The sequence below is a fragment of the Hypanus sabinus genome, chromosome 5 (genome assembly GCF_030144855.1).
Source record: "Hypanus sabinus isolate sHypSab1 chromosome 5, sHypSab1.hap1, whole genome shotgun sequence".
NCBI lineage: Eukaryota > Metazoa > Chordata > Chondrichthyes > Myliobatiformes > Dasyatidae > Hypanus > Hypanus sabinus.
The window spans coordinates 28,610,666-28,754,844 of NC_082710.1; the positions used below are offsets into that span (position 1 = coordinate 28,610,666).

At 41.4% G+C, this 144,179-nt stretch overlaps 1 protein-coding gene across 1 annotated transcript; it reads left to right on the forward strand.

Moving 5' to 3' along the window:
- The first annotated feature begins 17,280 nt into the window (after positions 1-17,280).
- On the forward strand, positions 17,281-103,851 carry LOC132393871 (uncharacterized). Its single transcript, XM_059969265.1, has 4 exons — positions 17,281-17,724; positions 18,762-20,994; positions 77,555-77,664; positions 103,507-103,851. The coding sequence occupies exons 1-4, from the start codon at positions 17,281-17,283 to the stop codon at positions 103,849-103,851; spliced, it is 3,132 nt and encodes a 1,043-aa protein (XP_059825248.1).
- The last annotated feature ends 40,328 nt before the right edge of the window (positions 103,852-144,179 follow it).

A 144,179-nucleotide genomic window follows, 5' to 3' on the forward strand; every position in this document is an offset into this window, starting at 1 on the left:
CAAGTCGCAGTAAGAATATGTAGGTAATTCATATACAAACTTGGGTACTTAGAAAGATCAAGCCATTCATTTTACAGTGTTCACAGTTCACTTGAATAAAATAGCGTAAATTGCAATGAAAGCAGCATTAAGTAAGTATCCCCTAATGTTAGCTGCCTTCATTTTTAGAAATATACCAAAAATCTATATCATCATAACAATTGACCTAAATATTTTCTACAGAAGTTAAATTTTATCAATAGCAGAATGGCAGAATGAGACAAGACTCAAGGTCAAAGTAGATTTGGGAAGATTTGACATAAACAAGGCAATGTTAAAAGACTCAATATTGACATGACTCCCATAAATTTATAAAATTTATATAATTGATCATGTGCACAGTCTAGAAATTCCATTAAGGTCTGAAGGAGAGAAAGGATATCAGCAAAGAATAAAACATGACGGAGTATTTTGTAGCAAATGAATAGTGTATTGTACTAGAGTACTAAATGATCAAAAAAAATGCTATACGGATTCTTATAATATTGTGCAAGCTGGCACATTTTAACTGATGGTAAACTCAGAACACTACTGCATGAACTATCCAGCATTTCTCAAGAAGATGATATGCTCTCAGCGGAATGAAAGACCTTAAGAGAAAGAATACACTGAGGAAATTCAGATTGATCTACTACAACAAATTGATGAAGGTACATCATTAATAGGTTAAAGAAGTAAATCAATTGCTAATCTGCAATATGCTAATGAGGCTTTCATTTATATAACTTTTTAAATCCAATAAGAGCATTGTAATGTATTGCTAAAAGATGAATTCATTTTTAGTTAACAAACATTAAGTATTGATAGAATTAATTCAATAATGTCTGTAATTTATTGAACACTATAATTATGATACAGCAGCATTATATTATAGTATCAATGCTGGAGACACAAGAGACTGCAGATACTTGATATCTGGAGTAAAAAATACAAAATGCTGGAGGAACTCAGTGGACTCCGGGGTCTTGACCTGAAATGCCAATTGTCCATTTCCCTCTATTGATGCTGCATGACACATTAAACTCCTCCAGCATTTTATGTGCTGCTCCTGGAATCAATGCTGGAAAACCTTTCAATACAGTAGAGTCATTGTTCATTTTGTCTCAGTAGAATGAGTATTGGTTCTTATGCCTTCTTCTAAAATCAGAACTCCAGATGTCACAATTAATCTGAATCAAGAAGGGTTCTTTCCTCCTCCTGTAGTCTGTAGAAACAATTGCAAGATCAGGAAAATGAAATAAATCAGTGATGCAATATGACAAAACAGATTTCCTTGCAAATATGATCCATTTATTGTGTGGGTTCTTTTCACCTCATGCAGCCTTCTTTTTTTAGCCCTTTCTATTTCCTTTCCCCATTGTATTATGGACACTCTCGTGGCTGTATTACAAGAAGGAAGTGAAGCTTTTGTGAGGATGGAGAAAAAACTTCACCATGATTTTCAGAATCTACAGAACTTTTTGTTTTTCTGATCCATCCTTCCAGGTGAGGAAACAATTACCTGCAGATCAGCTAGGGTTGTCTATTGTGTCCAGTGCTCCTGATGCAGATCCTCTGCATTGGTGAGATCTTTCATAAGCTGAGGGATTACTTCATTGAGCACCACCGCTCCATCTGCCAAAAGCAGAACTTCCAGCATTTTAATTTCAATTCCCATCTCCATTCCAACATTTTGGTCCATGCCATTCTCTTGTGCCATGATGAGGCCACCCTCATGGTGGAGGAGCAACACCTTATATTCTGTCTGTGTAGCTTCTAACCTAATGGCATGAATATTGATTTCTCCTTCTGCTAAAAAAAATCCTTCCCTTGCCCTTCTTCTGGCCTCTTACCTCTTCTCACCTGCCTGTCACCTCCTCCTGGTGCCTCTCTTCCTTCCCTTTCTCCAATGGCCCAGTCTCTTCTCCTATCAGATTCCTTCCTCTCCAGCCCTTTACATTTCCCACCCTTCTGGCTTCACCTATTACCTTCCAGCTATCCTTCTCCCCCTAGACCCCCCACCTTTTTAATTCTGCCATTTTCCCTCTTCCCTTCCACTTCTGAAGAAGAGTCTGGGACTGAAACATCAAATGTTATTTTCATTTCCATGGATGCTGACTGACCTGCTGTGTTCTTCTAGTATTTTGTCTATGTTGCTTCACCATGATTTGTCAGGATTTGGGAGTATTAGCTAAAAGGACAGATTGGACAAATTTGGATTGTTTGGTCTGGTGGATCAGAAGCTGAGAGGTAACCCGACAGAAATGTATAAAAATATGAGGGGCTTAACTCTTTTTCCCAGGGTTGAATTGTCAAATACTGAAGGGTAAGAAGCGAACAGTTTAAAGAGGATTTACGTGTCAAGATTTTCTTTTAAGCAGAATGGGATAGATGTCTGGACATTTGCTGAGTACAATAGTTTTACTACAATCATAAAATAAGAGCCTGGTGAGAATGCACCAAGAGTACTTTGTATAGGTCTGGTCTTCATGCATTAGGAAGGATGTTCACCTGATTGATATGTGGGATAGAGAGCTTGACCAAAGAGGGTAAGATTAAACAGACGGGCCTATACTGTTGTGCTTGTTTTTTAAAAGAAACATTAAAGATTAGCTTTATTTGTCACGTGGATGTCGAGACACACAGCGAAGTGCATCATTTGTATCAAATCAAATCAGCAATTGGTGCAATGGGGAAAGCATACAAATTCCTTAAAGTTAGCGTCAGGAATCAAACCCCGGTCTTATAGTGGTGCTGTAATAGCCTAACGTTGACTGCTATGCTCCCGTGCTGTGTTTAGAAGAATGTGGAATGATCTCAGTGAAATACAGCTGTATTTTTCAGGGATTGGTAAGTTGTGTGTAAGGTGAATGTTTCCCTTGTCACTTATGTCTAAAAGTCACTGTCCTAAAATGAGCTGATGGCCATTCAAATGAGGGCAAATTTTGTCACTCAGCAATATTTGCAAGTATCTAGCCAAGATGGATGCTCAGTCACTGAATTTATTCAAGGCAAATGTTAATCATTTTTAAAATAATAGGAGAACTATTAGATAGAGATACAATATCAGCCGTGATTTTATTGAATAGTGGAAAAGGCATTCAATATACTGTATACTCATGTTCCTATTGCTCACTCAAAATACTCTTCGATTTCCATTCATTGATTCCTTTCACGTCCCAGGTTATTTTGACAAAAGTTTCTCCATCACTAATATTAGACTGGTTGGCCTCTAGTTTACATAAAGTCTCTTCATTTTCTGAAGAATGAAACTCTCAGGCACTGTTCTCATATCAGAGGAATGGAAGCTCAACTATTGCTTCTGTCAGTGATCTAAAATAGACTGCATCCAGAATGAATGATGTTTCGGGTTTATATACTGCGAGCTATTTAAGTGCCCTCTTCTGACTGAGTTAGACCATCTGAAATGCTGTATTGTAATGGCTTACTGCTATTCCGGCAACAGCATCTTATTTTGTAAAGAAAGATTCAAAGTACAGACTTAGCACCACAGACAGCCCCAGTTTCCATAAATAAAATTCATTATGACTTTTAATCAGATATATCTTTGTTAAATGCCCTAGTAGTAACTTAATGTTAATTTTCTGTTGACTTTTCTCATCTGAGACTCTTTAATCTCAGCTCCTTTCCTCCCTGTAGCCATCTTCATTCCTTTATTTGTTCTCCTACATACTTCCTTCACTTCTGTCATGTACCAGATTCTTGAATGAATTATGGGTTCATTATCAAAAGTTTTCTTCTCAGAGTTCATCGTCATTTGTATTTTATGTCCAGGAAGTGGTCATTCCAAATTTCCCCTGATTTATGTGAGTGTTTCTGACTCACTCTCACTCCTTTCAAGTCTTTTTATCCTTCACCTCCTATTTACTTCCTCCCACTTGCTGGATCTTAATGCCTCCCACTTTGTAATCTGTCACACTATTACGTGAGGGATGGATTGTGTATCCGCGTGCTTTGGTAAAAGATCCAGAGAAATGGTGAAAAATTATTGACAGTGTTTTACCAGCATTTTGCTAGACCACAAAAAAAGGGCAAAGCTGAATTCCCATGGAAATTTACTAGGTTTCCTTGTCCTTAGTAATTAAAAAATGTCCACACCACCCAATGCCATATAGATGCTGCAATTATTTTTGATTAAGCATATCTCTATTGTGTTTCAAAGAGAAAAACATTGTTACACTCAAGAGACTGTAAGATACCTGAAGTCTCCTCTGAGATTGAATATAAAAGCAAGGATGTAAGGCTGAGGCTTTATAAGGCTCTGGTGAGGCCTCACTTGGAGTATTGTGAGCTGTTTGGTCCCCTTATTTAAAAAAAGAACATGCTGACATTGGAGAGGGTTCAGACGACGTTCATGAAAATGATTCCAGGATTTCCAGGCTTATTGTATGAAGAAAGATTAATGGCTCTGAGTCTTTACTTGGTGGAACTCAGAAGAAGATTACTGAACATTGAAAGGCCTAGATAGAGTGGATGTTTCTCACAGTGGGGTAGACTAAGACCAGAGGGCACAGCCTTAGAATAGAAGGATGTCTATCTAGAATGGAGATGAGGGGGCATTTCTTTAGCCAGAGGGTGGTGAATCTATGGAATTTGTTACCACAGGTGGCTGTGGAGGCCAAGTCACTGGGTGCATTTAAGGCTGAGGTTAATAGGTTCTTGTTTAGTCAGGACATGAATGGTTATGGGGAGAAGGCAAGAGAATGGGGTTCAGAGGGAAATAGATCAGTCATGATGAAATGTCCTAATTCTGTCCTTATGTCTTATGGTCTTATGAGTATGAGGGTCTGAATTTCTTATCCAGTATTCTGCAGATGCACAAGCATCTTTTGTGTACCAATGCATGTAATTTCAATTTAGGATATTTCTACATTTAAATTACATCTCTGGGTACTTTTGCCAAAATCGCAACTGTTGATGTGAATTATTTCCAAAGCAGAGATTATTCCCAGCTATAAGGTGCATTTAGATAGGTTGCAGAAATAATGCAATATAGCATTTTAAATTGGTGCCTACAGGGTTTAATGGAGATGTTACTTTAAATGAGATAGGCTCTCCATTAAAAAGTAATTCATTAGAAAAACACAGCCCAAAAATAAAAAAAGCAATAAATTCAAGGCAAAATAGAGTGAAGTTTTGTCTTTCCTTGTAATCATCAATGAAAATACCAACCTTAAATTGTTGCAGCTGGATTAGCAGAGATTTCTGTAATTGCAGTTATCAATTTAAGCATATTCACAACACTTAACATTCTCTATTAATCAACATTTACTGCATATATATTGTCTAAACATGCACCCACAAATACACACAGACAAAAATAATTGACGGGCATCATGCACTGGAAGGAGTTCAAAGTAAATTTGTCATCAAAGTACATATGTATATGCAACCATATGCTACCGAGAGTTTCATTTTCTTTGTGGGGATTCATGGTATAATAGAAAGAAATGCAGCAGAGTCAATGAAAAATTACTAATAGAGAGGGACAAACAACCTATGCAAAAAATTCAACAGGTTGTGCAAGTACAAACAGAAAAAAAAAATAACAAGAGATAAATAAGTAATAAATAATCATGAAAACTTGAGTTACAGAGTCCTTGAAAGTGAGTCCATAGGTTCTGGAATCAGTTCAGTGCTGGGGTGAGTGAAGTTTTCCACTCTGGTTCAGGAGCTTGGAGGTTGAGGGGTAATACCTGCCCCTGAACTTTGTGCAGGGGACCTGAGGATCCGTGGCTCCTGTACCTCCTTGCTGATGGCTGCAGTGAGAAGAGAGCATGGCCTGAATGGTGGTAACCCATAATGATGGATGCTGCTTTTCGGTGAGGTGCTCAGCAGTGGGGAAGCTTTACCTGTATGTAAAGGACTGAGCTGTAGGCAGAGAAGAAACTCACGCAGAACACTGTTTTATCAAGACGTAGTTATCCATCTCGAAACTGATAGGAAGGTGCTTCAGATTCAGATGTACTTATCACATCCTCATTGAAACATACAGTGAAATGTGTCTTTGGCATTAACAACCAACACACCAAATGATGTTCTGCGGGGAGGGGCACAGTCTGCAAGTGTTGCCTCGCATTCCGGCAACAACAGGGACACTCACGATGTTCAACATAACAACACAACATCAACAGCAACAATATAACAAAACGAAACAATCCCTCCCATACACCCATACCTTCACACACATAGACAGCACCATCCCAATGAAGCTAAGAAAAGAGCTAAGTCTAAGTCACAACATCAATGGACGTCACAGCTCAGTGCTGCCTTGACCCAGTAACATCTTGATAGAGCCAGAGACAGACAGGAAAGCAGTGTGATGGAAAAGCCTGCTTCAGTCTTTCGCAAATAATAGTTTCTGGGTTCTCTAAAGTAAAAAAAAACACAATTTGTCAACAAGAAAATCTGTTGTATGTGAAGAACTGAATGATCTCTCAGCAAGTGACAATTACTGAGTTACATTTTAAAGTTCCTTAGTATTGTGATAGGCAGTGATTTTAACTCCAAGGTGAAGTTTGCATTGTTGTCCTGCAGGTTGCTCAGAATTTCTATTTGCAAATTATTTGCATTGCTCATGCGAAACAACTTTTCGGATAGCTTACTTAAGTGACAGTATGAAAGCAGCACATTTCATTTCCTACACAAAAAAAAACCTATACTAGAGTTAACAACATTTTCCACTTTATCGCCTCAGTGTGACTCTCTTCTAACTCGGGCTTGTCATGGTGATTTTGACTCACCCACATCTGACAACCCTAGCTGATGATTTCCTTTCCTTCCCTTCACCCGCTGCTCTTCATATTGTTTCAGGGAAGCAACCTGATCATGAACACAAGAGTTCAATGTTCAAAGTTCAAAGTGCATTTGTTATCAAAGTATGTGTACTTTGTAATTACAACCTTGAAATTTGTCATCTTACAGGCAGCCGCAACAACAAAGAACCCAACAGAACCCATTCAAAGAGACTGTGAAAGAACAAATCAAGTGAAAGATAAAAGGTAAACAAGTAACACTCAGAACTAAAGTACACAGCCACAAAGCCAGTTCGTTGCAGTAGCCAGTCCAGGAGCCCATTAGTTGAAAGCCACAGCCCCAGTTCAGTACAAAGATGTGAAAACTCTAGTCAGCTGAACACTGGCCCATCCCTCACCTTAGGCCCCAATACCCTAACCTTTTCATTTCTGGCACTGCACTTAAATCGGTCAATCGGCGGCTTGCTCCTCAGCCTCGGGCCTAGGCCCTGCCACTTCCATTTTGCCCAAAGTCCACTCCAGCAATAGTCAAACATCAGCTCATTCCTCACTCTCGGGCTCGGGCCCTGGCAGTTCCATTTGACCTGAAGTCCACTTCAACAATGGCCAAACCGGTCCACTTCTCGCTCTTGGGCCCGGGCCCTGCCACTTGCATTCAGTTCCCAGTCCAGTCCAGCAATGGCCAAATATCAGCTTATTCCTTGCTCTCAGGACCAGGCCCCACCAGGTTGATTCAGCCTGTACCCACCACACTGCAACTTTGAGACTCTGGTTCACTGAATCCCCCAGAACATCACAAAAATGCCAGATCATACAGAGGGTTCAAAAACATTGGGAAGTTACAGGGAGATTCTGCGGACGTTGAAAATTTTGAGTAATGCACACAATGCTGGACAAACTCATCAATTCATGTAGCATTTATGTAGGGGAATAAAACGTGCTAAAAATCAAAGGTTCTGATCATGCTTATTTCCCATTTTTTTGGCAAGACCATTCCTTTCCATCTCTTCTACCAGTGGTATTTGGAGCAGATTTTGATAATGCACTGGAATGTTTTTAAATCTTTTTTGTTGACAACTTCTATGGGGACTCCCAGCAAGCAAGTGTACTTTGCTAATCTTCTGAATTGATCCCCAAGAGCAATACTGGATGCTTTATAGGTCTAATTGTCCTGACATAGGGTCTGTTGGCTTTAAACCAGAACCCATTAATGTAACCTGTTCCCTTTGAATAGACCAAGCTATCATTGATATGTGGGATTTTTTAATGCAGTACCTATTCAGGAAAATCTGTTTAATTTAGGTGAGTATATATCTGTCCAACTTAGAGAGTTGTGTTACTTTAAGCTAACATTGAAGAGGTGAGATCTTGAACAGAAAAAAACAGTGCCAAAGATAGCCACTAGGAAAGTGAGGATAGGTGAGTATATTTAAAGCAGACATAGGTAGGTTCTTGGTAGTAAGGGCATCAGAGGTTATGGGAGAAGGCAGGAGAAAATAAATCAGCCATGGTCAAATGGTGGAGAAGACTCGATGGGTCGAATGGCCTACTTCTAGGTTTAATGGTCATATGGTCTTAAGATGTTACACACCAGTAAGAACATTTTAATGAATGCTGTGGCACCAGACAAATAGGGAAAGGAGTATGAAGTTAATGATAGGGATCTAGCAAGTAATCATGATGGTGAGGACAATAACGTTGACCACTTCATGCCTTGGATTTACATGTCTTGGATTTACAATTTCCACTTATCATTTAACCCTCTGTCGTATGAATATTCTGAGACATTCTCACAGACAGATTTAATGAATAGGGTCAGGATATTACACCAGCTGACTCATTGACCTTCATAAATACAGGCTGTAAAAAAAACCCGAAGGAGAAATTGTGGATTTTTGAAGACAGATTATTTGAAAATTGTAAAGTTTCTCAGATGGTCGCAGCAGTGCCTTATGAACTCTACTTTTGGTTCACATGGCATCATCTTCTTCTTCAGCCTCCAGGATACCGTTTGCTTTAAACTACAAGCACATTCATTTGACATAGTGTCTAAGTCAGTCTTGAAGTCAGGCATACAGAAAAGGAAACAGGGCAATCAAGTTGTTGCACTTCTCTTTAATAGTAGTTTTGTTAAATGTGGTGCATGTGATACTCCTTTTAAAACTCAAAGATTGTATTTGTTACCATGGTGGTTTACAGTAATATGTGGCTATATGTGGAGGCTGGAAATGGAATCAGTTTATTGTTGTCACATGTACGGTACGTAAACAAGATCCCATGTGAATAACTGCAGAAGAACACTGCAAGAAATGCATCTTTCATTACAAACTCATCAAAACTTACCAAAAGAATGATTCCTCACATCCTGTAAAATTCCTGAAGCTTTTTCTTCAGCCCATCCTTCCACCATTTTAGATGACGTTACTGGGACATCATCTAAAAAAGGTAAATGTTACTCTCAAAACAGGAAACTTAAATTATTTATATTGTATATTGAGTCATTAAGCTGTTGCTGCAGACTGTCTGTCTGTGATGTAATTACTGGCCGTCCCTGGGTAATAAGTGGCACTGCTTATCAGATTTCCATAAGTTGATCTTGCGCATAAGTCGAAAAGTACACAAAAAGTACTTGATATGCAACCATACCTCCACAATGTTGTAATGAATAACATCAAATGCACATAAGACTGATTGGAAAAGGACAATTATTAAAACAGAGAGAGAGAGAGAGAGAGAGAGAGAGAGAGAGAGAGAGGAAACTAGTTCTGTCTCCTGTAGGAATTAATGTCCAGTACTGTACAAAAGTCTTAGGCACATATAGTTAGGGTGCCTAAGCCTTTTACACAGTACTGAATGCATAATACTGTATGTGCATATGTTGGACTTTTGAGCCTAATAATATTATGGGAGCCTGATACAGGTATCCATAAGTAAGGCATTTGTTACCTGCAAACATCCTGCATGTTGTCATAAAGCAAGCATGGCATGTGGCTCTCCAGTCCAATGAGATTTCCAGATAAACGCACATATGCACAGAGAAAGAACAGCATTCTCATGCCTAAATTGTAATCCTGGTAGGAGATCCAACTATGTGCATCTGCTGTAAGAGTCTCCACATCTATCCTCACTTTCGTAGTGGGCTATCTTTGGCACTATTTTTTTCTGTTCAAGATCTCACCTTTTCAATATTAGCTTAAAGTAGCACAACTCTCTAAGTTGGACAGACATTAAAATGTATTTATTATCAATGGGAAAGTATCCTTCAGTTCCTTCTGTGATGAGTCATGGAGATATTTTCTATATCACCATGGACACTTTGAAGCCATTTTACATATTACTCCCTATTCACAATATCATCAACTCTTCTTTTATGAAGCTCCTTAGTATAAAACCCTTCGGTGCTGGCAGAACCTCAGATGGTGATGAAGAGGCATACACGAGTGAGGCTATCACATAACAGGAGCCTCAGGACTCACACTACTGAGTTCAGGAACAATTATTACCTCTCAACCATCAGGATCTTAAACCAAAGGGGATAACTTCACTCACTTCACTTGCCCCATCACTGAAATGCTCTCTCAGCCTATGGACTCACTTTTAAGGACCCTTCATCTCATGTTCTTGATATTTGTTGTTTCTTAACCTATTATTATTATTTATTTATTTTTGTATTTGCATAGTTTGTTATCATTTGCACACAGATAATGCAAAAAGAAATAACATGCAAGTTAGTGTGATCTTTCATTGATTCTATCTTGGTTATTATTCTATTAGGGATTTATTGTGTATGCTCGCAAGAAAATGAATCTCAGGATTGTATATGATGACCTTTATGTACTTTGACAATAAATTCACTTTGAACCTTCTAGATAGATCAGCTGATTGAGTGGTGTCTTAACATGAACTTTGCACTCAACGTCAGTATGACCAAGGAATTGATTGTAGATTTCAACAAGGGGAAGTCAAGGCAACACACACCAGTCTTCGTTGAGGGGTCAGCAGTCGAAAGGGTGAGTAGTTTCAAGTTCCTGGGTGTCAACTTCTCGAAAAGTCTATCCTGGGCCCAAAATATTGATGCAGTTACTAAGAACACACACCAGTGAATAGACTTCATTCAGAGTTTGACGATATTTGCTATGTCACCAAAGACTCTAGCCAATTTCTACAGATGTACTATGGAGAGCATTTCATTCTGGTATGGAGGGGCCACTACACAGAGTCAGAAAAAGCTGCAGAGGGCTGCAAGTTTAGGCAACTTCTTCATGTGCACCAGCTTCCCCAGCAGCAAGGACATTTTCAAAAGGCATTGCCTCAGAAAGTTGACGTCCGTCGTAGTGTTCTCGCTCGGGTGTAACAGAACACCGAACTAAACACCGAGGTAAACCGTAGTCAATGAAAACAAGGTTGCAGTAAGATTAACCATTTACTGTTCACTCTTCCACATTAACGTATGGTGAAAACTGTTGATAAAACAATACAAGATTTGTACAGCATTTGTTTCCTTCTTGATATTACATTTACATTATAAATACTTGCAAGAGTAAAACTACAACAACTACATGACATTAAAGTGCAGCATACAGTCAGAATCTACCTACGCCATTGACTGCTTTAAATACACTTCAACACAAACTATCCACAACCCTTTAACTAACAAAAACATAAACCTTATTGACCATTGTTACTTTTAACAGGATCGGCGTTAACATTTTAATTCAACATATCGATTACCTCATGACTTCCGGCGTTGCTCTCACTATGTTCCTAGTGCGTAGAAAGACAAACTTTCTTGTGCTGGACTCGCACATGTGTGGCCCGCACCTTCCCGTTTCTCCAAACTGGTATTTTCCCACAGGACGCGGCGAAACCGGATGTGACGTCATCACATGCCGCGATATATCACAGACAACGGATTTACTTTAAACAATCCTAACTTTAACTAATATGCTAACAAATGAATTACTAAGCAAAAATATTATAAACTGAATAACTGCCATAAAGGCAACACATCCGTCATTAAAGACCTTCATCACCCAGTTCATGTTCTCTTCTTACTAACATCAGAGAGCAGGCACAGGAGCTGGAAGACATATACTCGATGTTTTAGGAACAGCCTCTTCTCCTAAGCCTTCAGAATTCTGACCAACCCATAAACACTACCTCACTAATCTTGATCACTCTTTGCACTACTTATTTCATTTTGTTAAACATATATTTTTACTGTAATTTATAGTATTTTAATGTATTGCTTAGCACTATGCTGGAAAACAACAAATTTCACAATGTACGTCAGTGATATTAAATTCAAAGTTCAAAGTAAATTTATTATCGAAGTAGATATAAGTCAGAATATACAACCAAGATTCATTTTCTTGTGGGCATTCACAGTAAATACAAAGGAACATTATAAAATCAAATTAAATCTGCACACAAACCTGATTCCGATTCTGAAATAAATTATCGCCATGGGAACAATATATCAGAGCAGTGGTGCTGGCGGTTGAACTGCTGTCCCACAGCTCCAGTGAACCACATTCAATTCAGACATTGTGTTCAGCGTATTGTGTTTGTCATGCTGAGTTTCCCTGAGGTTCTCCAGATTCATCCTACATTCTAAAAGTCAAAGGCTGGTAGAATGGGCACTGTAGATTGATTCTGGTGTGTCGACCAGCGGTGAGTCTGGGAGGACTGAATGGGAATGTGAGGGCAATAAACAGGAATTAATGTAAGGTTAATATAAATGGGGAGTTAATGAATGGTATAAATCAAAGGACCTATTTCTGTGCTGCATGAGTTTATAACTCCCAGTATGTAAAGATTTATGCTCAACTATCAGAAGCTATGTGTCACATCAGCCTAGATTATGTGGTAATATGGTGATGCAGAGTACACACAGAGGTATCAACATATGGTTCAATTTCTCTGCACCAACCATGTTATTGATTCTGAATGTAGATTAGGCAGTACGGTAGCATTGTGGTTAACACAATGCTTTACAGTTCTGACGAACTGGGTTCAATTACTGCAGCTGTCTGCAAGAAGTTTGTACATTCTCACTATGACAATGTGGAATTGCTCCAATTTCCTCCCAAAGTCTGAAGATGTACAGGTCGGTAGGTTAATTGGCCATTATAAATTGTTCCGCGATTAGACTAAGATTAAATCAGGGGATTGTTGAATGGTGAGGCTCAAAGGGCTGGAAGGGTCTGTTCTGAGCTGAATCTCAATAAATAAATACATTTTAACCAGTTAACATTTAAAGGAAAATGCTGCATATGACTCAATTTATATTAAACATATAAAGACTGCTTTGCAGGTAACTGCACCAAAATTTCAAAAGAAAAGCTGGAAAACTTGTCTACCTATCAGAGCTGATTGATAAGTTTGTGGCCTAAGCTAGAAGAAGTCACTTTTAGAAAACTTAGCACATTTATTTTTCAACATAGTCCCCCTCCTACATTTACACACTTAGTCCAGCAGTTGTGGAGCATACAAACCTTGGACCTCCAGAAAGTGTCCAGAGTTGGGTGATTGATAAGTTCATGGCCTAAGCTAGAAGGAGATGAGTTATACAGCTCTCATTACATACACATGCAGTTCAACTCATTGGGTGATTATGCAGAAAGTTTAAGTTAATAACTCATCTGGGGTGATTGATAAGTTTGTGGCCTAAGGTAGAAGGAGATGAAACTTCAAACTTTCTGCATTTTCACTCAAAGAATTGAACTGCATGTGCATGTAACGAAAGCTATATAACTCATCTTCTACCTTGGGCTACAAACTTATCAATCACCCATCTGTGGACACTTTCTGGAGGTCCAAGATCTGTGTGCTCCATGACTGCTGGACTAAGTGTGTAAATATAGGAGGGGACTATGTTGAAAAATAAATGTGCTAGGTTTTCTAAAAATGACTCCTTCAACCTTAGGCCATAAACTTATCAATCACCCCTCACACATAAAATTTGACCACTGATAATCATCAACTCATTTGTTGGAAAACTGAACGAACTTGCAGCCCAACTATTTCAGGGTCATGTCTCAGTACATGTCCAATTATAAAAATGTTTTGTATTTGATATGCAAGTTCATTGGGTTTCAATTTTCTCAGAAAAACTAAATTAAATATGCAGTATTATCCATAGATAATAGTTAAACAGGGGAAATCTACTGTGATAAGAAAGATTCATTTTTTTGGTGATTCTAAAGTTGTGCTTTGTCAAAACCCTTACTGAGGTCTTTTTCCCAATTGTTATTTTATCAGCTATTAGCTATTTTTTCAGTATGTCAGCATTTTTCAAGAGGTTTATTACCATCTCTAAAATATGTAGCTTGGCATTAATGCTGGGATGAATCAAGCCCTGCTTCTCAGTTCAACTCCAAATAATTGCAGTGTGCTTGATACATTTAGTTGCCAAGGTAGCAATCTAGGAGCTCTCCTACAATGATGTTGCTCATTCTTGGTATAAAATGTTCATCCTAGTTTTCCTCAGGCAAGTAATGTGACTGCAAATAGAATCTAAATTGGACATATAAAGCTAAAAGAGAAACAAGGAGGTAAATGCTATAAGATGAATTTTAACTTGTTCTTCTTCAAAGTCAAATCAAGGTAGAACTTTCACAGGTAGGGCCCTGAGCAGTGTTGTAAAACAGAGGAGCCACTTTCTTACACAAACGGTGGTGTGTATATGGAATGAGCTGCCAGAGGCAGGTAAAACAACAACTTTATGGGCCAAATGCTGACAAATGGGAACAGCTTAAGAAGGGCATGTTGATAAGCATAGAAGATTAGGGTTGAAACATCTGTATCTGTGTTGTATGCCTCTATGACTCAGTACTGTAACTGTCCTGATCACATCTTTCAATATTTTTTATGAGGCCTACCCTTGTACAGCTCTGACACCCATGGCATGTGCTCAATTAAGAGTTTTAAGTTTGTGTCCTACAATGTAATTAGGACCCCATCTTCAATGGCAAAAGCAGAAATATGTTATTATGTTTGACCAGTTCAGATCATCTGGAACGTGTTGTAGACATGAAACAGCAATTGGATGCATCAGCTAAAAGAAAGCCTGCCCTGAAGCATTCAAGTTATTGCTAGGTGTTTATTTCTTTCCTTGGATATTTACAGATTTTCATTTCTTTTCACTTCTAAATCTTCAAGAAGCTCTTACAGCAATTGTAAAGGAAGGGTTCTGATTCTTTGTATGCCTTCAGGAAGGAAATGGACAGAGAGAAAAATACATCAGAATCATGTTTAATATCATTAGCATGCGTCGTAATTCCCATTACTCCTTTCTGGTGGTAATGATAAAAACAGAGCATGTCCTAGGTGATGGGGTCCTTAATGAAGGACATTTTGAGGTGTCAAGGCATTTACTTAAATAGAAGGCAAGACATTTCATAAAAAACACGTAGTCCATTAGTTTGAAGAGATCATACAGAAGGATGATGCTACCAGCCATATGTGAACGTTTCATAAGCACTCAATGATTGGAGCTTCTTTGCCTATTGGTTGGAAATGAAGGCTTCTGTGCATAAGATTTTGGTTGACAAGACTGAAAATCAGCACCAGTAGAAGTTTAAAAAATATCCAAATTATAGATATGAAATGAAAAAATGTGGTTGCTGGAAGTCTGAAATCAAAACAGAATCTGTTAACAATATTAAACATGTAGGGAGAACATATCTGTGGTAAATGCAAAACAGTTAATACCTTGAGTCAATGATGAAGGTATATTCCTTTATCAAATGCATTTTACTTTAATTTGAAGTCTTTTCTAGTATCTTTAAGCTTCTTTCTTAACCATTCTGGTCTGTAATCAATTGTATTTAAAATGTTTATAAGTAACAAAGGCTCCAAAAGTAACCTTTCTGAGATTCATTTAACTGATTCCAACCTTATAAGATGACCTTACCCTTTGCTTTCTTTTTTTCAAACTAATTTTATATCAACCTTGATATTTGCCCTAGGGTCCTCTGAGCTATTAGTTTTAACTGAGGCTTATAAAACATTTCTTGAAAGTCAACTTATATGATTTTGAACAGCACTACTATTATCCACAAACTTCATCATCTATGACCTGCCTTTCTTAAACCCATATTGACATTGACTTATTGCCTTTAGCTTCAATAGACAGCACTGATATCATCTTACAAATAAAGTAGAATTTTCCCAATGTTGACAATAAATTTGTGGAACTCTGCTTTCCAGAAATATCTGTATATTTCTGGGGGGAGAAACAGATTACATTGGTTATATTCATCTTTTCTCAAGCTATCAGATTATATGAGATTTTGTCTAAAGCTTGGTCTAGTTCTTCCATCTTTCCTGTTTAGAAGGTTACAGATCAATCCTTTGGTCTTCTTTTTAAGCTGGCTTGTGTTTCAGCAACTGGTCATTAAGTTGGTGATGATAGGAATCTTTACCCATCCTTTCCAATTTTAAGTTTTAAAAGTAATAACATTTGTGCTAACTCAAAGGGGAAAAAGTCATATTCAAGCCACCTGGTAGTATACTTCATCAGTTGGCACAGAGCAGTTGATAGCTTTCACCTGAAGACTGAGGGGTGACCTCATTGAAACCTATCAAACGCAGAATGGCTTTGATTGAGTTGATATGGAGAGGATTTTTCATATGGTGTGAATGGCTAAGACCAGAGAACATAGTCTCAGAATAGAGGGTATCCTTTTAGAATCAGAATCAGAATCAGACTTTAATCGCCAAGTACCTGTGCACATACAAAGAATTTACTTCTGGCAGATGTTGTCTCTCTGCTCATAACAATAATAATGATAAATATAAATGAAAATATAGATTATACATACAGGTAGTGCAATCCAAGTAATAGTTAGCCGACAGTTAGCCGGCAGATGAATGGAGATGAAGTGGAATTTTTTTAGCCAGAGAGAGTTCAATCTGGAGAACTTGTTGCCACAGGTGGCTCTAGAGGCCTATTCATTGGGTATATTTAAGGCAGAGATTGATAGATGCTTGATTAGTCAGGGTTTGAAGGGATATTGGGAGAAAGCAGGAGATTGGTACTGAGGGGGAAAATGGATCAGACATGATGAAATGGCAGAACAGACTCGATGGGCCAAATAATCTAATTCTACTCCTATATCTTATGGTCTTTGACTCTTCCCTCTTCCACTGAGGTTTCTTGTAATGTGAGAGGGTGATGAGCTGGTGAATTCTCGTAAAGTTCTGTCTCGCACTCAAATTTGAGGCATGACTGTAATGCTTTTGTGGTGAACTATGTGCCTGTCTGGACACGCCCCCTGCTGACTGCTCCTGTGGCTCCTCCCACAGGCCCCTGTATAAAGGCGATCTGAGGCCTGACACTCGGCCTCAGTCTCCAGGACATTGTATGATAGACACTCACTCCTGGTTCCTTCTTCCAGTCAATAAAAGCCGATATCTCGCCTTACGTCTCAGTGTGAGTTATTGATGGTGCATCAATTTTATTGACTGGAAGTTTTACAACATGGAACCCGTTTTGCGTCCGGACCGGTTGGATTTGGACCCTCAAGACCCTGACGCAGCTCTCGCTTTTGAACTCTGGCTTGCATGCTTCCAATCGTACTTGGCGGAGCTTCGTGCGACTGAACCCGACGTTATGCACAGAATCCTACTCTCGAGGGTCACCCCCAAAGTTTACTCCATTATCCGGGACCTGCCGACCTACGAACGGGCACTGGACGCCCTCAAAAGACAGTACCTGCGGCCGGTGAACACCGTCTATGCAAGACATCGTTTAGCTACCCGGCAACAGTGGGCTGGCGAATCGTGCGCTGAGTTTCTCCGAGCACTACAGACACTCGTCCGAGCTTGTGACTGCAAGACGCTTATGGCAGAACAGCATGCGGAGCTGCTGGTGCGAGATGCCTTTGTGACGGGACTGAGGTCAGTGTACATGCACCAGCGGCTGCTGGAAAACTCAGACCTTACCTTAAGCTCGGCGATAGAGACGGCCAATGCTCTGGAAGCTGCGCTGCATAACGCCGACGCTGTCCAGTCGCGCGATTCAACGCCGGTTCCGTGGACTCCTCAGACCCCGCCACCGCCGGCTCCCGGGAGCGAATTCGCCAACGCCGCCGCCAGTCGCCATTCCACGAGCTCCCCGACCCTGACCACGGCTGTGGCCCGTCAGAAGCTCGTGCTTTGTTATTTCTGTGGCCAAAGAAAACATCCTCGACAACGCTGTCCAGCGCGAGAAGCGACCTGCTCCAGCTGCGGAAAGCGGGGCCACTTCGCCAAGGTCTGTAAGTCTCAACCTTGAGCGCAGTGCAGCGCTGCGGGTGAAACGTGGGGTCCGCCATCTTGCATGCCCGGATGTGAGCGGCCATCTTTGTCGACGTCAGCACGCCACGCCCCCGGCCCTCCGATGCTTACCGGGTCTCTGGCCACTGTAACTCTCGACCAAAGCGCCCCACACCAGCTTGCAAGGTCCATGATGGACATCCGGGTGGAGGGGCACAGGACTAGCTGCCTGTTTGACACGGGCAGCACTGGGAGTTTTATTCACCCGGACACAGTGCAACGCTGCGGACTCGCAACGCGGCCGGTCAGTCGGAGGTTCCATTTGGCTTCTGGGTCGCAGTCCACAGACATCCGGGCGGGTTGTGTAGCGACATTGGTGGTGCAAGGCACAGAATATCGGGACTTTGAGCTGCTGGTCATGCCTAATCTGTGCGCACCTGTGCTATTGGGGCTGGACTTCCAGAGCCATCTCGAAAGTGTGACTATGGTATACGACGGGCCCCTCCCACCACTCACTGTCCGGAATCCTCAGTTTTGTGGGACTTCTTCACATACCCCGCTACTGACCACACACACACACACGGGCACACACATCCCATCCAGCACCAGGCCGACAGCTGCGCTACCGACACCACTTGCAGCCTCTCCACTATCAAGGTCCCTCCCCCACCACTGTTCGCCAACCTGACCCCTGACTGTAAACCTGTGGCAACCAAAAGCAGGAGGTACAGCGCGGGGGACAGGGCCTTCATTCAGTCGGAGGTGCAGCGGCTGCTCAGGGAGGGGATCATTGAGCCAAGCTCAAGCCCTTGGAGGGCCCAGGTAGTTGTTGTTCGGACTGGGCAGAAAGATAGGATGGTGGTGGACTATAGTCAAACCATCAATAGGTTTACGCAGCTTGACGCATACCCCCTACCCCGCATCGCGGATATGGTCAACCAGATTGCTCAGTATAAGGTGTACTCGACAATAGATCTGAAATCCGCTTATCACCAGCTCCCCATCTGCCCAGAGGACCGCCCCTACACCGCCTTCGAGACGAGCGGCAGGCTCTATCACTTCCTGCGCGTCCCTTTCGGTGTCACAAATGGTGTCTCTGTCTTCCAGAGGGAAATGGACTGGATGGTGGACCAGTACCAACTGCAGGCCACATTTCCCTATCTGGATAACATCACCATCTGTGGTCACGACAGGCCAGATCACGATGCCAACCTCCAACGATTTCTCCAAGTGGCCGCAGCTCTGAACCTTACTTATAACAGGGACAAGTGTGTGTTTGGTACCACCCGCCTTGCTATACTTGGGTATGTCATGGAAAACGGGGTTATTGGGCCTGATCCCGAACGTATGCGCCCCCTGTTAGAGCTCCCTCTTCCCACCACTCTCAAGGCCCTCAGACGGTGCCTGGGTTTTTTTTCCTATTTCGCCCAATGGGTCCCCCATTACGCAGACAAGGCTCGCCCCCTGGTCAAGTCTACCTCGTTTCCCCTCTCTGCTGAGGCCTGCGCGGCCTTCAACTGCATTAAAGCGGACATTGCCAAAGCTACGATGCATGCAGTGGACGAGACCGCTCCCTTCCAGGTGGAGTGTGATGCCTCCGATTTCGCTCTGGCTGCTACCCTCAATCAGGAAGGCAGACCAGTAGCATTCTTTTCTCGCACCCTCCAAGGCTCCGAAATTCGGCACTCCGCGGTGGAGAAAGAAGCCCAGGCCATAGTGGAGGCTGTTAGGCACTGGCGGCACTATCTTGCTGGCAAAAGGTTCACCGTGCTGACCGACCAGCGCTCGGTTGCGTTCCTGTTCAGCAACGAACAGCGGGGCAAAATCAAAAATGATAAGATTCTGCGGTGGAGGATAGAACTTTCCACCTACACCTATGATATCCTGTACCGGCCTGGCAGACTTAATGAGCCCCCTGATGCCCTATCCCGGGGAACATGTGCTAGCACACAGCTCGACCAGCTGTACACCCTTCATGCACAACTTTGCCATCCGGGGGTCACCCGATTTTACCATTTTGTGAAAGCTCGGAACCTGCCATACTCCCTGGAGGACATCAGGACGATGACCAGGGACTGCCAAATTTGCGCTGAGTGCAAACCGCACTTCTACCGTCCTGACACGGCACAACTTGTCAAGGCCACCCGCCCTTTTGAACGACTGAGTGTTGACTTTAAGGGCCCCCTTCCCTCCACTGACCGCAATGTCTATTTTCTCAGTGTTATCGACGAGTACTCACGGTTCCCCTTTGCCATCCCCTGCCCCGACACCACTGCCATGTCCGTCATAAACGCCCTGCGCCAGCTCTTCACTCTGTTCGGGTATCCCTGCTATATCCACAGTGATAGAGGGTCCTCCTTTATGAGTGAGGAGCTGCGCCAGTACTTGCTAGCTAGGGGCATTGCTACTAGTCGGACCACGAGTTATAATCCCCGGGGTAATGGCCAGGTGGAGCGGGAGAATGCCACAGTGTGGAAGGCCACACTTTTAGCCCTTAAGTCAAAAGGGTTGCCGGTCTCTCGATGGCAGGAGGTCCTCCCTGAGGCACTGCACTCTATCCGCTCTCTGTTATGTACGTCCACCAATGCCACCCCTCACGAACGCCTATTCTCTTTTCCCAGGAAGTCTGTCACTGGGACCACCCTACCAGTTTGGCTGACGTCCCCGGGGCCAGTGCTGCTCCGGAAACATGTGAGGAGCAATAAATACTCCCCGCTGGTAGAGAGGGTTCACCTTCTACATGCGAACCCCCAGTATGCTTACGTGGTCTTACCTGATGGGCGGGAGGACACGGTCTCCATCCGCGACCTGGCACCCGCAGGTGCAGCAGACCACTACCCTGAAGGCTCTCCGGTAACTATGAACCCTGCACCAGAGGTGACACTGTGCTCACCAGGCCCTACACAGACTCCTCATGACACTTGTATACCGGGCGTTTCGTACGCATTTATACCAGGCGCCTCGCACATGCATGAGGGATCACCGGCGCCTAGTGGGCAAGAACGAGCGCAACCTCCGTCCCCTGTGCAATCACCAATGTTGCCGGCATCTATGCGGTCACAGCCGGTGCTACGTAGATCACAGCGTCAGATTCGACCACCTGATAGACTTGACTTGTAAGAACTTCGCCACATGAGGACTCTTTCAAACAAAGGGGGGGGTGAATGTGGTGAACTATGTGCCTGTCTGGACACGCCCCCCTGCTGACTGCTCCTGTGGCTCCTCCCACAGGCCCCTGTATAAAGGAGATCTGAGGCCTGACGCTCGGCCTCAGTCTCCAGGACATAGTATGATGGACACTCACTCCTGGTTCCTTCTTCCAGTCAATAAAAGCCGATATCTCGCCTTACGTCTCAGTGTGAGTTATTGATGGTGCATCAGCTTTGTAACTTCAAAACATTAAACTGATCCAAAGGAAGACACAGGATCCAAAATGTGGGTCTAACTTTGACTTTACTTTCAGTGAGGTGCGCTTGTATCACATGGTATTGTGAAGACATATCCAATTCACATATTTATGTATAAAACCAGTAATTAATTATTTAAACAAACAAGAATGCTTAATCAATCAAAATATGTACAAGATTACTGATATATTACAGAAATATTAAATAGACAACAAAGACCCTACACTTCAAAAAGTGAGGGTAGGAGTGCATGGCTGTAGAAATTTTAAATGGGCCTGTTTAGGATAAGTGTGTAAATATAGTCAGAAGAAACAACATGGAAAGAGAAGAGTGACATTTGTTTCTTTTTTTTCAGACTACGGGAGTCACAATAAACATCACTGAACATTTATCCTCTATCCTTAATTTCTCTGAGATAATTGTGAACTACCTGAATAAACGAATAAACAACTGCTTAAAGTGCTCCCACAATGTTATTGGGTGGAGGGTTCCAGGATTGAGACCAAGCAACAATGGAGGAACGTTGATATATTCCTAGGTCAGGAGTTTATGTGAGTTAGTGAGGAACAAGGAGGTACTGTCGTTCTCAAGTACTTTCTCCACCCTGTGACTGACATCACCAGTTTGGGAGGGGCAATTGAAATAGCCTCAATGAGTGAACACAATGCAATTATAAATGACATGACAACGATGGAGAGAATGAATATTTAGGTTGATATATGGATCCATGTATGGGTGGATTGTTTCAAATCTCTAGATTATTGTTGGATCAGCACTTAATCAGGCAGGAAAATAATGTGCCATGAATTTCTCGCATTTGTTGTCGCTGGTGGACTGGCTTAGAAGACTTAGAAGGTGAAAGTTTCTTGATACACAAACTCTGGTCTGTTCTCGAAGAAGTGATCCAATTGCTTTGGTGACCCACTTAATATTTTTGTGTAGACATAGTGATGGTGATATCATCAGCACAGGTGTACCACTAGGCTGTGTGCTTGGCATCCTGCTCTGCCTACTTCATACTTATGATTTGATGGCTAAGTACAGCTTCATTACTGTATTTACAGTACATTTGCTGATGGTCGACCAAATCGAAAGTGGTGGTGAATTGTTAGATAGGAGGGAGATTGAGAATCTGGTTGAGTGGTGCCACAACAATTACCCCTCATGCAATATTAGCAAAACCAAAGAGCTGATTATTAATTACAGGAGGAAGAAGCTAGAGGTCCTGAGCCAGTCCTTATCAGAGAACAGAGGTGAAAAGTGACAGGACTTCTAGATTTCTTCGTGTCAACATATCAGAAGATCTGTCCTAAGACCAGCACGTAAGTGTCATTACAAAAACATGACAGAGCCTCTCTCACAAAACGTTATGTGTGAGACAGATCTGCCAAAGAGTCTCAGCCCAAAACATCGACAGTACTTTCTTCCACAGATGCTGCCTGGCCTGCTGAGTTCCTACAACATTCTGTGTGTTGTTTGGATTTCCAGAATCTGCAGATTTTCTCTTGTGTATGACAGTGCCTCTACTTTCTTTTAAGTTTGTGTAGGTCTGTTATGTTACCAAAAACTTTGACAAATTTCCTTAGCTGCACAGTGGAGAGTATCCTAACTGACTGCATCACAGAATGGTTTGGAAACACCAATGTCCAGGAATGGATAAAAGCTACAGAAAGTGGTGAACACAGCCCAGTCCCTCACAGGCAAAGCCCTTCCCGCTATTGAATACATGTACACTGCCACAGGGGAGTGATAACCATCATCAAAACCCCAACCATCCAGGCCATGCCCTCTTTTCTACTACTATTGGGCAGGAGGATAAGGTCCCACACCATCAGATTCAGGGACAGTTATTAACCTAAAACCATCAGACTCCAGAACTAGTGTGGGTAGTTCAATCGCCACTACTCTGAACAGAATCTACAATGTACAGACTCATTTTCAAGGTCTCTTTACAGCCCATGTTCTCAGTATCACTTTTTGTTTGCACTGCCAGCCTTCTTTTGCATGCTGTGCATTTATGTATAGTTTTTCATAAAGTCTTGGTGTATATCATTTTTCCTGTAAATGCCTTCCAGAAAATCAATCTGATGGAAGTAAATGGTAATGTATAGGTACTTTGATAATAAGTTTACTTCAGACTTTGAATTTTTAACCTTGTCAAATGCCTTACTAAAATCCACCAACACCACATCCACTGCTGTGTTTTCATCAATTTGTTTTGTCACGTCCTCGAAAAAGTCAATCAGATTTATGAAGCATGACTTGCTCCTCAGAAAGCCATGCTAACAATCCCTAATCAGACTAGGCTACTCCAAACGCCTGTAAGTCCTGTCTCTAAGAAATCTCTCCAATAGTTTGCCCACCACTGATGTGAAACACACTGGGCTATAGTTACCGGGGTTATTCCTCTTAGCTTTCACAAACAAAGGAATAACTTTTACCACCTTCCAATCAGCTGATGTTACTCACATGGCCAGTAAGGATGCAAAGATCATTGCCAATGGCACAGCAAGCTCTTTCTTTGCTTCTCACAGTAATATGGGATATTTAACTATACTAATGTTTATCAACAGTTCCATCACATTCTCTTTCATAAATTTCACATTTTCCGGCACATTAGCTGGTTGTATCCTGACCTCACATTTGTCAAGGTCACTCTTGCTGTGAATACTGAAGTAAAGCATTCATTAAGGACCCCCTTTACCTCCTCAGACTGCAACCATGTTTCCTTTTATTACCCCTATTGATCCTATCCTAACTCCAGTCATCCACTTGTTCCTCTTGTACACATTGAACAACATGAGATTTTCCACAATTGTACTCACCAGGCCTCCTCATATGCCCTTCGAACTCTTTAAAGTCCCTTCTTAACCTCCTACCTGGATATGTCATCACTCTCAATATTCTTACCTGAGCTTTGCTTTCTAAACCTTAAGTTTTCTTCCTTCTCCTCTTGACTAAATGTTCTCCCTCTCTTGTGAACCATAATTCTTTCGCCCGATCATCCTTTCCCTGTTTCAATAGGACAAACCTTTCCAGAGCCCTATGCAAGTGGTCCTTAAACTACAACAACATTTCTGTTTTACATTTCCCTGAGAAAGTCCATTTCCAATTTACGCTTACAAGTTCCACCTAACTGCATGATAATTAGCACTCCCTCAATTAAATATTTTTCAGAATCAGAATGAGGATTAATATCACTGGCATATCTCATGAAATTTGGTAACTTTGTGGCACCAGTGCAATGCAATGCATAATAATAAAGAAAAAAGTCGTGAATTACAGTATGAATATATATTTAAAATAGTAAAATTAATTAAGTAGGACAAAAATAAGAAATAAGAAAGTAGTGGGGTAGTGTTCATCGGTTCAATCGAACGGCAGAGGGGAAGAAGCTGTTCTTTAATCATTGAGTGTGTGCCTTCAGGCTTCTGTAGCTCCTTCCTGATGCAGTAATGAGAAGAGGGTATGTCCTGTGTGATGGGGGTCCTTAATGATGGTGGCCACCTTTCTGAGGCACCGATCCTTGAAGGTATCCTGGAAACTGTGGAAGCTAGTTCCCATACAGTCTACTCCTGTTCATGTCTAAAGCTACGCTAAAGATCAGGGAGTTGAGGTTACTAACTCCAAAATACTCACCCACTGAAAGATCTGTCACCTGACCAGGGCCATTGCCCAGAACTAGATCCAGTATGGCCTCTCCTCTAGTCAGCTTGTCCACATACTATCTGGACACGCTTAAAAAATTCTGTTCTACCTAACCTTTTGTACTAAGGAGGCACCAATTAATATCAAGGAAGTTAAAGTTACCCAGGACAACAATCCTGTTATTTTTGCACCTTGCTAAAATCTGCCTACTGATCTGCCTCCTCACTGTCCCTGTTGCTATTTGGGACAGATGGAATATTGCCAATAGAATGATTGCTTCCATTCTGTTTCTGAGTTTCACCACCACTGGCTCAGTATACTATCCCTGTCTAGTACTGATCCATGCTCTAATTTCATTCTTCTTCTTCTTAATACTTATTGCATCAAAATAAACACCCACCCAAATGACTGCATTTCAACGTTCCCAAGTTGAAAGTAATTTATTATCAAAGTACATATAAGTCACCATATACAACCCTGAGATTCATTATCTTGCAGGCTTTCAAAGTAAATACAGAAAACACAATTGAGTCAATGAAAGACTGCCCCAACAGATGGACAATCAATATGCAAAAGACACAAACTGCAATTACAGGCAGAAAAAAAAGAGATAGACAGATAAATAAATAAGCATTGAAACAAACAAAAAGACAAATAAATAAATAAACAAACAAGCAGAGAAATGAATCAATAAATAAATAAGAAATAAATATCAAGAACATGAGATGAAGAGTCCTTGAAAGTGGGTCCATAGGTTGTGGGGCAGTTTAGTGATAGGGCAAGTGAAGTTATGTGGAAATATCCTCTCTGGTTCAAGAGCATTTTGGTTGAGCTTCTTCCTAATGGCAGCAGTGTGAAAAGAACATGACCTGAAAGGTGAGGGTCCTTGATAATGGATGCTGCTTTCCTGCGACAGCGCTCTAAGTATATGTTCTCAATGGTGGGGAGGATGTGATGGACCGGGTTGTATTCACTACTTTTCATAGGCTTTGGTCTTTACATGCCAGGCGACGATACAAGCAGTTAATCTACTTTCCACCACACATCTACAGAAGTTTGTCAAAGTTTTAGATGATATGCTAAATCTTTGCAAACTTCTAAGAAAGTAGAGGTGCTGTTGTACTTTCTTTGTAATGGCACTTACGTGCTGGATCCAGGAATTTAAAGTTGCTGACCCTATCCACCTCTGATTCCCCAATGAGAACTGGCTCATGGACCTCCAGTAGGCAATTACATCCTATCTATTGCTATCTTTCCTCAGATTCTCTCCACACATTACATCTACCTGTACACAAAGTGCTCCATCATCATACCTCTTCCCATCCCTCTGCCAACCTGGATTAAACCTACCCACAATGATATTGGTCTCTCTTGAGTTCAGGTTTAATCCATCTCTATTCTACAGGACATATCTTCCCTTGAAAAGATCCAAATGATCTATAGATCTGAAATCATGCCACACTTTCATCTGCCAAATTATTCTATTCTTAACCTCACTGTCATGTGGCACAGGCAGCAATCCTAAGGTTCTATCCTTGCAGTCCTGTTTTTCAGTTTCTTTCTCAGCTTCCTATATTAGGTGTACAGGACCTCATCCATTTTTTTAGCATTAGGTCCTTTGGCATCAATATGTGCCATGATTTTTGGTTGCTCACTCATCCGCTTAACAATATTATGAACTTGATCTGAGATGTCCCTGACCCTGCAGTTGGGAGACAACATACCATCTGGGAGTCTCTTTAACACAAAATCCCCTGACTACAGAGTTTTCTATAGCTACCAATCTCCTCTTCTCCACAATAACCCCCCTCCCAAACCTTCTGCTCTCTACCACAAAGCCAAATTCAGTGCCAAAGACTTGGTTGCTGCATCTTTCCTCTGGTAGGATATACCCTCCCAACAGTATCCAAAGAAGTTTATCTGTTATTGAGAGTAACAGCCACATGGATACTCTGCACTGTCTTGCCTATTCCCTTTGCTTCTTCTGACAGTCACCTAACTACCTGGCTCCTGCATCTTAGGAGTAACTGCTCCCTGTAGCTCCTATCAACTACTCACCCTTCTGAATGATCCAGAGCTCCAATTCCCAAATTCAGTCCACAAGGAGCTGCAGCCAGGTGACTTCTTGCAGCTAGGTGGTTAGATTGTCTCTTATTGGAGATTTTCATTGCCTGGCATTTTTTTGTGGGTGAATGTTTGAAAGTACAAAAATCAAAATAAAAACTCCAGTGCTAAATATCTGAAGGGATAAACTGCAAACAGTCAAGCAGCACCTCTGGAAAGTGGGGAAAAAACAGATTTAACTCTTCTGTTCAATAATCTTTCTTCAGACCTTCAATAGTAGCTTTATATGGTGATCAGATAAAAAGAGAATAAAGGTAAAGGGTAGAAGAAAGAAAGGAGGAAGGGGTGAGTGTGCTTGGAGAGAACATGAGAGATGCTGCAGTGTGATCTTGTCAGGCAAATGGGTATGTGATGTTGGGGAGAAAGAACAGAATGTGAGTGGTATTTCCTGGTGTGTTTCTGAGGTAGAATGTGAAGAAATATATTCAACTCTATTACACTTCAGGGATTATTGGAAATCAATTTACTTTGAAATAAATATGTACACTGTCCTGTGTATGTGACTCAAAATGGCTTCTTTGGTTTGTTACGAGTAGGAATGCTTCTTTGTCTGATAAGTGTTTCTCTCGCCGTGGTTTCGCTTTAAAATGGCTGATATGGTAATTGTATTCATTTGTTAATCAATGGGGAATGTTATTGTGTCTTGTGAGGCTGGGAACTTGGGGGAGGGGTTTTCGCGGGTTTTTGGTGTGAGGGGAGTAGGGAGGAAGACGCCGAGGAAGGTGGACGTGCGCTGGACTGCTCGTAAGACCACCGGGGTGGTCCCAGGTGCGACGGCGTGGCGGTCAGATGGGTCGTTGGTTCGTTGATTGAGCTCCTACGATGTGCACTAAACAGACTGAACTTTAATAAGTTGGCGCCTTTTGTTTTTTTTGTTCCTTGTATATATATATTGTATTGCCTAATCCTTCTTTAGTTAATGTTAGTAAACTCTTTAAAGTGTATTTCATAACGGTATTTGGTGTGAAGTTGATACTGTGGGCGGCGCAAGGCATAAACTCGATTCTCACAGCACCTGCGTGTACGGGAGTTGGGGTTGGTGTGTGGCTGGATCTCCTTTTCCCCTAGACATATACCAGCCTTTTGGGTAAGTGTTACAAATACAAGAAATTCTGCTGATGTTGGAAATTCAAAGCAACACACACAAAATTGTGGAAGCACTCTTCAGGTAAGTGGAAAAGAGTAAACAGTCAATGTTTCAGGTTGAGACCCTTCTCCAGGATGGGAAAGGAAGGGGGAAGATGCCAGAATAAAAAGCTGGGAGAGGAGGTGGGTAAGGAGGATAGCTAGAAGGTGTAAGGTGGAGCCAAGTGGGTAGGAAAGATACAGAACTGAAGTGGAAGGAATCTGATAGGAGAGGAGAGTGGACCATAGGATAAAGGGAAGGAAGATGGGGACCGTGGGAAGGTGATAGGCAGGTGAGAAGAGCTAAGAAGCCAAACTGGGGAATGGAAGAAGAGGTGAGGGGACATCAATATTCATGTCATCAGGTTGGCAACTACCCAGATGGAATACAAAGCATTGCTACTTCACCCTGAGGGTAGCCTCATCATGGCACAAGAGGAAGCCATGGACCAACATGTTGGAACGGGAATAGGAATGAAAATTAAAATGCTTTGGCCACCGGGGAGTATCGCTTTTGGCAGATTGAGTGGAGGTGCTTGATAAAGCAATCCCCTAATTTATGACAGGTCTCACCAATGTAGAGGAGGTGGCATTGGGAGCACCAGACACAATAGACAACCCCAGCAGATCCACAGGTGATGTGTTATCTCACCAGGAGAGACCTGGGCCTGAATGGAGATAAGGTAGGAGGTGAATTGGCAGGTATAACACCTTGACCACTTGCAGGGTTAAGTGTTGGTAGAGATATTAGTGGGGAGGGATGAATGAACCAGGGACATTTTTGAGGTGTATTCTCTTCATTCCATATTTGGAATATCCTTACTTGATGAGATGCTTCCCCACTCTAAAGGGAACCGTGGGGTTAGGGTTTGAAGGAGACATAGCTGATCATTATGCAGAACAGGCAAACTAGTTTTCCAAGTCTCCATGATGCAATCAAGAGCCACAGCCTGTCCTTCAAATGATATTGAAAACTGGCTATTGTGATGGCACAGGCTAAATGTAAGATCAACTGGAACTGAGGAGATGGCATGTTGGCCACCAAGCCCACCACACTATAATGAGGGTTGAGTGAATTGAGATATAATTAAAAGAAATGAAGAAAAAGCCTAGCTTTCTGTGTTGAAACATCAAATCACATAAAGGACTGTGCCATTTGTGTCATTGTGATATGCTAAGTGTAGCCCACAAGTATCGCCATGCTTCCAGAACCAACTCGCTCAACTCCCATGCTCTCAACTCACTAATCCTAATCTAGGAATGTGAAAGGAAACCAGGGCACCCAGAGGACACACACACACAGTCCCAGGAAGAGCATGCACACTCCTCACAGACAGCAGCAGGAATTGAACCATGACTATCATCGCAGGTGCTAACAGCTACACTACCATGAGGATACATTCACTTCTAATGATTTCAGCCTTGGATCGCCTTGGCATCAGCTCTATGCTTTAAAACAATGATCGTCATTATCGACTCCACAGGTATTAGCTCTCATGGCTATATTTATCCTCCTTAGATTAGCTATTCTTATCTTTGTGTATGTTCTTGTTCGCCATGAAGGAAGCCAGGCTGACAATGTGGATACGCAATGTGTTTAGGATGTTGCACTGTCAATAGTATATAAATTTGGAAGATCTTGATGTGAGCTATGCAATCACATTAAGTAAAGGTGGCGAGTTAGGTCGGCATCTGTAATGATGGCAAATAGACAGACGGTGAATAGAGCAATATCTGATTTTGTAGAAGAATATTGTGTTTACAGAAGAAATTAAAAACTTTGACTATTCATGGTGGTCACAAAACTGGCCAAGCATACAGATGATTATATGTTATCGCTGGGCACTGATCCTTGGGTCTATCTGCTCCCAATGCTTTTTATGAGGGTCGCCAGATCATCAGTAAATATATTTTTCCCCAGTTTGGATTTCTGACTCTCCTGTGTTATGCCACTTTTCATTAGTTCCAAGATCATCTTCACGTGCAGCAGAAATGCCACGTCCCCTAAAGCCACATTCCAACACACTCCCCCGCCCTTTATAAAGGGCAGAGCAGCTTTAAGGGAACAAATCGCTCATGATTTGGTACTGTTCCTAATGCATCTTTTTAACAAACAGTATAATTAGTGCTGCTAAGCTGTTGGCTTCATGGAAGTGACCAGGCATCTGGCAGGATGAAATTGACCTGCTGCTCACATTTCATGCCAGGGTGGAGGTTAATAGATTATTGCAGAACCCCACCCCTTATATTGTATTTTAGAGGATGAGTGTGTATTCACTTTAACTCTGAAGCTATCTAATTTGAAACTCACATTGATTACACCCATATGCTGTCTTTTCCCCTGCATAACATCAAAATGCCTTGTCTTTTATATTGGATATTTATAATATTAGTAAACGAATTTAACTACACAAACTCATTAAACTAATCATTTGTATGAACATCAAAAAAAGAGCAGGAACAGTCAACCATTCTTCAAGTTCGTCCCACCAAGATGATCATAGTTGATCTGTCCCAGGCATTATATCTTCTTTGCTAGTCCCTCATTGCCTTGAAGTTCATGATTCTCTACCTCCTTAGCAATTTGCGAAAGTTCAGTATGGCGTCTAAAACTTTGACTAGCTTCTATAGATGTGTAGTGGAGAGTATATTGACTGACTGCATCACAGTTTGGTATGGAAACACCAATACCCTACAAAAAGTAATGGTTACAGCTCAGTATATCACAGGTGAAGCCCTCCCCACCTCTGTGTACATCTAAAAGAAATGTTGTCACAGGAAAGCATTATCAATTATCCATCATAAGGGATTCCCCACCACCTAGGACATGCTGACTTTTTGCTGGCAGGAAAAAGCTAAAGGAGTCTCAGGACTCACACCATCAGGTTCAGTTACAGTTATTACCCCTCAACCAGCAGGCTCTTGAACAAAGGGGATAGTTTCACTCAGCTTCATTACCCCATCATTGAAATGTTCCCATAACCTATGGACTGACTTTCAAAGACTCTTAATCTTCATGTTCTTGATATTTATTGTTTATTTATTTATTACTGTTATTTCTTTCTTTGTATTTGCACAGTTTGTTGTCTTTTGCACACTGGTTGAACACCAAGTTGCTGTGACCTTTCATTGCTTCTAGAATGGTTATTATTCTATTATGGATATATTAAGTATGCCCACAAGGAAATGAACCTTAGGATTGTATATGGTGACATATATGTACTTTGATAATAAATTTACCTTGAACTTCCAAATTTTATCTTCCGTCCCTTAAACTTTGAGTAGATTGGCCAATAATCCTTCCTTGGTTAAAGAGAAATCATTGGAATATCCAGTCCAGATTCAGACTTAACATATTTAAGCTTTACTAAATAAAGAAGAAAAAATTGCACTGAATGTGGTCAATAGGATATGAATTCTAGGGTTCCGTATCTAAGATCAATTCATTGCATGGAGTACCTATCAGTGTAATTTTCCCTGTGACCAAGATGTCTGTAAGTTCACTGTTGTCAGCGCATCTTCTTGTTTAGAGCATAGAACATAGAACAGTACACCACGGGAACAGGCCCTTCAGCCCACAATGTTGTGCTGAACCAGCTTAAAAGTAAATTTAAAATAAAAACAAAATTAATCTTGAGTTTTAAACACCTCAGTGCAACATCTTGCCAACTCTTTACCGCTCATTAACCCACAAATAGCAATAGCAAGAGGTCACTCATAGAACAAGTCACAAGACTCCATCAGCAATGTCCACACACAGAAGTCATGCAGCATCCCACCTTCCACCTCTTGGAAAGACATTCATGAGGTAGTCTATGGATGTCATAGAGATAAGTTCATTAAGAACCAATGATTCCTGCAAATGTTTAGCTGAGCATTCAGCTCCTGTCCAGAGACTAGCAGAATGAAACTTTTCTTCTCCAATCATAAAGTACCACCATTCATGAATGACTTCAAACTTTTTTTTAGTTTCAAACATATTTTATTTTATGTAGGAAAGTAAATAATGCATTAATACACAAGGTCATCCAGCTACTCAACAAAATGTTTTTTTTTTCTTTCTGTCCACCATCATTTAATGATTGCATTTGAAACTTCACCATTGCCTCTGGAGGCAGAAAGTTATTTTTCCAGGATTCCATTCCAGCATTGCGGCTGATTATTTAACTGAAATGTTACTGTCCAGAAATAGAACATTGAAAACTACAGATCCTTAGGACCACAATATTGTGCCGATCTTATAGCCTGTTCCAAGATCAATCTAGCCTTTGCTTCGCATATAGTCCTCTATTTTTCCTGCATCCATGTGCCCATTTAAGACTCTCTTTAAAGTCTTTAATGTATTTGCCTCTACCACCATTCCTGCTGTGTCTTCCATGCATTTACCACTCTGTGTAAATAATAAGTGCTTCTGACATCCTCTGACAAATGATACTAATATGTCCATCATCGTTACAGCCTGTTCTTTAAGCTTCTTTCTGAACAACAGTGCAGCTGTGCCTTAGTTTACAAATAGCTCTTTTTGAAATTACCGCACTCCTGACAAATTACATGGAACAAAGAACAAAACAGCGCAGGAACATGTCCTTTGGCTCACAGTGGTTGTGCTGAACACATTGTCAAATAGAACTAAATTTCTTCTACCTCCACTTGATGTCATCTAGATGCCTTTCTCATATCTCCCTGAGTGGATCTTTTGCTCTCAGTTGAAGAAAGGTCAGCAAGCCTTGATGGCCAAGAAAACACTTCAAAGATAAGATCAAAATCAGCCTGAAGAAACTCTACAATACATCGAAAAGCTGCACTCCATTTCCTCCCGTTGTATCTATTGCACTCAATAGATATAACTAGAGGAAAGCATTCCAAGAAAGAGCTGTGCTACATAAGAATAAGCCCTGCTGTGCCATAGAGAACAAGTGGCAGCTCTGTAAGGAGAAACTGAATAACAAGAAGACCCAACCACTAAACCTAGCCACCATTTCCTCTTGCCCATATTTCAGCAGAATATGTGGATAGATCCCCAATCAGCCTCTACAACCACCTGAGGACCTATTAATAAACAACATCTCAGGAGAACATCATACTCGACTCGATTCATCACACTACTGCTACTACTTGATCCAAACCTCTATTCCTTGTATATCCATGTTTCTAAAATCTTCTTAAATTGCAACAAATTCTGCTTCCAACATTATTCTGGCAACCTATTCCAGGTACCTATCACTGTCTCTGTGAAACCAGTGAATTATGCCTAAACAAGGGAGACTGCCCCAACAGGATGAGAGTGGAGCTGGCAACATAGACTGGAGGCACAGGCTATATGGTAGGACAGTTGAGGAACAGTGGACGACAAAGAGACATGTCATTGTGCTCATCAAAATATATTCTAGTTAAAGCAAGGACTGTAAGGGTGAGTAGAACCAGCATTAGATAACTAAGGAAATAAAGGAAGCCATCAAAGTAAAAGTTCATACATGCAAAGATGTCAAGAGTAGTGGGAAGCTGGAAGATTGGGAAAACTTTAAAAAACAACAAAGAACCACTAAATAAACATTATGGAAAGTCAGGATAGATTGTGGAAATAAGTAAGTATAAAATATAAGAACAGATAACAGAAGATTTTATAATTACTGTATATTAAGTGGAAAAGGGTGGTTGAAGTGAACTTAGGTAAGAACATATTTACTACTCTTGAAGAGGCAGTGCTGAGGAAACTAGTGTGCCTAAAGGTAGACAAATCCCTGATCCTGATAGAAATCTTCCAAGGTTCTGAAAGAAAAGCAAAAGAAAGGCAAAATTATGATATATGTGTTTATGATATTTTCCCAAAACTCCCTGGATTTTGGACAGGTTCAGTGGATTGGAAAATAGAAAATATGATACAGTTGTTTAAAAGAGGATCTAGGGAAAAGGCAAGTAACTAACAGTAGGCCAGTTAGATTAATTTCTTTAGTTGGGAAAATACTTGAAGCTATAATTGAGGAAGAAGTAGTTTCATCAGGTAGACAGACACAGCATTGATTCAGGAAGGGCAGGTCCTGTTTGCTAAGCTTTCTTTGAGAAGATAATAAGCACAGTGTATACTTGGCTTCCCAGAAGGCATTCCACTGTATATCAATGCTGTAGCCATTAACTACACACTTCCCCCTGAATAGTGCAATACATTATACTTAAAATGCTGGAAGAACACAGCAAGTCAAGGGACATCTATGGAAGGGAATAACAGGCTGAGTGCATTCTCCCTTCCATAGATGCTGCATTGCTTAAGATTTCCAGCATCTGCAAATCTCTTGTTTAGCACCTCACATTTTCTCAGATTAAACTCTATTCTGGTATTAAACTCTATTCCTACATAATAAGTTCCTACATGAGTGATCACTCTGTGTAAGTGGATTCAATGTATTAGCTATTTAGGGGCATTGCTGTGAAAAAAAACAGTAATGTGTGAAAAGCCTAGCCTGTTTCACTATACTTAGACATCCTTCCTGGAGACCAGAAAGAGAGAAGCAGACATTTCCAAATTGCCAGTTCACTATCAAGGGATGCCTGTGAACAAACATTAAATTATTGGCTAGGGATATTATGAAACAATACATTTCAAAATATTATTTTCTTGTTCGGTTCACTGAAATGCATTTCAGCTTTACTTCATGATTTATTCTTTTTATATTTTGCCCTTTACCTTAAAATTTGTTTTACTAATGCCAGATATTGAAGTAAAAATTTACATCATTTTACATTTTGCTTCATTTAACTTAATAGAAGGGAAAGCCAAACCTGATGTGAATCAGCTGATCATTCAGAACAAGGATCGGATCCCCATTAGGTACATAAATTCCATATAAATGTGTTGATAATTTCTGATGTTTCACTTGATAGTTGTCTGGTTATTGCCTTTGATTATTTTGTCAGTATAGGTCATCCGCGGGTTAAGAACACACACCGTATGGACACCCCTATGTACAAAATGAGGTCCCATAAATTCAGAAGTGTAAATTCATACTGTACATTCATTTCTTGAACAGCAAAACTATTTTCTTCACAAAATCTCTCCCTTCACTTTTGGTAATTTTCTTTTTTATTAGTCCTGTGTGCCATTCATTAAAATTCTGTGCAGATATAGTTATTATAATGACTGATTAATATATTTCCTGATTTGTGAAGAAATTTATTTATGGACATTTGTAAAGATGTTCATTACTCAGGGATAAACTGTATTGTACACTTAAGTTGTAGATAAACTTTATCTACAACATGAATATCAGCACTGGAAACTTTCCCATTCTTGATTTGACTTTGAATATGTTAATTTACAGCTTGTTAAAAAAAACTACTATGTAGTCATTTACTCCTGTAAGCTAATCAACTTTATTTTTTACACCCACTATGCATGTGTATATTTCTGGGTAAATGGTGGCACAGAAGAATATTTTACATCATTCACAGAGCTCTATTTGTTTTTGTGAATCTGCAATTAAATTATCCTAGTTAACTTGAAAACTGCACCGTGCATGGTCCCAAGCTCGGCAGCAAAAGGAGGAGGGTTAGGCCTGAAGCTAGCAACCCCATCTCTTAAAAAAGCCCAGACCTATGGAAACACCAACAAGACCTCAGTCCTGGGAGAGGAAGGAACTTTTAAAATGGGCTACAGCTAGGGATGACCTGAAGGAGCACCCCAAGACAGAGAACTCTGGTAGCTGCTGTTGGTGACCTATCTCCCAGTAGGGGTAATAGGCTAATTTAATCTGAAGGTATCACTACTGTTAAGGACAGGCAGAATTAACATGATGTGATGTGATTGGCTAGACAAATTTTTTATCTTCAACACCCCAGTAACTGGGTGATTTTTAGCAAGATGAAAAGAATATTATTACAAAGTAAAGGTAACATAAAACGGATAAAAATTGAATTTCTGCATTCATATGTAGCAAACCTTTAATAATAAAAGGATTTAGTGCAATCCCTACATGGGCCAAATATTCCCTGACATTATAAGTTCCAGTTCAAATAGTCTACAAACAGTGTATAATTTAATAAAATCTGGTGACTGTGACATTACATTAAATGTAATGTAAACAAATAAAAAACAGTGAAATATTTGAGTTCAGTGAATGCAACATTTGTAATGGTTAGCAACATATGTGGATTATCTTCCTCTGCTGTATCATTCTGTAATATTCACTCTGTTATATCAGTCCTCAGCCATGTTCTTTGTTTTTGTTTATCTCGCTGTGTTGAAGTTGCAGCAGGTTCCTGCATTATTTCAGGTCAGGCAAAAAGGGACTCCTGCAAATTCATCCGATATCTGCAATTTACTATGATTGTCATTGGCGGCACTTTCATCGTTGGCACATTCATTTTCATTTCTCACCTTGTCACTTCACTTCACGTTTGCTGTTGATTTCTAGATATTCTTCTGGGTTTTCCTAGTACAAGATTCAGGTTCAATCTCCTGTGTTTCATCCGTTCAAACCTCCTTCACATTCTGACTGTAATAGGCTAATAAGAGTATATTTCAATGCTTGTGTGCTACCTGCTCCGATCTGATTTTGATTCATAAATTATTTTATACATTCTTAAGTGTAGCTTTATTTTGTCCAGCTTGTGTGTTCTCAGCTGGAATAATCCAGATTTTAGAACCTTTTGGTTGGATGGGAAATAGCTTAGTTATGTATTTTTCTAATATAGCAGAGGTATACAAGTATAGCTGAGTATTGTGAAGTTCACTTAGAATGTACTGTAAAACTTAGAACAATATCACTCAGAACAGATGCTTCAACCCTTGATGTTGTGCCATCTTTTTAATCTAATCTAACCCTTCCCTTCCACATAACCCTACATTTTTCTTTCATCCATCTGCCTATCTGAGAGTCCCTTAAATTACCCTATTGTACCTGCCTCTACCATCACCCCTGGCAGTGCATTCCACTCTCTTACCATTCTCGGGATTTAAAAAAACCACCTCAGACATCCCCTGCCCCTGTACTTCCCTCCAATCACATTAAAATGATACCCTTTCATATTAGCCACTTCCGCCCTCAGAAAAAGGCAGTGCCTGTCCACTCGTTCTATGCCTCTTATCCTACGTGTACACCTCTATCAAGCCACCTCTCATCTTCCTTCACACCAAAGAGTAAAGCCCTTACTCATTCAAAAGTTCAAAGGTTCATTTATTATCAAAGTACGTAAGCAACCTAACCTTATAAGACATATTCTCTAATCCAGGCAGCTTCCTGGTAAATCTCCAGTGCACCCTCTCTAAAACTTATACATCCTTCATATAATGACTTCTGCAGTAATGCAGGCATACTGTATTTCCCTTCTTTCCTTTCCCATTAGTTCCAATCTCTCAAAGAAAATAGTAGCAGTGGAAGATGTACAAACCTAAGTAATCATCAAGATGGAGAATGACAACGGGTCCTTGAAGGAGAGTGAGCAGCCGGGGTTGGCTCATGAAGGAAACACTTTGAGAATCAATTTTTTCTGTTCCAACACAGGAAGAGAAGGATTTAGATGAGATTATAATTTAAGATCTTAGAGAGAAGCAGCAAAGAAAACATTTATTTCTGACCAACTGCTACATGCTCTGCAGAATAACTGAATTCATACTTCATTTTCTCAGTCTTGCAGTTTCTAAGAAAATTGGATGAACTTCAAGATCAAAGGTGAACTTTGGCAAACATTTATTCTTCCATTCCTTCCAAGAAGGCTATTGCATTATCTATAGTGTTGCAAGTGATTGCCAGTCTGAATATTTTATCCCCTGAAAACACAGAGGACATTGTTAGACAATTCAATCACACTTCACCGTGGACTGAAAAAGATGATTAGAGTCATAGAGTCATAGATTAATGTTCAGATCAAACAAATTATCAGTTTATGACTCATCTCTCACATCTAGCTCATACAGTTTGAGGAAAAATTATTGATGCTATTCAGGGATTCAATAATTGTGTGATATTTGCATGAGATATGGAAAGAAGTCTACCATAAGCTTACAAAATTTACCAAAATTTTCTCTTTACATCTTGTGCCCTGTTTGTGTGGAAGCACATTGGTGTCATAGATAATGCAGCTGTCTGACAGCTCCAGTCACCAAATTTGACCCTGCCTCCTGGTGCAGTTGTTACGGAGCCTCACAATCTCCCTGTGATATGTGGGTCACCTTTGAAGGCTCTGGTTTCTTCCTACATCTTAATAATGTACCGGTTAATAGGTTAATTGTCTCCTATATATTATTCCTTTGTTGGTCACTGGTAGGAAGATCAGTGTGTAATTGAAAGGCATTCAAGAGCAAATAGTTTATAGGGAAATGTGGAAAATGGGATTGATAGGGTTGCTTTGAAGGACTGAATAGATTCAATAGATTGCCTCATTCTATCTCATAAGGAAATATGAATATTAAAAGATGTTCTACTCGCAGTTTCACCATAATATACCAGATTTAAAATTTCAAACTAAATTTATTATCAAAGTATATGTCACCATATTCTGCCCTCAGATTAATTTTCTTGTCAGCATTCACAATAAGTAGAAAGAAACACAACACAATCAATGAAAAATTGCACACAACAGATGCACAACCAATGTGCAAAAGACAAATAACTGTGCAAATACTAACAAAAATGATAATAATAATTATTGTTATAAATCAATAAGCAATACATATCGAGAACATTAGTTCTAGAGTCTTTAAAAATGAGTTCATACGCTGTGGTATCAGTTCAGTGTTGGGGTGAGTGAAGTTATCTTCTCTGGTTCAAGAGCCTGATGGTTGACTAGTGTTGAATCTGGTGGTGTAGAACTTGAGGCTCCTGCACCTTCTTCCTGACGGCAGCAGTGAGAAGGGAACATGGCCTGGATGGTGGAGATCCTTGATGACGGATGCTGCTTTCCTCTGACAGCGTTCCTTGTAAATGTGGTCAGTGGTGGGGAGAGCTTTACCTGTGATGACTGGGCTACATCCACTGCATTTCCTGTTCAAGGACATTGGTGTTCCCATAACAGGCTGTGATGCAGTCAGTATGCTCCCCACCAATCAGCTATAGAAGTTTGTCAATGTTTTAGATAACGTGCTGAATCTGTTGAACTTTCTAAGAAAGAAGAGGTGCTACAATGCCTACTTTGACATGGCATCTATGTGCCTGAAATAGTTCAGATCCTCTGAAATGATAATGCCAAGGAATTTAAAGTTGCTTACCCTCTTCAGCTCTGATCCCCTGTTGAGTGCTGGCTCATGGACCTCCAGTTTCCTTCTCCTGTGGTCAATAATGAGCTCTTTGCTTTTGCTAACACTGAATAAGAGATTGTTTTTACCATTCAGCCAGATTTTCAATCTTCCTTCTATATACTGATTTGTCACCACCTTTTATTCAGCACCCAACAGTGGTATCATCAGGCAACTGAAATATGGCACTGGAGCTGTACTTAGCCTCACAGTCATAAGTGAGTAGATCAGGGGTCCTGTGGTAAGCACCCAGCCCTGTGGTGCACCTGCGCTGATAGTATTTGTGGAGGAGATGTTGCAAATCCAAACTGTCTGCCGTCTGCAAATGAGGAAGTCGAGGATCCAGCTGCACAGTGAGATATTGAGGCTGAGGTATTGGAGCATCATTGATACTATAAGCACTTACGATCCAAACACTTCACTTCAGCATCTTTGGCTTAACAAAGTATGCAAAATGAAAGCAAATCCTTGCCCTGTGGCAGCCTAACTGGCAAACTCATTATTTGAACTATGTATCTTCTGATACCTAATGGGTCAGCCGGAATTATTTTTTTCAGAATAACTTGCCCAATATCTTTGGTCCTGCAATTAGTTCATGCCATTCATGGCTACAAAGCTCTTAAGATAATTTAGTGACTGATGCCTTTGTATCCAGCTTTTACACACTGTCCGTGGGAAAATTTACAGCAAACAATAGTTGACAGTATATAGTATCTGTAATTATAGTTGAAACATCATGTGGATTTATTATTTTGGATTACTATTTTGCCTTGTAATTATTTTTTACTGATTTATTACAAATACCGTAGTCAAAACTTTATAGAATGTTGTCATGTCTCTGAAAGCTAGAGTAAAATTCTTAGACTGCTAGAATAGAAAATCATTTCTGATGGCTTGCTGTGGAATATGTGCAATTGTTAGGATAGAAATTTTATCCTTTGGTTCTGTGTTTTTTCCAGTTTAAATGTTGTTAATGTTGTTATTCAGTATGTTTAACATTCTGTACCATCTCAGTACGAAGAAACTTAGAGCTCTGATCTGGTAAATAGTTAACTCCATCAACAGAGCCTTACAAAACCTTTTTGCAGGTTCTGACAGAGAGCATTCAGGGAGGATGGTCTCCCTGGCTGAGCGGACAAATGTCGAACATTATTGGAAATAGCTTAAATGTGAGTAGACAAGTTTTTTGTACTCAGAGTGAGGTAGGTGCCTGGTGCTTGCTGCCAGAGGAGATGATGGAAGCAGATACAAAGAAACATTTTGCACATGTTTAGATAGGCATGTGACCACGCAAGGAATTGGGGTGGGGTGGGGGGGGGGAATATAGACCATGTTCATGCAGATATGCAGTTTAAATACCATCATAGTCAGCACCAATATCATGGCCAAAGGTCTGCTTCCTGTGCTCTACTGTTTTATATTTTGTGTTTTAGAAGAAATTGTCCCTATCGCAGAATTAGACCAAATAATTTAAAGTGCCTTTACTCAAAGGATGATGAGTCCTTGAAATTCTCAACTGTAAAGGGCTGTGGAGGTTGAATTTAAACCAGAGATCAATAGGTTTCAAGATAAGGGAATCCCCCAACCCCTTCTATCATTTTCCATTTCCTATTCAGGATCCCCCTTACCACTTTTTTTCTCCTCAACCGCCTATCACCTCTCTCTCATGCCCTTCCTTCTCTTTCTGTCATTGTCCACTCTCCTCTCCTATCAGATTCTCTCTTCTTCAGTCCTTTACCTTTTCTACCTATCACCTCCCAGCTTCTCACTTCATTCTCCACCCCCTCACCTACCTACAGTTCCCCTCACCTGGCTTCACCTATCACCTGCCAGTTTGTATTCCTTCTCCACCCAATCACCCCCCACCTTCTCAATCTGGCTTCTTCCCCTTTTCTTTCCAGTCCTGATGAAGGGTCGGCCTGAAATGGTGACAATTTATTCCTTTCCATAGATGCTGCCTTACCTGCTGACCTCCTCCAGCGGTCTGTGTGTGTTTCTTGTTTCTTTCAGCATCTGCAAAATTGCTTGTGTTTAAGAAAAGGAAGAATGTGGAAAAATAGAGCTTAAATAGAGGATACACTACCAATCAGGGTAGGACTTACACAGTGAATGGTAGGTCAGTGAGGAGTTCGGAAGAACAAAGGGATCTAGGAATACAGGTCCATAATTCATTGAAGGTGACATCACAGGTTGATAGGGCCGTAAAGAAAGCTCTGGGCACGCTGGTCTTTATAAATCAATGTATTGAATACAGAAGATGGGATGTTTTATAGATGTTTTGTGCATAAGGCTTTGGTGAGGCCTAATTGGAGTATTGTGTGCAGTTTTGGTCACCTACCTCGAGGAAAGATGTAGACAAGGTAGAAAGAGAGCAGCGAAAATTTACAAGGATGTTGCTGAGTCTGAAGGACCTGAGTTAAAAGGAAAGGTTGGATAGGTTAGCACTGTGTACTTCAGAACATAGAAGATTGAGAGCGGATTTGATGGAGGTATATTGCACAAAATTGTGAGTGGTGTACATAGGGTTAGTGCAAGTAGGCTTTTTACACTGAAGCTGGGTAGGACTATAACGTGAGGTTATGGCTTAAGGGGAACAAGAGGGGAAACTTCTTCACTCAGAGGGTCGTGAGAGTATGGAATGAGCTGCCAGCACAAATGGTTCAAGTAGGCTCGATTTCAACTTTTAAGAGAAGTTTGGATGGGTATGTGGATAGTAGAGATAAGGGGGAGGCAAACGTCCTGTTGCAGATCAATGGGAGAAGGCTCCTAATCCTGAGGCTATGTTAACCAGGAAATGATTAAACAAGCTCAGTTTTTCTTTGATAATTCATATTTTACTTTGTAAAGAGTTAAGTGCTATGTGGAAATGAATAAAAGCTACACTATGAACACAAGCAATTCAGCTTCATTGTCCCATTGCAGATTACCCTCCATGTGAACAAAGTTGAAAAGATAATTGTTTTGGATTGAAGACACTTTGGGGAATAAACTTGTCCAACTTTAATATTGAAGCAGTCATGTTCCCCACTAATTTTCCCTACAGCCTCTTCACCTTATTTCAATTCCTTTCCCCACAAGGTTCTAATAGCCATCTAAAACTGAGAGCTATTTACAGCTACATATTGATATGCAAAACCATATGTTTACAGATGGAAGAGATAGCCCCACAACACCACTGAAAAAATGGAAACCTCACACATTTTGGCAGCTGAGATCAGGTTTGAACCCAGGATATTAGAGCTGTGACCAATGACTATCCCTTTGCATGGTAATAACATTCTACCCTACTGGCTATATGGACGTATGTTCTATTTAACTTTTTGATTAATATTTGTGCCTAGCTATTACATTTTATTGATTCCCTGACTCCCCAGTTTCCATCTTAATTTCATGTTGCCCAACTTCCAACATTAGGAAAAAATGGTGTCTATTGACAAGTCTATAAATATTAGGCTGTATCCATAAATCACAGAATGATAGAATTATATGCACATAACCTAGCATTTTTGTACCATTTGCACATGCCAATCATGCTGATTGTCTGCACTAATCCTGTTTGCTGCATTTGGCCCATAATCCTGTTTTTCTGGAGCAATCTTTTCTTGATCCAGAATGGGTGATCTCACATTCAGCTACACTGAAATCCATGCTCTAGCTTGTGATTTCCCAGCACTTCATCTGTCTTTGCAATTTTAATCCCCTGTCTATGATATTTATTACACTGCCAATCTTTATGTCAAGTTTTGAAATATTGCTACTGAAAAAAGCTGGAAATACTCACAGACCAGGGATGCTTGAATGAGACAGAAATGCTGTGTTTCAGGTTAATGCTCTTTATTTCCAACTGCTTTTAGTTTTATTACATATGTCCAATTTCCTAATATTTGGTTTTTATTTTTAAATGTATTTGCTGTCTGCCTTTAAAAAATACAGCGAATAATTTATGTCCCAGCAAATGATCTTATTCAGTGCTACTAATTAATTTCATAAGTAGTTTAATAATTACCCTTTAATTCCCCAAGCATTACTTCTTAGATGGAATTTCACTAAATCTCTATTGGACTTCGATATTAACTACATTCTGAAGCATCCTTGTATTGACTACATTACTTACGTCCCCAAAAACTAAATCAAATTTCTTAGGGGTGGCCTGACCCCATGTTGGTTTTCTCTAATCTGATCAATTGCTCTAAGTGCTCAGTCGTATTCTTACTAATTAGAGATTCCAGTAACTTCCTCACAGCAGATGGTTGGCATTAGATGTCATAATGAGGACCATAAATTACAGTGCCTAACAAAAGATAAAATTAATTTATATACTTTCTTTACAAAATATATAAAAATAATATTTTAATAATACAGGTTAACTATTTATTTTTATGATTAAAATTCAAATTCCCTCATCCAAAACAAATAATCTATTTTCAGAAACGGTCCATTTTCTTTTAACCTTTTAATCTGTAGACTCTCTCAGATTTCAGATGAAGATAACTGAAAGCAGTACACACACATCAATTGCTCAGGGTACACCAAAAGTACAAATTAAATTTTGCCACTTCATGGACAGTTTCAGACCTTTTTTCATTATGTTACATGCTTGAAAGGGGATTACATGTTCTCAGACTTTGCTGAACACGCAGTCTTATATTGGATGCACAAGAGACTGCAGATGCTGGGATCTGGAGCAAAAGACACGTTGCTCGTGGAACGCAATAGGTCGAGCAGCTAACTACAAACACAGAGATTCTGCAGATGCTGGAAATCCATAGCAGAACACAAAATGCTGCAGGTACTCAGCAGGTCAGGCAGCATCTTGGGAGGGAAACAAGCATTCAAAATTCTAGCTGAAAATGTCGACTGTTTGTTCCTAAACTAGATGTTATCTGAAATGCTGAGGTTGAGCAGCATCTGAGGAAGGAAAGGAATTGTTGATATTTGGATCATGGTAGAGAGTGGGAAAGGAGTGATTCAGTACTTGTAGGCGATAGATGTACTCTAGAGGGGTGAAGCAGGCAAGTACAAAGGAGCTAAGGGAAGGAGGTGGAGAAGTGGAGTTGGGAGACAGACCTGGGTGGCTAATAGGTTGAAGAAGACTGGGGAGAAAAGGCAAGTGGAGTCAGGAGGCTTGAGGAGGGGTTGAAGGTGGCAAGAAAGTTTGGATGGTCATAATGGGATCATTTGAGGACTAGATGAAGAGATGCAACCAACTCGTTTGTGTGCGGGAGGCAGAATTGGTGAGGGGAGTGGGGAGAGAGATAAAGAGATGTGAAAATAGGAATTAAAATGGCAAACAACAAGGACCTATCTTGGATAGATACCTTGGTTTACATCTGCTGTTGCTGAAACATTAGACTATTTGGGGAATGATACGTTGTTGTTTACTGTCTTTAATAATTAGAATATTTGTATGTTGATCCTATGAGCCACATTGGAATCACTGTGAAGATACATTTTCTTCAGAATTATCAAAAGGCATCTCATTAAGTGGGATGTCTAAGTTATGGCTTATCTCCAGTCTTGACGTTTTCAGAATGATTTAAAACAGAAATGTACAGCCACTCACATAGCACCTGTGGAAAGAGAAACCAGTCAACTGGAAGTTCTGAGGAAGGGTCACTGATTTAAAACATTAACCGGCTACACTCAGATTTCCACAGAGCTTTTTTTTTCCTGTCTGAGAACTCGAGCATTTCCACTTATATTTCAGATTGCAGCATCTACAATTGTATTTGAATTCCACTCTGAAAAGAATGTGTACCCCTGCCCCTACCTCGCTACTGTAGCCATGGACTGCTCAAATCTCTCGATAATGGATGGATCAGTATGACACTACATGAGGCTTATGGACTCGGCATTTATTCACACCTGAACTCCTTACTGAGCTGAAGAATTGGGAACTCCTTTGTTCGAAGTCCCTGTCTGACACCTGACTCCTCAGTGCCGTTTGCTTCATGAAAAACACATGGCAATTCTACAAATAGGAAGCTCACAGAACCGATGGACATTAAAGCAAAGATTGAAAGATGAAAACAAGTGGGGCATTAATAATTAACCCATACCTATATGACCGGGGAGGAAAGGCAAATTGAATCAGGGGTCAAAGGGGACAAAGAACACATGACTTTCACACAACCTATTTGTCATAGTGATTCCAGCAGACATGCACCAATGTTGCTTTTGTGTCACCTTATTGCATCAGCAGGATGACAAACGCCAGCTTAGTTAGCCTACACTATTTAAATATTTGCAGCATCACATGACTTGTTGGATTAGAAAAGTTTATAAAGAAGAGAACATATGTGGAGCAATTTCCATCAATGCATCATATCGGAGAGCAAGTGGTTTTAGCAGGAGCTCTGAAGTCCAGACATGTCAATCAGTTCCTGGCACGCCATTTCCTGTTAACTGGAAAATGTTAGCAAGTCTAGAGGCACCAAGTGCAAGCTGAATTGAATAAAAACATGCCAACAGAAATTAACCAGCACTTGTAAGTAGCTGATGATTCTTTGAAATATTGCTGAAATATTGATTCTCCTCAATGGGTGTCCAGCATTATGAAACTGAAACACAACATTTGCTGGATTGTTGTTCTCCAATTTGACATTAAATTTACCTTGCACAACAACTAATATAAGTTCCTTCTAGTTTTAAAGGCTTCATATATATCAATATTCTGCCTAACATGGTGGTTATAGCAATTCATACAATAAATATCCATGCACCTTGGATATTAAATTAGAAATGGAAAGGCTCGTGATGGGCATAGACATGTTTTTGCCACCTCATTTTGAGCAGTTATATATTTCTCTTGCATCAAATTAAAAATAGAAATAAAATATAATAGATGGCTTGTCAAATCTTTTGTATTATTGATTAAAGTAAATATAACCGCAAATGGCTTTTTAAGCTAATCTAGCTGCTTTGTCCAATAAATTGGCACCATTAAATGGTGACTCTTCATGTACATCCAATATTCTCAGTTAGCACGACCGCAGCTGAAATCCACAGTCACCTCCATGGATACTTCAGCGAGCAGCATTGTTTTAAAACACTTAAAAAATCTATCCACACTCAAAATCAACAAACCTCAGATGGCAGACTCAGGTCGTGAGTGCAGATCCCCCAAGAAAATGGAAGTGGGGGTGCCGCGCCAGTCTACCGGTATGATTGAAACACAGAGGGCTTAGACTCCAGTCCTGAATATTGTGCTGGTGGAGGTATAGTCTCTAGAAAATAAAATTGGAAACCTCAGAGCAAGATGGCTGCAACAGAGAGACATTGGGGACTGCTGTGTATTCTGCTTTTTGGAAACATGGCTCACACCATAATTCCGGACGTAATGTTGCAGCCGGATGGTTTCACCATTCTCCGCAAAGGCAGGACAGCTTAGTCTTTTACCGACAGAGGACGAGGAGTGTACTTTATGATTCATCCTGGTAGCGGTATATATTCCACCTCAGGTATATATTCACACCAGGCACAGGTGGAGCTGAGCAAAGTAATCAGCAAGCACAAAACTAACCTCCTGATGCTTGCCCTATCATGGTGGGAGATTTCAACCAGGCCAGATGAAGAAATATAACCATATAACAATTACAGCATGGAAACAGGCCATCTTGACCCTTCTAGTCCATGCCAAATGCTTACTCTCACCTAATCCCACTGACCCGCGCTCAGCCCATAACCCTCCATTCCTTTCCTGCCCATATATCTCCAAACAACTACCACCAGCATATCACATGTGGAACTAGAGAAGCCAACACAGATGACCACAATTATACTACTGTGAAGAAAGCTTACCATGCCATTCCATGCACACATTTTGTAAAATTGGATTACCTGGCTGTATTTCTACTTCCAGTATATAGGCAGAGACTAAAGATCACAGCACCAGTAGTGAGGACCAAGAAGGTATAGTCAAGGGAAGAGGGAGATCACTTACAGGGCTGCTTTGAATTGGTGAAATGGACAATATTCAGGATTCATCATTGAGTCTGAATGAATATGTCACAGTTGTCACTAACTTCATCAAGACCTGTATGGGTGAGTGTGTGTCTTTGAGAATATACCTGACATACCCAAACCAAATGCCATGGATGAACTTGGAGATTCATAGTCTGCTGAGCACTAGAGTTGTGGTATTCAGGACCGGTGATACAGAATGATTCAAGAAATCTAGGAATGATCTGTGAAAGGCTATTTAAAGAGCAAAAATACAATTCTGATTGAGGTTAGAGATGGAATCAGGTGTGCATCAACTCTGGCAGAGCTTGCAGACCATTACTTCCAACTAACATCATGAAGCCTAACATCATGAATGGCTGTGATGCTTCACTCCCCGATGAGCTCAACACCTTTTATACATGCTCTGAAAAGGAGAATAAAACTACATCTGTTCGAATCCCGGCAGCATCCAGTGACCCTGTGATCTCAGTCTCTGAGGCAACGTCAGGCCACCTTTCAAGATGGTGAACCCTTGTGAGGCATCAGGCCCTGAAGATGTACCAGGTAGGGGTATGAAAACTTGTGTCAACCACCTGGCGGATTATTCAAGGACATCTTCCATCTCTCACTGCTGCAGTCGGAGGTTCCCACCTACTTCAAAAGAATGACAATCATATCATTGCCCAGGAAGACAGAGTGAGCTGCCTCAATGACTGTCTCCCAGTAGCACTCACATCTATTGTGAAGAAGTACTTTGAGAGATTGGTCATGGCTAGAATCAACTATTGTCTTGCTAAGTACCTGGACCGACTACAATTTGCCTGTCACCACAATAGGTCTACAGCAGATGCAATCTCACTGGCTCTCCACTCAGCCTTGGATCACTTGGGGAATAGTAACAGCTGCCTTAGGCTGCTAGATATTTAGTACAGCTCAGCACTCAACATAATCATACCCTCAATTCTAATCTACAAACTCCAAATCTTTTACCTCTGTACCTCCCTCTGCAACAGGATTCTTGACTCTCTCACTGTGAGACAGCAGCCTATGCAGATCAGAAATAACATCTCCTCCTCGCTGTCAATCAATACTGGCATACCTCAAGGATGTGTGTTTAGCCCACGGCTCTATTGGTTGAGGACTTCAGGAAGGGGAAGTTGAGGAAACACACACCAGTCCTCACTGAAGGATCAGTAGTGGAAAGAGTGAGCGGTTTCAAGTTCCTGAATGTCAACATCTCTGAAGATCTATGCTGAGTCCAACATAATGTTGCAATTACAAATAAGTCATGACAGCAGCTATGTTTCATCAGGAGATTGAAGTGAATTGGTATGTCACTAAAGACACTCACAAATTTCTACAGATGTACCATGGAGAGCTTTCTGACTGGTTGCATCAGCATCTGGTATGGAGGGGTCACTGCACAGGATTGGAGAAAGCTGTAGAAGGTTGTTAACTCAACCAGCTCCATCATGGGCACTAACCTCCCCAACATTAAGAACACCTTCAAAGGTGATGCCTCAGAAAGGTGGCATCCATCAATTAGGACCCCCAAAACCCAGGATATGCCTTCTTGCCATTGCTACCATCAAGGAGGTAAAGGATTGTGAAGACACATACTCGTTGCTTCAGGAACAGCTTCTTTCCCTCCGCCATCAAATTTCTGAATGGGCAATGAAATCATCAGCACTATCTCACTACTTGTGCATTAGACTTTGGCAAAGTACTGCATATATTTCTTATTGTAATTTAGAGTTTTCATTATTATATATTGCAATGTACTGCTGCTGCAAAACTACACATGCCACAACATATGCCAAGGATATTAATCCTGATTTTGATTCTGAGCATCAGGCAGGTTTGCATGAGGAAATGGAGTTATGCACTATATATCATCTATTATACCTAACTGAGAAAACATGAAAAACGCTACTGCCTTCAGGACAACTTGTTAACTCATAACTGAAGAGGAAGAAATAGGTAGCATCAAAACTTTGGAAACCTTAATATTTACATACTGTACTTAAATAGTATTGTCAGCGGTTTGGTTTCAAGATGGTGTCAATAGCCTTTTGACCACCAACTTTAATTTGTCTTAATCCAAGAAAACTGAACAGCTGACATTTGATCACCAAATGATATTATACAAAATCTGTCCAAGTGACATCTACTCATTTGCAAGTTGTGTTATATTATGTTAATTAAATTGGCCATATAATTTTATTATTGTCACATGCATAGAGGCACAGTGAAAACTTTGCTGTTGCATACTCTCAATACAGATCAATTCACGACAACAGTGCATCGAGGGAGCACAAGGTAAAACAGTGACAGAGTGCCGAATAAAGCATTACAGTTACAGAGCAGGTAGACAGTGAGGTGCAAGGTCACATCAAGATAGATTGTGAGGTCATATATTTATATGTATATCACAAAGTGATATTCTTTAAATACGGTAATCTGAAAAGCAAAGAATATAAAACAACAGAAAGTGTTAACAATATTGAAATACAATGTTCCACAGTTTTAACAGCAAAAAGCATGAAACAAATGATTCTAAAAATATACCACTGATATAAATAATTTTCTGTTTTTATTTATAGCACACTATACAAGCATTGTAAGCACTAAATAAAGACTAAATCTAATCTAACGTGTTGCTCCCTTTGCTGAGGTTCACTATCAATGAGCTGAGGACAAGACTTTAGGGGACAGCATCAACACTTCTTATACCCAGGGCTCAGTCTTTGTGAGGAAATGTTGGTAGTGCTGCTGACATCGCCCTGTGTAACACATGATCATTTACAATATCAACACAAGCTTGACATTTTTATTTATTATCTTTCAAGTGTCCTCCAACACTACATTGTTCTCAGAGGCCAAATGTGGGATTTTCTGCTTAGACGTGTGTCCTACAGTCGGCCAGTAGCATCTTTAATTATTGAAATTGGAATTGGTTTATTATTGTTACATGTACAAACATATTGATGCACCATCAATAACTCACTCTGAGACGGAAGGCGAGATATCGGCTTTTATTGACTGGAAGAAGGAACAAACAGTGAGTGCCCACCATACTACATCCTGGAGACTGAGAGGCTCAGGCCTCAATCGCCTTTATACAGGGGTCTGTGGGAGGAGCCACAGGAGCAGTCAGCAGGGGGCGTGTCCAGACAGGTATATGTAGTTTAACACACATATATTTGTTTTTCGAGCCATCCTTGGAGTCAGTAACAAAAGGAAAGCAATAACAGAATGCAAAATATATTGTTACAGCTACAGAGAAAGTATAGTAAAAGTGCAAGGGTTATAACGAGCTAGATTTTAAAGTCAGAAGTTCATCTTTAAGACACAAGAGGTCCGTTGAAGAGCCTAATAACAGCTGGATAGAAGTCGTACTTGAGCCTGGTAGTATTTGTGTTTTCATTTGGGGGGCGGGTATTGGAAAGAGAGAATGTCTGAGGTGGGAGGGGTGTTTAAATAATTTACATATTTCAAATATTTAAAGTATTTTAATTATATTTTAATGTTTTTTCAAAATATCTTATTTTATGGTATTAATATGTATGGTTTACTGAATCTCAGCAACACTCAGAATTTGTCACAGCTGGGAAATCATACAGTCAACAGCCAGATTGTTTAATGCTTTTTGCAGTCAATGGCTGTTTTCCTGTTCACATTCACTCCCCATGTAACTCATTACAGTACAGATGGTTGTACCACAAAAGATAGATATACGAGCAGAAATAAACCATTCTGCCCATCAAGTCTGCTCTTCAATTTGATCATGCTGATTTATTATTCCCTCTCAACGCCACATTCCTGCCTTTTCTGCATTGACACTAATCACGATCCTATCAACCTCTGCTTTACATATATCCAAAGACTAGGTCTCCACAGCTGTCTGTGACAATGTACTCTACAGATTCACCACCTTTTATCTAAAACAATTCCTCTTCATCTCTGCCTTAAAGGACAACCTTCAATTTTGAAGTTGTGGCTCTGACCCAAGACACTCCATTATTGGAAGCAGCCTCTCCTTGTCCACTCTATGCAGATTTTTCACTATTCCATGGGTTTCAATGAGATTCCCTTCATCCATCTAAACTCTACTGAGTACAGACCCAGGGTCATCAACCATCATTGGTTATCCTCCTAGAATTCTTGTAAACATCCTCTGGGCCCTGTCCTACATCAACACATCATCCCTAAGATATGTGGCCCAGAACTGCTCATTGGGAAGAAAGGAACCAGAACAGTTTTATGAGAATGTAGCTTGCCTTATAAAGTCTTAGCATTACACCCATGGTAACAACACACAGACACACACACACAATGCTGGAGCAACTCAACAGGTCATTTAGCATCCATGGAAATGAATAAACAGTTAATGTTTTGGGCTGGGACCCTTCATCAGGATTGGAAAGGAAGGAGAAAGAAGTTAGTATAATGAGCTGGGGGGGGGAGGGGAAGGAGTACAAGCTAGAAAGTGATAGATGAAGCCATGTAGGTGGAGGAAGGGTGTGAAGAAAGAAGCTGGGAGGTGATAGGTTGCAAAGGTAAGGGGGTGGAGAAGAAGCAATCTGAAAGGAAAGTGGACCATGGGAGAAAGGGAAGGAGGATGGGCACCAGGGGCAGGTGATAGACAGTGAGAAAAACAGCTAATGGGGGGAAGGAAAAAGAATGGAAAATTGAAGAAAGGGGAAGAAATGGGAGAAATCTGTGCTTATGTCATCAGGTTGGAAAGTAAGCAGATGGATTACGAGGTGTTGCATCTCCAACCTTAGAGTGGACACACCTTGTTAGTAGAGGTTGATATGGACTGACGGGTTGGAATGGAAGTTGAGACTGGAATTAAAATGCTTGGTCACTGTGAAATCCAGTTTTCTGGCAAATGGAACGAAGGTGCTCAGCAAAGCAGTTCCCTCAATTGACTTCAGGTCTCATCAATGTAGAGGAGTCTGCGTCAAGAGTACCGGATACAGTAGATGACCCTAACAAATTCACAGGCGAAGTATTGCCTCACCTGGAAGGATTTGTTGGGACCTGAATGGAGGTGAGCATGGAGATGAATGGACACATGAAGCACTTCATTCCATCTGCTGGGATAGGTAGCAGGAAGGACAAATGGATAAGGGAATCATGGATGGAGTGATCACTGCGGAAAGCAGAGAGTGGAGGGGAGGTAAAGGTGTGTTTAGTAATAGGATCCCATTGAAGATGATGGAGGTTGCGGAGAATGATGTGCTGGATATGGAGGCTCATAGAGTGGTAGGTGAGGACAAGAGGAACTCTGCTTTTATAATCTAGTCCTTTTGACTAAGTTAGTCAATCTGATCATCTATAGCAGTGTATGAAATAAAATTGGTTGAAAGGGTTTATTCTGGTAGTTATATTTTTGTTTGCCATGTTTTCCTACTCAGTATTGTGGGGCGCCACGGCAACGTAGCGATTAGCGTGACACTATTACAGCTCACGGAGTTTGGAGTTCAATTCTGACACTGTTTATAAGGTGTTTGTGCATTCCTCCCTGTGACCACGCGAGCTTCTTCCGAGTGTTCTGGTTTCCTCCCACATTCTAAAACATACCGGTTAATAGGTTAATTGGTCATTGTAAATCGTCCTGTGATTAGGCTGGGGTTAAATAGGAAGGCTGCTCATTGAGCCAGGAATGACTGCTCTGCACTGTACGTCTAAATTAAAAATAAATAAATAAATAAATAAATAAAATTATTCTAGTCTTTTTCTATTCACTGTTGAGCTTTGAACCCTTAGGACATTACCTATTTCTTCTCGAAATGTAAGGACAAATTAATGGGAGAAGATAATTTTTGGGTGTTCACTGACAAACCACATCACTCTGTCAAGGAGATGGTTGAAGAAAGAACGAGTGAAGTACAGAGCAGGTTCACTCCACGGGTTGTGGAGAAATGTAGCCAAAGTGCCCACAATTGACATGAGTTTCTACAGATTATGGACAAGAATAGGTGTCCTATCCAGGAAGCTTTGCTTCTCAGCATTCCAGTCAACATTCAGCAAGGTTAAAAAAAATCCAATGATAGGACTTCCATTTAGGAACATAGCTAAGTGAAAACTGATTGTGAGAAATAAAAGGTTTACAGTAAAACATCGTAGCACAGTGCCACAGTAAAGCTGTGAAGAGCTTGCAGATCCTGAGACAATATTACTGTATTGCAGAGAATAATTTTTGAAGAAAATATGCTGAAAATCTCTTCCACAGAATTGAAGTGTTTCATGGATCAAAGATTCATCTGTTGTCTTTGGCACTATTCTGCTGTTTGAAATTTTGCAGATTTTAAGAAAATGAGATCAATGCTGACATGGTGGAAATATAAAGCAAAACTCGCAACCTCCGGGCCAAATAAATGGCAGCACATCTTCAGAAATAGGTCTCTTAAAAGCAACGACTGTCAGTCCAAAAGATGGAGAGCTAAAATTAAAGAATTTCATTCACATCTCAAAAGATTCCTAAATATTGCTAGAATCCAAATGCACATCACAAATACTGATTTGTAAACAGTCCTGAAACCTTGATACCAGAGAGATTTGAGAGACTTGAGAAGACTGCTAAAATTAGTATTTCTCAAGTTCATCATCTTTGTGATCACTCTGAGATTGAATTATAGAGAGAAAATTGATTGCATTTGTTCCCGATTCCATCTGTTCTGGATACGAAGAGGCTTAAGGATACAGCTTAGGAAATTTAAAAAAAATCCTGAACAAAGTAAATAAAAGCTGAAAATTGAAATACATCCTCTTAAAGAATCAAAGCAGAGGACTGCTAAGATGATCTAGTGAGAGATTCTTACTTGTCCAAGTCCGAAGCAGATTTGGAGAATAAAATGTCCTGAAGGCAAACCTCAGCAAAATTGGCAAGTGAGTGAGTTAGAGGTAGTGCATAGAAGATGAATAAAGGTTCTCAAGGGCCTTGCCCTGTTTGTGCTTTTAGTGTCTGCCCATTCATCCATATGTCATCTATCCTCAAAGTAATAATAAATCCTTTTGGATAATATGAAGGATTATTCAAGCTGTGTGTTTTTGGTCCATTGTCATTAATAAGGTTTAGTCAAAATATATTGATAGTGCTGCTAAAGACCGTGTAAAATATAATTAACTGAAATATGCAGCATGGCTTCATGTAATATTAATTTTATAAGAATTGGCAGATTTGTTAATCCATTGAATAAAATTTCCACTACTTTGTTAAGTTTATATTAGAATTTCTCGAATGACATTAATAATGCCTTATCTCATGGCTTGCGATTTTCCACCTGTCGCCAAATAAATCTTAATGAAATTGAGCACAGCAAATTCAAACCTTTATTTCCAAATAAAAGTAACTTTCTGCAATAGGCAAGGCAATCAGTGTGGTGATATTAACTCCATGCATATGAACAGTGTAATATATGTATGTTTGTATTTACTACAACAAATCACTCATAGTTCATGAAACAGTTGTAAGAATGGACCCATTGACTGATGTTACTGACCATTCCATACAGCATCTTAGAAACCAGAAACAAAGAACATCTTATTTACAACCATGCTGACTGCCACAGACAAAGCTCTGCTACCAATAACAATTGGTTGTAGGTCTTTTTCTGGGATAAAACCTTAAGACATAGAAGCAAGCTTAATCCATATAGGGCCATTGAACCTTCTCTGCCATTCATTCATGGCTGAATTATTTTCCCCTTCTACTCCATTCTCCTGCCTTTTCCCTATATCTTTTGACACCCTTACTAATTAAGTATGTATCATCCTCGACTTTACATATACCCAATGACTTGGCCTCTACAGCTGTCTGTGGCAATGAATTCCACAGATTCACAACCCTCTGGCTAAAGAAATGCCTCCTAATTTGACATCCCACTACTCTGAGGCTGAGCCTTTTGTTCCTTGGAAACTATTGCAAACATCTTCTGCATGTCCACGCTGTCTAAGATGTCCACAATTTGGCACAATTTTCTGACAATCTCTCCAGAGAGGTAAAGTGCCATCACACCCCCTCCCTCCCCCAAAGAATGAAGGAACATTGTTCTAAACCTGTAAATTCCTTTGGGACTTTATGATGCTGGGAGACAAATGATTATTATATTTTTCCTACAAGTCTTCTTGTCTGCTGTTGTGGCCATTGGCTTCTTTTTCATACAGCTCCTACCCTTTATCCTTCCCGTCGTTCCTCCTTTCACCAATATTAGATTCCAAGACAATTCCAGGCAAAAGTAAATATGATGCCTTACTTCTTCGGCAGACCAACAGTTTTAAAGCAGAGACAAGATCTTAAATTTGGCTGACTTAGCCTACTGCTCACAGTAACTCCCAGATTTAACACATGCATGTCTCTGAAGAATAATTTACTGTCAGGGAGCTCCCAGGCCTTGGTCAGCAAGGCCTTAAGCAGTTCCTGGAGCTTGTGCAATATAATTGTGTAATATAGGTAGGCTAGAACAAGTTCCATTCCTGAAATTTTTTGCCAAGGTATTGTTGGCCAGGAATGACAGCTAAATATTAGAACTCCAAAGCCCCCCCCAGCTCCCCCTCCCTCTTACGCGAGAGCAACAATCCCCCCTCCCCACTGGCAAAAAAAAGGCATCGGCACCCGCCACCAAGCACTCAAGCGTGAACAAAGCAACAACAAAGACACAGACTTGCACTTACCTCAAAGACCACTCATTCACCCGGTATTCGACATGCCACAGGCTCTCCATCTCCCTTAGAAGGGAGAAAGAGGAGTCTCCGTTTCACAGGTCATCTAAAACTTTGACAAACTTCTATCCTTGTAACAGTATTTTACTGTGATCAAATGTCCCTGCTTTATTTATAAAACAATACAATAAAATCACCTGAACCATGTTAAATGTCTTAATTTATTACAAAACACCTTTAAAGGTTTAACAATAATCCCAAAACAGATGATTTAAAAGATAGTTTACAATTTACTTATCTATAATTCTCCCTTCTAGCCGCAAATCTCTATGAAGTGACTAGGTTCATGCATTCAAGGCTAACTTGATAAAGATTTTAGAGGAGATATCCCAGTCTCAATGCCTTGGAATTCCAGCAAGCTCCTGCTTCATATTTGGATTCAATGAGAGGTGCAACAGTAGAGAGCAACCAGGAAAATGGTGTTGGAAGTCAGTCATTATGTTCAGAATCCTATATAATCTGACACTTTGCAGGGTTATAGGTGCACAGTGAAGAGTATCCTGACTGGTTGTGTCATCAACGATAACAAATAAAATAACTAAAATAACTGGGACCAGAACATGCAAACTTTTACGACTCAAACATACTTTTATTTTACTTGTGCACAAAGAGAACAGTATGGCTCCTGTCTGAAGCCAGGGCAGAAAACTGTTATCTTTATACAGAATTGGCTTATCAGTTACAGATAGTAACCATTTGTTAAATTGTATTGTATATGTTTGAATTCCTCACTTGCAAGATCACAATAGAGACATTACAAGTCAATAGAAAATACAAGCTGACCACCAGTGACCCTTTAAAGTTAGTAAAGCAATTGTCCCTCTGTTTTTGGATGTGTTTCACATCCCTGTCTGCCATTGGCACCTCTTATTGTGTAAAATGATGCTATGTTTTAGAAAGTCCTTACAGAAGCCTCACTCATGTGACTTCAGTACACACTGCCACAGTCACCCTGAGTATCTCGTCTGTTGTAAGCAGGGGCTGTGGCAGTCTCACTTCAAAGGTCACACTTGACTGCTCCTGCCCCAGGCTATCCTTGCCTGGAAGTTGTCTTGAACTCTTGCCTTACTGCAACTTCCACAGTTGCACAATGGACTGATATTGAAACACAAATGGCCAAGAACGGAAAGCCTACAAAAAGTGATGGATGTAGCCCAGTACATCACAGGCAAAGTCCTCCCTGCCATTGAGCACATCTACAAGGAGTAGGACCATAAGAAAGGCATGAAGGGATATCGGAGAAAGCAGGAGATTGGGGCTGAGAGGAATATTGGATCAGACATATGAAATGGTGGAACAGACTCGATGGGCCAAATGGCCTAATTCGGTTCCTATATCTTATGGTCTTATGGTCTAAGAAAGACCCCTACTATCCTATCCACATTTGCTTCTAACTGCTGCCATCAGGAAGGAGATGCAGGGGACTTGGATCCCACACCACCAGGTTCAGGTAGAGTTATTACCCTTCAGCCAGTAGGCTTCTGAACTAATGAAAATAGCCTCACCTGAACTGATTCTACAGCCTGCAGACATTTTTAAGAACCCTACAACTCATGTTCTCAGTATTATTTACTTATTTTGAATTTGAAGTTTGTTTTTCTTAACATGTTAGCTGTTCATCAGCCTGTGTGGAGTTTTTCCATTGATTCTATTGTATTTCTTTGTTCTACTATGAATGCCTGGAAGAAAATGAATCTCAAGGTAGTATATGATAACATATGTACTTTGTTAATAAATTTACTTTGAACTTTGATTAGTGTTGGGAGTTCTGCCAGAGGACGAGCAGAAACTGGGCCAAAAAAATTTGAAATTATGTAAGATTAAACGCCACCTTGCATTACAGGTAGTTTCCACATCACAGTCTGTGTCACACAAATTTGTTGGATAATAATTGTCAGCAGGTAGATGAGAGGTTTGTTGGACTCGCACTTCGTGACATCTGACAATGAATAGTAAATGTGTTTAAGATCATCTCTCTGCCTGGGTCATACCCTGCCTGAGCATTCAGATGGAGCTGAGTGACTCTTAGACCCATTAACCATTTTAGTTTGGTTTCTACTATAAACTTCAGGACAGATGAGGTAGTGGAAGTGTGCAATTTGTCCCCATTCTACCCTGTACCTATTGTATAGAAATTAAATTGCAATATGTTTCATGAAAAATGCTAATTCCGGAATTGTACCGCTCTTCCTCTATTCCCTACTTTGATCTTTTACTTCTCACTTGCTTATTACTTTCCCCTAAATTCCCTCCTCCTTCCCTTTCTTCTATAGTTCACTCTCCTCTCCTATCAGATTCTTTCTTCTCCAGCCCTTGACCTTTCCCTCCCACCTGGCTTCACCTATCAACTTTCAGATAGCCTCTTTCCCCGCCCCTCATCTTTTTATTCTGACAACTTCCTTCCCCCCCCCCCCTTCTCATTCGTGAAGAAGGGTCTCAGGCTTAAACGTTGACTATTTCTTCTTTCCCATAGATGCTGCCTGAACTGCTGAGCTCCTGCGATTTGTGTGTGTTGCTTTGAATTTCCAGCAGACTTCCTCATGTTTGTAATTCTGGGATTGCTGCAAACGTTTTATTTTCTTTCAGATGTTTCATCAAATGTTCTAGAAGAAAAGAAGTTGGGTTTCCATAATTTAATTTTAAATAAATTTAATTTTATAGAGATACAGTATAACTAAATTATTTAAGTAAGATAATATTTTTTTTTAAATCTTCTCACCAAACGGAAGTGTGCAGAGCTATAGAGCAGCACTTAAGACAGACACCCGGAGGTTTCAGCGATAAAGTTCGCTTAAAACCATTTCAAACAGACTGATGTGACAGTAATTTCTAAAGTAAGTACATGTCCGGCATCATGGGCCAAAAGACCTGTATTGTGCTGTAGGTTTTCTATATTTCTGGATGCATGAAATTCTCTGAAAGATAATCTTAAATCCTTTTATCTTACCTCTAAAGGAAACAAAACATTATTTGGGCTCAGAGATAAACTTATATCAGAACAATTTAATGCTAATTACACTATTCTATCAATACATTATTCTGTCCAATATGTCCTGTTAAGCTGCCTACATTGCATGAACCTGGTTCCTCTGTGCTGCAGTAATATTCAGCCTGCTCAAAGGACTATTCCATTTTTTCACACAATGACAGCTGATTTCAAAATTGCAGGGGTTTAATGTCTGGCACTTTCTTTACACTGGATCTGCAAGCTACAGTATGTTGTTTTATAGTAAAACAACATTCTACATTCACCTGCTTCTCCTTTTGGGGAGGATATATGCTTGAAACTCTCAGCAACATGATTAGTATTGATGTTATCCTGCTCAGGACAAAATTACTCTAGTTTCAGTCTGAGATATCTTTCATGCATTTTAAGTACTGCAGCATTAACAGTAAATCCACCTCATCACCACTACGTCTAACGCAGCTATTGGGAAAGGATCATCCACTCTCACTGCTAACAATAAATAAGCAGGGAAATCAAATTATTCTCATGGTTTTTATAATCTGTCAGTGCTGCAGAGAGCTTTACCTACAAGGAGCATGCACTAGAATTTAATTGCAAACTCTCTGCCATTTTTTATTCATTAATTTTGATGAATGGAATATCCAAACTGCTTTCAAAATTGTTGAGGCATGTGCCCTAAATCCTGATTAAACAATCCTGATGGGCAAAGCTTTTGCCAGGAGCATATACTCAAAACAATTACCCCTTGATTCACATGCTTACCTAATTTACTTTGTTCAAATATACTTCCTGACATATTGAACAAAGAGACATAATTCTTTTTGGCCTATGTGCAATGAATTGCTATCTAGTGGCTGGCTCTTATTACCTTAATGGTGGAATACACGTCAAGAGTAACATTTGCTTTAATCACGATACAACAAATGTCACTGTTGTCCAATGGAAGTGCAAGCATACCCATATTTCCAAACTTCCTTTATAACAACAAAGGATCCTATCTGCCTGTTGTAGTCACTACCAGTTTAGAAAACAATACCACTACCTCACTTACTGCCCATCTATCTTCCCACATTCCTATCCACTCCTTTCAAATTCTACCAGTTAACTACATGCTAGCAACATTTGATGGTGGGCATTTAATTAATCAACTTTCAGGAAAAATCCTCTTGTTTCTCTGGTATCTACTGTTCAGATTTAAAGTGTAGCTATCAATTGCATTCCTTTTAAGAATCTCCTGGATTATATTTATTTAATCCAACTAGAGTCTTCATCCCTGTGATGTATTTCCAATAACTCCACAATAAGATATGAAGTTTTGCACAGATGGTTTCCTGGATTTCACTCCAATCATTTTTTCATGGTTGAGACAGTAATTACATCCTTCTGAAGTTCTTCTTCCCTTACAGATTTTGGAGACTAAAGATGATAGGCTTCAAAAACAAGAATAAGGTTGTGATGCGCAATCAACATGCACTCTGAGACTGCACAGGAAATGGGTACTGCCTGTAATTTAAATGATTGTAGCCTGCAGCCAACTGTGGATTAACTGGACACACACGAAAGGATCAGGTCCACCTAAAATGAGCCTTCACTACATCAGTCTTGTCTGCAATTTTTTTTTAATAGAGAGGTTCACTGTGGATGAAGCCAGCCATGCAGAGAGTGGTGCTGATCTGGGAAGCATTAAAGTATGACTCAACTTGGCAGACAAGGACTCTGAGGTTTTTGATACCTTATTAAATGAGGAACGTATAGCAGAAGGGACCTTTAATGTGCACTGATGGCTAGACAGCCCTTTATTTTATTTTATTTAGAGATGGTAACATTCTCTTCCAGTACACCAGCCAATTACACCCATGAGACCAATTAAACTACTAACTCATATAGCTTTGGAACAGGAGGAAACCAATGCACCTGGAGCAAACCCACGAACTCTTGATGAGAACATACAAGCTCCTTACAGATGGCGGTGGCAATGAACCTAGGTTGCTGGCACCGCAATAGCATTACACTAATCTCTACTCTACTGTGCTGCCCCAGTCATTTAGACATGACAAGAAGACAATGAGCCAAATGCCATCAATGCCAGGCGTGCAACATTAGTGACTTGTATGTTCTGCTGCAAAAGATTTATTGATGTTATTTGACCGGCTATGTTTGGAATGCATCTTCATATGCATCTCAGATGCTGTCAAATTGGCTGCACTCCTGCCCCCACACTCACCTACCAATGATCTGAATCAGGATATATAACTGCCATTCATAGTTCGCCTCGCTCACAGTCTGCAGCTTGTCCAGCTTGTTTCCTATTCGTGCAGAATACTTGAAAAATAAAGAAAAAGATCCGTGATCTAAACAGGAAATTTGGAAAATACTCAACAGGTCAAGAAGAACAGGTGCAAACAGAAATAGAGTTAACATTTCAGGTTGATGACATTTATGAATTCTGATGAAAGGTGAACATCTAAAACATTCACTCCATTTCTCTCTCCACAGATCCTGCCTGATTTTCTGGGTATCTCCAGGATTTACTGCTCTTACATCTGACAGAATAAGTCTTGGCTGTTCAGAGGCTGGAAGTGGTAATGATGGAAAAGGACATGTGGATCATCACAGCACAACATTATAGGTGCAAAGGATGAACAGAAAGTCTGGAGGAATGCTAACTTTTGCACCTGGAGAATGTCTGGAGAATGATTTTCTGTGTTAGGCTCTGGTTGACCTGGTCTGTAGCGGTGTGGATAGCTCAGCTCTTCAATGTGAGTTGTAAGCTTCAGAGTGGGTGCCCATATCAAGATGATGCCTGGGCAGTAGAGGTAATATTGCTGGTCTATATCTCCAGGGATTCAGCAGCTGTGCCTGGCATTATTGGAGACGGGCCATTTCTGTTCTCATGGAAAATTTGAGAAAGGATATGGCCTGAAGATTGAAATGGAGAATCTTAGAAGATTGGAAACTTTCTTCTCCAAATTATAATTGATACTAAGGCAGTTGTAATTTTTCTGTCCCTTCCATTTTACTTGTATCCATTACAGTTTAGAGATAGAAGAATTTGCAACCTGTCTATAAAGCAAATAGACAGCACACTTTCAGTGGTGTTCACTCATTGTCACCAACACAAAGACTAATAATTAGGTGTTAATACAGAGGAAGGACAAGTATGTGGTGGGACCGTAGGCTCAAGTGGCCTGTAGACGTGGTAAAGGGAGCAAAGCTACTGCAGTACCTGCACCCTACAGTGCAAGACTGCACATTCAGTACCTACTTCAGATGATAAATTAAGATTAAGATGGTCTTTTATTGTCACATTTACATCAAAGTACACAGTGAAATGTGTTGTTTTTGTTAAATCAAATCAGCGAGCGTTACACTAAGCAGCCCGCAAGTGCTGCTGCCACACTTTCATGATGAACAGAGCATTCCCACAACTCACTAAACATAATGGTATGTGGGAGAAAACTGACAGGGTGAAAGGAGAATGTACAAACTCTTTACAAACAGTGGTAGAAATTGAACTCCAATCTTACAGCTGGTATTGCAATAATGTCACGCTAACCCCTATACTGCTGTGCCACCCCCACATTAAAATAATAGGATAAGAAGGAAAAGGAGAAAGGGGGAGAGGTTTTAAGCCACAGCCATATCTACACAGATTCTCCTAGCATGAATTCTCCAATCTAATCTTAGCAAGACACAGTGTGTAGGAGAAACCAACATCTACAATAAGAACATCCTTACTAAATCCACTACCTGCTGGAGCAGAATTCCAACTTCAGAGGAAAGTCTAGATTGTGTTGCAAATGTCTGGAGTCTGTGTGGCTTTACTTTGGTAATAAGTCTTTCAGACACTTGAGTTAGTGAACTGTCCTTCCCGATTTGGTCCTAAATGTTTGCACTACTTCCAGCGTCTATTGTCAAAATGTAATGTCCTTGTTCTGCAAGTGCATCTTCTAGTACTACCATTCTGCTTTCATGAAGCAAGTATCTTCAGTGTAATCTTCTGTATATGACTTCTATTCTGATATGAAAGATAATCCCTCATACTGGCTCTACATAATCCTTTTTATATTATATGATACAACACAGAAAGAGGCCATTAGGCCTGTTGGGTCCTTGCCTACTCCCAGGAGAGCCATCACATTAACCCCATTCCCCTACTCCTTACTTTCCTGTATAATCTACAAGTTACTCATTCTCACATACATCCATCAACACTCGCTTGCTTCCTGTTGCTATTAACACAAGTTGAGGGACAATTTAAAGAAGCCATTATTCCTACCATGTCTTTTGGAGGAGACCTGAGCATCAGAAAGGAATAATTTGCTGCAGAGAGAATGTGTGTTCAGATCACACCAAATGGGTGAGGAATAAACTGGATCCTTGGTGCTATTAAAACGTCAGTGCCCAACTGCTGCGCACTATGCCTCCTTGATTCAGAGTACCACCATGCATTACTCTCTTCGCCTTGTCTAGAGCTGAGAACTTATCACATAAGGCATGCTCTGTTCTTGCTAACACAAGGAAATCTGCAGATGCTGGAAATTCAAACAACGACACACACAAAATGCTGGTGGAACACAGCAGTCCAGGCAGCATCTCTTCTTGCTGCTCTTTGTCAAGAAGAAGGCACAGAAGCGTCAAGACTCACACTGCATGTTCAGCAATGGTAATTACCCCTCAGCCATCCTGCACTTGAACCAATGAGATAATTTCATTCAACTTCACTTGCCCCATCGCTGAACTGTTCCCATGACTATGGACTTTTACTGTTTGCTATTTCAGGCTCAATATTCTCAGTATCTCTTGTGTCCCTGAAGGAGGCTTAGCTACGCTATTGGCTGCCTACATGCATTAGTTCAGACAAAATCAAATCTTTACATTGTACCCCTGCAGCTTCACAGCATTCTTTGGGATTTTAGATTTTCGTGGAGTTATGATACATTAATGACTGAGAAGTTTATTACCACTACATATAAAATTCTTTCACAATTGCAAGGAAGAAATTTCTTTATTCCAAATATCATAGTAGCCTCTAATACTAAAGGGCATGCACTTAAGATAAGAGGGAGCAAGTTCAAAAATGATATGGAAGGCCTGCAGACAGGTCATTTACACAGAGAGGTGAGTGCCTGGAGTGTACTATGAGGGGTGGCGTTAGAGGTAGATTCAACAGAGGTATTTAAAATGCTCCTGGATATGCACTTAGAGTAGTGGGATAGGGATCACATGCAGACAGAAGGAATCAGTTTAATTAGGTACTTTAACATAATTAATCATGTTATTATGAGCTGAAGTGTCTGTTTCTGTGTGATACTGTTCTAACTACTTTGTCAATTTAAGTGAAACATTTCTGCATCTGTTGTTCTGTGGTTAGTGCATAGATGTCCAAGTTCCTGTCTGTCGTATTGCCTCAGTCTTATCATTAAAGTAACATAATGCCAGACTGATTGAGACTGTCTTCTTGTACTATTTGACAACTTGATCAAGAATGCTAAACCCCAAACCATTTAATCATTCCATATTCTTCTAGGTTAGTCGGCTAAGTAATTTCATTTGGGCAGGAAATTTCCAGAGCAGTTGGTGTACCCCTGAATTATTTATTTGGCTTGGTATCTACTTTGATGCCATGACTATTGCCAGATCTGGGGTATTTAATCTGATCAAATGTCATATGAAAGAGACTTTTTTTTTATTTTGTACTTTGATTGCAGCTTGTTCAGCTGCTTCTCCCATCAGCATATCATCTTTTGGTTATGGTGTAACTTTACCACGTTAGGTGATCCTCATTCTCCAAAGATCAAAGGTCATCTTCTACAGTCCTTACTCAGCTGTGACCTTCAAGTATGGCATACACTCTTTGCAGAAAGGCCTCTGATGAAATGTTCCTTTAAGAGCTATTGGAGCTTGCTTCAGTTAGCATGCTACTGATTCACCTTCATTCATTTAGGGCTAGACATTATGTCAGGATGTTGTTCATCAACTATAACTCAGTATTTAACACCAATCCTGATTGAGAAATTGCAGAATCTGGGTCTTTGTACCTCCCTCTGCAATTGGAACCTCGAGATCTTAACTGGAAGACCACAATCTGTGATAACATACACTCTTCACTGACAATAAACACTGGTGAACATCAGGGGTGTGTGCTTAGCCCACTGCTCTCTATATACACATGACCGTGTGGCTAGGCATAGCTCACATCCCATCTATAAATTTGCTGATGATATAACCATTGTTGGTAGAATTTCAGGTGGTGACAAGTGGGCGTACCGGAGTGAGATATGCCAACTAGTGGAATGGTATAACAGCAACAAGCTGGCACTCAGCATCAGTAAGACTAAAGAGCTGATTGTGGACTTCAGGAAGAGTAAGACAAAGGAACACATACCAATCCTCATAGAGGGATCAGAAGTGGAGAGAGTGAGCAGTTTCAAGTTCCCGGGTGTCAAGATCTCTGAGGATCTAACCTGGACCCAACATATCAATGTAGTTCTAAAGAAGGCAAGATAGCGGCTATACTTCATTAGAAGTTTGAAGATATTTGGCATGTCAACAAATACACTCAAAAACTTCTACAGACGTACCATGGAGAGCATTCTGACAGCCTGCATCACTGTCTGGTATGGGGGGTAGGGGGAACTACTGCACAGGACCGAAAGAAGCTGCAGAGGGTTGTAAATCTAGTCAGCTCCATCTTGGGTACTAGCCTACAAAGTACCCAGGACATTTGCAGGGAGTGGCATCTCAGAAAGGCAGCATCCATTATTAAGGACCTTCAGCACCCAGGGCAAGCCCTTTTCTCACTGTTACCATCAGGCAGGAGGTACAGAAGCCTGAAGGCACACACTCAGCAATTCAGGAACAGCTTCTTCCCCTTTGCCATCCGATTCCTAAATGGACATTGAACCCTTGGACACAACCTCACTTAATTTTTAATATACAGTATTTCTGTTCGTTGCACTTTTTTAATCTAGTCAATATACATATACAGTACTGTAATTTATTTATTTACATCTCTCTTCCGTAATATGTATTGTGTTGAAATGTTGCTGCTACGTTAAAAAATTCACCTCACATGCTGGTGATAATAAACATGATTCTGGTTTTGATACCATTTGCCATCTTTTCCTGTTTCCTGAAATTCATCTGCATCTTAGAATAAGAAATCAGAATCAGGTTCATTATCACTGATTTTGTTGTTTTGTGGCAGCAGTACAGTAGAAAGACATAAAATAGTGCTAAAGTAAATAGCAACACAGTGTTCATGGACTATTGAAAAATATGTTTGCAGAGTGGAAAGAACTGCTCCAAAACCTTTGAGTTTGGGTCTACAGGCTCCTGTAACTCCTCCCCGATGTTAGTAATGAGAAGTGGGTGTACCCCTGATGCTGAGGGTCCTCCTTGAGGATGCCACCCTCTTGACACATCGTATCTTCAGGATGCCCTTATTGTTAGGGAGGGTTGAGCCTGTGATGGAGCTGGCCCACTCTGCTACCGCCTGCAACATCTTACAATCCTGTTTATTGGAGCCTCCATACCAGGCCCTGAGGCAACTCTCAGAATGCTCTGCATTGCGCATCTGCAGAAATTTGCTGAAGTAGTTAGTGACATACCAAATCTCCTCAAATTCCTAATGAAGTTGAGATGCTAGCATGCCTTCTTCATGATTGATTCAATGTGTTGAGCCTAGAACAGGCCCTCAACAGTTTTTCCTTGAAGATTCTCACCTTTTCTGGTGTTGATTCCTCAATCAGGATTGTTGTGTGTTGTCCCAACTTCACCTCCTGAAATCTACAATAATTTATATGGTCTTGCTGACTTAGACTGTGAGGGTGTTGTTGTGACACCACCCAGTCAGTCAATCTGTGGTATTTAATCATGTATGCATCCTTGTCACCATCTCTGATTCTATCTGTAACAGCACTGTCATTGGTGAATTTATAGATGGTGTTTGTGCTTAGCCACACAATCTTGACTGCAGAGAGGGTGGAACAGTAGGCTAAGCATGCATCCTTGAGGTTTGCCTGTGTTGATTGTCAGTGAGGAGAAGATACTTTCACCATACAGGATATGGTCCCTTGAAGAGGTAATCAAAGATGCAATTTGCAGAGAAATGTACAGATATTTAGGTTTGAAATTTGTTGATTAATTCTGAGTGGATGATGGTGATGAACACCAAATCATAGTCAATGGAAGTCATAGTCAATCCCTTCCCAGGCAGGGATTGATTCTTTCCATAGCCAATTTCTTAAAGCACATCATCATAGTAGATGTGACTGTTTTTGGGTGATAGTCACAGCAGTAAGAGGCTGAATATGTTTTTGAACGTACTGGACAGTTGGTCAGAACAAGTTTTTAGTAACCATTCAGGTATACCACTGAGGCCTGACACATAACTGGGTTTCACCATCTTGACTGATGTTCTGACATAGGCCTCTGAGACGGAGATCTCAGGGTCACAAGACACAATGTGATTGACAGTTATGTAACGATTGGCATCATTTCAAAGTGAGTATAAAAGGCATTGAGCTCATTAGGGAATGAAGTATCATTTCCACTTACGTTGTTAGGATTTGCCTTTTAGGAAGTGGCGGCCTGCAAAACCTGTCACAGCTTTGGTGCAACTGATTGTGTCTCTAACTTCGCACTGAATTGCCTTTTTGCTCTCACGATGGCCTTCCTAGGTTGCGTGGGACACTGTAGAGGATTCTGGATCGGTTGTCTTGAACGCCACAAATTGAGCCCTTAGCACATTGCAAACCTCCTGGTTCATACAGGGGTTCGGGCTTGGGAAAATTCAGTATGTTCATATTTTGGTTGCCCAGCTGAAGAAGTACAGTTCCACTTTCATTTCTATTCCCTATTCTCCAGACAAGCTACTTGTTTGAAAATGCAGCAATGCAAGAGTACATAGCAAAAGAAGAAGTTGCTGCACAGACCTAACAGGTTGAGAAAAACCTGTGGGTGGTAAGGAAGTGTTGACAATTCCTTTAACTAGACTAACCACGTAAATACCATTGTTCCAAGAGCAAGGTAGTGTGCAATGAGTGGTTTACTTCCTGACACACACAAAAAATAATCCTTTTCATCTTCTATAAGGCACAAGATAGGAGTGGGATGAAATACCCTCCAATTGCTTAGATAAATGCAACAAAGATCAATATGTCTTGATCAATGATCCAGCAATGATCTAGATGCCTCCACATGCTGACAATTCTTTCTCTCCAACAGATGGTGCTTGACCTGCTGTGTTCCTCCAGCAGCTGTCTCATTGGATTTTTGTTCCAGATTCCAGCACCTGCAATCCCTTGTGCCAACATAAGAAATGCTCACTCCATTGACTTAGGCAGGTTGCTGCCTCTTGGCGCATGGTCATGTGTTATCTGTGTGGGCAGATCCCCATTCTGGCACAGAATCCAAATTTTGTAGTATTATTTACAGGCATTCTGACACCACGTTTTAGCATCCTTCTCCAACCCACTAGAAACATAATTATTCAAATATTTTTTTAAGTATTTTGCAAAAAAGTGAAAACATGTCCCTAGACACTCTCACTGTGGCCTGTCTTAGCAAAGACAGTAAGGTTCTGAACTCTTCCTCACTCTAAGTGACAGTTGTTGCAACAATACCGATGGTCACATGATGTAATTCCTAAAGCTGTACCAATCAATACTGCATTTTGCCAAAACTGTTCAAATTCTCTCTTTTTTGCCCATTTATTCCATCTTCCCTTTTCCCACATTTATTCCATCTTCTCTTTTCATCCCTGACTGTCTTGCCTGTTAACAGCAATCTTCTTTTTCTCTCCCACAGACATTTCTATACCTTAACCCATTCTTAATTAGTAAATTGGTTTATTATTTTCACATGTAATGAGAAACCTTGTTCTGCATGCTATCTGTAGAGATCATTTCATGACATCAGTACAGTGAGGTCATGGCTTGGCTTCGTGAATGAAGATTTAGGAAGAGGGCTGCCCACATCTGCTGCAGGCTTGCTGGTGGCTGACGAGGCCAATACGGGACAGGCAGATCCATCTGCGGTGGCTGCAAGGGAAAATCGGGGAGGATGGTCATAGATGTGGGTGTGTCCTTCGGCCTGCGCAATGGTTTTTTTAGGTGGAGTGCAGTATGCGCGGTACTGGCCCAACCCTTTACACCCGGGGTTCATCTGCCATAGCCTAGCAAGCTGGGACGATGGCAGCAAGGTTTTCGTGTCGTAGGAGTTACGTCGGAGTGTCCTTCTCCTAGGTGGATGGCCTGACAAGGCTGACGAGCCCCACCTGCCCAGGTTTGGAGTCAGAGCTGTCCTTCTCTTAGGCTGGCTGCCAACCAAGGCTAACGAGGCCAGCCTACCCATCCAGTTATACCGCCAGACACTCGGTCGTGCCATGACATAGCAAGCTTGGTGGAAACAGGGGGAGGGGGCACCGATGAGAAGGTGTTGGTATGGATGCAGTAGTGTAGGTGAGGCCATTTGCAGTGGTCTCCTGCCTAGCAAGCCAGACAGTGACCACACAGTGATCACTACACCGGGAACGGAGAGGCGATGTACTGCACGTGGACTTCCCCTGGGTGAGCAGGACGTCAGGTCCAGACCTCACCTGCCCCCAGTGGGTAATACGACAGTGAGGTAGTATTAGCAAAAAAAAAATAACAGAATGCAGAATAAAGTATTAAAGTTATAAAAGAAAGTGCAGTGCAGGAAGACAATAAAGTGCAAGGCTGTGGCAAAGTGGATTGTGAGGTCAGGAGTCTATCTTATCATAAACAATGTCTATACAAAAGTCTTAAAACAGTTGAGTAGAAGCTGCCCCTGAGCCAGGTAGAATCTGCTTTCAGGTTTACATACTTTCTGCCAGATGGAAAGGGTAGAACAGAGTATGTCCAGGATGGAGGGCATCTTTGATTGGGCTGACTGCTTTACAGAGGCTGTGAGAAAGCAGAGTGTATAGGGGGGGGGGGTGTCTGGATTTCATGATGAACTGAGGTGAATGACATAGAACTCTGCATTTTCTTATGGTCACAATGGAGCAGTTGCCAAACTGACATGTCCAAATTGGATGCTTTCAAAGTTCAAAGTAAATTTATTATCAAAGTACACCGCATGCAACCCTGAGATTCATTTTCTTGCCGTCATATTTAATAAATCCAATAACTATAATAGAATCAATGAAAGACTGAACCAACAGGATGGACAATCAGAGTGCAAAAGACAACAAACAGTGCCCACCTATTCAGCAGAGCATCACTCGCTGTCCACTTACAGTCATGCCCAGCACTTGCCCCAGGGATGCCCTCCTGATCCTCAGGCAGCAGTCATATCGCTCTGTTCGATAGACATCTGTCCATTTCTAAAGTTAAAAGGTATTATTTCTTATACCTACAACCAGGTGTTAGTTTCATGACCAGAAAACCCCCAATCTGGGTACAGATATATCCGGATTTAAAACAAATAGCAATATTTATGTAAAGCTACAATACTAAACACCACTAGAATACTCCAAAGGTTCCTAACAGTCGAGAAATAGAACAGCTCATACTTCAGGTTTTACCAGCTTGAGCTGAGAAAAAATTTAAAATGCAGTATTAATAATAATAAGTGAATACACAATAAATATTGAGAACATGAGATGAAGAGGAATAAACTCTTCTCCATCTTCCAGCTGGGTACAGGTATCGATTTTAACCCTAGGAGAATTTATTTGTCATATACACCAGGAAAGCAATAAATCCTTTCTCATGAGGTGAAGAGTCCGTGAAAGTGAGTCCATAAGTTATGGTAACATTTCAATGAAGGTTAACTGAAGTTGAGTGAAGTATTCACTGGTTCAAGAGACTGATGGTTGAGGGGTAATTACTGCTCCTGAGCCTGTAGTGTGAGGCATGAGGCTTATGTACCTTCTTCCTGATGGCAGCAACGAGAAGAGAGCATGGCCTGGGTGGTGGAATCCCTGCTGATGGATGCTGCTTTCCTCTGACAATATTCCATGTTGATGTGCTTGATGGGAGGGCTTTACCTGGTATTGTCTGAGCTGAATCCACTACTTTTTGTAGGGATTTTCCAATCAAGACGATTGAATGGAAAATTATAAATGCATTACCATACCAGGCTATGCATCTATTAAAATTTTTTGAGGGTTAATGGAACATGCCAATATTTATTTAGCCTCCTGAGGAAGAAGAGGCATTTGTGCACTTTCTTGGCCATGGTGTCTGTTGGCTGGACCCGAGCACATTATTGATATTTACTTTAACCTGAAGAGCTCTCAACAGTCTCCACCTCAGCATCATAGATGTAAACAGTTTTCACTCCATCTGTCCTTTATGCTCCATCCTCTCCCCCGCCCCATTTCATTATTCACATTGCTTAATTTTTAGCTTGTTCTTTAATTTTTATTTTGTCAGTTGGATGTGACTGACAAAACCAGCATTTTGTTATTCAGATGAAAGTACTCCGAGGATAACAACTATATAGGGAGCTTCAGGATTTAGAGCTACTAATGACAAAGGAATGATGATTTATTTCTAAGTCAGGATGGTGAAAAAGAGTTGGGAAAACACTGTTGGATGATGTTTCATTCTGTCTGAAACCTACATCCTTCTTGGTGGAAGATTGTTTGGAGTTTTGGAGAGGCTTCCAGAGCAGGCCAGATGAATAGCTGTTGTTCATTTTGCTATGCTTTACACGACATATACTTTGCATTGATCGTGAAGGGATTAAACCTGTTGGTAGAAAGCACTAGGCTGCTTTGTTCTGGATGGTATCAAGTTTCTTGATCACTGTTGGAGTTATTTATCACACCATTACAGGATATTTCATCATTATCCCAACATAGATGGTAGAAAGACTTTGGTGTATCAGACATTAAGTCACTGGTTGTGGAACACCCAGCTCTTGTAGTGATAATATTTACAGTCCAGTTGAAGTTCTGGTCAATGGAATCCCCCAGGATAATGCTACTGTGATATTTCAATGATAATATCATGGAATGTCAAAGTTAGCAGGTCAGAATCTCTTGTGAGAGATCGGCATTGTTCAGCACTTTTATATCATGAATATTACTTGTTATTTAGCAGTCAATGCCTGAGTGTTGTGTAGATGCAGCATGCAAATAGCAGCATTTCATTCACGAGAGAACTGCAAGTGGAAGTGGACATTTGGAATCATCAATAAATCTTTGATCTTATCATTCTGACTTTCACTTGCTCTCCCATTCACATATTGCCCTCTCCATATCATTTTTCTGTATCTCAATAGCAATCTATATTTTGCTACTCAATTTTTCCTAACCAGTTTAACTCTCGTTTGTGCACATTGTTTCCAATAAGATGATACTATTGTTTCATTCTTCCACTTGCAGCCAACAACCACCAATTTTAGTATGCAATAAATGGTTCTTTGATTCAGTCCATTTATTTTCCAATCGCCTGTTCATGGATTTAGGGAAAAAAGAAGTGCGGACAGTGGGAGGATTTACATTTCCTCTGATTCACAGCAGTGAATATGAAACTGAAGTGGAAGGAGATGCAGTGCGCCATGAACCATCACATATTATTGAGACCTTTTTCACATTGAACTAACTGCTTTCATCACATTGAAGTTGTGATAGAAATGAAAATAACCTTGAGCATTATGTGAGCTACCTGATGCAGAGAAGAAATCCATCCACATTGTGACGATTTTTGAGCCATGATTGTATTACAGAAAGAGTAATACTTCATTGTCACGCTAACAGCCACAACCTGTGATACAATTTGTGATTCATCCCTCAGATGAAAGCATTATTAGCAATCAAATATGTAACAGAAATACACTTGATATTGTAGGTACCTTCTCTTTTGTACTATAAATTGACTTCCATCTTAGGATACGGCCGTACAAGGATCTTAATAGAAACTGAAAAAAAATGTAGACACTTGAAATCTGAAATAAAAACAGAAAAATTTTGGAATACTCTGCAGGTCAGGCAGCATTTATAGAGAGAGAAAAAGGGAGTTAACATTTCAGGTTGATGACCTAAAAGATATTATAATTAGTATTAATATTTTAATTAAACACCGATGTACCAATCACCTACCAACAGAAATTAATGGGCAGGATTGTTGGGAATCAAAAATACTAACTTTTTTTTAACATTATATTAAACCAAGTTCAGGTCCTGGTCTTCAGTTGTGGTTTAGCTACTAAGCCCTGCAGAACTGTTTTTACTGACAGGAAAAAGGGCAAATGTAGGTTATTGGTGCCTTAAAACCAGTCACTTCAGGCAGGTGAGGCTTATCAGCCATGGTTGACAGCTCACCTAAGAGAACAATTTCAAACCTCAGCTGCCTTGCGGCTATACCCACTCATAGGGAAGGCTTCCAGAGAAAGTCCCAAGGGAAAAATCCAAAGCTGGAGTCCCTAAGGCAGTCCTACGAAAAGTTCAATGCTGACTGGCAACTCCTGTGACGCTTCTGGTACGAAACTGTATCGGTCTCTGCTGTTCCTTTGAGTTCATCAGATGTGTGGAGAGGAGGGTTTGCTACATGGGTAACTGCTTGCCCTTCATATCAAACTGCCCAGGCTTGTATATCTAGACAGCTAGGATGCAATATCATGGTCAACTCTGACAGTTGGAGGCCTTCAAATCCACCTCTTTACATTAAAAAGATGAAACAAGTTGGGGACTTCCATTGCATTTAAAATAAATTGGACATTTGTAAGTGGAATCAACTTGGTTGAGCTCACAATTTACCACAGAATAACGTTATGTCATGGCCATGTCTTTTTACCAAGTAAGTGATGGCATGGCAGTGGTAGTACTAGAAATAGAGTTATTTGAGGGGTGATGACCAAAGGTCAACTCAACATGTCAATGTAATTGAATTGAAAGGCTTACACCTGGCTTGAAGCGTTTATGGTCTCTGAGCTAAACACTTGATGTGATAGGGCATAATTTTAAAGCTAAAGCAAGGTTTTTCAGTTGTGTTCTAATTGTGAGTAGAAGGAAAAGTTGTAAGTCAATTTTGCAAATGAAAATTGATACAAGGTCAGTGGTTAATTTTAAATCTAAGATTGGTTAATACAACTTGATCACAGTTATCAAAATGGCAGACCAAAGGAGAGTCAATGGAGTCAAGTCACAAATGAACTATGATTTCATGATGCAGTTTCAATGAATGAAACTGGGCATTCACGCTTGTGTTTTGTTCCCCAACAGCAAAATGTCATGCATTAATATCGTCCCTACTGTCATAAAATGCATTACATCCTTCAGGTGAAGTTTATTACTTCATACGTTCCCGGGTCATTTTTTGATGCATTAGGTAAAGGAAATATGAATTGTTAGGGAGAGGGGCAGGACTAGAGAAGTGATACCTAAAATATTACAGGTTATGTTGTAGAGGAGATGGCATTGATGCCATACTCTCAAATGGAGAGAGATAATGCTTGCAAATATCTGATGTCAAAGATAAGAATATATTTAATGTTAACATACATTTATTTTATCAATGACTGATGTAAGGGATGATAAATTTCAGCATTATGAACAATAACCTAAACCTTCTTTCAACCATCACATTTGCATGAGAACAATCCCTTAAAGCACATGATTTCTTCTGAGAATGTGCATCACTGGGTGGATAGTCACATGGCAGCTCAAACACAGAAGAAATCTCCTAGTGGTTGGAGTGAGTCAGATGAGTGAGCGCAGAAGACACGGACAGCAGCAGGAAGACCTTCCTGGGGAGGAAACTGTACTTTGCAGGCTGTTTGGAACTGGTTGCTTATGTTAAATGCCTGAGGCCATTAACCAGAAGGAGAATGTTGAAGGTTTGTCAATGCAAGGTCAATTACACACACTGCAAAAGCGCAGGCATTAACTCAATCATTAGGGGAGTTATAAAAACAGGGAAACCCAAGAATGGTTTCAATAGAGCAAATGGTTATCTCAGAGAGTAGCCTTTCAAATGAGTCCATAGTCATGAAGTCCTGTCACCTTAAGCAGGATGACACATTAAACAAGTATCCAATTCATGTCTTTATAATATGTTACACTCTACAATGGAGATTTATTATGGTAATATGGTGCAGGTCTATTATTCAGATGATAGCAAAAGTTCTTCCCAAAGCACTCCCACTTCACTTGTTACTCCTGTCCCCCAACCATCCTTCAACATTCATGTTACCTCATCCCCAAAGACCGAGGCTGCCAAGAACAGGGAGATTATCAACTTTTAACCTCAGTCAAAATCACATAAGGTGCTCAATGAAAAACCTGCAGGATGCATAAATTGCAGAAAATGGAATTCATTTGAACATACACAGAGGTCTCTGACACAATAATATGTTATTAAGTTTCCAATTTTATAATGTCAAATAAAATGTGATCAGAATTTTTTTTACATTTTGCCCATTATTCTGTGCTAAATGGCAATTTGTACTTTTCCTGTTCTAGGCTGAATGTCAACACATACTGAGTCTCACTGAATGAGGATATAAATAGCTGACGGAATGGATAATGATGTTTGGGACATCTCATGCATTTTTTAAAACTTTAGGTAGAGGCAGTAGTGTTCAAACGGCTTCATATATTAAACTGATTGCACTCTACACCTTTTGAATCCAACCATAATATGCCCGCTCATTCTAGCTTTTTTTTTGTTTAGAGATACGACACAGAACAGGCTCCTCTGGCCCAACAAGCAGCACCACCCAGCAACCCACCTGCTTAATCGCAGTCTAATCACGGAACAACCTACAACGTCCAATTAACCTACCAACGGATTGTTTGGATTGTTGGAGGAAACCAGAGCGCCCGGAGTAAACCCATGCGCTCACAGGATGGATGTACGAACTTCCTACAGGTGGCATTGGAATTGAACTCTGAACTCTGACGCCTGAGTTGTCATAACTAACTTCTACGATTCTGAGGTGTTGAATCTCAGGAAGGTTTATCAAAACTTTCAGTTTCTGTTTCCTCACTTCCAGATGTGTTTTTGTCTGGATGACTACAAGGCTCTTAAAGAGGTTACAGACTGTATTGATCTTGAGACAAAATATTTGCATATGCTATTACTATAAAGTCTTTATTAGATGGTAGTTCACTGCCATCTGACATGACAACCTCAACCTTCAGAAGTACTTCACTTCAAGGAACAAAGCAAGCCTATCTGTAAAATTTTGGTATAGGAGGTGTATTTCGAAATATACCTTACCTCACACCTTACCCTCCCTCTCTTGTTGATCAGGAACCTGACCATACTTCACCAAAAGTAGCCATCATAATATAAACATATCTCACCAGCTCCAGAAGATGCCAAATAACTTTTTTTTAAAAAATCAATTAAATTGCATGCAAAAGAAACCAGCCTCGGGCTGCATCATCACAGGCTGGCTGGGAACCAAGCAATAGCCAGAGAATTGACAGTGCACTGGGGTGAGATGTGAAATGCTGCTTTCCTCTAAAAAAAATGTCAGTTAAGGATGACTATATCAAATTCTCTCTATCTGCCTTTCTTTATGACAAAGATGAAATTATTTGCCACTTCTCAAGGGTTTGCTATCTCCTGACATTTATTGATGCTCCTACTCAATGAGAACCAATTATATGTAATCCGCCCTTGCAAAAGAGTAACTGAAGGAGAGCATCTTTGTTATGACTGCAGGCATAGCGCAGGGTGTCAGTTATTGCATACCTATTCCAGATCTTATTAACTCTGCTCTTTTCCTGAACTAAAAGTTGCTCCATACCTCATAGCATCCAACTGATGAGTGACCATAGGCAATGCAGTGTAGAATCGAGGCTTAAAATCTTTCCAAGATTCATGAGATTATTGAGGCACAAGGAAATGCAGGTGTAGAAATCAAGAGAAATAAACAATGTGCTGGAGGAACTCAGAGGGACACGCAGCATCTGAGGGAGGAAAGAAATTGTTAACATTTCTATTCAAAACTCTGTATCCGGACTTGGAATGAAGAGTTGCTACTTTCAGTCCTGATGCAAGGTTTCAACGAGAAGCTTCAAGACATCAGCCTCCCAGGGGTAACTAGAGCTGCCTTTTTTTTGAAGTGTATTTTTTATGATGGCAAGACAATGCTGAACTCCAAGAACTTCAAGTACTTCAGGTCTACCCCCATCAGTGAGCTGTTCGTTGCCGGAGGAGCTGGACTTGGTGCAGACGGTGTTGCTGCATGCTACAGGAAAGCATCGGAGTTGGTGTGCGAAGGCAGCATGCTGAGTAACCGCAGGTGATTGTCTTTGGTGTTTCTCTTGTGATCGCATGACCCTGTTGGATATTAATAATGTAAGATGCCACTTGCCCATTTCCCTTGTCTGTAGGCTCAGCAGATGACACAGAGGAGCTGCATGGCCTTGGCTGTAGTGAGGTCCAGGCCTCAAGCCAAGGGCACGCCTGCTACTGCAGTCCAGGAGAGGAGACACCAGAAGCGGTATTGTGTGGTGTCCATGTTCAGTTGGGGGCTGGCCTCTCCCATCTGTGCTGCCCTCTGGTCTTCAATTGGTGGAAAGACAAGCTAGATTGTGTGTGTGTTTGCCTACAGACTACCAGGAATGGTACCATATCACTTAGACCTGGGCTAATTTTGTTTTTGCATGACTCTATGTGTGCTCACTATCTTATATGTGCTGTGTACCTTGCGCAGCTTGGCCCCAGAGGAAAACTGTTTCATTTGGTTGAATTCATGTAAGGTTGAATGATAATTAAACTTGAATTTGATATGATTTGATTTGCATTTGAATGTCCTTCCTCTCACAGATGCTACATGACTCGTTGAGTTCTTCCAGCACATTGTTTGTTGTTCATTAGATTGTTATTCTGCAGCTATTTGCTGCACCAGCTATATATGAGCCAAATGACAGGGTAATTACTTGGTAATAGGAGCTATTTGCTAACGCTGTCCAGGACATGTCCACTTCTCATTACTACCATCAGGAAGAGATACAGGAACCTGAAGATCCACATTCAATGATTCAGAAACAGCTTCCTCTCCTCCTACACTGGATTTCTAAACACTCCATGAAAACTAAATCATCATATCTTTTTTTTCTTTAGATTATTTAAATAATTTTATGTCTTTGCACTGTACTACTGCCATAAAGCAAAACTCATGCCAAGTAAGATGGCGATAATAAACTTGATTCCGGTTCTGACTCAAATGTTCAAACAAGCACAGTTCATTAAACACACACAGAATGATGGAGAAATTCAGCAAGTCAGGCAGCAACTGGAGAGGGGAATAGGCAGTCGAAGTTTCGGGCCAAGACCCTTCACCAGGACTTGTAAGGAAAATGGCAGTAGGTAGAATAAGTGGGGTGGGGGTGGTAGCAGAATGAGCATAAAATTGATAGTTGAGACCTAAGGGAAGATAAGTGGGTAGGGGAGGGGAGATGAAGTAAAAAATTGGGAGAGAATAGGTGAATGAGGTAAAGTGTTGAATAAGAAGGAGTCTAACAGGAGAGGACAGTAGGCCACAGAAGAAAGGGAAGGATGACAGGCACCAGAGGGAGGTAATAGGTAGGTGAAGAGAAAGAAAAGAGGTGACAGGGTAATCAGAATAGCAAATGGAAAAAAGGAGGAAAGGTGTAAAATTTCCAGAAGTTAGAGAAATTGATGTTCATGCAATCAGGTTGGAGGCTACGAAAGATCTTGACCTGAAACATCAACAATTTATTCACCTCCTTAGATACTTCATGACTTGCTGACTTGCTGAATTCCTCCAGCATTTTGTGTGATTTGCTCAGTATTTCCAAAAGCTGCAGAATCTCTTGTGTTTATAATTCAAACAATGAAAGCCATGATGTCACACAAAAACACAGCATTGTCAAAGTACAAGTCACCATAAAATAAACAATCCAAAGAAAACGTGTAACTTAAATCATTGAATATCTTACCCGTTGCTGTTGTATATCCCCCAGGCACTCCTGCCTTGGTAATACTCTAATAGCAGCTACATATACTGAGGAATCTTCAGTAGAGGAGACTGTGGATGGTCTTGGAGGAGTACTCACCGTCACTCTATGTCCTGAAAATTCAGCTGAGAGTGGATCTTTTTCACCTGGGAAGTAATAGGGTGGGATTTAAAAAAACTGCAAGTACTGGAAATCTGTAAAAAAAAGCAGAAAATGCCAGAGGCACTTAGCAAGTCATGTAGCAACGGAGGTAGGTGAAAAAGAGAAAATGTGTCAAGTTGAGGATTCTTTGTCAGAAATGGGAAAAAGAGAAAGCAGTTCAGTGTTAAGCTGCATAGAAGGTGCAGGAGGGGTGAAAAGGCAAAGGGAATATTTCTGATAGGGTGAGGTCCTGTTTACAGAAAGTGACACTCAAGGCTGTGAAATGCAAGTCAGAGCTGTAAGAGTAGAACAGGGAATGGCAAAGAGAATAGCTCTTTCAGAATATGAGAGAAGAAGATGAATATGATGGTGGTATCTAGAAGAGTGGAGAAACTTACAATGGATGATCCATTGAGTGTCGAGACTGGTGGGTGGAATGTGAGGACCAGAGGAATTTTATCTTTGTTCTGTCCAGGAAGTGATGGAGTGGGAGCAGAGGTGTGTGAAGTAGGTGGGATGTCTTCAACCTCTCTGTCCAATATAAGAGAGACAAAGTCACTGTTCAAGAGGAAAAGAAGATATCTTAGAGGCAGCTATGTGGAGAGCAGATGTGACAGAGATGGAGGAACTGGAGAATGGAATGGGGCTCTTACAGGAAACAACATGGATGCAATTATAGTTAACAACCAGAAGCACACAGCTGTGACAGGGTTTACATGCCAGTATGTCCCAAAGGCGAAACCTAACAGCATAAATAGTGCTGATGCTTCATTCCCCAATGTGCTTTGTATGCAAGCTTTGAAAAGGAGAATAACAATACAAACCCCACATGTGCCAATCTCCAGAGCAGCAGGCCACCTGTGATCTCTGTCTCAGAAGCTGTTGCCAGAAACATGCCTCAAGGGGGTAAGCCCTCAGAAGGGATCACATAACTGGCCAGGTATTGAAAACCTGTGCCAACCACCTGGCTAGTGTGTAAGGACATCATCAATCTCTCACCTCTGTGATCTGGTAGCAGTTGTGTCTACTGTGATGAAATATTGTGAAAGGCTGGTTAAGGAAAAAATGAACTCCTGTCTGAGAAAGGACATGGACACTGCAGTTTGACTACAGCAGATGCAAGCCCAATGGCCCTCCATTCTACTTTGGAGCACCAAGACAACACCAGAACATACACCAGACTGCTGCTTTTATGCAGACTTTGAAAGAGAGAATAAAAATACACCTGTGTGAATCCTTACAGCATCCGGTGACTGTATCCAAGAACTGAAGGCCGGTGCTAATCAACTGGCTAGTGTTCATGGACATCTTCAACCTCTCACTTAAGTAGTTTGAGGTACCCACTTGCTTCAAGCATACTGGTGCCCAAGAAGAACATTGTAACCTGTTACAGTAGCTCTTCCATCCACTGTCCTGAGGTTGGTCATGACGCATATCAACTCCTGCCTGAGGTGTTACTTGAATCTGCTCTCATTTGCCTACCATCGCAACAGGTCGACAGCAGATGGCATTGACCCATCATTCAGCTCTAGAAAGCCTGGACACTGAATATCCATACATCAGGCACGAAAGCATTGCAGTTAGAGTAGTGACGTTACAGCATCATAAACCTGGGTTCAGCTCCTCTGCTGTCTATAAGGAATTTGTCTGTTCCTTCCATGAATGAGTGAGTCACCTCCGGGTACTTCAGTTTCTCACCGTATTCCAAAGATGTACAGGCTAGTAAGATAATTGGACACATGGATGTAACTGGGTAGTGCACATCTGTTAGGCTGGAATGACCTGCTACCATGCTGTATCCCTAAAAGTACAAAAAGTAATAATATCTGGGCTCTGCAAGATAAAGGTCAGATTGCCAAACCACGGTAACACCACAATTCGCAGCGGGTTTGAAGGCAATATTGAGATTGGTCCTTCATGAGCTAAGTCATGTGCATTTAGTGGTGGGTAGGCTCCAGTGAATGTGAGCTGCTTGTCAACAGGCAACTTCAAGCACGGTAATGAAGTGACAAGGGAGGCGTCACAAATGCTGCCCTCCCAGTTAAAAAAAAAGTAAATTCATGCTTCAGCAAACCTTGTAATCAGCCTCTAATATTCAGAAGCATGTAAAATCAATTAAAAATAGAATTCACACTTCAAAACTATTATTCTAAAAACCTCTTAGATTTACTTAATTAAGAATATTAAATTAACTGTAAATTAATTTAAAAAAGAACTGATCTGATTCCCTTTCTTGCCTGCAACCCTACAATCTCCACTTAAATGAATAAGTTCACAGATCCTGTGCCAGGACAATCCTGGCAGAGGAACCCTATCAAATTCTCCAGCATAAACACTAGGAAATTTCTGTTCCATTGCCAGGCAGTGCTTACACTCAGAAATAGCAGTAGTTCTGCACTGTTCCACAACATTCCAACCATTGAATGCTCTTGTGCTGCCTCCCTTTCACTCCATAAGAGAATAAGACATAGGGGCAGAATTAGGCCATTTGGTCCATCAAGTCTGCTCCGCCATTCAGTCATGGCTGATCCTTTTTTTTAACCCTCCTCAGCCCCATTCCCTGGCTTTTTCCCCATAACCTTTGATGCCATGTCCAGTCAAGAACCTATCAACCTTTCCTTACTCACCACAGACAAAACCTGCAAGTTAACCTTTAGGATGTTCTGCACAAGGACTCTCAATTTCCTTAGCATCTCAGATTTTTAGATTTTCACTCTATTTAGAAAATAGACTGTAAACATATTTCTTTTACCAAAGTGCATGTTCATGCATTTTCCTGCATTGTATTTCATTTTCCATTTCTTTGCCCATTCTCCTAATCTGTTTAAGTCCTTCTGTAGGCTTCCTGTTTCCTCAACGCTACCTGGCCCTCCACCAATCTTTGTATCATCTGTGAACTTGATAAATTATTGATGTACAGCATAAAAAGAAGCAGCTTCAACACTGACCCTTGTGGAACACTACTAGTCACAGATAGCCAACCAGAAAAGGATCATTTTATTCCCACTCAATGCCTCCTACCAATCAGTCAATGCTCTAACCATGCCAATAACTTTCCTAAATATCATGAACTCTTAAATTGGGAAGCCGCCTGTTGCACCATCAATAACTCACTCTGAGACGTAAAGGCGAGATATCGGCTTTTATTGACTGGAAGAAGGAACAAGCAGTGGTTGACCACCATACTACATCCTGGAGACTGAGAGGCCGGGCTCAGGCTTCAATTGCCTTTATACAGGGGTCTGTGGGAGGAGCCACAGGAGCAGTCAGCAGGGGGCATGTCCAGACAGGTATATGTAGTTCACCACATTCACCCCCCCTTTTGTTTTAAAAAGAGTCCCCATGTGGCGAAGTTTCTTACAGGTTAAGTCTATCAGGTGGTCGAATCTGTTGCTGCGATCTACGTAGCAGCGGCTGTGATTGCACCGGAGATGGTGGTTGTGCTGGTTCCGGCCTAATTGGAGGTGTCAGCCCATTAGGCGTCAGTGATCCCTCATGTGTGTGCGAAGCGCCTGGTATATACGCATACGAAACGCCCGGTATATGAGTGTCATGAGGAGTCTGTGTAGGGCTTGGTGTGCGTGGTGTCACCTCGGGTACAGGGTTCATAGTTACCGGGGAGTGTTCAGGGTAGTGGTCTACTGCTCCTGCGGGCGCTAGATCGCAGATAGAGACCGTGTCCTCCCGCCCATCAGGTAAGACCACGTAGGCATACTGGGGGTTCACATGTAGAAGGTGAACCCTCTCGACCAGCGGGGAGTATTTATTACTCCTCACATGTTTCCGGAGCAGCACTGGCCCTGGGTACATCAGCCAAACTGGTAGGGTGGGCCCAGTGACAGACTTCCTGGGAAAAGAGAATAGGCGTTCGTGAGGGGTGGCATTGGTGGACGTACATAACAGAGAGCGGATAGAGTGGAGTGCCTCCGGGAGGACCTCCTGCCATCAAGAGACCGGCAACCCTTTTGACTTAAGGGTTAAAAGTGTGGCCTTCCACACTGTCACACTGTGGCATTCTCCCTCTCCACATGTCCATTTCCCTGGGGATTATAACTTGTGGTCCGACTAGTAGCAATGCCCCTAGCTAGCAGGTACTGGCGCAGCTCGTCACTCATAAAGAAGGACCCTTTATCACTGTGGATATAGCAGGGATATCCGAACAGAGTGAAGAGCTGGCACAGGGCTTTTATGACGAACGTGGTAGTGGTGTCGGGGCAGGGGATGACAAAGGGGAACAGCGAGCATTCATCGATAATATTGAGAAAATAGGCATTGCAGTCAGTGGAGGGAAGGGGGCCCCTAAAGTCAACACTCAGTCGCTCAAAAGGGCGGGGGGCCTTGACAATTTGTGCCGTTTCAGGATGGTAGAAGTGTGGTTTGCACTCAGCGCAGACTTGGCAGTCCCTGGTCATTGTCCTGATGTCCTCCAGGGAGTACAGCAGGTTCCGGGCTTTCACGAAATGGTAAAATCGGGTGACCCCCGGATGGCAAAGATGTGCATGGAGGGCTTATTGCTGGTCGAGCTGTACGCCAGCACATGCTCCCCGGGATAGGGCATCAGGGGGCTCATTGAGTCTGCCAGGCCGGTACAAGATATCATAGTTTTAGGTGGAGAGTTCTATTCTCCACCGCAAAATTTTATCATTTTTGATTTTGCCCCACTGTTGGTTGCTGAACACGAACGCAACAGAGCGCTGGTCGGTCAGCAAGGTGAACCTTTTGCCGGCAACATAGTGCCTCCAGTGCCTAATAGCTTCCACTATGGCCTGGGCTTCTTTCTCCACCGTGGAGTGCCGAATTTCAGGGCCTTGAAGGGTACGAGAAAAGAATGCTACTGGCCTGCCTGATTGAGGGTAGCAGCCAGCGCGAAATCGGAGGCGTCACTCTCTACTTGGAAGGGAATGGTCTCGTCCACCGCATGCATCGTTGCTTTGGCAATGTCCCCTTTAATGCAACTGAAGGCCACACAGGCCTCGGCAGAGAGGGGAAACGAGGTAGACTTGACCAGGGGGCAGGCCTTGTCTGCGTAATGTGGGACCCATTGGGCGTAATAGGAAAAAAAAACCCTGGCACCGTCTGAGGGCTTTGAGAGTGGTGGGAAGAGGGAGTTCTAACAAGGGGCGCACACGGTCGGGATCAGGGCCAATGACCCCGTTTTCCACGACATACCCAAGGATAGCGAGTCGGGTGGTTCTGAACACACACTTGTTCCTGTTATCAGTAAAATTCAGAACTTCGGCCACTTGGAAAAATCATTGGAGGTTGGCGTTGTGATCCAGCCAGTCACAACCACAGATGGTGATGTTATCCAGATAGGGAAATGTGGCCTTCAGTTGGCACTGGTCCACCATCCGGTCCATTTCCCTCTGGAAGACAGAGACACCATTTGTGACACCGAATGGGATGCGCAGGAAGTGATAGAGCCTGCCGCCCGCCTCGAAGGTAGTGTAGGGGCAGTCCTCTGGGCAGATGGGGAGCTGGTGATAAGTGGATTTCAGATCTATTGTCGAGTACACCTTGTACTGAGCAATCTGGTTGACCATATCCGCGATGCAGGGTAGAGGGTACGCGTCAAGCTGCGTAAACCGATTGATGGTCTGGCTATAGTCCACCACCATCCTATCTTTCTGCCCAGTCCGAACAACAACTACCTGGGCCCTCCAAGGGCTTGAGCTTGGCTCAATGATCCCCTCCCTGAGCCGCCGCTGCACCTCCAACTGAATGAAGGCCCTGTCCCCCGCGCTGTGCCTCCTGCTTTTAGTTGCCACCAGTTTACAGTCGGGGGTCAGGTTGGCGAATAGCGATGGGGGAGGGATCTTGAGGGTGGAGAGGCTGCAAGTGGTGTCAGTAGCGCAGCTGTCGGCATGGTGCTGGGCGGGACGTGTGGTTCGGTGTGTGTGTGTGGTCAGTAGCGGGGTATATGACAAAGTCCCACAAAACTGAGGATTCCTGACAGTGAGTGGTGGGCAGGGCCTGTCATACGCCATAGTCACACTTTCGAGGTGGCTCTAGAAGTCCAGCCCCAATAGCACAGGTGCACACAGTTGAGGCATGACCAGTAGCGCAAAGTTCCGATATTCTGTGCCCTGCACCACCAATGTCACTACACAACCCACCCAGATGTCTGTGGAATGCAACCCAGAAGCCATAGTGACCCTCTGGCTTACCGGCCATGTCACGAGTCCACAGCGTTGCACTGTGTCCGGGTCAATAAAACTCTCAGTGCTGCCCGTGTCAAACAGGCAGCTAGTCCTGTACGCCTCCACCAGGATGACCATCATTGACCTTGCAAGCTGGTGTGGGGCGCTTTGGTCGAGGGTTACGGTGGTCAGAGTTGAACTGCCATCTTGGTACCCGGTAAGCACCGGTGGGTAGGGGGCCGGGCATGTTGACACCAACAAAGATGGCCGCCCACGTCCGGGCATGCAAGATGACGGCCCCCACGTCTCACACACAGCACTGCTTGACCCCGCTCGCAGTTTAGATTTACAGACCTTGGCAAAATGACCCTTCTTCCCGCAGCTGGAGCAGGTCGCTTCTCGGGCCGGGCAGCGTTTTCGGGGGTGCTTTTCGAGTCCGCAGAAGTAACAGTGCACAGGCTTTCGACTGGCCACAGCTGTGGTCGGGTTTGGGGAGTTCATAGAATTGCGACTGGCAGCGGCGTTGGCGAATTTGCTGGTGGGAACTGGCGGCGGCGGGGTCTGAGGCATCCACGGAACCGACGGGGAATCGCACAGCTGGACAGCGACAGTGTTGTGCAGAGCAGCCTCCAGCGTGTTGGCCATCTCGATCATAAGGTAAGGTAAGATCGGCATTTTCCAGCAGCTGCTGGCGCACATACACTGACCTAATTCCTGTAACAAAGGCGTCTCGTACTAGCAGCTCCGCATGCTGTTCTGCCGTGAGCGTTTTGCAGTCACAAGTTCATTCGAGTGTCTGTAGTGCTCAGAGAAACTTGGTGCTTGACTCTGCAGGCCGCTGTTGTCACGTAGCTAAACGATATCTTTCATAGACGGTGTTCACCGGCCGCAGGTACTGTCTTTTGAGGGCGTCCAGTGCCCCTTCAAAGGTCGCCAGGTCCCTGATAAATGAATAAACTTTTGGGGTGACCCTCGAGAGGAGAATTCTGCGCATGACAGCGGGTCAGTTGCACGAACCTCCTCCAAGTATGATTGGAAGCATGCAAGCCAGAGTTCAAAGGCAAGAGCTGCTTCAGGGCCTTGGGGGTCCAAATCCAATCTTTCCGGATGTAAAATGGTTTCCATGTTTTAAAACTTCCAGTCAATAAAATTGATGCACCATCAATAACTCACTTTGAGATGTAAAGGCGAGATATCAGCTTTTATTGACTGGAAGAAGGAACAAGCAGTGAGTGACCACCATACTACATCCAGGAGACTGAGAGGCCAGGCTCAGGCCTCAATCGCCTTTATACAGGGGTCTGTGGGAGGAGCCACAGGAGCAGTCAGCGGGGGGCATGTCCAGACAGGTATATGTAGTTCACCACACAGCCTCATGTGTGGCACCTTGTCAAAGGACTTCTTAAAATCCAAATACTCAATATCTACTGCATCCCTTTATCTATCCTACTTGTAATCTCCTCAAAGAATTCCAACAGATTTGTCAGGCAAGATTTTCCCTTAAGGAAACTATACTGACTTTGTCCTATCTTGTCCTGCGTCACCAAGTATTCCGTAACCTCATTCTTAATAATTGACTCCAACATCTGCTCAACCACAGGGGTCAGACTACTCTTCTATAATTTCCTTTCTGCTGTCTCTCTACTTTCTTGAAGAGTGAAGTGACATTTGCAATTTTCCAGCCCTCAGTCCAATGATTTTTGAAAGATCATTACTAATGCCTTCACAATCTCTACCACTACCCCTTTCAGAACCCTGGAGTGCAGTAACATCTTCTCCCTTATAACAGTAGCTGCATTCACTTCTCTTCCCTCACACAGTGTCCTTCCTGATGAAGGGTCTCGGCCCGAAAATTTGGCTACTCTTTTCTTACTGATGCTGCCTGACCTGCTGAGTTCTTCCAGCATTGTGTATGTACCTATTGTTTACTAGCTTGCCTCCATATTTCATCTTTTCCCTCCTAATGATTCTTTAAGTTGCTTTCTGCAGGTTTTTACAAGTTTCCCAATCCTCTATCTTCCTGTAATTTTTGCTTTGTTGTATTGTCCTCTCTTTTGCTTTTATATTAGCTTTGACTTCCTTTGTCAGCCACAGTTGTACTACATATTTTGCCATTTGATATTTCTCGGGGCAGAGCAGTGGAGAAATGTGCGTGTTCAGTGGCTTTGCTTCTTGAAATGCTTGGGTTGGTGGAATGGATGAGGTCATATAACTAATAAAATTAATGAGATGGGTTTGAGATCAACTGAGATATATCACTACATGGAGCTTACTGAATCAGAAATCAGTTCAGATCCACGGGCTTCTGCTCAATGCATGTTGTAGCTTAAATAGTGGTCAAGTTGGTAGATGGGCCTTGCTCTCACCCAATCTGTATTCTGTTTTACTAACCTCAATGTAATTATGCATAACAATATCTGTCTGGACAGCCCACAATACAAAAGGTTTTTACTGTATCTCATTGCATGTGACAAACCTTCTGTCTATCAATAACAAAGTTTTTATAAGATCCTTGTGTCAACTGCCTTTCCAAGAACAGGCAGAGCGTGCTAATGTTTTAAATCATACTGACCCTAACTTTGGCAATGTTTACTCCCAAACACTTCTCCAGCCAGAAATCTTGATTTGGTTAGTGATAATTGCTTGGTAAGTTATTAATTATTATTTTTTATAAAAAGAAAGATGGTGTCAGCAAACCACTGGATTATTCAGTGGGCTGTGGACAATACTTCTGAATATACTTTTAAACATACGGCTTTCGTGTCATTCTTGCTGCAATCTGCAGCATTTAATTTCCCTATAAGCAATGCACTTTTAAGTCAATGTAATGATCAATAGATTTCACAATTGTCTGAAGGCCTCAGTGGGCCAGACTGGTATGGCACCTTTAAGCAGATGAAAGTTCATCGTCATGGCTGCAAGGGAGGCAGGAGGAGGGGCGACGCCAAACCTTGCTGAAGTGCCCCCTCCACCAGGCATTTTGTCAGCAAATGTTCAGTTGCTGGAAAACAAAATTGAGAACCTGAGGGAAAGATTGCTGTATCAGAGGGAAATGAAAGAATGTTGTACTCTTATGTCAGAACAAAACTTGAATGTCTCCCAGCACACCAGATACAGCGATCATACTGGAAGGCTTCTTGATTTACTAAATGGACTAAACTGCTGATTTGGAAACAGCAAAAGATGGAGGTGTGTGTTTCATGATAAACTCTCTGTGGTGATGCAATGTGGTGGTTTTGCCAAACTTACGTTCCTCCGACCATGGACACCTCAGGGTCATATCCTGTCCATTCTATTTACACAGGGAGTTCTCCTCCATATTCCTGAACATAGTTTACATACCACCAGCAGCCGACTATGATCAAGTCCATCCCGATGCATTTCAAATCATAATCAGGGACTTCAGCCAGACTTGCTTGAAGAAATCCTGCCCAATTACCATCAGCACATAACCTGTAGCCCCAAAGGCTTTAACAAACTTGACCACTGTTACACTAAGATAAGGGATGCCTCTGTTCCATGCCCAGACCACATTTCAGTGAATCGGTTCACTTGGTTGTCCTTCTATCTACATAGAGACAGAGGCTAAAAAGCAACGCTCCAGAGACTAGGACAACAAAGAGGCTGAGGAGCGACTATGGGATTGCTTTCAGTCAGTCAACAGGGCCGTGTTCAAGGGCTTATCTGTGGATTTGAATGAATACACCATGGTTGTAATGGACTTTATTAAAACAGTTGTAGATGAATATGTCCCCATAAAATCATTTAGAGCCCTCCCCAAACAGACACCCTAGATGAATTATGACATCTCCAATCTATTGAGAGCCAGATCAGAGCATTCATACCTGTTGACCATGAAAATTACAAGAGGTCCAGGTATAATTTGCAGACAGCCATCTTACAGGTGAAGTAGCAATTCTGAACTAAACTTGAATCAATGAAGGATGCTCAACAGTTGTGAGCATCTTTAACATCTTACAAGGTTCAATCAAGCATCATAGGCAACAGCAAGGCTTCACTTCATGGAGGAACCATCACCAATTCTCGCATCCCCCAATGATCTTATGAACACGAGGCCAGTGAATATCGCGACCAAGGGTGATATCCTCCAGAAGGTTCATGAAATTACTTTCTTTCACTTTTTAACTTTTTCTTTATCTTTCAAATGCGGTTCTGCTATTTCTGGAGCCTGTGATCTACATTTTGGAGTTGTGATTTCGGACTGATTGAGCAATCTGATGCTTTGCTGTCTCTGAGGGAATTCAGTGAGATTTAGAGCAAAGTGTGCCCCTGGAGGTCAAGGAACTTGGAGATGTGGCACAAGTACATGATTGACTCCATTTCTCATTGATTTTGTCGATTAACGTGTTAATGAAAGTTAAAATCAACAAGGTCAAGAGCAGAAGGCAGACAGATGTCCAATAACAAATATCTGCAGGTATCCGGCCCTCTGCTCCCTCTCGCCTGCTGCTCCCAGAGAAAGATGCCTGTGTGTGATATCCCTCTCCCTCTCCCTCTCTCTCTCCCTCCCTCCCTCTCAACCGCTGCTACCTCTTCCTCTCGTTTGATGATGTGGGAGGATGAACTGGACACTGTAGTTCATGTTACGATATGCTTCTAATTTCTGGTTAATCCTTTTTTTGCTGCTATCTCATGCAAGTGTTGAAAGGGTGGTCTGGGTCTGTGGCCTGCAGGTAACGATGATAAAGCACTGGGTTGAGCTGAACTGAACTGGACTGAATATGTCTAGACTCTCTCAATGCCATTGTGGTTTGATGATTTATATTCTGCGTTTTTCACTCATTTTTTTACTGTTTGCACAATTTGTTCTTTTATGTGCCTTGGAGGGGTTTGATGTTTTTCTTTGATTGGGTTCCATGGTTTTCTTTGTTTTGTGGCTATCTGTGAGAACACAAATCTCAGGGTTGTATACTGCATACACTCTTTGATAATAAATTTACTTTGAATCTTTGATTTCAGCTTCTATGGCCAAAGTGCAAACAGCCTTCAGGAGGGTGAACCCAGGAAAAATCACTTGGACCATACGGAGTACCTGGCCAAGTACTAAAGACCTGTGCTGATCAACTGGCTGGAGCGTTCACTGAGATCTTTAACCTCTTGGTTTGGCAATGCATGGTGCCCATCTGCTGCAAGAATAGCCTGGTGATGCTCCTCAATGACTATCTCCTAGTAGCACTTATATCCACAGTGATGAAGTGCTTTGAGAGAGTGGTGATGAAATCTCCTGCCAGGGAAGCAACTTAGATCCTCTCCAATTTCCCTAACAGAGCAACAGGTCTGTAACAGATGCCATCTCATTGGCTCTTCGCTCAACCCTGGAACATCTGGACGTCAAAGATGCATTCATCATGATGTTCTTCATCAACTACAGTTCAGCGGTCATTACCATTATCCTCTAAAACGAATTAATAAACTCCAAGACCATAACGTTAATATCACCTTGAGCAATTGGATCCTGGATTCCTTCATGTTCAGACCGCCACCAGTTCAGATTGGCAACAACATCTCCTCCACAATCTCCATCAGCACAGGTGCAGCACAAGGTTGTGAGCTAAACTCGACCTGCTTTACACTTATGACTGTGTGGTTAGGCACAGCTACAATGCCATGTTCAAGTTTGCTAATGACACCATGATCGTAGGCCCAATCCTATGGTGGTGAATCAGCGTATAGGAGGGGGATTGAAAACCTGGCTGAGTGCTGCCACTACACTAAGCTCTCACTCAATGTCAACAAGACCAAGGAGCTGATAATTGAATTCAGGAGAAGGAAACCAGAGATCCATGAGCCAATTCTCATCAGAAGATCAGAGGTGGAGAGGGTCAGCAACTTTAAATTATTTTGAAGGACTTGTCCTGGCCCAGCACATTAGTGTAATTATGAAAAATACACAACAGCACCTCAACTTCCTTTGGAGTTTGTGGAGATTTGGTATGATATCTAAAACTTTGACAAAATTACAGATCTGTGGTTGAGAGTATATTGACTGACTGTATCACAGCCTGGTATGGAAACACCAATGCCCTTGAATAGAAAATTCTACAAAATGTAGTGAATACAACCCAGTCTATCACAAGTATAGCTCTCTCCATTACTGAGCATATCTACACGAAGCATTGTCATCGGAAAGCAGCATCCATCATCAGTGACTACCCAGGACATGCTCTCCTTTCACTGCTGCCAGCAGGAAGAAAGTACAAGACCCTCAGGACTCACACCACCAAGTATAGGAACAGTTACTGCCCCTCAACCATCAGGATCTGAACCAAAGGGGATAACTTCACTTAACTTCATTTGCCCCATTATTGAAATGTTCTACAACCAATGGATTGGCAATCAAGAAAATTACATCTCATGTTCTTGATATTAATTGCTTATTTATTTGTTATTATTTCTCTCATTGTATTTGCACAGTTTGGGCGGTCTTCGTTGGTTCTGTTATAGTTATTATTCTATAGATTTACCAAGTATGCCCACAAGAAAATGAATCACAGCATTGTGCATGGTGACATATATGAACTTTGATAATAAATTTACTTTGACCTTTTGAACTTTGAATTATTCATAGTGATGCATGTTATCTGAATCCGGGAAGTTAAGATTGCAGAAATACCATTGTTTCTTAAGACAGAAAATAAATGTTGCAGTGGTCTGGTGCCTCAGAGGTGAATCCTGAGAGTGTACTGACACTGAAGATTTGCACTGTCGGGAGCTGCAGTAGTACATTCTTCCTCATAATTCACGCTGACCTTCCATTTCAAATCACATGGGTCCTATCATTTTCAATTATCATCAAATTGACAAGGAATATACAGGCCAGTGATTGAGACTAATGTTTATTTCAACAATTTACAGTGTTATTTCAGATCTGCCTGTCAAACCCTGGAGTGAATCCTCTGAGATAAGGGTGCCCTCCAACTGAAACGCCTGTCTGGACATATCCTGATTAGAGAAAGGACCAAATAAGGGGGCAAACCAGGAGGATTCACCTGACTGAACATACTGCTCCACTGTGGTGCTTCTGGCTTCTTTACACCAGAAAATATTTTGCTGATCTATTTGCATTCTTTCCCCCATTTATTGGTGAAAAATTTCTGATGATATAAAAGCAAACTCTGGGATTAAAATTAGAATGATACAGACAAAACCTCTGAGACAAAGGTCTCTTGTGAAATCTGCAAAAAGGCAAGAGAAATAGATGGATTCATAATTGGCTCAGTCATCGGAAGCGGGGCAACAGTCGAGGATTTCTTCTCAGACTGGATGCCTGTGCTGGGACCTTTGTTGTTTGTAATTTATGTAAGAAATCTGGACGTGAATGTACGTTAGCATGGTTAGCAGGTTTACAGATGATATTTAAAATAAGTACTTAAATATATTGATACTGTAGAAGGCTATGAAAAAAATACAGAGAGATCTTGATCAGCTAGGTATGAGGGCTGAGGACTGACAGACTGCCTCCAATCTGGATAAATGTGAGGTATTACATTTTGGGAGATCAAAATGTAGGACTTATACAGCAAGTGGTAGGGGAGTGTTTGAGAGTGCAAGTACTTCACTGAAGGTGACATCAGAAGTAGACAGGGTGGGAAGAAGGCAGTAGCATGCTGGCCTTTATCAGTCAGGATATTGAGTATAGGAGTTGGAAAGTTATGTCCATAGGTAGAGCATATTGTTCAATTTTGGTTATCATATTATAGAAAAGATGCTAATAAACTGAAAAGAGTGCAGAAAAGACTGAGTTACAAAGAGAAGTTGTATAGACTAGGACTTTATTCCCTGGAATCTAGGAGACTGAGGGATGACCTGATTGAGATATATGGGATCTTGCCAGCCATAAATAGGATGAAAGCAAATTGTCTTTTTCCAAGGGAAAGTCTACAAAGATAGCACTGCTGTTGTACGGTAACTTTTTTGGGCAGCTCTCAAAACTACTAGATATGCATCTTCTGGACTGTTATCACTGCAATTTGCAGCCTGTGATGTTCCTTTAAGAAACGCACTTTGAATTGTCTAAATGATCACATGAGGAACTTGAAGGACTTGAGCGAACTTGACTCTCAAGAATACAGGCACAGCACCAGGAGGCAGGGGTGCCACGGGGGACATCAGTTGAGACTGAAGAGATAGGGAACATGATCACCACTCCCTAGAATCCAGCAGGCCAATGTACAGACTCTGGGGAGTAATATAGAGGAATGAAGAGCAAGATTACTGTATCAGAGGGAAATGTAAGATTGCAGAATTCTCTGTTTTACTGAAATCTGGTTCACCTCTGACACTTCCAGCCCGAGGAGTTTTCACTCCATCAGATAGTCTGGACAACATCATCAAGAAGGGCAGAAGCTGTGGTGTCTGCTTCATGATAAACTCATCATGGTACTCAGACATAGTGGTCTTGCATTACCCTTCTAAGGTAGGGACATGGTCGACACAACCTTGTGGGCCAAAGGGCTTGTATTGTGCTGTAGATTTTCTATGTTTTTATGTTACTGTTGTTCTAACCTGGAACACCTAATGATTGAGTGCTGACTGTTCTACTTGACTAGAGAGTTCTCCACTGTGAACTTGACTGCAGTTTAAATGCCACCAAAAGAAAAATGTCAAACTAACACTCTATGCATTGAGTGTTATGATTAACAAACAAGAAACGGCCTAACCTGACACCTTTCACATCCTTGCCAGGGACTTATATCAGGCTAGCTTGAAGAAATTTCTTCCCAACTACCATCAATACATCACCTGCAACAGCAGAGGATGTAACACACAAGCACTGCGACACTACCATCAAGAATGCCTACCATTCCAACCTTCGACTAAAATTAACCTAGTGATAGACATATAGCAAAATTGCCATTTAATTATGATTTGCTTTTGATGGAGCTATTATGTGCCTATATAAGGTGTCTTAAATGTCCCCAATGTATCTGACTGTGCCACCACCCCAGGCAGTGCGTTCCATGCCCCTACCATTCTCTATATAAATGAAACTTATCTCTGATATCCCCTCTATATTTTCCTCCAAACATCTTACAATTATTCTCCCTCTTATTAGCCATTTCCATACCATAAAAAAGCCTGTCTACTCAATCTATGCCTACTCCCAACTCGTGTGCCTATATCAAGTCACTTCTCAACTTCCTGCTCTCCAAAGAGAAAAGCCCTGGCTCACTCAGTCACTCCTTGTATAGTATGACATGCTGTCTAGTCCAGGAAGCATCATGATAAATCTTCTCTGCACCTTCTCTAAAATTTCCACATTCGAAGTAAGAAGGCTGTGAGTGGAAAGGCTAAGGATTTCCAGAGAGAAAGTGTTTTACTACTTGAGGTAAAGAGAGGCAAGACTGTGCAGGTGGGTGACGTCAGCCAGTAGAGCGGGAAACGTTTAAAAAGAAGACCACCATATCCAGTGGGCAGCAGAGTGATAGGGCTTGGGCGATAACGGCACGAGCAGAGGTAAGTTTACCTGTGTTAATTGCAGAAGGAAGTATTGTGTGACGCCGATGTTCTGTGCTTGGTGTCAGATGTGGGAAGTCTTGGAGACTCCCAGCCTCCCGGACGACTATATCTGCACCCAGTGTATCGAACTGCAGCTCCTCCTGGACCACGTTATGGAACTGGAATTGCAGCTCGATGACCTTCACCTGGTCAGGGAGAGCAAGGAGGTGATAGAAAGGAGTTATAGGCAGTTGGTCACACCGGGGCCAGGGGAGCCAGACAAGTGGTAACAGTCAGGAGAGGGAAGGGGAAGAGTCAGGTACTAGAGAGTACCCCGGTGGCTGTCCCCCTGAACAATAAGTACTCCTGCTTGAGTACTTTTAGGTGGGAGAGCCTACCTGGGTGAAGCAACAGTGGCCATGCCTCTGGCACAGAGTCCGGCCCTGTGGCTCAGACGGTTAGGGAAAGGAAGAAGATGGCAGCAGAGAGAGGGGACTCTATAGTTAGGGGGTCAGACAGGCGATTCTGTAGACGCAGGAAAGAAACTCAGATGGTCGTTTGCCTCCCAGGTGCCAGTGTCCAGGATGTTTCAGATCGCATCCAAGATATCCAGCAGTGGGAGGGAGAACAGCCAGAGGTCGTGGTACATATTGGTACCAATGACATAGGTGGGAAAAGGGAAGATGTCCTGAAAACAGACTACAGGGAGTTATGAAGGAAGTTGAGAAGCCGGACAACAAAGATAGTAATCTCAGGATTACTATGACAATGAGAATAGGAATAGAGTGAGGTGGAGGATAAATGCGTGGCTGAGGGATTGGAGCAAGGGGCAGCGATTCAGATTTCTGGATCACTGGGACCTCTTTTGGGGCAGGTATGACCTGTACAAAAAGGATGGGTTGCACTTGAGTCCTGGGGGACCAATATTCAGGGGGGAAGGTTTGCTAAGGCTACTGGGGAGAGTTTAAACTAGAATTGTTGGGGGGGGTGGGAACCGAACTGTAGAGACTGGGGAAGAGGAGGTTGGCTCACAAATACAGAAAGCTTGTAGACCGTGTATGAGGGAGGATAGGCAGGTGATAGAGAAGGGACATGCTCTGTTGAGGACAGTTTAAGATGTGATTATTTTAACACAAGGAGTATTGTAAATAAAGCAGATGAGCTTAGAGCGTGGATCAGTACTTGGAACTGCAATGTGGTGGTCATTACAGAGACTCGGATGGCTCAGGGACAGAAATGATTACTTCAAGTGCCGGGTTTTAGAAGTTTCAGAAAGGACAGGCTGGGAGGCAAAAGAGGTAGGGGCCGTGGCACTGGTGATCAGAGATATTGTCACAGCTGCAGAAAAGATGGATATCATGGAAGGATTGTCTATGGAATATCTGTGGGTGGAGGTTAGGAACAGGAAGGGGTCAATAACTCTACTGGGTGTTCTTCATAGGCTGCCCAATAGTAACAGGGATATCGAGGATCAGCTAGGGAAACTGATCCTAGGAAGGTGTAATAATAACAGAGTTGTCGTGGTGGGAGATTTTAATTTCCCAAATATCGATTGTCATCTCCCTAGAGCAAGGGGCTTAGAAGGGGTGGAGTCTGTTAGGAGTGTTCAGGAAGGTTTCTTGACACAATATGTAGATAAGCCTACAAGAGGAGAGACTACTAGATTTGGTATTGGGAAATGAACCTGGTCCAGTGTCAGATCTCTCAGTGGGAGAGCATTTTGAAACATAGAAATATAAAAAACCTACAGCACAATACAGGCCCTTTGGCCCACAAAGTTATGCCAAACATGTCCCTACCTTAGAAATTACGGTAGGGTTCAGGAACCATGGTTTGCAAAGGTTGTAGTAAATCTAATCAAGAAGAAATGAAAAGCTTACAAAATGTTCAGAGAGCTTGGTAATGTTAGATGTCTAGACGATTATAAGGCTAACAGGAAGGAGCTTAAGGAGGAAATTAGGAGAGCCAGAAGGGGCCATGAGAAGGCTTTGGCAGGCAGAATTAAGGAAATCTCCAAGGCATTCTTTAGGATGCAAAAGGTTAAGATGTGAAAGAATAGGATCTATCGAGTGTGACAGTGGGGAAGTGTGTATGGAACCGGAGTATTCATTTGGTATCAGAGGTACTTAATGAATACTTCACTTCAGTATTCACTATGGAAAAAGATCTTGGTGATTGTAGTGATGAATTGTTGTGGACTGAAAAACTTGAGCATGTAGATATTAAGAAAGAGGATGTGCTGGAGCTTTTGGAAAGCATCAAGTTGGATAAGTTGCCGGGACCGGATGAGATGCACCCCAGGCTACTGTGGGAGGCGAGGGAGGAGATTGTTGAGCCTCTGGCAATGATCTTTGCATCAATGGGGACGGAACAGGTTCCAGAGGATTGAAAGGTTATGGATGTAAAGGGAGTAGAGATAGCCCAGGAAATTATAGACCAGTGAGTCTTACTTCACTGGTTGGTAAGTTGATGGCGAAGATCCCGAGAGGCAGGATTTATAGACATTTGTTGAGGTATAATATGATTAGGAATAATCAGCATGGCTTTGTCAAGGGCAGGTCATGCCTTACGAGCCTGGTTGAATTTTTTGAGAATGTGACTAAACACATTGATGAAGGAAGAGCAGTGTTTCTGGATTTCAGTAAGGCATTTGATAAGGTACCCCATGCAAGGCTTATTAAGAAAGTAAGGAGGCATGGGATCCAAGGGTACATTGCTTTGTGGATCCAGAACTGGTGTGCCCACAGAAAGCAAAGAGTGGTTGTAGATGGGTCATATTTGGCCTGGAGGTCAGTGACCAGTGGTGTGCCTCAGGGATCTGTTCTGGGACCCTTAGTCTTTGTGATTTTTATAAATGGCCTGGATGAGGAAGTGGAGGGATTGGTTAGTAAGTTTTATAATGACACAAATGTTGGGATTGTTGTGGATAGTGTGGAGGGCTGTCAGAGGTTACAGTGGGACATTGATAAGATGCAAAACTAGGCTGAGAAGTGGCAGATGGAGTTTAATCCAGAGCCTGAGGTTCAGTTTGGTATGTCAACTATGATGGCAGAATATAGTATTAATGGTCAGACTCTTAGCAGTGTGGAGGATCAGAGGGACCTTGGGGTCCGAGTCCATAGGATGCTCAAAGCAGCTACACAGGTTGACTCTGTGGTTAAGAAGGCACAGGGTGTGTTGGCCTTCATCAATCATGGAATTGAATTTAGGAGCTGAGAGGTAATGTTGCAGCTATATAGGACCCTGGTCAGACCCCACTTGGAGCACTGTGCTCAGTTCTGGTTGCCTCACCACAGAAAGGATGTGTAAACAATAGAAAGGGTGCAGAGGAGATTTACAAGGATGTTGCCTGGATTGGGGAGCATGCCTTATGAAAACAGGTTGAGTGAACTCAGCCTGTTCTCCTTGGAGCGATGGAGGATGAGAGGTGGCCTAATAGAGGTGTATAAGATGATGAGAGGCATTGTCATGTTCATAGTCAGAGGCTTTTTCCCAGGGCTGAAATGGCTGCCACAAGAGGGCACAGCTTTAAGGTGCTTCAGAGTAGGTACACAGGAGATATCAGGGGTATTTTTTTTACACAGAGAGCGGTGAATGTGTGGAATCGGCTACCCTCAAAAGTGGTGGAAGCAGATAGAATAGGTTCTTTTAAGAGACATTTAGATAGGTACATAGAGCTTAGAAAAATAGAAGGCTATGGGTAAGCCTAGTAATTTCTAAGGGAGGGACATGTTCAGCACAAATTTGTGGGCCGAAGGGCCTGTATTGTGCTGTAGGTTTTCTGTGTTTCTATCTTTACCACACTTTTCTGGATTGAAGGTGCAAGGCCATGAGAAGCAGAAGTAAAGATTAAGTGAAATTTCAGGTGCAGCTAAAATAATTATTTTTCCTGGAATAGAAAAACAGGAGTTTATGAACACGGCACCTCAAAATAGACCCAACTGTCCTAGTTGAGCCTTTATGCTCCACATAATCCTTTGTCCTACCCAACGTCTCTTATCCTGTCAGCACAGCCAGTGTTCCTTTCTCTCACATGAACTTGTCTAGATTCTGCAAAAACATTTTCTGTTGTCGCAGTTTTTCCATGTGGTATGAATCCACATACGTGGGTTAGAGGGAGATAATCATTACCTGACCTTGAAATGTTAAGATATCATTAGTAAAGACTATGGAAACTTTGGGAATGACTCAACACAGAAGACAGAATAGTATAAAGTTGGGATACGTGCAGCTGCTCTTTTGACCATACTCCTAAACTGATTGCATATAAGCAGCATTGGCCTGAGAAATTTCATTCTTGTGAAACCTTTCACAGCAGCAGGATCCTCAAGCTAGAAGGTACCAAAGATGTGATTAGTAAAGGCAACACAGTGGTGCACTACCAGAGCTTCTCTGTCACAGCAGAGTGACCCATATTCAAAAGTGACCTCCAGTACTGCCTGTGTGGAGCTTGCAAGTCGTCCTTGTGATAACACAGATCTTCTCCGCTGCTCTGTTTCCAATTGCATCCTATAGATATGTAGGTCTGTAAATTGCTCTGAGCATGGAGGTGAAAGGAAGGACCAGGGAGAGCTAGTTGCAATGTGGACAATGTAAAATGGGGTTATTATAAAAGGGGATTTATTGGTCAGAGGCAGGTTGATAGACCAAAGGGCCTATTTTTGCATTGTGTGACTGTTGTAACTCTCAAATCGTCAACAATGGATGTTGTAAATGTAAATTATACACTATCTACATACTGCCCGTCACGCTGCTGGCGTTTGGGGCAACAATGTATGTCCTGCATCTCCGGCAGTGTTCAGGGCTTCCTTCATCATGTCAATAGCTCAGTTTTCTCTGCTGTCAGACACACAAGTCCCAGGTGGAGACTCAGGAATGCCGTTGCACTCAGATGTAGAAGGGTTCTTTATTGCCATTTCTGTAAAAGTTTTGTTTTATCATTCGGGGATGTTAGCCCTGAGCTGACCCCCAAACCTGGAGGACTGCTGGGCCACTCTGTCTGGCCTCTACCCTTTGACCGGTTTGGCCTGGGTGACCCTACCAAAAGCCGAAGCATAAAACCCTGACTCCTGCCAATATAGCTCTCCAGGTCATAGAGGCATACAAGCCTCCAAACCCTAAGAGCTGTGGTCCTTTTGGAGGAATCATACACTAACACCAATATAATTAGAATGATCTGCCAAAATAGATAATGACTACTTGGTAGGCGCTAATTGATACGAAGTTCAAAGTCCCCTCAGAAGAAGCTTTAATAGTAACTATAGGATGAATCTAAAGTCTACCAAGGACCAGCAGAAATATGATAGACGGTATGGTCTCTTCTGGCTTTAGGTTTGTATAGTTATATTATTTGACAGTATGATGAGAGTGGCATGGAGATAATGTTCAAGGTGTGGGTAGATGGGACTAGGCAGAAAAGTCGTTGCCACACCCTAGGTAGGATGAAGGGCCTGCTTCTGTGAGTTAGTTCTCCATAAATCCATGACTATGTGAACAATAAGATCTGACAACAATCAATGAAAATAGTTATAAAACTGTACACTGTTAATACCTTTCAGAAGGGAAAAGATGTTGCTGAGTAGTTGGAATAATCTTCACCCAACTTACTAAGCTTCAAATCAAATTAAAATTGAATGTAGTGTGATTTCCTTTGAAAAATATTCTCCAAAATGGAGAGAAATTCTTTTTCCTAAAAAATCCAGTCTGACATAAATTAGTCTCCTGAAACCTAGGGGTTAAAATTTAACTGGCACTTATCCTTGTAAGCAGAACAAGTGCTACACCTGCCCTTACACTTCCTCTCTCACCACCATTCAGAACCCCAGACAGTCCTTCCAGGTGAGGCGACACTTTACCCTGTGAGTCGGCTGGTGTGGTATACTGCGTCTGGTGCTCCCGGTGCGGCCTTTTATATATTGGTGAGACCCGATGCAGACTGGGAGACCATTTCGCTGAACACCCACGCTCAGTCCGCCAGAGAAAGCAGGATCTCCCAGTGGCCACACATTTTAATTGCACGTCCCATTCCCATTCTGATATGTCTATCCATGGCCTCTCCTACTGAAAAAATGAATCCAAGCTCAGGTTGGAGGAACAACACCTTATATACCGGCTGGGTAGCCTCCAACCTGATGGCATGAACATTGACTTCTCTAACTTCCGTTAATGCCCCTCCTCCCCTTCTTATCCCATCCCTGACATATTTAGTTGTTTTTTTTCTCTCTCTCTCTGCCTGTTCTCCATCTCCCTGTAGTGACTCCCCCCCTCCCCCTTTCTTTCTCCCAAGGCCTCCCATCCCATGATCCTTTCCCTTCTCCAGCTCGGTATCACTTTCACCAATCACCTTTCCCGCTCTTAGCTTCATCCCACCCCCTCCGGTCTTCTCCTATCATTTCGCATTTCCCCCTCCCCCCACTACTTTCAAATCTCTTAGTATCTCTCTTTTCAGTTAGTCCTGATGAAGGGTCTCGGCCCGAAACATCGACAATGCTTCTCCCTATAGATGCTGCCTGGCCTGCTGTGTTCCACCAGCATTTTGTGTGTGTTGGTTAAAATTTAAAACAGAATGGAAGCTGGTTAGTGGGGTGACCCATTCACTGAAGGAGGTTGGCCAGCCATTGGAATATTTTAAGGAGGCTGCATGTGTCCAGGTGAAAAGAGTTTCTTCTTTATATTCACATGCCACCTGGATGGACCTGCAGGTGGAAGGAGGTGGGGAGGCCCAGACGCATGAGCTGAAACTATTTATAGCACTTCCAGTCAACTAAGCAAAGTGTGAGTGCTTTCCCGGGCTCAGCAAGTCAAGCAGTGAGAACAACTGTCTGGTTTTTCTCCTGCTTTTAATCTTCTGAACATCCATCCCCAGCGCTAATGAACTCATCATCTCACCAATTCCTGTACTCATGGTCAAACCCATTTTCAAAAACCAGAATAAAACATCCTTCAACAACATTCCACATTTCAAAACTATCGTCACCAATCACAACTTATTTCATTGTGTTCACCTTCTCATCTACACAACATGATATTTCTGTCATCTTGTCATGCCAATCACCATCTGATATTCAAATTCAGACTCCTTCTCAATCATACTTTGCTCCCACTATCTGATTTCCCTGCCCACCATTAAGCTCCACTCATTCTTCTTGCTGCAGCCTTGCCCACCCAACAAAGAGCTGGCTTCAGGACATATACCTGGAGAACATAATTAAATACACACCATGGTTAAAAACTACAAGACGTCAGGAATTCCTTATTTTCAAGTTTGCTGCTCATAACTCTTCTGTTTTCTTTGCCATCTAACTCCAATCTCTCAATTCATATTCAATAACAAGAATATTTATTTTTGTATCTAGACTCCAGAGTTAATTTTTTTGTCTGTGCTAAGTGAATAAAAAAAATAACTTGTTTGTCTCATCCCATTGTAAAGGTGTTCTACAGAATATTTATTCTTATTAATTTTCTCATGCTTCACTTACTTTCATATAGTGATAGGGGATTCGATAGTGAAGGGAACAGACAGGAGGTTCTCTGGATGTGAATGGGACACTGGGATGGTATGTTGCCTCCATGGTGCCAGAGTCAGGGATGTCTAAGATCGTGTCGACAACATTTTGGAGAGGGAGGGGGAGCAACTAGATGTCTTGGCACATATTGGTGCCAATGACGTAGGAAGGAAAAGCAATGAGGTCCTGAAAAGTAAATTTAGAGAGTTAGATAGAAAGCTGAGAAGCAGAACCTCCGGGGTAGTATTTTCTGGATTGCTGCCTGTGCCACGCGCCAATGAGGATAGAAACAGGATGATTTGGCAGATAAATGCGTGGCTGAGAAGCTGCTGCAGGGTGCAAGGCTTCAGGTTTTTGAATAATTGATATCTCTTCTGGGGAGGTATGATCGGTTCAAAAGTGATGAATCCCAAGGGGGACCAATATTTTCGTGGGCCGATTTGTTACAGCTGTTGAGAAGGGTTTAAACTAACTTGACAGGGGGGTGGGAACCAGATTCAGGAATGGACACGTGGTAAAAAAGTAAAGATAGCATGCAATCAGATTGTCAGGAAGGGCAGGCAGGTGATGGTACTTAGTTGCAGCTAATAGGCTGAGTATCAAATCATTAGGGATGCAGACGCAGAAAATTTTGCAAATACAGAACTCAAGGAGTTGTATCTAAATGCATGAGTGTAAGAAATAGAGTGGATGATCTTGTTGCAATATTACAGTCATAGTCCCGATCGTTAATTCCCTATCTTGCTCCTAACTTTCTTTGATGATGCCATGGTCCAAATCATTAATTTCCCAATTGCATCCTATTCTCTTTGATGATGGCACACCTGGTTTCCATCAAGAACTCAGTAAAAGAACCCTGACGTCATAACCACTAGTCGCCAGTTTGTTGGTCTTACTCCTGTGTGATAACTATGTTTCTTGACTGCTTAGAACTGTTTGTTCTAAGTTTAGTTCCAGTTTCAAGGTTTATCTATGAGACTCCATCCCTCTGAGTCAAGGCTCATTGTCAAGATCCCTCTGGTTTGCTGTTCAGCATTTACGCCCGTGTAGGCATCCAAACTCGAACTCCATGCCTGTGTTCTGCACTTGGGTTTGCTTCAGTTGCTCATTGCAACAGAACGAACTGGCCACTATGGACCCAGCGGACCCGAAAACCCTGCAACAAGTCCTCACCAGCCAGGGCTCCCTACTGGGTCTGCACCATCAACTCCTCCGGGATGTCGTGGACAACCTCCGTTCCCTGTCCGCTAACAGAAGGAAGATCGGTGACCTGGTGAACTGTGTATCCACTAATCTTACCCCATCCTCTCCTGGCACACTGTCAAAGCAGTCCAGGCGGTCTGTAGGGCAACCCCCTACGTGTCAGCAACACCCCCGCCAAGACAGCCGCACATACCTGAACCGGAGCACTATGCTAGGGGTTTGGGGAAGTGCCGGGACTTCCTTCTGCAATGCTCCTTGATGTTCAGTCAGCAGTCATCCACATATTCAATGGACAAATCAAAGGTACCTTACATCATGGGGTTGTTATGGGGAAGTGCCTTAGCATGGGCTATGGCAGTCTGGGATAATCAGTCGGAAATTTGCTCTTCATTCCCCACCTTTATCACAGAGATGAGAAAGATCTTTGACCACCCTGTCTGTGGTAACAACGTCACTAAGCATCCACTCACTTTCTGTCAGGACTCCCACAGTGTCGCCGAGTATTCCGTGGAATTCTGGACATTAGCGGCTGACTCAGGGTGGAATGATGAGGTACTCCAAGAGGTATTTTGGGATGGTCTCAGTGACAGGGTGAAAGACCAGCTGGCGGCAAGAGACGACACGAACAGCCTTGATTCCTTAATCTCCCTCGCCAGCAGGTTGGACAATCGTCTCCAAGAACTCCATAGGGAAAGATCTGGTCATCCACCACCATTGGCCACTCCATGGCACTCGTTTCCGCCTTCCACCAGAACAAGTCTCTCTCCTCCTCCTGCTCCAAGAGTAGCTCCCAGCCTGGCCATTTCCACTGCCCCGAGAGAGGAAATCATGCAGGCAGACCCTGGTGAGCCAGACAACATTCCCTTCCGTTCCCAGAACCCGGATACAGACCCTGGCAACTTTATGTTACAACAAGTTATCCCTGCCCCTGCCAGCTCTAGTGGACTCCGGTGCTGAGGGCAATCTTCTGGATGAAGACATAGCTTCCCGGGCTGGAATTCCTCAGGAGCCGTTGAGTGCCCTTCTGGAAGCTGGAGCACTAGACGGCGAACTAGGCCCGGTCACACACTGCACACCACCCCTGTCTCTAATTCTCTATGGGAACCATCAGAAGCAGGTACAATTTAACTTAAATTTCCTCCCCGCAAGCTCCTATAGTTCTTGAGTATCCCTGGTTGGTCTGCCATAATCCTCAGACCGACTGGTCCTCTGGGAAGATAGCCAGCTGGAGCCCGTTCTATCACTCCACTTGTCTTCAATCGGCCCTTTCCACTGTGAAAGTCACCACGACCTTGTCTGCTGCTGAGACCCCTGACCTATCCAAGGTTCCAGCAGAGCACCATGATCTGGGAGAAGTGTTCAGCAAACAATGGGCCCTTTCCCTGCCTCCACACACCACCATTATGTTTGCACAATCAACCTTCTCCCCAGAGCCCCTCTACCCACCAGTCAGCCGTATAACTTGTCCCGGCCAGAAAGGGAGGCAACAGAGGCTTACATAAATGAATCTTTCATGGCGGGGATTATCTAGACCTCATCCTTCCTTCCCCACATAGGTCCCTGCATTGATTACCGAGCCCTAAATAGCATAACCATAAAGAACAAATATCCACTTCTCCTTCTCAACTCTGCTTTTGAACCACTTCACAGAGCCACCATTTTCTCCACGTTGGACCTACAAAGTGCCTATCACCTGGTCAGGATAAGGGAGGGAAATGAGTGCAAAACAGCGTTCAACAGCCCTCTTGCTCACTTTGGTCATGTCATTCGGCCTCACCAATGCCCCCGGCATTTTCCAAGCCCTGATAAATGATGTCCTCAGAAATTTTATTAACTGCTTTGTGTTTGTTTATTTGGATGACATTTTAATCTTCTCCGGAGATCTTCAGGAACACACCCACCATGCCCATCAGGTTCTGCAGAGGCTTTGGGTGAACAACTTATTCGTAGAAGTCGAGAAGTGTGAATTTAACGTTCCTTCAGTCAGTTTCTTAAGATACATCATCGAGAGCAGGCAAGTGAGAGCGGATCCCGAAAAGATCCGGGCGGTGGCGGAGTGGCCAAAACCCACAACACTCAAGCAACTCCAGCGATTTCAGAGGTTCGCGAATTTTTATTGTCATTTCATCAGGGATTACAGCGGGTTGGCAGCGCCCCTTACTCGACTCACATCTCCTAAGACCCCTTTTCACTGGGACCCCGAAGAGGACGCTGCCTTCTCAGAGTTGAAGAGGTGTTTCACATCCGCTCCCATACTGTTCCAACCAGACCCCTGGTGTCAATTCATTGTGGAAGTTGACACCTCCGACTCTGGGGTGGGAACGGTCCTCTCCCAACATTCCGGCCCTGGCCAAAAACTTCATCCCTGTGCCCTCTTTTCTCGCTGACTGTTCCCTGCCGAATGAAATTATGATGTAGGGAACTGGGAGTTACTGGTGGTCAAACTTGCTTTGGAGGAGTGGAGGCACTGGCTGGAGGGAGCGGAATATCCATTTATCGTCTGGACCGGTCACAAGAACCTTGCATATATCCAAACTGCCAAACGCCTGAATTCCCAACAAGCCCGTTGGGCATTATTTTTTGGTTGGTTCAGATTTACATTCAACTATCGTCCGGGGTCCAAGAACGGGAAGGCCGATGCATTTCTGAGGCGGACATTCCCAACCCTGAGACCTTCCTTCCACCATCCTGTGTGGTGGCTGCCCTCACCTGGGAGATTGAGGCCATAGTCAAAGAGGACCAACGGACTCAACCAGACTCAGGCAACAGACCCTCCAATTGCCTCTTTGTGTCCGATTCTGTTCGATCTCACATTCTCCAGTGGGGACACACGTCTCGTTTCGCCTGCCATCCCAGGATTAATCGGACTCTGTTCCTCCTGAAGAGACATTTCTGGTAGCCCTGCATAGACACTGACACCAGTTCCTTTGTCTCTGCCTGTTCTGTTTGTGTCCATGGAAAAGCTTCCCGCCGACCACCTGCTTGGTTGCTTCATTCCCTACCTGTTCCTAGCCGCCCTTGGTCTCACACTGCGCTGGATTTCGTTATGGGATTACCCCCTTCACATGGGAACACTGCCGTACTCACTGTGGTGGACCACTTCTCCAAAACTGTGCACTTCTTAGCCCTTCCCGAAATCCCAACAGGTCATGAAACAGCCAACCTTCTCATCCATCACATCTTCCGCCTTCACAGGATTCCTTCGGACATTATTTCTGACCGGGGCCCCCAATTTGTCTGTCAAGTTTGGAGATCTTTTTGTCAAGCCCTTGGAGCCTCAGTAAATCTGTCGTCCTGCTTTCTTCTGCAGAATCTGCCAGTTCATTGGTCTTATTCCTGTGTGATAACTACGTTTCTTGACTGTTTGGAGCAGTTTGTTCTAAGTTTAGTTCCAGTTTCAAGGTTTTCCTATGAGACTCTGTCGCTCCGAGTCAAGTCTCCGTGTCAAGGATCCATATTAGGGCTCCGTATCAAGATCCCTCCTGCTTGCTGTTCGGCGTTTATGCCCATGTAAGCATCCAAACTCAATCTCTGTGCCTATGTCCTGCACTTGGGTTCGCTTCAGTTGCTCATTACAACAATTACACATTGCCAGGTATGATGTTGTGGCCATCACTGAATCATGGCTGAAAGATGGTTGTAGTTGGGAACTGAATATCCAAGGTTATATGTTATATCAGAAGGATAGGAAGGTAGGCAGAAGAGGTGGTGTACCTCCACTGGTAAAGAATGGCATCAAATCAGTAAAAAGATGTGACATAGGATCAGAAGATGTTGATCCTTGTGGGTTGAGTTAAGAAACTGCAAGGGTAAAAGGACACTGATGTAAGTTATATACAGGCCTCCCAACAGTGGCTGGGAGGTGGACCACAGGTTACAACTGGAAATAGAAAAGGTGAGTCCAGAGGACAATGTTATGGTAGTCATGAGAGATTTTAACATGCAGGTCGATTGGGAAAATCTCAAGACAGTGAGTTTGTTGAATGTCTAAGAGATGGCTTTTTAGAGCAGTTTGTCATTGAGCCTTCTAGGGGATCAGCTATAATGGATTGGGTGTTATGTAATGAACCAGAGGCAATTAACGAGCTTAAGGTAAAAGAACCCTTAGGAACCAGTGATTACAATATGATTGTGTTCAAAATGAAATTTGTTAGGGAAAAAGTAAAGTCTGATGTAGCAGTATTTTAGTGGAGTAAGGGAAATTACAGTGATACGAAAGAGGAGTTGACCAAAGTAAATTGGAAGGAGCTGCCGGCAGGGATGTCTGCAGAGCAGCAATGGTGTGCATTTCTGGTAAAAATGAGGAAGGTGCAGGACATGCATATTCCAAAAATGAAGAAATACTCAAATGGTAAAATAACACAACTGTGGCTGACAAGGGAAGTCAAAGCTATTGTAAAAGCAAAAGAAAGGGCATACAGCAAAGCAAGCATTAGTGGGAAGATGGAGGTTTGGGAAGTTTTTAAAAACCTACAGAAAGCAACTAAAATGCATTAGAAGGGAAAAGATGAAATATGAAAGCAAGCTAGCAAATAATATCAAAGTGGATAGTAAATGTTTTTTTCAATTATGTTAAAAATAAAAGAGAAATGAGAGTGGATATAGGACTGCTGGAAAATGAGACAGGAGAAATAATAATGGGGGACATGGAGATGGCTGATGAACTAAATGAGTATTTTGCATCATGGAAGACACTAGGAGTATGCCTGATGTTGTGTTGTGTGAAGGAAGAGAAGTGGATGCTGTTACTGTTACAAGAGAGAAGGTACTCAAAAAGCTGAAAGAACTAAAGGTATTTAAGTCATCTGGACTAGAGGAACTGCACCCTAGAACTCTGAAAGAGATTGTGGTGGCATCAGAAATGGATCATTCAACAATCTTTGGATTCTAGCATGGTGCCAGAGGACTGAAAATTTGCAAATGTCACTCCACTCTTTAAGAAAGGAGGAAGGCAGCAGAAAGGAAATTATAGACCATTAGCCTAACCTCAGTGGTCAGGAAGATGTTAAGGTCAATTGTTAAGGATGAGGTTATGGAGTACTTGGTGACACAGGACAAGATAATACAAAATCAGCATGGTTTTCTTCAGGGAAAATCCTGCCTGACGAACCTGTCAGAATTATTTGAGGAGATTACAAGTATGATAGATAAAGGGGATGATGTGGATGTTGCATATTTGGAATTTCAGAAGGCCTTTGACAAGGGCCATATATGAGGCTGCTTTCCAACTTAAGAGCCCATGGTATTACAGGAAAGTTATTAGCATGGTTATAGCATTGACTGATTGGCAGGAGGCAGTGAGTGAGAATAAACGGTTCCCTTTCTGGTTGGCTGCCAGTGACTAGTGGTATTCAGCAGGGATTGGTGTTGGGACCACTTATTTTATGCTGTATATACATGATTTCAATGATGGAACAGATGGCTTTGTTGCCAAGTTTGCTGATGATATAAAGATTGGTGGAGGGGCAGGTAGTGTTGAGGAAACAGGTTGGATGCAGAAGGGCTTAGACAGATTAGGAGAATGGGCAAGAAAATGGCAAATGAAATACAATGTTGGAAAATGCATGGTCATGCACTTTGGTAGTAGAAAAAGTGTACAGACTATTATCTAAATGGGGAGAAAATCCAGGAATCTGAGATGCAGAGGGACTTGGGAGTCCTTGTGTAGAACACTCTGAGGGTTAACTTGCAGGTTGAGTCAGTGGTGAGGAAGGCAAATGCCATGTTAGCATTCATTTCTAGAGGTTTAGAATACAAGAGAAGGGAAGTGATACTGAGGCTTTATAAGGCACTGGTAAGGCCTCACCTTGAGCATTGTGAACAATTTTGGGCCCCTCATCTTAAAAAAGATGTGCTGGTATTGGAGAGGGTCTAGAGGAGATTACAAGGATGATTCCAGTAATGAAAGGATTATCATACAAGGAACATTTGATGCCTCTGGGTCTGTACTCACTGGAATTCCGAAGAATGAGGGGGAATCTCATTGAAACCTTTTGAATGTTGAAAGGCCTAGACAGAGTAGATGTGGAAAGGACGTTTCCCATGGTGGGAGAGTCTAGGACAACTGGGCACAGCCTCAGGATAGAGGGACACCCTTTCAAAGCAGATGTGGAGAAATTTCTTTAGCCAAAGGGTGGTGAGTTTGTGGAATTTGTTGCCACATGCAGCTGTGGAGGCCAGGTTTGGGTGCATTTAAAGCAGAGATTGATAAGTTCCTGATTGGACATGGCATCAAAGGTTATGGGGAGAAGACCAGGAACTGGCGTTGAGGAGGAGGGGAAAAAAGGGATTAGCCATGATTGAATGGCGGAGCAGACTCAATGGGCCAGATGATCTCATTTTGTTCCTCTGTCTTATGGTCTAATGGCCTTGGCCTGGCATTAATGTCATTTTATATCTTTTTAATGAGTACTTTAATTTGAGATAAGACCCAGATATAGGGGGGTCATCAAATTGGAGGAGACATGATGAGGTAAATCAAATCAGAATGAAACCTACCCAGTTAAAACTCTATCCCTGTTTAATATTATAATGGCCAAATCCAATATGGGAATTGAATAAAAGCTGGGACAGAAGTCTGTGAGACCCGAGTACATTAATAACATAAAATTTTTAAAAATCATTCAACTTTGTTCTGTCTTTTGGATGACAACTGGGTTGAGGAAGCAGGTCATGTAGGTATCCTGGTTAAAAGGCGTTAAGATTTTTACCAATGGAAAACAAGAGAGAACTTCTGTTGTTTTGGCCACACAAGGAATGAATTAACTCGTTTCATTCACAGTCATTGTTTTTACTGGATGACTGTGCCATAATGGGCACACAGCTCTGACTTCAGAGAAAAACCTCAAGCAAATTGATGAACTTAAAGTAGGTGAATAAGTATGAAGTGGTCAGGTTCACTTATTTTAATGACACAGAAATAGAAAAGTGGCAAAATGTTTAAATTTCTTCTTCAATTTAAAGTCCTGGGTAAATATTACTTGTAAATGTTTGCCATATAGAACAATAGTACAATTGAAAAACATTATTTCTGACTGAAATGTTAATAACAATAACAATGCAGAGATCAGCAAAAATTGTGAAAGCTCCTGTATCTTAATTAAATTTAATGGAGCATAAAATTCATAACTGGTAACTATAATTAAGTAGATGATTTATAAATTTCATAACCATAAGGAATAACAACTGTTTCATGCAAGGTCACGTGTTTATGGATAACGTCAGAATGATAACGAGAGGGATTTAATTAAGATTAACAGACACATCTAGCTCTTTTTTTCTGGGTAAATGCAACCATAATATTACCTCTAAATGTGCAATAGATGAAAACAATAATAAATTATTCATATAGTTCCTCACATTTTATAACTGAGTACAAACATTACTCAAACAGGTCACAGAATATTGTTCAGTTAATGTTTTTAGAATTTATAAGTGTTTTATTTATTAAGGCTGTACTCTAAATTTTCTATTTGTCTGAAAACTAGCTTTAACATTTCTGTGCTTGGATTGCAACAATAGAATAAATAATTAAAGAATGCACTTTTAATCGGAGCAACTAACTGGGAAAAATAGGCATTCTTCTTCAGATAAGGCTTGTTGGGGTTTGGTGAAATAAAAGGAAGATAAACCATAGACAACAGTTATTCTGTCACAAGGGACATACTAATTCATTAGGATATGAAATGCTGTCATGATTTTGAATATCAGAATGAAGATGATTCATTCACTGGTAAGTGATTTGGGATTTTCTGCCATCATAAAAAAAATCACTACATAAATGCAAGCTCTTTCTTCAAGGAGACTCTGTAAATTACTATTTGTATAGCTTTATGATCCCTGATATTTTAGTGGTTTACCTTTTGCTTGAAATCTATGATGAGTAATGTTATTGTTCAAAAGCTTAATGGACCAAATCGTTGGGGGGAAAAAATAATAGCAAGTTCATATTGCATATTGTTATTAATGTGCAAATCAACCTGCAAGTTCAAGGAAGAGTTATGTGCATTATGGTTTACAAATCCTCAGTACTTGATGGCTGTTTGTACGGCTGTACGTTAGTGACATATCTGGGGTGGATGTTCCAGGTAGCAATCAATGAGATGGACCAAGGTTTAGAGGCCCTACATAAGTGCGTCATCATATTCATTGACCAAATATGTGCTTCCTGGCATTTGACAAGACCAGCTCTTAAGCTGCGAGGCCCAATTACAGAGGACAGACCTGTTTTCAGTAATTTCCCTGCAAATGAGTTGTCTTGCCGTTCTATACACAGAAACACAGTAGCCTGGTGGTTAGCAAAATGGTTTACAGTATCAGTGATCCTGGTTCAATTCCTGCCGCTGTCTGTAAGTAGGTTGTACTTTCTCCCCGTGATTGTGTGGGTTTCCTCCAGGGTTTACTCCCACAGTCCAAAGGTGTAGCTGTTAATAGGTTAATTGGTCATTGTAAATTGTCCCATGATTAGGTGAGGGTTAAATCCAGGGTTATGGGGCAGTGTGTCTTAGTGAACCAGAATGGCCTCCTCCACTCTGTATTGAATTGACTTTTTTTTATATCCTTCGCATGCACGAGGGGTAAAAATCTTTGTGTTACGTCTCCATCCGAATGTGCAATGTGCAAATTATAGTAACTTGTAATAAATAGTATGTACAATAAGGTATACAACAGAACAGTCAATATAGCTTAGAAGTACAATTGTGTCAGTGTGAATTAATCAGGCTGATGGCCTGGTGGAAGAAGCTGTCCTGGAGTCTGTTGGTCCTGGCTTTTATGCTGTGGTACCATTTCCCGCATGGTAGCAGTTGGAACAGTTTGTGGTTGGGGTGACTCGGCCCCAAAGATCCTTCAGGCCCTTTTTACACACCTGTCACTGTAAATATCCTGAATAGAGGGAAGTTCACATCCACAGATGCGCCGGGCTGTCCACACCACTCTCTGCGAGTCCTGTGATTAAGGGAGGTACAGTCCCCATACTAGACAGTGATGCAGCCAGTCAGGATGCTCTGAATTGTGCCCCTGTAGAAAGTCCTTAGGATTTGTGGATTCATGTCAAACTTCTTTAACGTTCTGAACTGAAAGAGGCTCTGTTGTGCTTTTTTCACCACACAGCTGGTATGTACTGACCAAGTGAGGTCCTTGGAAATGTGTATACCGAGGAACTTGAAGCTGTTCACCCTCTCAACCCCAGATCCATTGATGTCAATAGGGGTTAGTCTGACTCCATTCCAACTGTAGTTCACAACCAGCTCATTTGTTTTTGTGACATTAAGGGAGAGGTTGTTCTCTTGACACTGCTGTGTCAGGGTGATGACTTCTTCTCTGTCGGCTGCCTTATTATTATTTGAGATAAGGGCAATTAATGTAACTAAATTAGCAGATTGGATCTGTGGGTGGTGACACAGTCATGCGTGTACTGAGAGTAAAGGAGGGAACTTAGTTCACAGCCCTGAGGGGCTCCTGTGTTGAGGGTTGGAGGGGCAGAGGTGAGGGAGCCCACTCTTACCACCTGCCGGCAATCTAACTGTAAGTCCGGGATCCAGCTGCACAAGGCAGGGTGAGGTCTCTGAGCTCCTTGTCAAGCCTGAAGGGAATTACGATGATGAATGCTGAACTGTAGTCCAAGAACACTCTCACATAAGCATCCCCCTTCTCCAGATGTGAAAGTACGGTGTGTAGAGCAGTGGCTATTGTGTTATCTGTCAATTGTAGGGGCTCCAGTGTGGGTGCATCTCGATAAATAAATACCCTACAATAAGTTAATACATCCCTAGTGTCCATGGCACTGATAATTAGATGCGATGTTTTCTACTCTGTATAGTTTTTAATTGCTTTCTTTTTGCTTTAAAAATGCAATAACAAGCTTGTAAAATAAGTTACAGGTGTACATTATTCTGCCTTGAGAATGCATCATATTTATATGAGCCCAGCTGATCTAGTTACAGAGACTGTGATGAGTTTTGTCCCCGAACCATAATCAGTGCTTACTTTGAGAGAGAGAGAGTAACCTGGACTTGCTGATCACACTTCTATTTAATGTTCTTTGTGTTTGGGAAACAAGTGGCCAGATGACATTATCCACTTCAGGAGAAGTGGCTTGTGAGTTTATTTTATTTGCCGACCAGCAACAGTACTGTGTTAGCAGGATAGCAGTGCGTTAAATTGAGTTATAGTTAGAGCTGCTATTTGTTGGGTCTGTGCACCCTGGCTGATTCCTATTTTAAACCCAGTCTCCATGGGATCAGCTACATCTTATTAGAGGTCAACTCAACAGAAACTCTTTCAGAGGTGAAAAAAGACCTAATACAACAAAACGGATGGCAAAGCTACAACTAAGAGGACATAGAGCCACTTTGGTAAAAGTGGGCTGAAGTATTATCTCCATTGTCTTTGAGTTACTTTTGAAAACTAGCTTTGTTTACATTTAATTAGCTTAGTAAATTTCCCACAGAGAGCTGGTGGTTCACAATTAAGTCTGTAAGTAGCTTAATATTATAAGAATGGTTGAAATAATACTAATTACTCTCTCCAGGGCAGAAAGGAAACAAATTAAACTGTTGAGTTCATGATTACATATAGTAATTATTTGAAAGCATTTGAAAATACTTATTGTTTATTATATTTTCCCTACATTTCCAATTTTCAATTCCCTTTCCTTTCTCTCTATTTTCCTTGCTGTGCTTGATTTGTCCAAAATGCTGATGAAACTGTGGTGAACTACATATACCTGTCTGGACACGTACCCCCCAACCCCCCGCTGACTGCTCCTGTGGCTCTTCCCACAGACCCCTGTATAAAGGCGATTGGAGACACTGCTCCTCCCTCAGTCTCCAGGATGTTGTGTGATGGTTTCTTGCAGCTGACTGCTCTCTTCCAGCTAATAAAAGCCTATCTCGCCTCACGTCTCTGAGAGTTATTGATGGTGCATCAGAAACCTTCCCCACATTAAAGTGGAATAAAACTAGAAGACATAGATACAGAGTTAGGGGTAAGAGATTTACAGGCGATCTGAGGAGGATCTTTTCTACGCAGAGAGTAAGTAGTGCCTGGAATGCACAGCCAGAGTGACACTATCAGCACTTAAGGGATTTAAATATTTAGCCAAGCACCTGAATTGCTTGTGCATTGAAGTGCCAAAAACAAAGAGATGGGCTTAAAATGGATAGATGCCCAATAAAATGGATAGCAGTGTAGCAAGGAGAAAGGGTCATAAAGAGTGCTTTTTGCATATTGGCCTTCATAAATCAAAATATTGAGGACTGGAGTTGGGATGTTATGCAGTTATTTAAGAAGATAGTGAGGCTTAATTTGGAGTAACATGTACAGTTCTGGCCACCCACCTACAGGAAAGAGATCAAAAAGATTGAAAGAGTGCAGAGAAAATTTACAAGGATGTTGTCAGGACTTGAGCATCTGAGTTACAGGGAAAAGTTGAATAGGTTCAGACTTGATCCCCTAGAGTGTAGGAGAATGAGGGGAGATTAGATAGTGGTATACAGAATTATAATGGGTACAGTTAGGAAGAATGCAAGCAAGTGTTTTTCCAGTGAGGTTTGGCGAGACTAGAATTAGAGGTCATGGGTTAAGGGTAACTGGTGAAATATTTAAGGGAAACATGACAGGGAATTTCCTCACTCAGATGGTGGTGTGATTATGGAAGAAGATGCCAGTGGAAGTGGTGTATTTGGGTTTGAATTCAACATTTTAAAAACTTAGATAGCTACATGGATAGGAGGTGTTTCGAGGGCGATGGTTCAGGTGCAGGTTGATCAGACTAGGCAGACTAATAGCTCAGCATGGACTAGATGGTCAAAGGGCCTGTTTTTGTGCTGCAGTGTTTTATGACTCTATGCCCACTGCTAGTTGTGGAAATGGTGGGCCCAGTAGACTGATTCCATACTCCGTGACTCTGTGACCTCCCAAACATAGCATTACTTGGCTTTGCCAAGCATATTCTCAGAACAGCTGACAAAATTAATGGAAGGAGACCCTTTTATTGCAGGAGAAAGTTAAACATGAATTCAGGCACCAGGAGATGACCAGAACCATAGAAACACAAATCTGCACCCTCTCCTCTATTTACAGGACATGCTTGACATCATGATCAAAGGACTGATTCTTATCCGTGAATAGTCACAACCTAGAGGTGACATAGTTTTCCTCAGGAGAATGAGCCAAGGTTAGTTAGTATGATGGGGTCACTTTGATCCAAATGAACTTTGATATTCTTTATTTAAAAATAGTAAAATAATGGTGATTCTATGAAATTCATTGCTACAGAGGACAGCAGGGGCCAAGTCATTGGGTAGAGATTGGCAGGTTCTTGACTGGCAGTGAGTGATGGTGAGAAGCTGGTAGAATGAAGCTGAAAGGGAAAAAGGAAATCGACCACACTGAATGGTGAAGTAGTTTCAAAGAGCCTCATGGTAAGGCAAGAAAATATTGGCTTTATTTGTCACATGTGCAGCAAAATATACTGGGAAATGCGTCATTTGTGCCAACAACCAACATGGACTGAGGACGTGCTTGGGGCAGCCTGCAAGTGTTGCTATGCTTCTGGTTATCCTAACCCATATGTTTTTGAAACTTGGGGAGCAATCTGAACACTCTAAGGAAACCCATATCAGCACTGAAGAACAGACAAGCTCTTTACAGACAGCAGGGTTATTAAACCTGGGTCACTGGCACTGTAAAATATTACACTGACCACGGCACTACCATGCTGCCTTCTCCAAGGGAACCATAAACTTGTCACAGAGTTTGGAGGATTGCCAGAATGCCTCAATGACCTGGAGAGCTACGTTGGTTGGAATCAGGATCTTGTGCTTTGGTTCTTGGTAGGGTCACCCATGCAAAACAGGTCAAAGGATAGAGGCCACCTGGTCCTCCAGGTTTGGGGATTCAACTCAGGGTTAACAACCCTGACTGGTCAAAAATTAATTGTTGCATAAACAGCAATGGAGAACCCTTCTATATTACCAGAGATGGAGGTCCTTCATTGTTGCCCTAAACCTCCATGTCATAACGGGCAATAAAATAAGTACCATGCTACCGAAAGCAGCTGATGACAATTATTACCAGCTTCAGCTATAATGCTGTAAAGTAGGAAGGAGCCTTTGCTAACAGCTGTAATAGGATTCATTTAGGCACACACTTTTGCCATCTGTCTTCTCAAAGCTAAAACTGATGGAAACTTCTGAGGGATGATGTTCTTGAGGGGTGGCAATGAGACAAAATAGGTTCCTGACTAGGCCTTTATTTAAATATTACATCAGACCTCCTTAAATATGCTGTTATTTGCCTTGGACTCCTGTAGAGAAGCCAATTTAAAACAGCAGACAGCTTCATTCTGGTCACAGATGGAGGCACAAGCACTGTTCTGCACATGGCGCCCTCAGGACACCCAATTTATGCCTGAAGCATGAGCTCTGCAGGAGTGCCTGAAGTATTCAGATGACATCTTGCCACTAAGCAGAGCAGTAAAGCTCCATTGTGCCACAGACAGGCAGTACTGTGACTTCTGGCAACTTCAGATGGACTTTGCAATTAATCAGAATATTTAAGACATATAGAAGTAGAAGTAATGAAACATTTTACTGAGAATACAGCAGGTAAACGGAGACATAAAAGATTGCAGATGCTGGAATCCAACGCATACATTGAGCTGCTGATAAACGTCAGCATGTTAGGCAAAGTTTGCGGAGGGAAATGGCCAGTCAACGCTTTACATCAAGTCCCTTAACCTGGACCGAAAGATAGAGGGAAGATAGATAATATAAATAGGTGATTGAGTGGGGAGGGGAAATTGGGCAAAAGCTGGTGGATTCAGGATTAGAAGGGGTTGATTGGCAGGTGGAGTCAGGTGGGGAAGGGAAGGATGAAGTTGTGACAGAGGCTGGGGATTAATAAATGAAGGCAACCAAGTGCTACAGATAAACAGATGGTGAAGAGCGGAATCAAATAAGGGAGGGAATATGGGCAGGCAGAAACGGTGGGGGGGAGTTGTGATAGGGGACCCAGCGGGAGGAGTGTGTGGGTGATGGTCACCTGTCATGGGTGGGTAAAGAAATTAATGGTGTGGGTGTTTGGGAAAGAAGATATATGTGAGGGGGCTTGATAGGTCAAAAGGAGAAAGATAGGACAGAGGAACATGTTACCTGCCTAAAGCTGGAGTATTCAGTGTTCATGGTGTTAACTACCCTGGTGGAATATTAGGTGCTGTTCTGAATCTGGTAGAAGGGTCTCAACTTGAAATGCTGACAGATGATTCTCCTCCACGAGCGAGGCCTGACTTGCTGAGTTCCTCCAGCAGTGTATTCTTACTGCATCAAGTAACATCAGATCACTTCTAAGAAGATAAGTTACATTCTTGGCTCAAGGCTTATGAGAATATGCTCTCCATCTGTTGTGTGCTTCAAGAAAATAATCAACTTCTGGGAGTCTGACCAGTAAACTATGATTCCATGCACAGAATGTTAGCATTGCTGATGAGAAACATTGAGATAGATCAATAAATTAAGAAGTAATTTTATACAGATATAGAAACCAGATATAAATTAGATAACACACACAAAATGCTGGTGGAACACAGCAGGCCAGGCAGCATCTATAAGGAGAAGCACTGTCGATTAACTCAAACTTGGAAGTAACAACAGATTTAGAAAATAGAATATAGAACTGTAAAGTATTGGAGAGGCCATTCAGCCCACATTGTTGATGCTAATTTATACTAAATGTCCTCTTTTGGTGTATCATCCATATTCCTCCATTCCTTTCATCATCATGTGTCTACCTAAAAACCTTTTAAACTCAACCAAACTCTTCGATTCCTCTACTACATGGTAAACATCCCCTGTGGATGACTTCCACTGCCTTACCTGCAGCAAGCACCTTTGCCTACTCCTTATAAAATTCAATCTAGCTTATAAAGCATGACCTGCTCTACACCAAACCATGTTGACACTCTGCAGGCAAACCATGCTTTTCCAAATGGGACAAAATCCAATCTCTAAGCACCCTTGCCAGTAGCTTCCCTACCACTGATGTGAGATTCTACGGACTATAATTATCTGGATTCTTCCTATTTCCCCATCTAGAACATAGGTACAATGTTTGCTACTCCTCAGACCTCAGCTACCTCATCTGTTACTAGTGAGGACACAAAGGTCTTTGTGAAAACCTCTTCACTGCTTCCTTCAATAATCTGGGATTTATGTAATCAGCCTTGGTGACATATATAAAGTTATATCAAAATTGGCTTTAATTATCATATGACCATGCATACATCAAAACGTATGAAGAAATGCGTCATTTGTGTCATTTGCGTCAACGACCAACAAAGTCTGAATATGTGGCAGCCCGCAAATGTCGCCTTGCTTCTGGTGCCAGCATAACGCGTTGACAAATTATTAACCCAACCCGTATGTCTTATCCACTATAATGATTTTCAGACCCAATGGTATCTCGTCCTTAACATCAAAATGTCCCAGCACACCAGTCTGTCACATTCCTCTTTAAATATCCCACAAATCCATTTCATCAGTCAATACCAAAACAAGTGCTTCATCCACTTGCTCTGACTCCAAGAACAAATTCAAGTCTTTATCTCTGGGTGGACTGACCCTCTCCTTGCTTATTCTCTTTAACATAATGTATGAATAAAATGCCTTAAGATTCTTTTTGATCCTCCACTCCAGGGATATTTCACATCCTCTTTTATTCTGGATATCTAATTCTGAATCTGAATCTGAATCTGGTTTCCAAGACATTTATTTTGGATATCTAATCTGAACATATCATTCCCAATTACCATCAGGAAACGTAATTTCCCCCAGTAGCAAGATGGCAATTAATGATTTCTTTATGATTTTTCCATTATTTTCTCAGTGAAATATTGGAATCTATCCTAATACCAAAGCAATGATGTGCCATTCTAGAAGCTTTGTACTTTTCTACATTAAAACTTTTGTTGTAGCAAATGCCTTACTATGGTACTACACGACCACTGTTGAAGCAGCTCACAAAAGACATATGATCTGCATCCAAAAGGATACTCATGCATTATTAGAAGTAGCTAACTAGGTTGATTATTGATAGGAAAAGGTTAAGGTTTGAAGAGAGGTTGAGCTGATAATCATTGGAGTTTCAAAGACTAAGACATACTCTCATTGAGGCAGAAAACTCTTCGGGTGTGGATGCTGAGAGGTGAGGATTCTGAGTTTAGGGAACATCACTTGGAGAAGGGACCACCAATGAAGACAGAAATGAGGAGAAAGTTATTCCCCTGGAAGTTTGTCAATGTTTGCAATTCTTTGCTCTGGAGAGCTGTGGGTTTGGTCATTTGGTTAGTATCAGAAGGGGCCAGCTGGTGTTTATGGTTGAATGCACAAAAGACACCTGGTTTCTTCAGATACTTTGTTGATATGAAAGACAAAGTACTTGGGAATAAACCATCTAGATAACCTCCAGCCAAACTGATTACATTTTGCCACAATTTGCACAAAATTATGTTTCAGGTAACATACAGCATTGAAACTGGTTCATTGGCTTGGTTAGCTGTAAGGCTGCCTATACTCCAGTATGACTCCTATTCAAGTTACTCTTCTCATCGTGCTCTTTACTTTGTTTATATTATTGGCTCTGCACAATTTATATACCAGCAGTTCCACATTCTTCGCACTCATTTTCCACTGTTGCGTGATCTATTAGATATACCTTTGACCACTGTGCAGTTTTATTACATATACTCTGAAAAGCACTAAGGCCAGGTGTCAGACTTTAGAATGGCTATGGAGTTCAAACAGCAATGGAAGTTGACATTTTTCCCCATCCTCCTCAACTTCACTCAGAAAATGGCTTCCAACTTTGGTCGTTTCAAATGATCAAAATATAATTCTGCAGGGAAGATCCCTCAGCTTAACCCCATGTCTCCTGCCACCAGCTACCGAAGATTTTACTTATTTGTCTCATGTACATCAAAATGTATAGTGAAATCAAATCAAAACAGTGAGGATTGTGATTGTGCCACCTCAGTGATTTTAAATCATTGGATTCTCTGTGACCCCAATGAAGATAAGGCATGCAACTGCATATATACTGAGATGACCCATCCTACAATTTTTGTTGGCTCATGTTTTCCATCTTACAATGATTTATAGTTAAGTATGAAATAAGCCAACAATACTTCATGTCACTGCACCTGAATCTAATAAGGATAGGCAGCATTTTGGATTGGGATGTTTCTCTTCAGTTTACCAACCAATTGTGACATTGATTAAAGCTACAGTGAGATAGAACAAACAGGTCATCACTTTTGACATGATTTTTCATCATATTACTTACCAGGATATATGAGTAACTGAGTAAGTCTGTCCTATTTTCATTGATGTGCAGTCTCACGGAATGTCATTCTAAGAGGGATTGACTGCACAGGTCCCTAGAGTATGTTTCATTTAGTTACAGTTGAGAACTAACAGGCTTAAGCTCGGGTTATAGTCAGCGATATAGGATTAATATGATGGAAGCATCCCTGCAGTCTCAGAAAGGCTGTAGATTTTCTGTTATTAAGTATATTCTAATTGGAGAATGATATATTTTAGGACATTAGAGTTTGTGTTCCCTGCTCATTCTTCCATTCTATACATATATTTTTAGGTCCTTGTTGAAGCTTACTACATCCTGTTCTGAGTTGTAAAGTCAGACCATCCTTCAGAAGTTTGTGTTGATTCTATTTTGCTTGTGTCCCCATTTATAAAATTGGGTTGTCAGTTATTTTATGTAGCAGATGAAAACAATAACTGCTAACTAATTTTTAAATAACTCTTCAATAGAATTCAATATCCCACTATTGTTCAATTTATTATCAGGCTTGTGTACAATGATCCGAGTCTCTATTAGGAGAAAAGTTTAGGCCATCATAATAAATCAACTTTGAGTTATTTCTTTGATCATAGTCGACACTGCATAGAAGTAGACTCTGTGTCACCATGAGTTACCTACAATACGTGAGAACTGGATATCTTATAATTAGTGTGAAGGAATTCTGATCAAATATGCTAGATAAAGGAAGGTTGATATAAAGATCTAAAGATTGATATAAATTAGATTTCATATTATCTCTTTTATTTCAAAGCATAAAAGAAACAACAGCTTTTCAACTAAGTAACACTAATTTAAGATCTTCAGTGAGCATAGAATAATGGGATTATTTTATTTATGCTGTATTTCAGGTTAACCAACCTCAAAATGAAAGTGCAGTGGTTTAGTATAATTAGAAAATGATTCTGTCTCTTGCCAGGAAGAATAGGAAAGTAATACATCACAGTGAAAGGAATGGAATTTAAAGAAACTCCAATCTATCTTCAAAAAATATTAGAAAATCAAAATATGAATGATTTTATGGTGACAAATATTGCAAAGACATTATTATGAATATTTGTAGAAAAAGTTCATGATTGGTATTTGAGATGAAGTGGAAGTAATTGCAATTTATTGGCTGGAGATTCACAACCATTTCTCAGTACCTTGGTGTCAACATAAGTATTCAACCAGAGGTGATTTATTTGGGGTAGCGCCAAAGTTGCAACAGATGTTCTCTGTGTATGAAAAATAATCTGAAATCCTAAAGTAATCAATGTATGCTACTGTGCAAAATTCTTAGGCACATATATACAGCTAGACTTTTTCATCTTACTGTATAAATTGGCAAAAGTAATTTTAAGCATTTTATAACATTTCAGAATAAAAAATAAATTGCATATACCTCCACACATTAATTAGGTAAACTAAAGTGGGTTATTTATTTATGCATTTTGATGTTCTTTAACAAGTGATCAATGCCAAATAGCTTCTCAGTACTGGGTAGTAGTAATATGAATGATGTTATGCTCAAACTTCACTGGGTCAAACTGTAGAAGAACAGAACATATGTTAATTTCTTTGTGTATTGGTACATAGCTTGTGCTTTGAGAACAGATCCAAGGTTAATGGTGCATTCTTCAAGTGAGATGTGAGAACTCCGGGAGACCTTTAGTCTCCCTGATAACTATACCTGCATATCGTATCGAGCTACCACTCCTTAAGAACCGTTTTAAGGAACTAAAGCTGCAGCTTGATGGCCTTTGGTTCATATGGGAGAATATGAGGTGACAGATTGGAGCTACAGGGAGGTAGGCAAGGAGGTAGGGAAGAAGTTGCAAGAGACAGGTACCTGGGTGACTCAGTAGAGGGAAAGGAAATAGGAAGCCAGTGCTGAGTACCCCTGATGCTGTTGCACACAATAATAAATATCTCAGTTTGGATACTGATGGGGAGGGGGTCATGACCTCAGCAACCAGATCTCTGATTCTAGCTCCATGGCTCAGAAGGGAAGAGAGAAGAAGAAGCAAGCTGTAGTGATAGCAGATTCCATACTTTGAGAAACAGGCAGCAGATTCTGTGGATGTGAAATTGATGGTATGTTGCTTCTAAGCTGCCAGGCTCGGGGATATCTCAGATCAGGTCCACAGCCTTCTAAAGGAAGTGGGTGAAGAGCCAGAAGTCATGGTACATATTGGTACCAACAAAATAGGTAGGAAAAGGGATGAGGTCCTGAAACAGGGAAAAAAGAGAGTTAGGCAGATAACTGAAAAGCAGGACCACAAGGGTAGAAATTTCTGGTGTCTGGGGAGCAGGGTTTCAGATTTCTGAATCATTGGTATCTATTCAATGAACGGTATGACCTATGCAAAAGGGATGGGTTACACCTGAACCTGAGGGGGACCAATATCCTTGTGGGCAGGTTTGCTTGAGCTGTTGAGGAGAGAGTTTTGGCCACTGATGGAGTAATTGGTATATGGGTTGATGCAGTATGTAGTGAGTCTGTAAGGAAGGACAGGGCAAAATCTTAGTCAGTGGAATGAATTGAAGTGTAATATGTTGTCAAAATCAAAGAGGGTGATGAATACAGGACTGAAGGTGTTATATTGGAAAGCACATAGTAGATGATCTTAATCATGAGGCTGCTTGATAAGAACCCATTGATGTATAGGAGTGTGGTGAACTACATATACCTGTCTGGACACGCCCCCTGCTGACTGCTCCTGTGGCTCCTCCCACAGACCCCTGTATAAAGGCGTTTTAGGCCTGAGCCAGGCCTCTCAGTCTCCAGGATGTAGTATGGTGGTCACTCACTGCTTGTCCCTTCTTCCAGTCAATAAAAGCCGATATATCGCCTTTACTTCTCAGAGTGAGTTATTGATGGTGCATCAAGGAGCAATACTAGCATAAAGATTGGCTGATTGGAAAAACACTAAGAGTGGAAATAAGAGGCCATTTTAGCTTGGCTGCTGGTGATTAGTAGTGTTCTGCAGGGTCAGTGTTGGGACCACTTCCTTTCACATTATATGACAATGATTTGGATGATGGAATTGATGGCTCTGTGGCCAAGTTTGTGGATGATATGAAGATAGGTAGTGCTGAGGAAGTAGGGGGTTTGCAAAAGGAGAGATTAAAAGTATGGGCAAAAAGGTGGCAAATGGGATATAGTATAGTGTAGGAAAGTATTATCATAGACTTTGGTAGAAGGAAAAAAATGTAGACTATTTTCTAAATGGGAGAAATTCAAAACCAGAGGTGCAAAGGGGCCTAGAAGTCCTTGTGCAGATTCCCTGAAGGTTAATTTGCAGGTTGAATCAGTGGTAAGGAAGGCAAATGCAATGTTGGTATGCATTCTGAGAGGACCTGAATATAGATGTAATGCTGAGTCTTTATAAGGCATTGGTCAGACCACGAAGTAATGTGAGCAGTTTTGGGCCCCTTATCTAAGAAAAGATGCTCTGGCATTGGAAAAGGTCCAGAGGAGGTTCACGAGACTGAATCCAGGAATGAAAGGGTTAATGTATGAAGAGTGTTTGATAGCTCTAGGCCTGAACTCATTGCCATTTTATTCAAACTCGGGGGATCTCATTGAAGCCTATCAAATATTGAAAGAAATATTGACAGAGTATGTTTCCTGTTGTAGGACAGTCTAGGACTGAAGGGCACTGACTCAGAATAGAGGGATGTCCAAATAGAACTGAAATGATGAAGGGTTTCTTATTCAGAGGGTGGCGAATCTGTGGGATTCATTGCCAATGAAGGCTATGGTGCCAAATCATTGGGTATATTTAAAACCGAGATTGATAGGTTTTGATTAGTCAGGGTGTTGAAGGTTATGGGAAGAAGGTAGGATAATGGGGTTGAGTGGGCTAATAAATCAATCATAATGGAATAGTGGCGCAGTCTCGATGGGCTTCATGGCCCAATTCTGCTTCTATGTCATAAAGATTTATGCTCCTAAGGTCAATCAATTTTAATCTTGAAAAGAAGGAACTACTTATTAGGCTAACAATACTTGCTTACAGAACAAAGTTTATTAAGACTCCAATCAATGCAATTTGGAAATCCATCTCCTGTTGTGGATTTGCAACAGTCTAACAATAGGGAATCTGTTGGTCATGCATGATGTAAGGACAGCCTCCGAGAAGATCCATTTCTTTTCTCTCTTTCACAAATGCTACCTGATTGCATTCTTTTTTTTTGCTTTTGAGATAGTGCGGAGTAGGTCCTTCCAGCCCATTGCGATTTGCCGCTCAGCAGTCCTCGATTTAACCCTAGCCTAATCACAGGACCATTTACAATGACCAATTAATCTACCAATTGGTAGGTCTTTGGGAGGAAACCACACAGTCATAGGGAGAATGTTCAAGCTCCTTACAAACAGCTGTGGGAATTGATCCTGTGACACTTGTACTGTAAAGCATTGTGCTAACCACTACACTACCATTCCATCTCTTCAATTTCAGGATTTTTGCAACTGCTGTTTTCCCCCCACAGATCAGTTATGATTACCACACAATTATCACCCTCACTGAGATGGCACTGGGGTTTGTATGACAAACTTCAACCTTTGTTTCCTCCGTATCACAGACATTCTTTCAGTTTTCTCTAACTTCTCCCCTCACCACAAATGAAAACACATTGATGTTCTCATTTTTACCGATTCTGCTAGTAAAGATAAAGGTAAAGATTTGTCACAGATAATTGGTACATCGAAACATACAGTGAAATGTGTTGTTTGCATCAACAACCGACACAGTCCAGAGAAGTGCTGGGAGAAGACCCCAAAATGTTGCCACACATCTGGTGCCAACATAACATGCCCACAACTTATTAACTTGTACATTTTTCGACTGGGAGGAAATTGGAACACTAGGAGGAAACCTAAGATGTCACGGGGAGAACGTGAAAACTCCTTACAGACAGCAGTGGAATTTAACCCTGAACACAGGCTCTGCAGAGCTTTTTGCCGACCACTACACTATTGAGCCTCCTTGACCTTAAATTTTATCTATATTCTTTATGTTAAAAATGCATTTGTCCTAGCATATTCTGCCTATTCTACCACATATTGCCAATGATTTCCATTTTTTTATTTTTATTTAGTTCCAGCATCTACAGTTTATTGCTTTTCAATCTGCTATTTTTACCATGACTAATCTGTGTGTGACTCCAGTTCCCAGCATTGTGGTTGACCTTTAACTACATTGAAAGTATCTGGCATTGTACCCATTTCAAAGACGATTGTTGATCAGATGAATAACAAATGCTGGCCCTGATGGTGATTACCACATCCTATATGTGTATATAAGAAAAAAGTGCTTTGAGGTTTTTTGCTGGAAACTACCATAACCACATTGCTGAGTCTTCACAAAAAGGCAACAAAGTATTCTACAGATCACAAGTACCCTTGGTTTCAGGCAACCACATTAAAAGTATGGAGAATAAAACATTGAATTAGAACTTACTGGGTAGTACATAAGAACATAAGAAATAGGAGCAGGAGTAGGCCATCTGGCCTGTCAAGCCTGCTCCGCCATTCAATAAGATCTTGGCTGATCTGGTCATGGATTCATCTTCACCAACCAGCCCATTCCCCATAACCCTTAGTTCCTCTACTACGCAAAAATCTATCCAACCTTGTCTCAAATATATTTACTGAGGTAGCCTCCACTGCTTCATTGGGCAGAGAATCCCACAGATTCACCACTCTCTGGGAAAAGCAGTTCCTCCTCAACACTATCCCAAATCTACTCCCCCGAATCTTGAGACTATGCTCCCGAAGTACCAATAGTTCTTCATTGAGTGTCTAGCATTTGTAACACATCATGCTCACTAAACAAGCCACTCCATCTCATCCTTGAATAGAGCTGAAAAAGAGAGCAGGAGCAGCTGCTTTGCCTATGCAATAAAATCATGACTAATCTAATGTGATCCTTGGATTCAATATCATTTTTGTCCCTCTCTCCTCAATCTTTGAATCTTCTGTGGTCTAAAATTAAATAAACACAGTTGTATAATGTTTAATGTCTCGACATTATAGTTCTCTGGGATATAGAATACCAGAAGCTAAAAGAAGACGTTTCTCCTTATTTGTCCAGATTTGGTCATCTCTTGATGCTACAGATTCTCCGCAACATCTTGAAGTCAAATTCCTGAAAATGGTAATGTATTTTGCTCAAACTAACATGAAAACTATTGACTCCCCCACATCCCAGCATCAATCCACTGGGTTTTGCTACACCACCATGAGAATAGGGGCCTCCTTTCATGTAATCAAATTTGCATTATTTACCAAGGCCAGTACAATTTTTAACAAGACTTCCTTACTCTTTTACTCCAACTTCTTTGCAATAAAGGACAATAGTCTTCCCAATTACTTCCTGCAGACTATCCTTCTGCATCTCTTAAACTCAGGTATCCTATCTCTTAGAACACCAGCATGCAACACCTTGTATTATATAAATAATACTTTGCATTTATGTTAGAATCATAGAGTCATAGAACACTATAACATAGAAAAAGGCCTTCCAGCATACCTAGTCTGTGCCAGACCATTACTTTGCTTAGTTCCATCGAACTGCACCCAGACCATAGTCCTCCATACCCCTTTAATCCATGTACCTGTCCAAGTTTCTCTCAAGTATTGAAATCAACCCTGCATCCAGCTTATTTAACACTCTCACCACACTCTAACTGAAGAGGTTCCCCCTCATGTTCTTCTTGAACACTTCACCTTTCACTCTTAACTCATGACCTCCAGGTCTAGTCTCATCCAGCTTCAGTGGAAAAAGCCCACTTGCATTTACCTTATTTATCCCCTATCAAGTTTCTCCCCATTCTCCTACAGTATAGGGAATAAAGTCCTAACCAATTCAGTCTTTCCCTATAACTCAGGTCCTCAATTCTTAGCAACATCCCTGCAAATTTTCTCTGCACATGTTCAATCTCAATGATAGTGTTCCTGTATTGCACACAATACCCAAATTAGGTCTTACCCAGTTTTAGCATAACATCCCAACTCCTGTACTCAATACTTTGATTTATGAAGGCCAAAACGCCAAAAGCTTTCTTTACGACCCTGTTTACCTGCGAAGCCACTTTCAAGGAATTATGAAACCCTATTCCTGATTTCTCTGTTTATCCTCTGTATTCAGTGCACTGCCTACCACTCACCATGTAACTCCTACCCTGGTCTGTCCTCCCAAATTACAACATCTCACACTTGTCTGCATTAAATTCCATTTGTCATTTTTCAACCCATTTCATCAGCTAGTCCTGATCCCATTGCAAGCTTTGATAGTCTTCCTCTCTATCCACTATACTCCCAATGTTGCTGTCATCTGCAAATTGGCGGATCCAGTTTTTCCACATTATCATCAAGATCATTGATATAGATGACAAAAAACAATGGGCTCAGCACTGCTCCACTAGGCAGAGAGGCAAACATCTACACTACCACTCTACGGCTCTCTGGCTTTTCCCACAAAGACAATCTCTAATCCAATGTTCTACCTGCTCTTGAATGCCAAATGACTGAAACTTCTTGACAACCTTCCATGCAGGACCTTGTTAAAGGCCTTGCTAACATCTATGTTGACAACATCCACTGCCTTGCCTTATCAAATTTCCTGGTGATTTCCTCCAAAAGCTCTATAAGTCTGGTTAGACATGACCAACTAAGCATGAAGCTATGTTGACTATCCCTAATCTGTCCTTGCCTATTCAAATACTTATATATCTGGACCCTTAGGATACTTTTCAATAACTTACCCACTACTGATCTGAGGTTCACCGGCCTACAATCCTTTTGTACCTTATCCATGGCTAAGGATGTTTTAATTATCTCTGTCAGGACCCCTGCAATTTCAGCACTGGCCTCCCACAGGATCCAAGAGAACACCTAGGGATTTATCCACCCTAATTTGCCTCAACATAGCCAACAACTCCTCTGCAATCTGTATATCGTCCATGACCTCAATTCAAATTTAATTGTCATTCAAACCATACATGGATACAGCCGAACACTCCTCTGGGCCAAGGTGAAAAAAACATACATGTGCATTGAAAGTTACAAGAAAGGAAGAAAATAAATAAAATAGTCATGTAAGAAAACAAAATTTTAGTCCAAGTCCCACAAATCGATGGTTCCCTGCAGTCCTGACTGTAATTCCACTGATTCACAACTGGAGGGCAGCACTGACAGCAGAGGCCATTCCCAAACAAGCCCAGATGCCATTCTACAATGCAAGCCCAAGGATTGAGGCCTCCTCCGAGTTACAACCAAGGCAAAACTGCTGCCTCACCACCTGTCTCACCACCAACAAGGGAAGCAGGCCTGCATCAATAAATGTCCAATGCGGTCTTACAACTCCAGGAGAAACATCCCAGACAGTCAGTCATGGTTTCACTGCCTGCCGCCTTTGCACCAACTCTGGTGCCTCTGAGTATTACACAGCAGCACAGTCTCCACCCAGGTCAGCTCTTCTGAACTAAACTCGGCATTTCCTGCCCAGTTTGAATCCCCTGGCCCAATGGCATGGCTCCAAATACCCGGCCTAATGGCCTGTCTCAAATTCTTCCAGGCCAACGGCCCAATTCAACCTCCCCAGCCCAATGGTCCACTTTTAATCCCCAGGCTTGATGACACTTCTTGTCATCCCTGGTCCAAGGGCCATCTCGCCTCCCCTGAACTGCCGGCCAGCTACTCCGAACAATGCGACGCTCACTGATGCGATGGATCTGCTGGATGCTAGTTATTGGAGTCAAAAATAGTCTTACTATGTATATAAATAAACGCATTTAGCAAAGAAGAAAGCACCTTTGGTTGGCCCCTGACAGGCCGATCCGTGTATACGCATCGCCATCCATTCAGAAGCCCCCCTCGCTGCTCACTGCTGCTTTCTCTCTGTTCTATAGATTCTGTGCTTGTCTCCCTATTAATACAGATGCAAAAAAATCCATTTAAGATTCTCCACATCTCTTTTGGCTCCATGCATAGATTACCACTCTGATCTTCCAAAGGACCAGTTTTGTTCCTTGCTATCCTATTGCTCTTAATATATATGTAGGACCCCTTGGGATTCTTCTTTGCCTTGTTTACTAGATCAATCTCATGCCTTCTTTTAGCCCTTCTGATTTCTTTCTTAAGTCTTCTTTTGCATTTCTTATACTCAAGTACCTCCTTTGTTCCTTCCTGCCTATACCTATGATGCACCTCCTTAATATTAATCAAGCACCTCCATATCTCTCAAAACTAATATTCTCTAAACCTATTATTCTTGCCTTTTATTCTGACGCTATCCCATCCGGGTCCTTTTACAGCACGGGAGTCCCAGCCAATATGAGAAAAATTAAAATTACCTATTATTGCAAACTTATGTTTCTTGCAACCATCTCTGATCTCTCTACAAACTTACATCTCTAAATTTTGCAGACTGTTGCATGATCTATAATATAATCCCATTAACATGGTTATTTCTTTCTCATTCCTCATTTCCACTCATATAGCCTCAGTAGACAAGATCTCCAGTCTGCCCTATGTGAGCACTGCCATGACGTTTTCCATGGGGAGTAATGTAAACCTTCCTTCTTTAATCCCTCTACCTTCATATGTCTAAAACAATGGAACCCTGGAGCTGAGCTGACAGTCCTGCCTCTCCTGCAAGCAAATATCCCTAACAGCTACAATGTCCAAAGTTTATGTCTTGATCCATTCCTTAAGCTCATCCTCCTTTCCTACAATACACAACTCAGAACATTGCTCCCACAATGCTCAACCTTTTGATGCCTGACTTAGTATGTATTCTTAAAAACATCTTTCAAGGATGTTAGACTCCCTCTACCACAGGTGCAAACCACTCAGCCTGTCCAGATCCCACCTGCCTTGGAAGAGATCTAATGCTCCATAAATCTGAAGCCCTCCCTCCTGTGCCACCTCATTAGCCACGTGCATGATTTTCCTGTTCTGGCCTCACTAGCGCATGGCATGGGTAGCAATCGTGACAGGAGATCCTGTCCTTTAACTTAGCACCTGTTTCCCTGAACTGACTTTGCAGGACCTCATCAACCTTCCTACACATGTCATTTGTACCGATGAGGGCTATGACCTCTGGCTGCTGATTCTTCCACTTATGAGTGCTGTGGAGTAGATCTGCGATGAGCCTGACCCTGGCACCTGGGAAGCAACATACCATCCGGGAGTCTTGTTCTCCATTGAACCTCCTGTCTGTTCCCCTTGTTGGAGCGATTTTTGGGTTTCGCACATGTAGCAATTAATTTAGCTGACTTCGTGCATTAGCCTTCAGATTCAAAAACACACTGAAGACTAAATTTAAAATGCAGACCAAGAAACAGGTAGTTAACTGATTGTCTACATATGCAAGAATTAAATCAACATCCCATTGTATGGATACAACAGTACTTAACACTTATTTTGTACGTGATGGTGGGAAGATGCAGAGATATTAAACTGTTACACGTATAGTTCAAGAGGACATTGTAAATAGGGTTAAATCAGGTTTGTTGGGGTTGCAGGTGCAGTATGGCTTGAAGGGCAGGAGGGCCCACTCCATGCTGTGTCGCTAAATAAAGATAAAATAAATATTCTGGTCATCTCGAAATGAATGCTAATATTGCATCTGCCTTCCTTACCACCAACTCAACTTGCAAGGTAAACTTTAGGGAATCCTACACAAGGACTCCCAATTCTCTTTGCAGCTCCAATTTCTGAATTTTCTCTCCATTTTGAAACTATTTATTTTACTGAAGTTCATGACCATACACTTACCAAAAATGTAATTTCCTCAAAGAATTTCAACAGATTTGTCAGGCAAGAGTCCTTTCCTGCAGCCTCTGTAGCTTAGTCACATCAGCCCTGTGGTGTAGTGAAATGAACTGCATGCAATGCTTCAAGTAAAGCCTAACCAATATTTTGTACTATTGTAACATGATGTCCCAATTCTTATACTCAACGCCTGAAAACTGAAGTACTTCAGGACATGTGATTAGTTTAAAGATTTTTGAAAGGTCTTCACAATTCTGAGGCACATTTGAAGCCAGGGTAATTATGGTAGAGCAATTTGCCTTAGATTAACAGTGCTATCTAATCACCCCATATACAGTCATGGGTGGCTGCAATAGAAATGAATTTTGGAGGTAGAGTACAACCTGCACCCATTGCCATTGAGTCCATCATCAAGGATGAAATCCTAGATGTGGATCTCTTAATATTAATGGTTCAATTTTAAAGAGTTGCATGATTAGAAGATCTTATCATGCCAGTTAAATCAGTTGCTTGAACAAGTTTCTAATGCAAATATAAAACTCAATGTTTAAATAAGATTCATGAACTGGTTTCATAGTATTCTTCAAAGCCAGCTCATCCTTCTGTTACGTCCATGATGAATACTTTCAATGTCAGATGACAAACCTCGAAGTTACCTTTCAGGTGTGGAAAACATAGGAAAGATTTTGTTTTGTGATCTATTTGACACTTGAAATGTAATTATAAAAAAAAAATTATGTGCTTTGGATTAAATGTCCATCATTTGTGCTGTTTCAGCATTGAAAAAATGTGGTTGTCAGGAACTGAAATCACAATATATTTAAAATAATAGAACTTTCAAATTAATTCTTCTGGCTCCACTTCTGTCAGCTCACTACACATATCCCCACACTAATATACACCATGGATCTAGCATATGGGCTCAATAACACTGACATAAATCCCTATTCTCCATGTAATAAAACTGAAAAATTCATAAAAGCTCAACTTACATTCATTTAAAGACAGAGGAAATCTAATTAATTTTGTCAATATGCCCCCAATAAATGTTCATAGAAGACAGCACATCATGTACAAGTAGACTATGCAGACAAAACTTAAATACATCTCCCAGCTTTGTTATATGAAAGGTAAAATGTCATGTTATTTCTTAACTTCGCAGTTTCACGGGAATGCCACCAAACTTGGTATTTTCATGGAAACTGTCAATTGAAAGTAACAGCTGACTGGATGGCTAATCAAATTAAAACTGGTGAAGACGTTCTAGCAGATGTTTGAAGACATTATATCCCCAGTGGGAAATCTGATTTACAGGGATCTTTCTAAATTATTTCTATAACCTACATGAACAACAAGCTAAATTGATTAAATCAATTGGCAGCATTAACAGAACGGACTAAGATTACTTATATACAGTTAGCAAAAGTAACTATGACTATTTACCATATTGAAAACACACTTTCTTGGTTAGAACCTGTGATTATTTGTCTGCTTTGAATGAGTACTTGCAGTTAAGGGTGCATGATCAGCAGCTAATATTTAATCATTCCCAGATAAATTAGCCAAATGGATAATGACCAAGTGGAAATATGTGGTTGTATAAGCTAGGAAAAGCTCTGAGTTATAATACATAGCACACTATAATATATAGTTAAAACACGCTGGCAATTATCTCTTTGAAATATTGGAGCATCTTTTGATCCTTTGTGACTTCAAACAAAATAGCACTATCATGGAAGTGATCTTCAGTTGAAATTATGAGCATTCATTTGCATTATTAATCACTATACCATACACAAAAGAACTACATTGTGCATGGAAGTTGCCTTAAGAATTTTTAAAGATAATTAAAAATAGAGCAATCAAATGTTCACCTTTATTAAATTAGTGTTTTTTTTCTCTCCCTAATCAGTTATGGGAGCAGATCACACCAGTTTTGAGTGAACCTATTTATTCCACTTGTATCTTTGCTTTGAAACTTGAAATTCAGAGACCAGTTTAATGTTACATTCAGGTACATGAAGCAATGTCATTACAATGTTTTATGATGACAATTGTGGTTAAGCTGACAATAAGTAGCTTGATATTAGTACAATATGCTTGGCCAACTTGCATTAAACCCATAACTACATCCATTAGAGCTAGTTATTGCTAAATGAATGCTTTTCTTCTTAGGGCATGACTGTGAAATAAGGTTTTCTATTACACATGCTTCTCAACAGTCTAGATTCTATGTTCAGTGTGGTTGACATTTTAAAACAAAAGAAACCAGGAAGGTTCTTTAGTGTATTTGGAAAGGGTACCATCAGTACCAATTGCATTCTCCAGAAACATCAGCAAGTATTACAGCTTGTTAAATTGAGATGCTGCCACAAAATCAAACAATGAATAGCCCTTTAGAATTAATTTGGTACTCATTTACTGAATTAAGAGAGATATTAAAAAATAGAACAATACACCATAGTACAGGCCCTTTGGCCCATGATGTTGTACTGACCTTATAACCTACTCTAAAATCAATCTAACTATTCCCTCCTACATAACCCTCCATTTTTCTATCATCCCTGTGCACATCTAAGAGCTTCTTAACTGTCCCTGATGTATCTGCCTCTACCACCACTCTTGGCAAGGCATTTCATGCACCTACCACCCTCTGTGTAAAAAAATTACCCCTGGACATCTCCCCCCACCTCATACTTTTCTCCAATTACCTTAAAAATAACTAGGGGATGTCAGAGATATGTTCTTTTTTCCATTCTTGGAATTAATATAGAAGATTAACATAAGAAGCCCTATTTTCCATGGCATGGGAAGTTGTTAAGCAATAATTATGATATACAATATCAGTAAAAGCTCAGTTACACCTCATTCACCAGGTTAAATGCTCTAATTAACTCTCAGAATAGGAATAATCGGGAAGAAGTTGAAGTTCATATCAAGTGACTTGCAGCATCTGCAAAGACTGCAACAAGGGTCACAGAGTGATCGTTTCCAGATTTCCATCATTAACTGTGGACATTCGGGTAACAAAAATTGCTCTCAGCTTTACTGGTGCATGTGCTAATAGTTTTGTAATATTTCTGATTACAATTTTATACATATTGAAGTGCTACCGGACTACTTAATTAGAAGTCTGGGAAAATAATCCTGAATCCTGTCAAATTCGACTAAGACAGTGGGGAAAACTAAGTTCAATTAATGTTTTAAACATTTTATTGAAGAAATAAAAGATGACTCTGGTGCCACCAAACTCTCATAAAATGCTATCTGATGTACCAGTGCTAGACAGAGAAATAAATGTGATCTTGTGATTTGGTGTTTTTTGCTGACTCCAGACCTACAGTGATTTTACTATCCTTTGCAGTGGCCAAGTAAGCCACTCAGTTGAAACTGGTAAAAATGACCATATAGATTATACTTAATTGACCATTGGGAAACACTCAAGCTGGATATGTCAAAAGCATAAGCCGTTCAATCATCCATGCAATTTCTTCCTTACTAATATCTGGAAACTTGTGTCAAAAGTGAAAACCTCTTAATGCAATGTTCTGACTTCCCACTGAATCTTAGCTCCCAACCATAGCCTGAACTCTTTCATCAATCTCCTTGGATATGTTCATTACCGTTGTTGGGATAAAGCCATCTGAAGGTCTATAAGTATTTTTGATTATCTCCAGAAAACTCATGACACCACGTCAAAGACGGGTTAAAAAAATATTTCTTCCACCAGATTGCCTCAGTAGAACTCACCTTAGCTTGCAAAGTCTTGAAGGACAAAATCTGTACTCTGACCCTATGACAACAGTTCAACGAATCAATAGAAATGAACTGATTTGGCAACATTCTCACCAATCTATCTGCTGCAGGAGTATCCGTCCAGGACAGTGTCAATTGGAGCTGCTGCTTTACAGCCTTGTGGATATAATGCCCTATTTATCAATCTGGATATTTTCTATGGTGTTGCATGACATGATTATTATATGCATAAGCTCAGCATCCTAAAAACATATGGAGACTAGTTAAAGCAAGATTAATTATATCAATTCATCGGATCAATGTTGGATTGTTGAGAGCAAAAGACGATGCTGGGTGAATGATCCATCACAATGTGGACTTTAGGATGAGGCTGATAAAAAAAATGAAGCCTTCAGTCAACTTAGTTTATTCATCACAAATATCAAGAAATAACTATGCAGTAAATCCAGTAAAATCTGTAACTCCTTAACATCCCACTTGTAGTGCTAGACTTGTGTTCCAGCATCAGTTGTATTTCTAGCCATGTTGTCTCAGTAGAGTTACAAAGCTGGCATCTATTGAACAATGTAGAACAATGTTAAAGAAAGCCAAATTAAATGCACTGTGATTCAATATTGTAAAACAATAAAACATGAAAACGTCCGGGTGGGATGGGGAGAAAATACTTTTTATAGGTGCTGTATGTTGTAAATTGCCTCAATTCTCAAATAAAGAAATAGACAAAATACCACTCTGACATTTATTATTTCTTTAGATGGGAAAATCCAATCACATTTCGATTCTCGTTTTATCCTCAGAATAATTTATTTTGTTTCAGAAATTAGGCGAGAATAGAGTTCAATCTTCAGTAGATACATTTGAACCCTTGCTTATGACATATAGTTAATTCACTCTAAGTGCATCTTTCAAGACAAAATTCTCAATAGACAAATTCAGCTATTGAAAAGATCACTTTTTTATATTATCATTCCTGAAGAAACAGTGAATTATCACTGAACAGGGCTGAGCATGTTTGGGTTTCAAATCAAAGTGCAGGACCACTGTGATTATTTAGTTTGTCTGCTGAATAGTGAAGACAGAGACAACGGTTTGCCGTCCATTCATAACAAAGATCAGACTCAACAGGTGCACTATTTAATTTAATAGGTTGTGTGCAAGAACTCAATTGTCAATCTGCCCTGTTGCCTAACAGGACATTTGTTTCTTTTAGTAGTTAATGACACAGTTTTCATCGGGATCCTAAATTTAGAAAAATTATTAAATCAAGTAGAACAAGATAAGATTGTACTTTTCAACCATATTGCTTCAGCATACACATAATTATAGGCTTTAGCAGTAAAATGGCTGAATAATATAGCATGAGAAAAGCTTCATATTTTAATTATTCTAATTATTGTAGCTTTTAATTTAGTTTTTATATAACCAAAAATACAAATGAATTTATGTGAAATATGAAGTGATTCTTGTTAAGAAAGACTAACATCAGTCACAAGAACTGGTCAAAGATATCACACATTCCTCAAATAGAAAAGCAAAATAGAAAAATGCAGATGCTGGAAGTCTAAGGCAAAAGCTGGCAATGCTGCATATGCTCAGTGGGACATCTAGCTTCAAAATCAAATATTCCTTGTCCTGTTGAGTACTTTTGGCATTCTCTAGCTATAGGTATTTCAATGGTTTCTATAGGTAGAGATGAATGAATAACGTATAGGTATTGAAAACTCTAAATGTCACACAGCCATAAGAACACATGGTTCATTCAAGTAATTAGTTAGATTCAGGTATCTCATTGAATTGAAACATATTTGCCTGAAAACTGCAGTGTTGCATACCACTGAACCTCATGGCAGCTTTATGTAGTAGGTGCCGAGGTGGAATTTTGTTGGATTTACTTTCAAGGTGCTGTGGCATTCCATTGATGATAGACCTCAAGTGTCAAAACTCTGAAACCTAGAGCAGATCTGCGTGTTTTTGACAGAACAGCATAAGTAACATTGTGGAATCCAAGTAGGTCTACATATCACAGTAATATCCATGTATAACTTTTAACAAAGGTGATTCTGGGGTACTCAATACTTTGGCATTTTGAGATGTGAGTAAATGGCTTAGAATTAAATGTGGGGACCATGAAAAAGGTTTGCAGATGATATAACAGTCAGGATATGATTGTGAATGACAGTATCCACTTCATCAGCCATATCACAATATACTTTATCATGGTTCCCATATTGCATTCTTCATTCATCCCACTGACGGCTCCTGTTCTCATCACAGCTCTTCTCGCTGAACTAATTTCCATCTTAATTTCTTAGATGCTGTTGTGTTGGATTTCTGTTATGGGCTCCCTGTCATAACTTCAGCAGAATTCTTGTTGCTGTTTGTAAGGAGCTTATACGTACTCACTGTGACCATGTGGGTTTCCTCTGGGTGCTCTGGTTTCCTCCCACATTTCAAAGACCTATGGGTTAGGGTTAGGGTTAGCGTTAGTAGGTTGTGGGTACGCTATGTTGGTGCCAGAAACTTGGTGACTTGTGGCTGCCCTCAGCACAATCCTCAGATTGTGTTGGTCGTTGACGCAAGTTACACATTTTACTAATGTTTCAATGTACATGTGACAAATAGATGAAATCTTTATCTAATGGCTATAGAAACTGCAGCATTATTAAATATTTTGTGAGATTTACACAAAATAGAAACAATACAGATCGAACACTCTTTGAAATCCAAAATCCGAAAACTTCCAAAATCTGATTTTTTTTTACACTGACCTGAGATCGCACATGGAAAACTTTTCAAGGTGCTGGGAAGTCTCCCAGGCAATGCCCAGGTCATTGCATACCACCGATAGTTCTGCCAAGTGACCTCACATTTGTAATGAACCGACGTTAATGAAAATAGAAAAACACTGCACAAATCAAAAAATGGTCTCAATCATGTATTGATGGAGTGGATTCATTAGTGTTGGATTGAACATATGCTGGTTAATGGTATGCTAGTCACGAAACAAGCAAAGATCCAGCATTATGAACTGAAAATTGAAAGTAATTGTGAATATTCATCAGGCTGCTTGCAGAAATTTAAGAAAAGGCGCAGCATTAAATTTTTAAATCCTTCTGGTGATAAAGCATCTGCTGATCACAAAGCAGCTGAAAAATTCATTGATGAGTTTGCCAAGATCGTCATTGATGGAAGTCCAACACCAGAACAAGTCTATAATACTGATTCTTTTTATACCTTACATAAAGCCTCTAGAAAATTAAATACAAATATAGTGTACTGTAATCTTTTAATCAAAACATGATATCATAGGTGGGAGACTGAATGCCTGCCTCTGTTTGTTGTTCAACACCTGATTCAGGTATTCTCTCGATGCTACTGTGCTGCTGTTGTTACTCTGCACACACATTATATTTTCATTGTATTAATAGTATGAAATAACTTTATTGTTAAATACATATGTGCGATGAACAAGTGTAAGACAAAGACTGCTTACTGGTAGCACATAAATCCGGAATTGGAAATTATGGTGATGCCAAGCTATCTTGTTATATATTCCAAATTCTGAAAAAAAAATTGAAATCTGAAATACGTCCAGCTCCAAGCATTTCGGATAAGGGGGGGACGTAATCTATACTAGATACTTCCCAAATGCTTGGGAATTTATATGAATATATAAAAAACTTACAACTAAATAAAATTTGGCATGTAGAAAATGAAAGAATGATGAAAAAATACTTTGGGAAACTGGATGATATAAAACAAGCGATGCTTCAGACATTATAATGATTCTGTGATCTTATTGAACTTCAAACATTCAGCGGCGAATATCCCTTCCAAATCCAGGTATCATGTTTAAATACAGTAAATAATAGGAATGAGAGCCCACACTCCATAAGGCACCAACTGTTGAAATCCCTGAGTGGTATTTCACCATTTTCTTACTTTATTCCTGTCAAAATTATTTTAATAGATTTCAAGAGTTAGTCTACAGAAGATGTATACACACCAAGTATCTACTTTCTTTTATATGGTGATAAGGCCTGAGTTCTGATGAAAAGGACACATGCTAGTATGGAGATGTTAAGTATGAGTTACAAGAAGTTCAAAGTTCAAAGTAAATTTAATCTCTAAGTATATATATGTCACTGTTACCTATCTTGAGATTCACATTCTTGCAGGTACTAACAAGAAAAAATAAATACAATAGAATTTATGAAAAATTATACTTAACAAGGACTGACTAACATTCAATGTCAAAAGTGAATAAATGACAAGTTATTAGTAAATAAATACTGAGATGTAGAGTCCTTGAAAACATCTATAGATTGTGGAGTCAGTTCGACGTTCTTAGTGAGTGAAATTCTCTACACTGGTTCAGGACTCCAATGGTTGTATGGTAATAACTGTTCCTGAACCAGGTGATGTGGGGCTTGGGGCTCTTGAACCTCCTGCCTGTTGGTAGTAGCAAGAAGAGAGCATGGTCTGGATGATGGAGACCCTTGATAACTGATGACAATTTCTTGTGGCAGTGCTACAGGTAAATGTGCTTAATAATGGAGAGGCTTTGCCTGAGGTAAACTGAGCTGTGTCTAGAACATTCTGTAGACATTTCCAGTTCTGGGCATTGGAGCACCAGGCCATGATGCATCCAATCAAGATGCAATCCACCATGCATCAATAGAAGTTTGTCGAAGTTTTAGATGACATGCTGAATCTACGTAACCTTCTAAGAAAAGAGAGATGCTATTGTGAGTGGTCCCAGGACTGATCCTCTGATATGCTAATACAAATGAATTTAAAGTTGCTGACCTTCTCCACCTCTGATCCAGTAATGAGGACTGGCTCATGGACATCCAGCTTCCTCCTCCTCGAGTCAATAGTCAGCTCTTTGATTTTACTGATATTGAGTGCTAAGTTGTTGTTATGGCATGATTCAACTAGATTTTCAATCTCCCTTTTATATGCCAATTCATTACCTTCCTTGATTAGGCCAACAATAGTGGTGTGGTCAGCAAACTTAAATATGGTATTGACGTGGTACTTAGCCACACACTATAAAGCAAGTAGAGAGGGGTCTAAGCACACAGTCTTGTGATGTACCAGTGCTGATGATAATTGGAGGAGATGTTGTTGCCATTTCATACTGGCTGGGGTCTGCAAGTGAGGAAATCAAGGATCTGTTTGCACAAGGAGATAGGTCTTGAAGCTCATTGGTTAGTGTCCAGGGGATGATAGTGCTGAATATTGAGCTTTAGTCAATAAAGAGATTGACAAAATCACATTTATTGTTCGGATATTCCAGAGTAGAGTAAAAAGCTGATGTAATGGCATCAGCTGAAGAGCTACTGTGACACTAGGCATATTGGACTGGATCCAAGTTACTCTTCAGGCAAGAGTTGATTTACAGAAAGCACTACTGGAGGATTGACATTGAGGCATGTTTCCATGTTCTTCTTGTGCATCGGTATAATTGAAGACTGCTTGAAGCAGGTGGGTACCTCAGGCTGCTGAAAGGAGAGATCGAAGATGTCAGTAAACACTCCAGTCAGTTAATTAGCACAGGTCTTCAGTACTTGACTGGGTATTCCATCTGGGCCAGATACTTTCTGTGGGTTCACCCTTCTGAAGAATGCTCTCATTTTGGCCTGATACTGAAATCACAGGGTTAGCAATGGCTGTGCGAGTTTGTGGAAGATGTCGCTATGTTTTGTCAGTCAAAGCAAGCATAAAAGGCAGAGTATTCTCTTCATCATTGTCATCACTACCAGCTCCTGTTCCATTCCTTCCTGCTACCTTTTTTTCTGGCTATCTCCCCTCTTTCTGTCCAGTCCTGATGAAGAGTCTCAACTTGAAATGTCAGCTGATGTTTTCCCTCCACAGATGCCGCCCGGCTAATTGAGTTCCTCTAGCTCTTTTGTGTGTAGTTCGTTTGATTACTTTCCTTACACAATGAAAGTGTATTTGCCTTCCAATTATGTACATAGTTTACAATCATATGCTCCTCCACATCTTACAGTGCCTTGAAAAAATATTCAGCCCCCACAACTGTTTTCACATTTTGCTGTCCTGTTTTCTAAATTCAAAATATATTGAATAGGATGTTTTGAGCTAATCTACAAAACATTGTACATCATGACAAATCAAAAGCCAAATTTCTAAACCTGTCAAGAATTTACTTAAAATTAAAAACCAAAATTGTGAGGCTGAAAAAGTATTCATCCCATTTGTAATTACTACGATAACTTTCCTCAGGTGCAATATTACCTTACCAACTCACCCAATTTGTTGATGTAGAAAATTGTAGGGTCACCTGTTTTCAACAGCTTTATAAAAATAAATGCATTCTCTCTCTGTAGATTTTTAACAAAAAAAAACAAAATAAAGACAAATAAAAACACAACATGCTGGCAGAACTCAGCAGGCCAGACAGCATCAATGGGAGGAGGTAGTGACGACATTTCAGGCCGAAACCCTTCATCAGGAGTGAAGTAACATGGGATGGTCAAGGGGGGATAAGAAGTGGGGGGAGGGGTGAAGTAGAGAGCTGGGAGGTGATAGGTTGGAGGGAAATGGGCTAGGGGGAAGGTGGAGAATTATGGGAAATAAAAGAGAAAGAAAGGTAGGGCTGGGGGGAGATTATAGTGAGAAGGGAGAAAAGAAAGAGAAAGAGAAAGAGAACCAGACTGAAATAATAGATAGGGATGGGGGTGAGGGGGGGTGCAGGGGTATCAACGGAGATCTGTGAATTGGATGTTCATGCCGGCAGGTAGGAGGCTACCTAGGCGGGAGATAAGGTATTGCTCCATCGACCTGCGCGCAGCCTCATCTTGACGGTAGAGGAGGCCATGGACAGACATGTCGGAGTGGGAGTGGTCTGTGGAATTAAAGTGTGTGGCCACAGGGAGATCCCGCCACTGCTGGAGGACTGAGCGCCGGTGTTCGGCGAAACGGTCTCCCCAATGTATAAATGGCCACATCGGGAGCACCGGATACAGTATATCACCCCAGCTGACTCGCAGGTGAAGTGGTGCCTCACCTGAAAGGACTGTCGGGGGCCTGGGATGGTGGTGAGGGATGAAGTGTGGGGGCAGGTGTAGCACTTCTTCCGTTTGCAGGGATGAGTGCCCGGAGGGAGGTCGGTGGGGAGGATGAATGGACAAGGGAGTCGCGTAGGGAGCGATCCCTGCGGAAAGCTGAGAGTGGGGGTGAGGGGAAGATGTGGCTGGTGGTGGGATCACGTAGGAGGTGGCGGAAGTTACGGAGGATTATACGTTGGATCTGTAGGCTGGTCGGGTGATAGGTGAGGACCAGGGGAACTCTATCCCTGGTGGGCTGGCGGGGGGATGGGGTGAGGGCAGAGGTGTGTGAAATACGGGAGACGCGATGGAGGGCAGAGTTGACAGTGGATGAAGAGAAGCCCCTTTCTTTAAAAAAGGAAGACATTTCCTTTGTCCCAGAATGAAAGGCCTCATCCTGAGAGCAGATGTGGCGGAGGCGGAGGAATTGAGAGAAAGGGATAGCATTTTTGCAGGAGACAGGGTGGGAGGAGGAATAGTCTAGGTAGCTGTGGGAGTTAGTAAGTTTGTAGTAGATGTCAGTGGTTAGGCTGTCTCCAGAGATAAAAGACATAAAGACAAAATTGTATTCAAGATACGTCAGGGAAATGGTAACATAGAAGCTCAAATCTGGGGACGGATACAAAACTACCTCAAAGGCGTTGACATACCATGGAGCTCAGTACAGACCATCATTAAAAGGTGGAAAAACTGGATGAAACCATAGCCACACTATTTACGTCAGGCTGGCCCTCTAACCATATTTGCCGCAGAAGAATGGCACTTGTCAGAGAGGCTACTGTGATGCAAAAGTCACTGAGTGAACTGCAGAAGTCAGTGGCTGCAGCTGGAAAGGAAGTCCATAGCTCTACAATTTCTAAGGCCTTGCACAAAAAAAGGGTATTTATGACAGAGAAGAAGGCCTGGCTAAAAATAAAGCATATCCTTACCTGTAAAGACTTTGCAATGCATCACTTAGAAGATACTGTAAAGATATAGAAGAAGGTCTTGTGGTCAGGTGAGATTAAAGTGCAACTTTTGGCCACACTACTAAGCAGTACATGTGGTAAAAATCTAACACTGTGCATCAGCCAGGTAATACCATCCCCACTATAAAGTATGGTGGAGGGAGCACCATGCTATGGAGACGCAGGGACTGGAAGACAGGGCAGGATTGATTGGAAGTTGAATGCTGCAATATACCAAGGGATCAAGATAAAAACCTGCTAGCTTCTGCCAGGAAGCGTAAGCTGGAAAGGAAGTTCATTTTTCAGCATGAGAGCAACCCAAATCACACATCCAGACTAACAATGGAATGATTCAAATGAAGAGAATTGATGTCCTGACCTTAACCTGATTGAAAATCTCTGGCAAGGCCTTAAGATTGCTATTCACTGGTGTTTCCCAACTAATCTGGTACAGCTTGAGCAATTTTGCAAGGTGGAATGGGCAAATCCTGCTCCATCATGTTGTGCAAAGCTAATGGAGACTTATCCAAAATGACTAATGGCTGCAATAGCTGCGAGAGGTGGTTCAAATCAGTACAGAGCAAAAGGGATGAATACTTCTAAACTGCTGACATTGCAGTTTTTGATTTTTAATTTCTTAATGCTTCACAATTTTCTCTGTTTCGGG

Bases quoted from the DNA above. Each gene is read 5' to 3' on its own strand.
- LOC132393871 (XM_059969265.1), top strand. From the start codon at position 17,281: ATGGAACCCGTTTTGCGTCCGGACCGGTTGGATTTGGACCCTCAAGAC. The intron at 17,725-18,761 runs CTGGAAAACTCA...GACTGTAAACCT, and splicing joins TGTACATGCACCAGCGGCTG to GTGGCAACCAAAAGCAGGAG. The intron at 77,665-103,506 runs GTATTGTGTGGT...TCATTGCAACAG, and splicing joins GAGAGGAGACACCAGAAGCG to AACGAACTGGCCACTATGGA.